The following is a 144,179-nucleotide window of genomic DNA, read 5'->3' on the forward strand; positions in this document are numbered from 1 at the left end:
CACGTATGCCATGTAGGCAAACCACTCAAGTATTTCCATAACTTTAAGCATGTGCTCAGACCCACTGAACCTAATGGGACTATTCAATGTACTTAAAGTTAAGCAGGTGCTTATGCGCTTTGCTGGTGTAGGGCCATCACAGGCTTTTATATAAATTACTCTAAATACTGATTAGATAGACAGATAGAATCATTCCATTGAGTTCTAATTCAGAAATATAATTCCCTGTTAAAATCTAAAAGGAGGGTTGGAAAAAAATCGATAGAAGGTTTTCTCATTCTCTATTAAATACTATACAACTTTTCCATAAAGCCTGTATGTCTAATTCCAATGTTACGGAACTTGACTCTTTGGGCATTCAACAGCATAAATAATATTCTGCAATCTGCAAGGCAGATTTCAATTTTGAGATTATTGATTTTCTAAATGCCTTTTCCTCTTATTTTAGGAATAAGTAAGGCTATGGTTTTGTCACAGAGATTGCGGAAATCACGGAATCCGTGACTTCCAAAGACCTCTGTGACTTCAGCTCTGGCAGCTGGGAGCTTCAGGGTCCCGCCACTTCCCGCAGCGGCAGGGAGCTATGAAGTACCCCTGCTCCCTGAGGCAGCAAACCCCCAAGCTCTCAGCCGCCATGGGCAGCGTGGTACCGTGCAGCGCCCAGCTGCCGCTGCAGGCCGGGGGGGTACCTCACAGCTCCCGACCGCTACGGGAGACAGAATCATAGAATCATAGAATCATAGAATATCAGGGTTGGAAGGGACCCCAGAAGGTCATCTAGTCCAACCCCCTGCTCAAAGCAGGACCAAGTCCCAGTTAAATCATCCCAGCCAGGGCTTTGTCAAGCCTGACCTTAAAAACCTCTAAGGAAGGAGATTCTACCACCTCCCTAGGTAACGCATTCCAGTGTTTCACCACCCTCTTAGTGAAAAAGTTTTTCCTAATATCCAATCTAAACCTCCCCCATTGCAACTTGAGACCATTACTCCTCGTTCTGTCCTCTGCTACCATTGAGAACAGTCTAGAGCCATCCTCTTTGGAACCCCCTTTCAGGTAGTTGAAAGCAGCTATCAAATCCCCCCTCATTCTTCTCTTCTGCAGACTAAACAATCCCAGCTCCCTCAGCCTCTCCTCATAAGTCATGTGCTCTAGACCCCTAATCATTTTTGTTGCCCTTCGCTGGACTCTTTCCAATTTATCCACATCCTTCTTGTAGTGTGGGGCCCAAAACTGGACACAGTACTCCAGATGAGGCCTCACCAGTGTCGAATAGAGGGGAACGATCACGTCCCTCGATCTGCTCGCTATGCCCCTACTTATACATCCCAAAATGCCATTGGCCTTCTTGGCAACAAGGGCACACTGTTGACTCATATCCAGCTTCTCGTCCACTGTCACCCCTAGGTCCTTTTCCGCAGAACTGCTGCCTAGCCATTCGGTCCCTAGTCTGTAGCGGTGCAAGGGGCAGGGTGACCCCCACAGCTCCCCAGCCTGCCATGGGGGGGCAGGGCAACCCTTGCAACCCTCAGCCCACCACTGGGGGGGGAGGCGGACGCCCGCAGCTCCCCACTGTGGCGGTGGCAGGGGGACTCCCAGCTCCACGCCAATGGGAGGGGGCAGGGGGATCCTGCAGCTTCCCTCCACCACTGGTGGCAGGGGGCCCCTGGAGCCCTGAGCTGCCAGCCTCCCCACAGCTGCCCAGTCCCTTCACATTTTATCATGGATATTTTTAGTAAAAGTCAGGGACGACAGGTCACAGGTTTCCGTGAATTTTTCTTTATTGCCTATGACCTGTCGTCCCTGACTTTTACTAAAAATATCCATGACAAAATCTTAGCTTTAGTAATCAGATACATTGCATTTGTGCGCACTAATATCGTACACATTGTCTCATGTCTGGTTTTCCATCAAGTTTCATTCTGACTGGCCAAGCAGTTGAATAAATCGCAGAATAAATAGACATGTTTGAATTATCTTTTATCTTGGCAGTTTTCTGAATGCACTGACTGTTGACTTCTTCCTGCCATCAAAGGCTGTTTGTTGGACCAAGAGTGTTTGTCCATGGAATACAATATCCTCAGGTGATTTTTCTATTCTAAACCAAAACAAAAAGAGCAAAGAATTGAGGACCTAACTTCAGAGATGATAGATATTGGATTTCTCTCTGCTACAGGCCACCATCTAGTTTCTGCCCAAATAAAACCACAGGCCAGGGATTATTTCCTAGTACGCTCCATGGGAAAGCCTTTGTTTAAATGTCACATTGAATGGTTATTAGTTAGAGATATTAGACACAGATAGGATTTGACATGGTATATTATGGCGCCCATTCTTTTAGGATTAGGGCTGTCCCTTTAGTGGCCCTGGTGGCTTTGCCAGAGCAGGGGATTAGACAAAACTCGTCAACGACAACAGCTAAAAGTTAGGTTATATAAGGCTACAGGTACAATAATGAAGAGTTGGCCTGAGCAAGTTTTTGAGAGAGTAAATTGAGAATATTGCATGGCCAGGATTGGAAAAGTGAGGCGGCCTACAAGTCATATGGCCTATCCCAACTGCTATAGCAACTATCTTCAACAGCCGGAGATAGGACACTAGATGGGGAGGGCTCTGAGTTACGAGAGAGAATTCTTTTCCAGATGTCTGGCTGATGGGTCTCGCCCACATGCTCAGGGTCTAACTGGTGGCTATACTTGAAGTTGGGAAGGAATTTTCCCCTCGGTCAGACTGGCATAGATCTTGGGGGAGGAGGGGTCTCTTTCCTCTGCAGCATGGGGCATGGGTCACTTGCTGTTTGAACTACAGTAAATGGTGGATTTTCTGTAACTCAGAGTCTTTAAATAAGATTTGAGGACATCAGTAATTCCGTTAGAGGTTACAGGCCTACTGCAGTAGTGGGTGGGTGGGTGAGGTTCTGTGGCCTGTGATATGCAGGAGGTCAGACTAGGTGATCATGATGATTCCTTTTGCCCTTAAAGTCTATTAGCCTTGGAATAAGAAAAAAAGTTTACTGAAGGCTTAGGTTTGAACAGGAAATCACCTTCTCTGGGTAGAAATTTTCTATAGGGGTTTTGGTTTAACCCAGATTGACATGGTTATGGTTAACGTCTCCAGCGGCCCATTCCTTCCATGAGGTTCTACAAGCAGTAATTCAAATACGCTCCATGATAGAGGCTGGGATTTTCAAAGGAGCCAAAGTGAATTAGGCGCCTGACTCCTATAGAAAGTCAGTGGGAGTTGGGCAACGAGCTTTCTTAGGCTCCTTTGAAAATAGCAGCCATAAACTGTACCAGAGTAACTCCTATGTTTCCCAGAGCTCCCTGCCCTGCCTTCTGGTCAGCACAATGCCTCCCTGCCTCCGCTAAGTGTCCCTTCCTTTAAGGTATTGAGGCAAATTTGGTGCAGTTGTATACAAATTCACTCCCAACTCGGAATGTTTCCCTGAGTTACCTCTGAATCCTGGCTGGGGGCTATCTGCAGAAACCGCAGACCGTTGTCTGGCTTGGTAGCGACTCCTCCCAGGGACGCTACTGGTGCTTGCGGGCAGAGTGATCAAGGTCCGGGGGTCCCCTCCAGAGGCTGCCAATAGACCTGTGCACCCCATTACATAATTATTAAGAGCAAAAGCACGGGTGAACATGCAGTCAACCCCAGGCACAATGATTAGGAATCTTTCTTTCTGTTTGTAAGATTTGCTGTGTGTGTGTTTAGGTTGAGATTCTCAAAGTTATCTCTGGAAATTGCATGCATAGTTCTCATTAAAACCAATGAGAGCCAGACATCAACATCCCGGAGGTAGTTTTTGGAAACTTCAGCTTTCAACCATGAACTGCACTGTGCACAGAGCTTGGGATAGGTGTGTCCGTGAATTGTAAATAATGCAGAGATGTGGGTGAATAAGGCACACTTTTCCTATATATTTGATCAAACATATTATGCAATGTAATCTATACAACTAATGTAAATCAGGTGAACTTGAAGACCCTGGGAATTAAGTACCTGTTTAAATATAAAGTGTGTGCATTTCTGAATTGCATAATGATTGAATGGAAGGTGATGGACATGGTATGAGAGCCTGAATTGAATCGAAAATAGGAACTGTGGGTGCTCATAACCTCTCAGTTAAACCCAGTGGTTTCACACTCTTGATCACAAACTCCTGTGGCTTGCTAGGGCCACCTGATTAAATACAGGTAATGAAAACAACTCTTCCTCACATGTTTTATCATGTACAGTAAAAATGATTGAGAAAGCAACTAATGTGTTTGCTGCATTGCTAAGCAATGAGTAAAAGAAGTATTATACTGATGAAATAGGGCAATAAAAGTCATTTATTTAAGGGGGTGCATATAGTTATCCATTGCACTTCATTAATACATGATTTGGTGATACAAGTAGCAGTTTCACTGACATGCCCATTGTACCCACCCTAGAAACTTTTGAAAAATACGGGGTCTTTACCGCAGCATGGTTGTTTTACATTAGATTTGTGTTTTGTTCTGTTAGCGACATAAGTCCCTCAAAAAGGATTTAGTTCTGTAGGACACTTATCCAAACGTATCCAAAACTTTTTTATTCTGGAAATTTTGTAAGATTTCTTTCTCGTCGAACTTTTTTTTACTACTACTCAATGGCATTTGTTGACCTGGAAATACTGCAAAATCAACATTTGTGCAGTGTGCTGGCACTTGTGTGCCCAGAACTGGCTAAAAGCAGGATGTTCGGAATAGCATGAAAAGTGTTTTTTTTTTTTTTTTTTTAAATCTTTCCCTGAAGTTTTATGAATGTCAAAAAGAGGTTTGGCTTTGGATTGAGGTCCCGGCGAAGGTTCCAGGGCTGGTGTGCCCTTCACACATTTTTATGATTTTAAAAATATATATTTTATGTTAATTTTCCTAGGAATCAGATCAGAGCTTAAAAATATCCACCAGACTTATTTTAAGAATAGAGCTGTAAGCTTTGCAAAGGAGTCAGGGCCGGAAGCTCAAGAGCTCAGCACAACAAGGGCTAGACATTAAAAATATCTCAGCTCCCAATTAGGCTTCAAAAGAAGTGGCCAGATTTTCAAAAGTGCTCAGCATGGTGGGTGCTGAACTCTTCCGAAATTCTGGCCCTAACTGTCGGAACGGGAACCACTGCATGGTGAAAACGCTGGAAAAACTGACCCTCATTTAGGGGCTGGAAGAGGAGCTGAACTTTGAAAATCTAGCTATTTGTGGGGGCTGAGCCCTGAAAAACTTGCCCCAGAGTTCATTTCAAATCTCACTCCACCGTCCAAAAATAAACAAACAGGAGTAAGATTTGAAGTGTGAGTCTGAGCTCAAACTTATCCAGTAAATGACAAGCTTGGAAATATATTCCAGTGGCTTTTCATAAGGCGTAAGGGAATAGCTGATATGCACACCAATGGATGGTCATGCTTACACATCGCTTGTCAAATCAGGAGCGTAATTTTGCTCATTCTAACAGAGTAGCACCCTAAGGATGGACCAGGCAAGACCACTAATCTGATGAAAAAAGGTGAAAAAGTATCAAGGAGCACATTTCCCGTCCTAATACAGGAAAAAGCCCTATTGACTTGAGATTTAAGGACTGTAAAATGAGGTTATTCTTAGTATTGGCATTAACTGTTCACTGACAGTGTGTTAGCTCTATGCAGAGATAGAGGTACACACTGTCCTTGTCTTATTATTTATCAATTATTATAATTAACTTATATTTCAGTCACACACAAAGGCCCCACCCGAGATTGGGGATCCATTACAATTAGTGTTGTAAGAGACATAAGACACAATTCCTCTCCTGAAGATACACACAGACATATATATAATACACAGGTTGCCGGTAAAGAACTGCGGCTGGTTTTCATGACTCTGGCACAAATTTGGGAGATCTCCGGTGCAGTTAGCCTAGTGGAACAGGAGTCTCAGGGGCTCTGTTCGCAGTTCTGCCACTGAGTGGTTTCACGGTATTAGAAAGTCTCTTCATTCATTTACATGCCACTACACAAACCTATCTGCATAATGAGTAACAACATATCAGCCTGTCAATAGGGTCTTGTGAGTCTTCACTTATGTGCTAAGATCCTCAGGTGAAAGACACTTTGCAGAGAGGTTGCTTTTAGAAAGCCAATATTTGCCATCGGTTGCCAAACTAGAAGATGCCATGCTACAAGGGAATGCTGTCATAAGCCAGAATCACTGCATGGTAACTGTTGGTCAGCATTGACTTCAAAATGACAACCACTGTGTATGCAGTATATTGTCAGAACATAAGAACGGCCCTACTGGGTCCAGCCCAGTATCCTGTCTTCCAACAGTGGCCAATGCCAGGTGCCCCAGAGGGAATGAACAAAGCAGGGAATCATCAAGTGATCCATGCCCCGTCGCTCATTCCCAACTTCTGGCAAACAGAGGCTAGGGCCACCATCCCTGCCCATCCTGGCTAATAGCCATTGATGGACCTGTCCTCCATGAATGGATCTAGTCCTTTTTTGAATGCTGTTATAGGCCTGGCCTCGGCAACATTCTCCGGCAAAGAGTTCCACAGGTTGACTGTGCGTTGTGAGATGAAGAAATACTTCCTTTGGCTTGTAAGCATGCTGCCTATTAATTCTATTTGGTGACCCCTAGTTCTTGTTTCAGAGTAGCAGCCGTGTTAGTCTGTCTTCGCAAAAAGAAAAGGAGGACTTGTGGCACCTTCGAGACTCACCAATTTATCTGAGCATAAGCCTTCGTGAGCTACAGCTCACTTCGTCGGATGCATTCCACTGAAGTTCATTCATCCAATGAAGTGAGCTGTAGCTCACGAAAGCTTATGCTCAAATAAATTGGTTAGTCTCTAAGGTGCCACAAGTCCTCCGTTTCTTTTTGCGAATACAGACTAACAGGGCTGCTACTCTGAAACCTGCACATTGAGTGGATGTTTTCAGAGAGCTCTCCACAATGACAACACAATCTCTCTCTTGAGTAGTAACAGCTAATTTAGACCCCATCCATTTATATGTATAGCTGTTTACATGTGCAATGTGGGTCATCTGTTACACACATCACCGTTTTCTCCTGACTCTCATGAATTCATTGCCAAGATCTGTGCTTAAAAAAAAAGTTTTGAGGCTTAAAGCAACAACAACAAGCAACCTTCCAAAATATATTCGATTAATAAATCTACTGTGTTTCATAAAACAGGCTAACTTCCAATTACATTTCACCATTAGGTATATTCGGAAATTTGTTTTTGCTTGATTTTCTTTCACAGAACTGTAGCTTTTGCAGGTAATAATTTTTAAAGGACCTTGTTCTATTTAAAGTGCCTGCGTACGTTTGTGTTGGCATACAGCAAGTGCACTATTTAAACAGGATGGTCAAAAACTTCTCCCGTACAAATGTAATTTTAAAGCCGCTTTTGCTTTGCTTCCAAGGAAAATACATGAAGTGTCCAACACTCAGAAGGAAGTCAGGACGATGGTAAATAAGTTTCATCTGGATGACACAAATTAAAAGTTGGCTAGGTTCCAGTGCTAAAAGAAAAATGAATGCAAGTCTGCACCAATTAGGGTTAGCTGACATTTACACAATGAGGGTGGACAGGCTGGGACAATGGCTTCTGTGCACCTGTTGTCTCTTCTGTGACATGGTTATGTGGAGTGAACACAGGTGTTTGTCTCCAGAGCTGCGACCTTCCCTTCTATTTTTGGATGAGTCACGTCTGAAAGCATTCCACAATATGGCAGCAGGATGTTGCAACCATAATGATGAAAAAAGCACTTAGCAATATTTGTGGACATTTTTGCTTTGAGGTAAAATGATTGCAGAGCTAAGAAAAAACATAAGGGGGAATTAATTTTAACCATTAGATGATACTAAAATAAAATAGGAGTCTTTGGGTCAGATTTTCTGGTCCACTGTACAGCACAGAGGGGGCACAAAGCACCCTTACAACAACTGAAGGAGGCCAAAGGAGCATTTGTCTTCTGCAAGGGAACTCCCCACTAGTGTAATCCACGAGAGACGCGCTCTCAACGCTGAGCACAGGGGGTGGAGGAGAGGCTAGCTCTGGGGTATTTCACGGGTGGGCCAGGGAGAGGAGGGGCAGGGCTCTACTCTACCCAGTCCTTTATTGGTGTAAATTAGGGCTGCCTGTCTAAAGCCCTCAGGCGTGCGGGGGCCAGAGAGTTCTCAATCCGGGGGCCAGAGCTGGCTCTCAGGGCCCCTCCCCCTTCTTGAGCTGATCGGCCAGAGGGGAAATCCCAGGCCTTTGCGTTTATCGAGGGGTTTTCACGGTGTTTCACAAACATTAATGATTTTAGCCTTAAGGCACCCCGCTGGCAGACACGTTATCATCCTCATTTTACAGCGGGTGAAACTGAAGCACAGCGAGGGGGAAATGATTCACTCAGATTCACACAATGAGTCAGTAACTGCACTGAGGATAGAACCTAGAACTCCTGTCTCCAGGTCCCAGTAACTCATGCTGTTTTTAGAGGACTCTGGTGACAAATCAGTAAACTACATGAGTCTAACTGCTAGGAACGGGTCCCAGTTTCACTTACGCTAAAAGCCTCTAGCAAAACTATAGAGAAGCTCTGTAGCGTTATGGAATGTGCTACCCCCCATTAAAAACAACCAAAGCCTTCTGTTGTTTTCCATGCAAGTAATTCTATTGTACTGAAGAGAGTATTTTCAGTTCAGGTGTAGGATTGTATCAATTTTACATAGCCAAAGTCTGTTCTCAGTTACCTCCGTGTAAATGCGAAGTATTATAGGCGCAGTGGAGTTACTCCAGATTTACACTCGGCTGACTGACACAAAACCTAGCCCACAACGAACACGGTAACGTTGCAGATAAGCGAAAGTTCTGTCTATCTATGTCCTTACAAGGTTCCCATCACTGAGTAGCTGAGCAACTCACAAACATAAATGAATTTATCCTCACAGTCCGATTCACAGCTCAGGAAGGATTATAATCCCTTCCCCTGCCAACTGGAAATTTGTAAAATGGGGATCTGGGGCCCCAAGGCCCAGATCCGCAAAGGTATTTAGGCGTCTGACTCCAAATGAGAGTTAGGCACCTAAAGACCTTTGAGGATCTAGGTTCATGGGTGGCACATGCACCCCGCACTCAGGGCGGCTAGACCCTGCCCTGCCTCTTCAATCCGGAGGAGCCCCGGCCGGCAGGGGCTGAGCCCTGAGCCTGGGCCACCTAGAGGAGCTCTGAGCCTTGTCTTGGCCCAGCCCCGGGGCTGCAGCAGGGAGCATTAGCAGAGGTTTGGGGAGGCTTAGCCTCCCCCAGCCTCCAATACCCACCGCCCATGTCTAGGTCAGAGTGTTTCAGGCTGTACTAAGGTCTCACAGGGAGTCTGTGGCAGAGATAGGAACTGAATTTAGATCTCCGTGGTCCTAACCCAGTGCCTTAACTGCAATCCCATCCTTTATGCAGCATGCAGACATGGTTCTAGTTATATGATATTACAAAGAATGCTATGGTAGGAAAGTTATTATTATTATGGATGCATAGCATATCGTGGAAACTGCAGAAGACATTATATACACACAGAGACAGTTTCCACAATATGCTATGCATCCGATGAAGTGAGCTGTAGCTCACGAAAGCTCATGCTCAAATAAACTGGTTAGTCTCTAAGGTGCCACAAGTACTCCTTTTCTTTTTACGAATACAGACTAACACGGCTGTTACTCTGAAACCTGTCATTATTATTATGATCATTCAAACACGCTAATGCCGAGTTACCAGGTGAAAAGAAAGATTACATGAGAATACCACACTGGACTATTCAGCCGTTGAATCTGTAAGGATTATTTTCTTTTACAGTTTGCTTCTAGTCAGCTGTTCACAGAATGTGATGTCTTTGTAAATTCTGGTATCCCACAGTTTGTCCAGTGGCATAAAAGGTGCGGCTTTCTGGAAATGGGAATTTCCAAGAACATGAAAATACACTGCTTTCTCTCGGAAGGGATGATAGCTTGATTTATATGCTAAGCACTCTGGAGATAATTTCTTTTACTTAGTTATTTGCAGAATATTTTTTAAACCCTTTTGAGAGCAAACTAATATAAAAATAAAAAACGACTTACCATTAGCAAAACTTTTCTTCAGTGTATTTTGCTACTGTCATGGCAGGAATGGCCCCTCATTTAATCAAATTTTCCAAACCGGGCCATTAGTTTTTCATACACACTTGTGCATGCACTCCCCCTTATGCCCCAAAAGATAGAATTTGCATGTATTTACAAAGGCAATTACCTAACTGAAGGGTAAAATTTCCAAAAGCACATCTGCCATTTAGGAGGCTCAGGGCTTGTCTACACAGGGACAACTCAGGAAAATGAATCCAAATTAAATAAAGGTGTGACTTTCAACTGCATTAGTTAAACCTCATTAAACCCTGTGTGAATGCTCTTATTCAGAGTTAAAGTGGCCCTAGTTTGGTTTAGCTTAATTTACTTAAGGCCACCTAAATTCTCAATAAGCGCATCTACACAGGGGTTTCATGCAATTTAACTAATCCACTTTAAAATATAAGTCCTGAGTGTCCCTGTGTAGACAAGCCCTTAGCCCCATTGACTTTCAGTGGGACTTCAGGTGCTTTAGAAAATGATATTTAGGCTCCTTAGTGATTGAGGTGTTTTTGAAATTTTAGCCGCAATCACTTGCATATGCAGATTTTGTTATTTATATCTGCAGCATACCAGTGTGTGCAGAAATATACATTCAAATACATACTTGTTAAATGTGCAGTCATAGAAGCCAGGCTCAGGCTCCTTGGAAAATTTGCTTTATCATAATAGATTCTCACTTAACTAGGGCCCACTCATAAAGCAGAGCCAAATCCTGCTTCCATCTCTTATTGAATTTGATGGGAGTTTAGCCCAAATAAAGATTGCAGGAATTGAACTATGGTGAATCAGGACCAGTGACCCTTCGTCTGTACTACAGTTTACGATAGGATGCAATACTCAACTCCAGTTATAGTGAAACTCTGCTAGGAATGCAAATTTTCTGTGAAAGTAATGATGTTGCACTTAAGTACCACGACGGGGACAGTTTCTTTGGATTTGCATTTGTGTAACTCCATTAATCTCAGGGGAGCTACTTGTGATTTTCTGAAACAACAGGAGAAGATGGCCCACACATATGAGTACGTTCCAAGTGTGGATGCTTTAGCTCATGTTAGCTTATATCGACACAGGTCTGGTCAGTGTAAGGCTGTAGTATAGACATACCCATAGATTTCTCTGCAAGGAGGTCCTCCTGTGTTCCTACAGAGGCAGCTTTAAAAGAAGCAATAACGACTAAAGGAAGGTTTTGATTTCAAAACTGGAATAGAATATCTACCTTTCTGCTAGGCTTCCAGTGCATAGCTAGAAAAGAAATACCAGTCTCTCTAGCTCACAAAGTAAGTTAATTGTTTCATAACTGTTTTGTTAGGTCTGTTGCCCAGATCTGGTTCTGATTTCTAAGAAACAAACAAAAGAATGTTCCATTCAAGGCAGCTTTCATGTGCAGTATTCGGGATCCTTGGCATTATATTCCAGGAATGATGAGTTCATATTCCTCATGCCCGAATTAGTAACTACAGCTCTGTCTGTAGTGGGGATAAAAAAGTCACAGAGGACCAGTATAAGGTATCTCCCACCAAAGACCTCAAAATAGGGTTTAAGTGAGCCTTAAGTGGTACATAGACCTTGGTACTGGCCCTGTGCACTAGTGTGCATTTTATCATAGGCTCCAAGAGTTCCATACACTTATCTAGAAAATAACATTAATTAGAAATATTGAATTTTCCTTTTGTGGGAAATTTCACTCTGTCAAAGTTACTCTCCATTCGGAGTTGGAACAAAAATGGAAAATATTGAAAATTGTCACCAAATAAAAAATTTCAAAAAGTTTCAAATTGGATTTTTTTTTGACATTTTCAATCAAACCAAAATGATTCAACATTTCAAAACCTTCCCCCCCACACCCTTCAATTCTCCCTGTAGGAACATTGACCAAAAATAAAAAAAAAAAATAAAAATGGAAACAGACATTTTCCCATGGAAAATTTCAATCTTGACAGAACTACATTTTCCTTTGGGAACATTTTTGGCAATACAAATTTTGACCAGCTTTAATATTAACGTTCCCTTGTGTTTTCTAATCTATCATAATGCTACCAAACCTACCTCTCCAACAGAGCCCATACGGATAGATAGGAAGTGTTAGAGTCACAGATCAAGTGTGGCTGGCAGGGCCTTTCCAGATGGCCTCACGCTTCTAGCACCAGAACCTATTATCATGTCAGAGTTCTAGGAAGATGCATGGAGCTTATGAATAGTACAGTATAGTGTAGAGATCAGAGTACAGCAGGAGGGATATTTGTGGGCCATATTTTAGTCTCAGAAAAATCAGTGACTGTGAGTTAATTCTGTTGCCTTGGGTCTAAAGCACCAGATTGAGACTCATGAAACCTTGGTTTTAGTTCTTGGCTCTGCCGTGAGCCTGCTGGATGGCCTTGGGAAAAGTCATTTTCCCTCTTTGTGCCTCCGTTTTCCCATCTGTGAAATGGGGACGACGATACGGACCTCCTTTGTAAAGTACTTTAGGATCAACTGATGAAAAGTGCTATATAACAGCTAGATATTATTCTTAATAGATTCACTGGGCCAGCTTCTCATTCACAATAAGGCAGTGTAAAAGGACCTTAAAGTGGGCTTCAATTACATTCACACACACTTTACACTATCAGAGCAGTGTAAAGGGTGCTTAATGCAAATGAAAATCAAGCCCACTCCGAATTAAACTGGCATAACAGAGAATTTGGCCCCTGCACCAGGTCAAAGTGGGTGTAAAGTTTTGTAGAGTTTTAATCCACTCTTACATTCACTTTGCACACAGACGCAATGAAGTGGAGAACCAGGTTCAGAGCACTCGGCTTACGGGACCAAATCACTAGAAACGAAAGCTGTTTTCTTCTAGTCGATCAAGTCTGGAGTCCTGTTTCCAGCAGTGGCCAAAACCTGATGCTTCAGACAGAGGCCAAAGGCAAAATGCACCTGGTTAATTATAGAACGTAGTATTTTGGAGGTGTGGGAAATTCTTTCCTGTCCCCTGTGGGTAAGAAGTCAATCACTTACCAGATAGGCCCTTTCTGTAACCTCCACATGTCAGCGGGGGTATATCACACAAAGGAACGGTTGTATTTTCTATCAGCTGTGACTCAGGTGTGGTAGGAGTCAGAAGAAGGAAGTTGTATTCACAGAAAACAAAAGAGCCAAATTCTCATCTCAGTTACACTATAAATACAGAGCGACTCTGCTGAAGTCATTAATAGGCTTGATTCTTCACTGCTTTGTATCTTTTGTAGAGGCTTCCATGTATGCAAAGCAGGGTGACCAGATAGCAAGTGTGAAAAATCGGGATGGGGTGGGAATTAACAGGTGCCTCTATAAGACAAAGCCCCACATATCGGGACTGTCCCGATAAAATCGGGACATTTGGTGACCCTAATGCAAAGTAGGTGCATTCCTGGTTGAAGAACTTAAGTTTTTGTTGCATCAGGCCGCAAAAGCTGAAAGGCAAACTCCCATCGACTTCAGTGGTCGCAAGACTGGACCGATAGGAAAGATCAGGTAAAGCGTTCAGTATGCGCTGTATGTGACAAGCAATCGGACCCCATCGCACAAGCATCATCCAGGTACAACTCTCTCTGCTTCCCGCTTTGCAAATAAATAAATTAAGACAAAAGGGATGTGCCTGATTCTCTTCTGAACTTTTCCCAGTGAGGTGAATCCCCAAATTAAAATTAAGGACCAAATTGTGACCCAGCTTGCAGGGCAACACATAGGACCAAGAAGGTGTAACCGGCCCTTTCACCTGCTTGCACTGGCTAGCTGTACCAGTGTTTGGAGCATGGACAGCAGACTCCTCAGGTGGCATGGAGTGGAGTAAGCCTTTGCTCCACTCCCCCAGTGCACGGGCAAGCACGGCTGCACTGATATGCTGGGGCAGAGAGGTGAGTATGCTGTCCTAGATGTAGTCCTGGAGTAGGGTGCTTCCTCGGTGGAGCATGGGAAGACCAGGACGTAGGTTGTGACTCTGAGGCCTTGTCTACACTACCAAGTTTTGTCGCCAAAACCCTCCTTTTGGCGACAGAACAGCAAGAGCATACACACTACAATGCGGCTTTTGTCACGAAAAATGCCCAGTTTTGGCGACAAAAAACTTCCACCCCCTACGAAAGACTTTTGTCTTTTCCTCTCCCTTTATTGTCCACTGCTGATTGTTTTGTCGACAGAACTGGCTTCCGCCAATATCCCACAATGCCTGCCCTGATTGCTCTGCTCAGTGTTTTGATCTCTGCTGTCCTGATGCACCCCTCCCCTTTCAAAGCTCTGGGAAGTACCTGTGTGCTGCTCCCTTTGGGAACAAACAAAGGGCAAATCATTGGAATGCTCCTGTTCTGCCCTGCGCTAGGAACACAGCAGCAGCCGGGGGAGGGGGACAGACTGCTGGGCTGTTTTGCCATTCCTCAGCAGGGAGAGCTCACAGAGCTACTCATGATGCTGCTCTCAGCAGCTGAGGGGGCTGTGGGAGAACTCTGAGAGAATCCCAAGATGACCAGTGATCAGCTCTTCCTTCCCCGCACTGCGCTGTGGGATACATTCCCACGGTGCATTGCTCACCCTGTCGATGATGGCGTCCCCAATGTGGATGTGATCTGTCGACAGAGGGAGCAAGTGTGAAAACCCTTTGGCAATTTTTGTTTTGTCGTCTTTTGGGTGTCGACATAAGTTTTGTCAACAAAACTTCGTAGACAAGCCCTGAGTCACAGTCTTGCTTCCTTCTCTGCTCTGTGGCCAGCATAACTACTTGCTGCCCCTTTGCAAAGCCACACCTTGATTTGATTTTAAAGGAGAAAGGAACATCTTCTAAAAGAAGAGTCTGATAACAGGGCCTCATCGTTTACACTGCACACTTTGCATGGGTGCAAATGACGACTTAAATGATGATTTAGTTGGGATTGGTCCTGGTCTGAGCAGGGAATTGGACTAGATGACCTCCTGAGGTCTCTTCCAACCCTAATATTCTATGATTCTGTGACTCGAGATGCAGGGCAATGGGGAATCGGGCCCCTATTAAGACAAATTATTAGGAAAAGTTAAAAGAACATGGAGTACTTGTGGCACCTTAGAGACTAACAAATTTATTTGGGCATAAGCTTTCTCCTGCAACGTGTGCGGTGTCAGTCTTATTCCTCTTACGCACTGATGCGGTGAAAGGATGAGGTAAGCAAAATACAGTAAACCTAGCCGAATTGTGCAGGAAGCTGTAATGATAAATGAATTCCTTTGAAATAAAAGGGGAAGGAAGGAATAGAGGGAGGGACCTAGGACAGAGTTTTCATGATCATCTATTTAGATTATGCATATGCTGTTCCACAAGACAGAAAGCATGACATGGGCCCAGCCTCAAAGAGTTTGTGATCTAAGGCCCTTCCTTAGATTATAAATGGACCTGAGTGGGAAGTGAGGGGACTCAGTATCACACAGGAGAGACTCCGCACCTTGTGAGATTGGACCTTAATACAACTAAGACCAAACAGGGTAAGCTAGGCGAATGCAGGGAGACCAAGAGAGGGGAAGGCTTCATGGAAGATGTAGGTTTTACGGAAGGATTTAAAGGACAGAGCCAAAAGTCCCTTGAAGACAATAGCAAGACTTCCACTGGCTTAATTGGGCTACAGATTAGCTGTAGAGAAAAAGGGAGGAGATGCTGGGCTGGCAAGAACTTGGCATTAACTTGGGTTTGAATCGAGACTGGGAGTGGCTGGGTCATTACACATATTGAATCTATTTCCTTAAATTAAGTATCCTCACACCTTCTTGTCAACTGTCTAAATGGGCCATCTTGATTATCACGAGAAAAGTTTTTTTCTCCTGCTGATAATAGCTCATCTTAACTAATTAGCCTCTCAGTTTGTATGGTAACTTCCAACTTATCTGTATGTGTGTGTGTATATATATCTATCTATCTATCTATTTATCTTTTTACCATATGTTCCCTTTTATGCATTCGATGAAGTGGGCTGTAGCCCACAAAAGCTTATGCTCTAATAAATTTGGTAGAGTTACACACCCACTTTGCAATACCTTTAGCTTAGTGTAATGACTACAAAAAGTACCAGGCAACAGAGAATTGGGCCCTTGTCTTGGAATCCGTTTTTATTAAATTTCTACCTCTACTGATAGACTTACATATTGCAATCAGCCTTGGACTTGTCCTACTAATCCTTGTGAATCTAGACTCTACTAAGGAAAGCTCAATGTATTGAGACTTACAATACTGATTGACAGACAGACACACCCCTAACTCTCAATGCACCCTGTAGATCAAATACATGTTCTCAAATGTTTTTAACCAAGGGTTAAAACTGAAAAACATGGAGGTTAATACCAATATTTCCAAATGGGGATGCTTCAAGATAGACACCTAAATCTATGTGTAAACACCTAAGTAAGGCCTGTTCTTCACTTGAAAGTTTTACTGGTAAAACTACTTCTGTTAGGAGATGGATTTTTACTGATCTTGTTATAGCAGGGGGGAAAAAAGACATTGAGTGTGGACAGAGTTGTATTGTATAAAGATGGCTTATACCAATATAAAGAAAAGGAGGACTTGTGGCACCTTAGAGACTAACAAATTTATTTGAGCATAAGCTCTCGTGAGCTACAGCTCACTTCATCGGATGCATAAGTCCTCCTTTTCTTTTTGCGAATACAGACTAACACAGCTGCTACTCTGAAACCTGTCTTTATACCAAAATAGTTATGACACTTCTCAAAGCCAAACTGGCATAAAGCAAGTTACACTGGTATAGTTAAAGCAGTACATCTTTGCAGCGTAGACAAGTTTTAAGTTGTAGAAGCTTACTTTGTTTCTTTCCCTCTAGATTTTTGACTTCCTGGTTGTTCTCATTAGTTATATCATGAATTCCATTTTCACTTCCCAAACTTCAAATCCGCTGTAATTATGAATCTACATCATCAGCCCAAAACGAACATCACTAATGCAGGCGTCACAGGGGAGGGGACACGAGTGCAGTGTTTATAAAATGGAAATGATTCACAGACTGGCCATTACTTTCCCCTTACTTATTGCTCAGAGCCCTACCCTTCCTTACATGTTAAATGTTAATCAGCACAAACTGAAATTCACATTGATACAATGCTGATAAGTCAGGACCCGAAATCTTTGTGGTGCTGAAATCCATTGCATATCTTTAATTCTCCATGGAAGTATAAGGTGCTCAACATTCCAGTCTCTTATCCTCTCTTCCCTAGCCCTGTATTTACACATGAAGGCATGAACGTACATATAATCCCAACTCTAATGGCATAAAAAGAATTGTAAGCAGCCATGTCTGTTTTCTACCAGCCAGGCTAAATAAAAACAAACAAACAGTCTTCGGACAACTCCAGTCCCTTTGGCGATAGGCACTAGGTCTGTGAAATCATCTGAAAGAAGCAATCAATATACCACAATTCAAGTGACACCAACTCACTGGCAGGAACTTCCGCATGCAGTGGCATTGCTGTAACTTGAAAATTGTGCAACACCTTTAGTAAACACTTCCTCATGTAAGAACAAGAATAAAGCTGAAGGACTCATTCTCCCTCCTTCACTGCAGAAGGCAGGGCAGGTTAAAGTAGGAAGAAGCTAGAGGCCAGTCTTTCTCAAAGCAAGGACACCGCTTTCCAGGCTTAGCTGAAATGATTAAAGTACTTCTTATTTCTACAGTTTTGCTCCTTTCTCAACACCGAGGTAAGTTATTTTCCCCTTTTATCAAATCGCTGCTAAGTACAGTGACAGATAAGTTTCTATAGCTTTTGTAAGCTTTTAATTATTAACAGGTGGCTGATACTGAAGAACCATGATTGCATTTGTTGTACTCACACCAAATGAAGTCACTTGAAGACAATGGCATTGCTGAATATAGAGGTTTTTGTTTCACGACTCAAGTTAACAAGTAATCATTAAAATTCTTGAGAAAGGCAGATTAGTAAAGAAAATATTTACCCGATTGACTCAACTGGACACAGATTGACTCAAGACTTGGAACAAGTTTGTTCTGAGGAAGTGAGAAAGCCGTTTTTTCAACAATTGTGAGAGAATTTATTCAACTTGGATAATTTGTTGCATTTACAACATTTTAATTGTAATAGAAATAATTTTATTGGAATTAAATGAACAGAAGTCGTCTACTTGCAATTGAAATAGAATGATAAACATGTAATATTTATGTAGCACCAGGATAATACCTTGAGATCACCCAGAATATGATTAAATAGTTATATATTAAATCCTTTCAATAGTAAGTAAGTATAATTATTTAACCATATTCTATATGAGGTGCCATACATTAGTTTTTGAGTGTATTCTTGCTTGCTTGCTATTTGAATCAGGAGCAGATTTTCAGAACATGACATGCACAAATATGCACACGCGATTCATGGTCACTTGGACATGTAATGGTCTTCAGTGCACACATATATTATGTATAGAATTAAACAGAATTGTGTATGGAATTATATGCATTTTCTTGTGAAGAATTCTGAAAATCTTCCCCTTGAGACTTTATATATCTTGATCAAACAGATTTCATTTTCATATGTAGATCCACACTAACTGGTGGTCTTAATTCCTGATTTAAGATGGTTGGGAAATTGCAGTATTTATTTATGCCTTATCACCAATTTTTTAACCTGTTGTAACAGATCCAGACTAAACTTCTTGCTCAGAAAAAACTGAGTTAAAATCATGCCTGAAGCAAAACAAGATGACACCGTACATTCACTCTGAAGAACTGACTCTAGGAAAACTATTAGAAACAGAACAAAATATAACTGCTTACTTAACATATCCAGAATCTTGTAGCTAAAAATCCTCATATGAAATACATCACAAAGGTATTAAACCATAAGGCTTGTCTTGACTAGAGAAAAGGTCAGGTTTAGATCAGGCTACCTAGCGAAACCCAACCTAACTTGAGCAACGGGAGGCTGTAATTTGACTTGCTAAAAATCAAGCTAAAGGCGTTACCCTGAATCTGCAATAGGAAGTTTTGGTTAGGTTGATTTTAGTGACACCACTCAAAGACTTTTCCTCTTCTAGACAAAGCCAAACAAGGGGCTGTTTCAGCAACTCATACTCTCCGATTAGTGCTCGCCCACGCAAGTAGTCCCATTATTCACTGAAGAGATCCACTGATTTCACTGAAACTATTTACATAGGGAAGTACTTCTCAAACGGAGTAGCTGGAAAATCAGACCCATAGAACGCAACATTCGCTGGTTGCTGAGCTCTTTTGAAAATCTGTCTACAAGGGTCACAATGGGGTCCTGAGTGCTTAGGAAAATCTGGGCTTTATTTATGTGATTAAAATAGGAGCCGACCTATTTTTGAAATTCTGGTCCCAAATGTAGGTGCTGAACCCTTGAAAATTTGTCCTTTAGGGTGAAATTCACCCCCCTGCAACGGGATTAAAGGGGGCCTATGTGGTATATAGGCCTTGTGATATCTCATAGGACAGAAGCTGATTTTCAGAGACTCTGAACACCTTCAAGGGAAGTCACATGTGCAGAGCACCTCTGAAAATCAGGTCGTGATACACTGATGTTCTTCAGTGCAGAAGCTGAAAAAATTCTTCTTCTTACCCTTAGTAAGCTCTTCACTACCACAATACCTCTAGCACGTACTTCACTACTGCACAGTCAGACTACAACATATCCACGTACGCAAGGGGAGATGGAAAAAGGCCATTTGGGTCATCTAAGATGTCTCTCCTGCCACCTCCATCATGGACACGTATGTTCCCTACTTTCAGAATATTTGCCAATGCTTTGCCCAGTCCATTTTAAATGCCACCACAGCGAGTCGAAAATGTCATTGAACTAGAAACTTTCCATGGGAATGTGTCAATTTCAACAAAGTTTCAATTTTTTAAAAACAAACTTTGAAATGAAGCGTTTTGACCTTTTCAGAACAAAGCCTTTTGAAGGTATGCGTTGAAATGACTTTTCATTTCAAAATGTATTTTAGTTTATATTATAAATTATGATACAGCATAACATTTTAAAAAGTCAAAAATCAGAACAAAACATTTCAACTTTAACACAATGAAATGTTTTGAATGGCCCAATACAATGTCTGCCCCCCTGCCCCAATCATTTTCTGGGAAACTTTGATTTTTTTTTTTGTTTGTTTTCATTCCAATTTGGACCCAGGAGCCCCAGACCCAGATTCTAGTTCTGCACATCCTAATGCCCTCTCACTCGAGTGATCCTAATGGATTTTGGACATGGTTCCATGCTCCAGACAGGGATATCAAGAGCTTGCACACCACATCACAGTGGTACTAGTATATGACCCACACTGGGCATGATCTGTCCAAAACAGGAGAGTAGCTGTCATCCAGTGCAGGGGTTCTCAAACTTCATTGACTGCGACCCCATTCTGACAACAAAAATTACTACACGACCCCAGCAGGGGGGACTGACGCATGAGCCCACCCAATTGGGGGGCCAAAGCTGAAACCCCAGGGCTTGTAACCTGAGCCCCACCACCCCCAGCTGAAGCCTGATCCCAGGCAGGGGGATTCGGGCTTGGGCTTCAGCCCCGGACCCCAGACAATCTAACTCCAAACCTGGTGACCCCATTAAAACGGGGTCGCGGTCCACTTTGGGGTCCTGACCCACAGTTTGAGAACTGCTGGATTAGAGGATGAGGAAACAAGAGCATCTTGGAAAACAAGAGCAGCTGTTACTATAGATATTCGAGACTATTTCATGACTCAGTTCTGGATTGGTGACAAAGAACCTATAGGGATATGGAGATCTAACCGGTCCAGAGTAACCATAATACTCTGATCCAGCGGTTAGGATTGGCTGAACCTCGGTGGTACCAGTATTAGTCATTCTAATGTAGTGGGGACTGTATAGTCATTTACATTCAGATCACTTTGCAACACTGTGACGTTGCACTCTGTATGATTTTGTGAAAGTATGCTGATGAGTGTGAATATAATGTAACTAAAATATGCTTCATGCAAAAGGTCTCTTGTAAGGTATCATTACAAAGCTTACAATCTACTGAGTGTGGTCATTCTATGTGTATAAATGTATCACTCTTGTATCTGAAACTAGAAATATGAACTATAACTCCGAGGTCCTATTGTAGTTATGCAGAGTGTGGGCCATTAATGGTGGGTTGGAATCTTAATGGCTCCCATTAACCAGGACAATTGACTGTAGATGGCTCTGTTTTACTATAGCAGCCGTGTTAGTCTGTATTCGCAAAAAGAAGAGGAGTACTTGTGGCACCTTAGAGACTAACCAATTTATCTGAGCATAAGCTTTCGTGAGCTACAGCTCACTTCATCGGATGCATTCTGTGGAAAATGATGATTGATTGCATGCTTATGCATGAGCCTATGCTCAAATAAATTTGTTCGTCTCTAAGGTGCCACAAGTCCTCCTTTTCTTTCTGTTTTACTTGTAAGTCTTCCTGTATACCTCTGTGCTGGCAAGTGGGTAATGAAGTCTTACAGTGACATGTGATCATGTCACCTGAACTGGAATCCATCTTTAACTTGGTGCTTTTCCATTGAGGAGAGGTGGGAACCCAGAGGGACAAAGGATTCCCGCCTTATGCAAAAGATATATAAAGAGGGTGGAACAGAACAAAGAGGCAGCCATCGTGAGAAATCCGCTAGCGAGCACCTGAGCTGGAACAAGGGCTGTAGGAAAGGATTGTGCCCAGACTCGAAAGGTGTCCAGTCTGTGAAAGAAACTTATTGAAATATCTCTAAGGGTGAGATTTTATCTGTATTCCATTTTTATTACTGTACTAGACTTAGACTTGTGGGTTTTATTTTATTTTGCTTGGTAATTCACTTTGTTCTGTCTGTTACTACTTGGAACCACTGAAATCCTACTTGCTCTATTTAATAAACTCACTTTTTACTTATTAATTAACCCAGAGTATGCATTAATACCTGGGGGGGAGGGGCAAATAGTTGTGCATCTCTCTTTATCAGTGTTATAGAGGGCGAACAATTTACGAGTTTACCCGGTATAAGCTTTATACAGGGTAAAAGGGATTTATTTGGGGTTTGGACCCCATTGGGAATTGGGCATCTGAGTGTCACGGACAGGCACACTTCTTAAGTTGCTTTCAATCAAGCCTGCAGCTTTGGGGGGATGTGGTTCAGACCCTGGCTCTGTGTTGGAGCAGACTGGTGTGTCTGGTTCAGCAAGACACGATGCTGGAGACCCAAGCTGGCAAGGCAGGAAAGCAGGGGCAGAAGTAGTCTTTGCGTATCAGGTGACAGCTCCCAGGGGGTTTCTGTGATCCAACCCGTCATAGTGGCGTAGTCGGGCAGGATCTGTGCACAGCTGATTGCTTTGAGGTAGCGGTAGTGATTTTAAGTGAGTTTTAAGTGTAGTGGCTGGAGAACAGACAAAGTGGTTACTGGTTTGTTATTTTCTGTTTGCTTATTTCGGATAAGGGAAGTAGGGACAGAAAAGGAAGCAAAATAAAGTAAGAGGGAAGATCAGAAGAAGCTAAAACTGCACAGGTCGCAAATTGCCCAGAAAGGCTGAACACTGGGTGCTGTGAAAGTCTCTGTTAACGAAGAAGCCCCTGAGCTGAGTGCATCTGTTTCAGTGAACTGAAGATGGGTGTGGTCCAACCTCTGTGTCTGTGCTATCCTTGCAACAAAGCCTCTTGCCAACTGTGTCCACATATCTATTCAGGGGACACCATCATAGGGCCTAATCAAATCAGCCACACTATCAGAGGCTTGTTCACCTGCACATCTACCAATGTGATATATGCCATCATGTGCCAGCAATGCCCCTCTGCCATGTACATTGGGCAAACTGGACAGTCTCCACGTTAAAGAATAAATGGACACAAATCAGACGTCAAGAATTATAACATTCATAAACCAGTTGGAGAACACTTCAATCTGTCTGGTCACTCGATTTCTGATCTCAAAGTGACTATCCTTCAACAAAAAAACTTCAAAAACAGACTCCAACGAGAGACTGCTGAATTGGAATTAATTTGCAAATTGGATACAATTAACTTAGGCTTGAATAGAGACTGGGAGTGGTTGAGTCATTATACTAAGTAAAACTATTTCCCCTTGTTTATCCCCCCCTCCACCGTTCCTCAGATGTTCTTGTTAACTCCTGGAAATGTGCTGGAAATGGCCCACCTTGATTATCACTTCAAAAGGTTTTCTCTCCCCCCACCCCACTCTCCTGCTGGTAACAGCTCATCTTAAGTGATCGCTCTCCTTACAATGTGTATTTTTTCACGGTCTGTGTGTATATAAAATCTCCTCACTGTACTTTCCACTTTATGCATCCGATGAAGTGAGCTGTAGCTCACAAAAGCTTATGCTCAAATAAATTGGTTAGTCTCTAAGGTGCCACAAGTACTCCTTTTCTTTGTGCTGAAGCTGACTGGAGTGTCTTAACTTAGCTAGACAAGAGTGAAGGGGTGCCTGTTTTGGCAGGAGGGGGTTCCTCTGTGGTATCCCAGCTCATCGAGTGACAGTCTAAAGAGAAAACAAATGGAAATTGACGTGCAATTTGCCAAGGAAAAGGCTGCCCTGGAAAAAGAAAAGGCTGCCCACCAGCAAACCCTGGATTTAAAAGACAAAGACCCAAAAGCATGAACTGGCTGTAATGGAGTGGAAGAGGTGCACAGAGACATGTATCCTGGAGTGGGAAGTGGGGGTCCTGGTGACTCCTGCGGTGAGAACAAAGCCCAAGGACTCTGGAGCTGGAAGCAAGCCCAACCTGAGTGAACAGGGGGGGGGGGGGGGGGGATTTTGCTGGCCAGTGAAAGGTCTGTCATAGCTGGTAACTGTGAGCCCGCAGCTGGATCAAGGTCTCTTTCCCTTTTGGGGGACACAGGCGTGTCTGCCCCCAAGGGGAGCCCAAAAACCCTGGGTCTGTGTTGGAGCAGACTGGCGTGTCTGGCTGAGCAAGACAGGGTGCTGGAGTCCTAAGCTGGCAGGGACAGAAGTAGTGTTGGCACATCAGGTGTCAGCTCCCAGGGGGTTTCTGTGATCCAACCCGTCACAAACACAATGGCTAATATTGCTCAGAAGGCAGCACAAGATACCATTTTTGGCGACTACATATTTTCCCAGCCTGGCAGCTTCTTCTAGCAGCAGCAATGCAAAAACTAGGAGACATATTGCCCATTGGCCCAGAACACTCTGGGGCCAGGTGCATCCTCTTTCTGCGGGGAATAATAAAGGGGCCTTCCTTCCCATTGTGAGACTATTTCTGATCGCCTTATAAAGTAAAGTGAATACATTTCAGCAGTTTTAGCTGTTTGTTCTGTGGATACAGAATAGCATTTCGAGGACACAAAGCTCTATCTTCTCTGGAATAGTTTAGACCTGGGGTTCTCAAACTTCATTGCACCGCGATCCCCTTCTGACAACAAAAATTACTACACGACCCCAGGAGGGGGGTCCAAAGCCTGAGCCCCGCCACCCTGAAGGGGGCAAAGCTGAAGCCCAAGGCTTCAGCCACAGGCAGGGGGCTTGTAACCTGAGCCCCGCCCTGCATGGTGGGGCTTGGGCTTGGGCCCTAGCCCCAGCAAGTCTAATCCCAGCCAAGGCAACCCCATTAAAATGGGGTCCCGACCCACAGTTTGAGAACCGCTGGTCCAGTGCATCAGTCATATGGCTTCTGCTATCTCAAAGCTTGTTGAAAGGGAGATCATGGTAGATGGAAATAATGTACGAGTAACAGATTCACAGCAGCCACCTGGGATAGGAAGATAGATGGACTCGTGTATATTCCCACATATATGATCAACATCACAAAGGAATCAGTAGCAATCCAGAACAATCAAGTTCTTCCTGAAGGAACTATCTTAGAAGACCCCTGTGCAACCGGTCTGTTACAGCTATTATGTTTTATGCTAATAGTACCTAATCGTACACTAGATGCTACCCAATACGTATAAGTTCTCTGCTGCAAAGAGATTAAAAACTAAGGTAGACCCTGACTCAAGAAAGCATCTCTATCCAGGACAACACTTAAGCATGTGCTTAAGTCCCATTGGACTTATAGTTAAGTATGACTGGAAAAAGGCTAATGTAGTGCCCATCTTTAAAAAAGGGAAGAAGGAAGATCCTCGGAACTACAGGCCAGTCAGCCTCACATCAGTCCCTGGAAAAATCATGGAGCAGGTCCTCAAGGAACCAATTCTGAAGCACGTAGAGGAGAGGAAAGTGGTCAGGAACAGTCAGCATGGATTCACCAAGGGCAAGTCATGCCTGACTAATCTAATTGCCTTCTATGACGAGATAACTGGCTCTGTGGACGAAGGGAAAGCAGTGGACGTGTTGTTCCTTGACTTTCGCAAAGCTTTTGACACGGTCTCCCACAGTATTCTTGCCAGCAAGTTAAAGAAGTATGGGCTGGATGAATGGACTATAAGGTGGATAGAAAGCTGGCTAGATTGCCGGGCTCAACTGGTAGTGATCAATGGATCCATGTCTAGTTGGCAGCCGGTATCAAGCGGAGTGCCCCAAGGGTCGGTCCTGGGGCCGCTTTTGTTCAATATCTTCATAAATGATCTGGAGGATGGTGTGGATTGCACCCTCAGCAAGTTTGCAGATGACACTAAACTGGGAGGAGAGGTAGATATGCTGGAGGGTAGGGATAGGATACAGAGGGCCCTAGACAAATTGGAGGACTGGGCCAAAAGAAATCTGATGAGGTTCAACAAGGACAAGTGCAGAGTCCTGCACTTAGGACGGAAGAATCCAATACATCGCTACAGATTAGGGACCGAATGGCTCGGCAGCAGTTCTGCAGAAAAGGACCTAGGGGTTACAGTGGACGAGAAGCTGGATATGAGTCAACAGCGTGCCCTTGTTGCCAAGAAGGCCAATGGCATTTTGGGATGTATACATAGGGGCATTGCCAGCAGATCGAGGGACGTGATCGTTCCCCTCTATTTGACACTGGTGAGGCCTCATCTGGAGTACTGTATCCAGTTTTGGGCCCCACACTACAAGAAGGATGTGGAAAAATTGGAAAATGTCCAGCGGAGGGCAACAAAAATGATTAGGGGACTGGAACACATGAGTTATGAGGAGAGGCTGAGGGAACCGGGGATGTTTAGTCTGCGGAAGAGAAGAATGAGAGGGGATTTGATAGCTGCTTTCAACTACCTGAAAGGGGGTTCCAAAGAGGATGGATCTAGACTGTTCTCAGTGGTAGCTGATGACAGAACGAGGAGTAATGGTCTCAAGTTGCAGTGGGGGAGATTTAGGTTGTATATTAGGAAAAACTTTTTCACTAGGAGGGTGGTGAAACACTGGAATGCGTTACCAAGGGAGGTGGCGGAATCTCCTTCCTTAGAAGTTTTTAAGGTCAGGCTTGACAAAGCCCTGGCTGGGATGATTTAATTGGGGATCGGTCCTGCTTTGAGCAGGGGGTTGGACTAGATGACCTCCTGAGGTCCCTTCCAACCCTGATATTCTATGATTCTGTGGGCCTAAGTGCTTTCGTGCATTGCGGGCTCAGATATAATGCAACAAAGGGGTTGTACAGAAGGCTGGAGGAGTGAGCCCAGGGTTAAGATCATGGGGTTACTCAGCAGAGGCCGGTGTAGAGCATGATGGAGTAATATTTAAGAGTAAACAGACATAAGCTGTCACTAGTATATAAAAGATACACAGGTGCCACATATCCTGTGCAGCCTGAGCGGAAATTGTATTTATGTTTCCGAGTGGGAGAAATAATCACAATTAACCTGTTAACAAGAAATAGATCAGATTTTTCAAAAACACTCATGCGCTTTGAGATAGACTGGGGCAGAGCACCTTTCTTCTGTGCACTGCTCCGAGGTCTGAGTGTGTCGAGTGTAACAGAGGGATCTAGAAGCAAGATCAGATCTAGCCAGAGCTACAGGCTTAGCTAATAATTTAATAAGGACGGGGCTCCCAGAGCCAAATCCACAACGCCCATCTGAAATGCAGTCTGCTCTCCTGCCCTTGCACTGAGCTCAGCATTATACCCAATAGAGATCTGAGAGTCCTGAGATGAGAATTTTGCTCTTCAAGTAGGACAGAAGACAAACACTGCCAAAAGAGCACGGGAACAAGACAAGGGCCAGACTATGATAGCACAAGGGGGGCAAGAGAAGGAATGAGGAGACGACTCTGCATAAGGAAGGTACAATTCAAGCTCCTGGGCCCTCCTCAGCTCAAGGTCAACTCCTTGCTGTCATCCATTTGGTTGCAATCCACCCGAAAAGAGCCATGGTCCTGCTCCCATCTGCACACCAAGCAGTGAAAATAGCCAGATGCACTGTGTGTGGGGAAAGTCGGGGGAGAAGGATAGCTTGCTGCACCTTCCTTAGAATCATGGAACATCAGGGTTGAAAGGGACCTCAGGACATCTAGTCCAACCTCCTGCTCAAAGGAGGACCAATCCCCAATTAAATCATCCCAGCCAGGGCTTTGTCAAGCCTGACTTTAAAAACCTCAAAGGAAGGAGATTCCACCACCTCCCTAGGTAACGCATTCCAGTGCTTCACCACCCTCCTAGTGAAAAAGTTTTTCCTAATATCCAACCTAAACCTCCCCCACTGCAACTTGAGACCATTACTCCTGGTGTCCTTAACACAATCCCCACCCATACCTACTCACCAGCCCCCAAGACAGCCGAATGCACCTGCCCCAAAGAACTATCCGCCCTCGAGCTAACACTGAGTTGATGCAGCTCTGAAATGCCCCCAGTGCGGGCAGGTGCCCATCAAGGTACAATCTGACCCTTAATACGGACTGCAGCTCTCCCATACAATAATGGCGCAGGAGACAACTGCCGGGTATTGCAAATTGTGCACATACCGATGTACTGACTAACCAGGAGGCTCCCTGATTATGGAACTGGTTTCCTTGTATTCTGGCATGGTGAGTAGTGTTGTGCACATCTGTTCACAATGAAGCGTGCTATCAGTCAGCCATTGCCAAAGTTTCATAGCCTCAGGGCCTTTTAGCATTTAACTCACCCTGGGCTTGGATATCTACAGAGCTTTTGTGTGAATCTGAAGACCATTTAAATAGCCTCAAAAGGAGTTAATTAGATTTGTCCAACCCCAATGGCCATACTAATACATATGCTTAGCTGGATAAAATATCCATATTCTACTAACTGATACTTCTAGTATGCAAGCACCTGTATGCGGTCTGTGAAATGAATTTCTCCCCGATGATAGTTCCCTTTGAAATTTTTCCGATTTTGGCAAACAAAGATTCAGATTTTTGGGTTTTCAGTGACCCCCCCCCCCCCCCCTTTTTGGGGGGGACAAAACCAGAACCTTTTTGGCAAGATTTCTGTTTCATTGACAAGCCATTTTCCATAGAAAAAAAGATATTTTGCTGGAAATTTTTCAACTTACTCTAGAGAGGAAGGGCAGAGCAAAATGGTTAGATCACATGCCTAGCCATCTGGCCTCTTGGGGTTTATTCTCAGCTCTGCCACTGACTCATTACGCAACTTACTTATCCTTTCTATGCCTAAGTTTACCCACCTCTAAAATAGGGCTAATAAAAAGACCTGTCTCACACCCGTGTTATGAGACTTAACCATGCACGTAAAGTGCTTTGACATCCTCAAGTGAAAGGTGCAGTCTCAGCACAGGCTATTAATATTAATGAGTTCAGGCTAAATTTTCAAAAAGAGACTCGTGTCCAATTTGTCCAGTGCCCAACTTGAGACAGATGTTTTAGCAGGGCCTGATTTTTAGAGCACGTCCGCTTAGCCCTTCATGGAAATCAGACCCTCTAAGGTTGTTGCAGGCTGGAAACCCAAAATCCAAAGCACCAAAAAAAAACACTCTTAACTTTTGAAAATTTTGGCCGCACAATCCAGTGTTGCGCTTGGTTTCAGCAACATGTGGGGCCCAACTGCTTGTGCTATGGACTGGGGATAGTTTCTGCATGAGGAATGCAATATGGTAGCTCAGTTCTATGGAAACATGGTGCTCACCAACTCTGTACCCAGAAGAGAGAGCTGCAACCTCCTGGCCCACTGAAGAGGAGAAAAAAAGCCAATATGGCTGTTGCTGTCCATGGATATTCTCGCAGTAGCTGAAGGGCTAACCACAAACAAACACAGACTATGAATCCAACCAACCAACGATGGGCACACCCTCAGTCTAAGGGTTTGATATTACTCTTGCCATCTCTTACAGTTCCTTCCTGTGGCCACCATCTCTTGGACTGTGTTACGCAGGAAGCCAGATTAGTTGATCATAACGGTCCCTTCTGGCTTTCAAATCTATGAACCACTCTTTCTCCTATAAGCATCCTTGTACACAATTATATTGATCACAAAACAGCTGGTATGAAGTGTTCTCATAAGGAACAAAACATATTTCATACTCCTATATAAAACCCCAATAAAAAGTGGGAGCAAGGAGTAGGAGAGGACTGAACAAAAGGAGAGAAAAAGACAACAACAAAAAGCAGAGAAAAGAAAAGTTTTCAACTATCACATGCACATAATCACACCCAGTAAAATATAGTAGGTGAAACATGTTATAGGTGGAAGGTTAACTGCAAGCTATTTCTGTGAAAAAACTAGTTGAAAATATTTCTAAAGAATGGTTTCAGAGTAACAGCCATGTTAGTCTGTATTCGCAAAAAGAAAAGGAGTACTTGTGGCACCTTAGAGACTAACCAATTTATTTGAGCATAAGCTTTCGTGAGCTACAGCTCACTTCATCGGATGCATCCGATGAAGTGAGCTGTAGCTCACGAAAGCTTATGCTCAAATAAATTGGTTAGTCTCTAAGGTGCCACAAGTACTCCTTTTCTTTTTTCTAAAGAATGAATGAATCAGATTGCTCCCAACTACCCATGAATGCTGTGAACTTACTTACCTACCATACAGGAGGAATTCTTTGTTAATTTGAACAACTTTCTGTAACAGAGCCTGGAGATCATTAACTCTACAGAATCACCTGCCTCAGTTGCAAAACAGTGAATGCAAAAGTAAAGGCGACATCTTGAAAATCTGGCCCAATGTGTTGATATAAAAATCATGCAGTGCTACAACAGGGTTCTATGAATTGCATGAAAATTAAATGCATTTAGAAACTCTGGAATTTAAAAAAAAAATAAAATAAATACCTTTGTTTTGACAAATCTTTTTGTTTCCCCTAGGGACTGCACGAAGGCAATTACCAGGGGTGAAGGACTACGAAGTGGTATACCCACAAAAACTACACCGATTACATAAAAGAGATGTAGCAGGAAACCAAAATCCCAACCACGGGGTAATAAAGGAGGCATTTTTTATTTGTTTGCATGGGAATGGGAGAGTTTTGTCTTGGGTCAGAGTGTACTTAATTTTCAAGATAAGTTAGATCCAGACATCAGATCATACTAATGGAACAGAACAACTAGACTATTGGATCCATTCCCCTGCAAGGGCAGGCCGTGATAGTCACACAGTAAAAGTAGGTGGCAAAGGCTCAATGTGATTGACGAGTCTCCTCCTAGCTTATGACCATACGTTTATTCACAGAGCAAACCAACTCATTCGTTGGCATTAGTGGCATGTTTTTGCTCAAAAGTAGAGCTCGGTGGATAGTGGAAAACAGAAGAGCAGAAGCGCCTCACGTTCCAGGGTGTTGAGTTTTAGATCCAAAGTATGCAGCACAACCACATCCTCAAATCAGCCTTTGGGTGGAGGTGGAACAAATCAGTGGGTAGGGTCCAAGACAGAGTTCTACTCCTAGCTCTGCCACCAACCTGCTGGGGGATGTTGAGTAAGTCACTTAACTTCTCTTGATCCCTCTTTCTCCATCTGTCAAATAGGACAGTGAGATTTGCTGTTCTTTATAAAGTACTTTGAGTCCCATGGATGAAGGCCCCAACGCAGGAAAGCATAAGCACATGCTTAACTTTCAGCACTTTAATAATTATTACTATTATTGAGATAGTGCCTAGTTATCCACCAAGTGCCTATTGTGTCAGGCACTGCATAAAACAGGGAGTAGTAGATGGTCCCTGCCCTGAAAAGTTTACAATCTAAATAGACAAGACAGACAAAGGGTAGTGGGGAAAAGGATATAACATACCACTGAGTTCAACTAAGACAGTTCAAATGCTTAAAGTTAAGAACATGCTTAGGTGTTTGGATGAATAGGGATAGGATTATTCACATGCTTAAAGTTAAGCATGTCCTTGAGTGCTTTCCAGAACTGGGTCTTAAGTATAGTCTCCTATCGAAGTCAGCAGAGATGTACATGTACCTTTGAAAGCAGACTTTAGATTTTAGAGATCAATTTATTCAAGTCATTTAAAAAAACTGACGCTTAGTCTAGCACTGGCAGCGGGTTTATTGTCGTGGGGGAGTTGGTGTTGGCATCTCAAGACCAGTAAATTCACAGTGAGGCTGGTGCTTATTCATCTCGACATTATAACACACAAATATTTGCAGGCAAAATATGACGACAGGATGCAATACGAAATTAAAGTCAACGGCGAGAAAGTGATACTTCATCTAGAAAAAAATAAGTAAGTTCAATTTCTTTTCTTTTAACATCATCACTCTCTAATCACCCAGGTCACTGGAAAGAGATACTATAAAGCACTCAGGATACAGTTTCGAAAAGCAAATGGGACTTAGGCTCCTAAGAGATGGGTGTCTTTGAAATTTTAACTGTCAGATATCACAGTGATGGCAGCAGAATAAGAACCTGAATAGAACAGAACAGACTGGAATAGAATCAGTGGCACTCTGGCAGAGCCCGGCCAGCATGACAGAATTCCAAAACAGATGTAGGACATTTGCTGTGACTATAACGACACTGCTGCAGCTCCTGCTGCTTTCTGTTGGATTCTAAAACCTTGGTTGCAGCAAACATGACTTGTGATCCCCTCTCTGTGCCTCAGTTTCCCCATCTGCAACTTGGAGATAATAACACTGATTTACTTTCAGGGGTATTGTGTATTCACATTTGTAAAGAATCCTGAGATCCTCAGAAGGAAGACATTATAAAAATGCAAGAGGTAGATAGGCAGACCGACAGACAGCTAGGATAGCACTGGTCAGGCTGGCCACCCTCTGTGACCTCTATCACTACGATTACTGCCCATTTATGAAATCATACCTGCCTCTACTGTTAACTTGGTTCTCTCACGCCTACTTATTTGCCTAAATTAACTTCTTGTTTCTCGTCTAAATCCTAGATTATAAATTGTGCGGGGGATTGTGTCAGGGACTGTCTTTGCGTTATGTTTGTTCGGTGCCGAATGCAGCGAAGCTCTGATTCCTGTGTGTGTGTGGGGCGGGGGGCGTAGGCTCTCTCAGAATGGAAAATATTACAGTAGTAATACGAAGAAATAGTTCTGACAGTTTACAAGTGATCAGACTTCCAAATCTTACTGGGTTCTGAATCAATCTTGCAAAATAAGAAACACATCCCAGCCTGAGGAGCTTAGTCTACACATGTAGTACATGCAAGGTACATAGAGAAGAGGCTATAATACAAAACAGAGTATATCAGAACGCTATCGGCCCATGGAGAGCAAACATGAAATAATGTGTAATCGGGTGTGTCTTTTGAGTTCTTTATGTTTGACATTGTGTCAGTTTAGGTATGTTTTAAGTGGCGTGTTTTTAAAGATTGTGTAAATATGCCTTAAAGTGGCAATCGGTTTATATTAAATGTATCAAAAATAGAAACAGAAACAATAAATAAAGGTTAGTCCCTGCTTTAATCTAATCAAAATATTTGAAGGGAGCAGAGGGAGAGGAATTGGGAAGCCTTTTTGCGTTAGCTTCCTTTCTTTAAGAATACAGTGACCCATTGAAATTGCTCACAGAGGTTTGGAACATTAGTACTAGCTGAAGTGAATTGGGCCCCAATTCATGACTGACCTCTGTGGGACTGCTCTGGTTGCTTTAAATTAAGCATCTGTTTAAGTGCTCTGGTGGATTGGGACCCAGAGTGCTCAGAACCTTGCAAGATTGAGCTACTGGTGATCAGCATGCATGCAAGCAAGTCAGAATGCAAAATGAATGCAGTGTATTCAAGTGGTTGCCAAATTAAAAGGATGTATTCCAGGGATATCATGTCCACCTATTTAGTGTGTTACACCTATATGTGTATCTTTCTAAAGGTAGATAGACTTACAGTGAAGAAAAGTCAGCCTGAACTACAAACCAAGTCTGGACAATTTCATCCCAACTTATAAATAACTGTTTATAAACCGAGGGTAATAATGGAAAGTAGTGATCAATCTCTATATGTGTGTGTGTCTTGTACATAGATGAGCCAGATCTTCCATTGCTCTGCATGTTAGTCAAAGTGGGTGTAAAGCACTAACACATCAGAATAGTAGTGTTTCACACTCACTTTGAAATGGCACAAACGACTACCCAAGGTATAGCCCAAGAAAGAATCAGGCCCATATATGTATTTAAAAATGGTCTAGTCTTATACTCTCAGGAAGTTATTTTGTATTAATACAATGAATGGGCTTTGGTTTGACTTTAGAACTCTCCCTGTGTTTGGATAAGGGTTGTGAAGAGGCCTAATTGTCCAGCGGCCTTAATTCTCAAGTCTTTTGATGCTAAAAATAACACCACTATGCATGCTAGTGTTTCAAAATGGTTTGAAGTTCATTATGTAATTACTTCTTCCCTTGATTACTCCAGCATCATTATTTGCTGGAATAACAGGCCCATTGTATTCTTTCCAGGGATCTATTTGCCAAGGACTACTCTGAAACTCATTACTCAGATGAGGGTCGAGAAGTGACAACAAGCCCTCAGATCAAGGTAACATACGAAGGCTCTTCTACAAATCTGTAATCACGGGGTGTTCCATGTGAGATTCGCCGGCATATTAGCAACAGAACAATCCACTCTATAATGGAAGATATAGGTCCAGATTCTAAGCTTGTATAAATTGGCATAGCTTCTCTCACCTCGATGAATGAGTGAATGAGGTTGTGTTTCTTGACCTCAATGGAACTGCACTGATTTACACCACTTGAGAATCTGAACCATAGCTTTCTTTATAACAAAGAAAACCTTTTGCACATCTATAGCTTATGAACACGTCTATAGCTTATGAACACCGTTGGAATTCCCGGAGGAAAGGGAGTGGGGCTCATTGAGACTAAACATTCTATGGCTTTCCACCGCATAACTAAGTTTCACAAAGGAGCAAATGTTATTCATTTTAAGAGCCTAATCTCAGTGAGATCATGAACTCAGGTAAACACACCTTCTCACACACACACACACACACACACACACACACCCCCTGCCTCCCACCCACACAACAGATGCATTAAAATATATTACAGGTTATACCAGATGGCTTCCTTGGACCATGACCAATCAGTTACTCAGTTATAAGCACAAAGGCAGTCACTGTACACATTTTTTTTTTTAAATTAACTATGTCTGTGGGTCTTGACCCATTGAACTACACCCCCCTCCCGCCCCCCAATTTTAAGCCATTGTTCATTGTATGTTTGTTAACAATTACAATTTGAAATGCAGAAATAAATATTCTTTGTCCTGTAGAAGGTAAGAGGAACAACAGACATTTGGATTAGGTAAAAATCTGTGTAAGGACTTCAGGATTTCGTTTCTTAATATTACAGAGGCTATTCCTCATTGTTCTATTTATTTCTCTGACCAAATGGAAGTTTGCATTTGGTTAAAGATTATTCCAAACAAGGCATGCGGCACAGACATCTGATACACTGTATGACCGAGGAATTCCAGCTTTGCTCGTACTGCTCTGTGATTAAACATTTTTTGGCTTAACTTGCATCAGCATGAGGTGTTCAGCAATTGTTTATTATTTTCTCTAATAAATGTTCCTTTCGTTAATTATTCTTTCATTGTAAAGAAGCTGACATATCATGATGAATGGATGTTAAACCCTAATGTGAAACCCAGCATGCATGAGCAATAAAAGTAGTACATTTGTATGTGGGTTTAAATGCTATTTCACAAGCCCATATTCAAGAAACTAGTTGGGTAACATTTTCAAAAGCACCCAAGTGACTTGGGCATCCCATTGAACCCACTTGGCTCTATTGGAATTTAGGTTCTTAAATCACTTAGGCACCTTTGAAAATTTCACCCTCAAGCACATGTTCACTTTTAAGCATATTCTTAGCTTCAATGGGACTTGACAGGACTTAATCGTGGTAAAGTTAAGCACATAATTAAGTGCTTTCCTGCACTGGGGTCATGCTGAAACAACATAATCTGACCCCTGATTCTGCAAAGCACTTAAGCATGTGCTTAACTTTAAATACAGGAGTAATCCTATCCCTATTTCACGTTTAAGCACCTGCTTAACTTTGAGAACCTGGGAAACACGTGTAAAGTTAAGTACATGAAAAAGTGCTTTGCTGAATCAGGGCAACAGAAGGCAAATAAACTTGGCAGCTGTAAGCCACTGGAAGATTCTTCTATGGAGCTGAAAGCCTGTACTGGTTGGACTTGCCAAACTTAGGGTACCTTTGTGCCAACAGACCAACACAGAGCTGCTGCAACTGACCTGGGAATTGTCACCCTCTATGTCCATTTCAAGCAGGAGGTACCACAGGTCATAATTTCCTTTTGGAAGCATAGGCAATTAAAGTGGATGGTAGAGGGGGTACCAATCTCCTTTCTGACCAGAACACTGTAACTCAGATTTGATATAAAACAAAAAACAATATTCGGAGAAAAATTATAATATCTAAATGGGACAAATCCGCAGATAATGTAATATGACATAACGCTACGGACGTAATTGGAGCTAAGCCAGTTCACACCAGCTGAAGATCTGGCCCAATATGACAATTTATCGTTGTTTCCTAACAGGACCACTGTTTTTACGACGGTCACATCCAAAACGATAATGACTCAGAAGCAAGCATCAGCGCCTGCAGTGGTTTGAAGTAAGATTGTAGCTAATGGTCTTCATGGTGAAATGATACAAGAATGTACTTTTTAAATCTACAAGACTTTTTGTTCACTTCCTCTTTATTTACAGTCACAGTTGCATCCAGTCTTATGAATCAGTAAGATCTCAAAAGTTTAGCTCTATAAGGGTGAAATCACTATGAGAATGGGTCTGAGTAGTTATCCTACAGATCTACTTCTGAGGAAAACAGTTTATAAAGAAAAGGAAAAAGGATAAGAAAAAGCCAGAGGGTATTAGCAATTGTTTGGAGGAGGTGCAACTGCATATTTTCACTCTGGTTCTAATACTAGATAGGAAACTAAAGTAACACTTATGTGCTGCGAGAAGTTATGTTGATGATTCAGCAGGAGGTGTTAATCTTCTCATTCAATGCTGAACCAGTGCTTGAGTATGGTGTTAGCTGGAGCAGTGTTGTTAGAGATCCAGTCTTTTGCACGAGACAATCAATTCAAAGATCTGTCCTTCTGTAACCATTAAAGATTCCATTGCACAATTTGAAGGGCCGGGAACATTAGCACGAGGGCTGGTCAAACAATTTAAGAAGCAATATTTTTCCATCAGAAAATGGGGTTTCATCCACATAGAAATTTTCTGAGGGAAAGATTGATTTCAGCAGAATTCTCTGTCAGAATGTTTTGTTTCAGGTTAACACACTGAAATGAAACATTCTGATCACAAATGTCAAAACAAAACATTTTGACATTTCCAATGTAAAATTATGCTGAACTTTTCATTTCGATATTTTCATCTTTTCTTCCTGATTTAGGATGAACACAAATGCCAAAATATCAAATTTCCCATGGAATCAAAATTCCATTTTTCAGTCAGATCTCATCAGTATAGAAGTCATCAACAAAATTCTGTTCCACTGGCTTAATTCCAGTTTGAGTAGGTTTTACTCTAACCTAATTTCTCCTAGAATTTCAGTTTGTCATGGCATTCTTTACTTCCTGTTGTGTATTGTATCTGAGAGCTGTTAAAATGCTACTGTGTACTATTACACTGGTGTGTAGTGTGATCCTTATACTAGGGGAGAAAAGTGCTCCACAAATGTGAGTCGTCATTATTCTGATAAAATCCTATGGATTCTCAAAGATCCTCACCTTCATTCTAATCTGAGGGTTTTAAAAAAATGTTTCACAGAGGATATTTCAAGAGCCAGGGTCAAAGATACCTTATCCAACCCCTGAAGCTCACAGACAGCGAGGAACATGCAGTCTTTAAATATGAAAGCCTGGAAGATGCTGAAGGCCCAAAAACTTGCGGCGTAACCAACACTACCTGGGAATCAGAAGATCCTATCAAAAAGTCCTCTAGATCAAGCACCAGTCTGGAAGTGAGTACTGCCCTGAAGTTAAGCTAAATCCCTAAGGAAATTTCTGAGAATTAGTTTTTGTGATCCTGGCATAAAGGGGTGAATCACACCATATTTTGAGGGGGAAAAAAATCACTTATTCCTACCCAGGAGGGTAATGTGAGACAGGGTCTTAGGTGTAGTTAGGGATTCACCATGTTATTGCTGGCATAGAGGCAATCTGTGTTTCATGTTCTGTGTGCTGGGTAACTCCACTAGAGAATTACGTGCTTGTAAAATTAAATGGGTTCTTGATTAAAGCACCTATTTATAGAGATTCTGCAACTGTGACGCGCACTCTAGCCATGTGCACACAGACTGACTCCTGGTGCCGGCTCATAACGCTTCACTCCTGCAACCTGTGCTCCTCCCTCCAAGTTCCATGCACGCTGCTACACTGTATACCTTGTTGTTTTAATGGGGACCCACAGCTTAGAAAGAGAGGAAAATATTATCCTTTTTCAGTTAACTGAGTTTTAAATCAGTACAGAAAATCCTAAAGTCAGCTTCCGTAACCATGGGTCTGATCCTCAGTTACAACTCCTTTACATCAGAATCAGTCCCTATGCATGAAAAATGTGCACATCCGTCCAAATGACATGTGCAAATATTGCATCTGCAAATGCACATTTTGCACATGGAAATTGCACAGTTTGCACACACATTGTTGGAGGCATTTTGAAAATTTGGCCTTGACAGGCATACATTTTTAATATGAAATCACAGATCTGAAATGTGACTCAAGCTGTTGAAACCTGTACGCAGCTGGAGGGAACCCAATTTATCTTTCATTAGTATTGTGCAACGTTAATTAACGTAGTAGCAGGCAGCTTTAAAACACAAATAAAGGCAAATTCTCCCTGCAGATACAAGCATGCAATTGCCAACGGGGAATCAATGAATTGAGTTCGCCCACTACAGGTTTGATTATTATTGGTCAATGTGAGTTGCACATTGATCTAAGGCCCAAATTTAATTAATTTCAATTAAAAAAAGAACCCTGGGCTAGATTTACAAGGGTATTTAGGCTTAGTCAATGGGACTTAGGTGCCAAACAATATCAGTGGGAGTTATGCACCGAACTGACTTTTGTAAGGTGCTTTCGTAAATTCTACTAGGTGCCTGTCTGCATCTTTAGGCACTTGAATACCTTTGAAAATCTGAGCCTGAGCTTCTCAACTGTAAAATGGAGATGACAGCATTTCCACTCTCAATAATTTAGCGAGAAAGAGAGAGAGAGACAGACTATATGATTATAAAATATTCTTCTTGAATCTAAAGGGGGCAGATCGGAACAGGTCATAACAATCTTTTGCAAAATGTTTTTCTTAGAAACAGGAATACCTGAAAGCGAAGAAGTATGTCGAAGTCTACATAGTTGTAGACAATGCTGCGGTGAGTATTCAGACAAACATTTTTCATTTTACCTCTACAACAACTACGGATTCAATTTTTCAAAGCATTCGGCACCGGTCTAACTATGCTCCCACTGAGATAAATGGGAGTATTATCCTTGACTTCAGCGGCAGGGGCAGAGTTAAGCCAACTCTGAGCAAGGAACATCCTGCCCGGTGAAGATTTGAAATTCACAATGGACAGCAAAATACAGATCTCAAGTAAAACTGATTGGAAAATGTCTGTCAACACACTGACATTTTTTGGATGACAATATACGTGTATGACCCGGCTCTCTGTTGCCCTGCGACTAGTGTGAGATCCTTACCCACTTGCCATCCCTGGTTGCACTACATAAGGGAGCTATAGAAGGAGACCTAAAATCCCCAGTTCTAGCTATGGGAGGATTCCCCTAGTGCAGTCACTGAGGAAGACAGCTGTAAGGCTGTCCTCTGCAGATCCTTCGTAAGCCCTGGCATATGGGGCATGCTGGGGCAGGGCTGCAGAATCCCAGCCAAGCCTGCCCTAACTGAGACAGACCCCCAGGACTATCTACATTATATCAGGCGTCCTGGAGCGGGCAGGACCCAAAGGTGACTTAGCCACCATAGTCTTCTCCATGCCCCTGGGCTGCAGGTTCTGTGTTGTGCCTCTCAGAGGCTCAGGACAGGATATCATATGAGCTAGCTGGTAGTAGTAGTAGGCGGTCACCCTCTAGGTGGACCAGCCACGTGACACACTTTGACCCTGATCCCACAAGTTGCTCCACACAAGCAAATCAGAGAATTCTTTCCTGGGTGTCTGGCTGGTGAATCTTGCCCATATGCTCAGGGTTCAGCTGATCGCCGTATTTGGGGTCGGGAAGGAATTTTCCTCCAGGGCAGATTGGAAGAGGCCCTGGAGGAGGGTTTTTCGCCTTCCTCTGTAGCATGGGGCACGGGTCACTTGCTGGAGGATTCTCTGCTTCTTGAAGTCTTTAAACCACGATTTGAGGACTTCAGTAGCCCAGACATAGGTGAGCGATTTTTTGCAGGAGTGGGTGGGTGAGATTCTGTGGCCTGTGTTGTGCAGGAGGTCGGACTAAATGATCATAATGGTCCCTTCTGACCTTAATATCTATGAATCTAAATCACTGTGCCCATGTGGAACCCTAACTACCTCAGTGGGACTCTGCGGAAGAGGGGAAGGAGTGGGCGCAGCTTTTGGGGGGAGGAATAGCTCAGTGGTTTGAGCTTTGGCCTGCAAAACCCAGGGTTGTGAGTTCAATCCTTGAGGGGGCCTTTAGGGATATGGGGCAAAAATTGGGGATTGGTCCTACTTTGAGCAGGGGGTTGGACTAGATGACCTCCTGAGGTCCCTTCCAACCCTGATATTCTATGATTCTATTCTATGATTCTATGATATGCAGAATAGCTTGTAGGATCAGCTCATTAGCCTGCATGACCCTGACCACCATCTTGTCCCCAATACCTTTAATAAGTATTTTCAACAGCCTTTCAAAGATTTGGAGCCCACCTGAGCAGAGGGAATATGGAGAGGAGCAGATAGAGTTACGGCCACCAAAAGTATTCATGGGCCAGGAGAGGTTTGCAAATAAAGAAGAAGATTTTGAATACAAGAGAACCATAGCTGATCAATTATGCAACCTGCTGCGTAGGTAAAATATGGATATTATAAAAAGGCCCTGATCCTGCAAACAAATACGTGCTGAACTTCAAGCACAAGAATAGTCTCAATTGCAACCAGTGGGCTCAAAGTTAAGCAACCTGTGTTTGCAGGATCAGGTCCACAGCTGATAATATTTCTGACAGACACTTTCATGCTTACTGATTCATGCTCCTCTCATCTAAAATCCACGGGACCCAACACTCGGAAGTTACATCACGTGTTTCCATTAACTAAAACAGCGCAGTAGCAGGCAAGGCGAATCATCTTGGCATGAAAAATAATGAACAAAAACTAGACCAATTTTTTTTCCAAATCGTTTCTTCTTTTTTCCCCCCCCATCAGCATATTTTCTAAGAACATTACTATATTTGGTGTTATGAAAGTATGGCACTTCCGTCATATGTCCCAGTTTTCAGGGGGAAGTTTACTCAGCCTTAAATATTTGCCAAAGGCAGAAACTTGACAGCAGCCCAGGAGCAATCTTTTTTAAACTAATTTTCATAAAACCTGCTATTTCCACTTTTTCTTTTTCTTTCTTTTTTTTTTTTTTTTTTTTTAAGATTCTAAGGGCCTCACTCTCATTTGTGCTAAGGCCCCTTTACACCACAGTGGAAAGGGGCCTTAGAGTGAGTGGAACTGTACTTCACAGCTATTCTAAGGCTCCTAATTCTGCCAGAACAGTGTAAAGGGGCTTTAATGTAAACCAGGCCCTAAAGGGACAGGAAGAAACCCAGATCTGTATGAGTTTAGGCTACTCTGTCGCCCTTGTACCACGTCCTCTAACACTCTGCAAATCTCATTCTTCCTCACTTGCACTTGTGTCAATCAGGATTAAACCAACTGAAATCAGTGATGAAAAATGGATTTCGGTTGTGATCAGAACTAGGCCCTATGTGTGTACCTTCTATTTTAGCACACAAAACACTACCAGATGTAAAGTCCAATCCAAAGCCTATTGAAATCAAGGAAAGTCTTTCCACTGACTTTAATGGGCTTTGGATCAAGCCCTTCATGTTTATTATGAGAACTAATCCCAATGATTTCATATTAGCAAACACTTATGGTAATGCCACCCCTGATAGTAAGCGTTTGCAGGCCCCTTAGGGTAAGCCCGCCACACCACCGAGGCTTGAGAGCCTGAGCTGCAGTCCAAGCCACAAAGGCCACACTGATATTTTTAGCACACTAGCTCAAACTCCAGTAGCACTTTTCTGTCTGCCTGGGCTGGAAGACTCGGTCCCAGTCTCTAGGCACTGTGCGTTAAAAGTAATAGGCCAGATCCATAGCTAGTGTAACTCAGCACTGATTACAATGGCATGATGCTAATTTACATCAGCTGAAGATCTGGCTTAATATCTAGAACAGCTGTTATCCGACAAAGAAAAACAAAAATAATATTTAGTCCTTCCTTGACTGCAGGGGACTGGACTAGATGACCTCTCGAGGTCCCTTCCAGTTCTATGATTCTAAGAATGGGGGACAGGATCTGGGACCTAGTCCCTGAGCCTTTGGTTCTCAACCTATACTATTGTGATTGCAGTACAGTAGGTGTGGTGGGCTGCAGGAGCTCTAGTGCTGTGTGTAGTTGTATGTAGAAAATAGACAAATAAAGGGGAATATGATTGAGGGCTACAAAATCATGAATAGTGCGAAAAAAGTGAAGTGTTATTTACTCTTTCACATGATACAAAAACTAGGGGTCACCTGATTAAATGAATAGGCAGCAGGTTTAATAAAAACAAGAGGAAGTATTTTTTCCACAAAACGAACAATTACTCTGGGGAACTCACTGTCATGGGATGTTGTGATGGCCGAAAGTATAACTGGGTTCAAGAAAGAACTGGATCAGTTCATGGAAGATGGATCCATCAATGGCTATTAGCCAAGATGGTCAGAGACATAGCCCCAGGCTCAGAGTGACCCTAAACCTCTGACTGCCAGAAGCTGGGAGTGGAAGACAGGGGTGGATCACTTCATAATTACCCTGTTTTGTACATCCCACTGAAGCTCTGCTACAGGCCACTGTTGGAGACAGGATCCTGGACAAGATGAACCATGGTCTGACTGAGTATGGCAGCTCTCACGTTCTTAACATCACCATCTGCGCTCAAATAGCTGTTCAAATCTCAACAACTAATGGGTGAAATTCACTGCAATACAAGGCCTATGCACCACTGAAGTCTCACTTAAATGCACAAAATAGAGCATCAGGGGGACTTCAGTAGGCCTGGTGCTCTCCCTCTGCATAGGGCTGAATATCATACAGTATGAGGGATTTGAAATATACAACATGATATGAATACGAGATAAATAGTAAACTGAGATTAGCTGCTGTACTAAGACCTTCATTTCACTTTAACAAAGACCACTGATCTGTGGTGCAGTTTTATTTGAAATGTTTCAGGTCTTTTCCCCTACAATCACGGTTTTATTATTTTTTTCCCTTATCCTGTTACTGATGCTTTCATATTTATTTTTGCAGTATAGGAAGTACAACCGCAACATGACGAGTATAAGAACACGGGTATTTGAAATAATCAATTACATCAACATGGTAAGCCCTGTTATTATAAAGTAAAAGTGCTACAGAATTTATTAAGTTTTGCAGTCTCGGGAGTTTTGTGTAATTACACCTAGAAAAGAATGAAGAAAATCGGTCTGCTGGCATTTATGAAAGAGTGAATAAAGCATAAATAAGGGGTCAGGTGGAAAAAATGAAAGGAGACTCTGTGCCTTCAAAGCAACAGGACCATGATATCAAACTAATGATTTTTCTCTCATAGTCCACAATGATTTGGTTGAAAACAACAGTAGAGACACTGGATCTGATTCTTTACTGCCCCATGCCTTGCACGGTTTATTCACAGCAGTGCAAAGTGGGTATGAAACGCTGCCAAATCAACATAGTGGTTTACACCATCTTTGCAGTCAAGCAACTTACTACACAAAGTCAAGTCAGTGGCAAACCATGCTCGTGTAAAAGGCAAAATTGTAATAAACGCTACAAAGATGTTTTTTTTTTTAAATAAAAAGACCAGATCTTCACAAAACCTTTCAGTTTCCATCAAATTTTCAAAGAAAATTCTTCCTTCAGAGGAAACTCTATGCCAAGTTTTTATAGACTGAGTTTTTTAATATAGTTAGGCTCCAATCCTCCAAATGCGCATGCATGTGGTTAACTTTAAGCACACGATAATCAATCCCATTGAACTCCATGTGCCTGATTCTCATTTATGATTTATGATCCCCATTTATTATATTGCTCTTAGAGTGTAAAGGAGCCTTACTAGCACAGCAGCGAGAGATCTAGCCCCAAGCATATGCCACATGTCCATAATATCCCGGGCTGTATGTTCAGAAGTGAGGGAGAAATAATTACATAACTAAATCAAATATTTTTAAGGAGGGGTTTATGGCATCTGTGTTGTAGCAACTGTAACAAAAAACTGATTAGAGTTCATTAAAAAGAAGTTGTGAAAAATTTCCAATTTTTCACCTCTCTTTTAAGTTTGTAATTTCTTCAAATATGCTGTTGCAATTTCAAAATGTGACTTATTTTGACAGTTTCTTAAGTTGGTCCAAAAAATGGGGAGGGGGGACGGGGGGGAGGAGAAGAGGCAGAATTAAGAAAAATCAGATTTTTTCTGATTTTTTTTTAGTTTCAAAACTTCATTGGAATTTCAGAATTCAGAAAAGTTCATCTAGTTTTAGAAATGAACAAATGTTAGGTGATTAAAAACAAACTCATTATCAGAATAAGTCCCTGCTGTCTGAAAAAATTATAAGTTACTTACTTCTTCTGTCCTTGCTCTCTCCCTACTGCAGGTTTATAAAGCCATAAACATTTACGTGGCTTTGATTGGCCTAGAAATCTGGTCGGCTGGGGATCCGTTCACTGTGGATTCTTCAGCAGGCACCACCTTGGACAAATTCTCAGCATGGCGTCAATCGGACCTGCTGAAACGGAAGAATAATGACAACGCTCAGTTACTCACGTACGTATCATGGCCTTTTCCACTTGTATTTCCAAATATGCCAGAAGAATTTGTACCCAGAAACTTGTTTACAAAGATAACCAGAGATGCAGTCTGTAAGGGTTCTAGTTTTGTCATTTCATACACTGGGTTGTAATATTCACAGATCGATAGGGTGAAGCCCTGGCCCCATTTAAGTCAACAGGAGTTTTGCCATTGACTTCAACAGCATTTCACCTATAGGTTTTTCAGGGCAAAAGAGATGGTTATGTTCATCTCGTCTGAGCTCCGGCAAAACATGGTACCATTCAAAGTGTTGGTATAAATGCAAATAAAATGAATGAATAGAGATGGACCTAGGCACCCATGCATTTTTGGAGGGGGGGAGGGGGAAGTTTAATATCTGAATGAGGAGCTGGATATGAATTTTGCAGCTGGCTATCTATCTATCTGGGCCTGAAATACAGAGCTCACACCCAGATTCTGCTCTGAATCAGAACTTTGGAGAGGTGCCCAATTCAGTATTCTGGCACGAGCCCACTGGGCCTGGTTTACCAAAGCACATGCTAACACTGAAGCATGTGCTAATGTCCCATTGATATCAGTGGAACTTAAGCACATACTTGGCGTTAAAAATGTACTTAAGTGGTTTGCTGAATCAGGATTAATTTAATCAAATACTTAAATGCTCGGATAAATCTAGTCTTGCAGAAAAGGGATGAAATCATTCACATGCTTAAAACTGAACCTGTGCTTAAGTGCTTTACTGAACTGGAGCCAATATAAAGATATATCTGAGCTGCAAAGTCGGAATTCAGATCCAAAATTCAGGATTATTCAGCTGCAGTGTCCCAACTATGACCCTGAGGGAGAGAGTGTCAAGGGCACAAATGACAGGTAAGTGCCTAAATCCCACTGAAAGCCAATGGGAGTCAGGCTCTTAAGTATTTGTGCCCTTGACAATCATACTGGTTCTGACTAAGGGGACCATGCCTAAGGGAATCTCCAGTTCAATCAACAAAACCACCAGCAATGCCATCAGGTTTTCACCCTTGTGACAGATCACTGGGCTTCACGCTCTGTTTTTTTGCTTCCTTACAGAGCGATTGATTTTGATGGGCCAACGGTCGGATTGGCCTTTGTGGGAACCATGTGCAGTTCTACTCATTCCTCAGGCATTGTTCAGGTCTGGTTGGTTTTTTGGGTAACATTTAACCAGCAGGCAAAGGTCACTGGAATTTGTAACACATCAATTTGCTGCGTGGCATTATTTGGGGTACATTTCATTACTGCATGACGCTGCAGAGCGTACAGAGCTGTTTGTTTATAAACTAATATAAGGAAGAGCAGAACAGAATCATGTACCACGATTTAAAAGAAAGGGGTAAACGATGGAATCAGTTTTGACCAGGATACCCCAAATCACAACACTGAGCATCTTAAATTAGAGACAGATAAAAAAAAAAATGAAGTAGATATGCACCTAAACCAGAACATTCGATGCAAAACCTCTCCTTGAAAGCAAGGGAAGTTCACCTCTGGACCCAAAGTTCACTGACTGAGCCAAATGCTTTAAAGGACCGAGCCAATCTCTAAAGCCAAATACCCCGATTTTTACGTGATGTGATTTGGACGTGAAACCAGACAGAACGTACTTTAGAACACACAGGGGCCAAGATGTAGTAGCATATACTGCAGTGTCTGATGGGGATTTTGGAATAATGCAACACACCTTGACTTTTATGCCATTCTACTATCAAACACAGCTTATTTATTTAGATTTCCACGCAAAAGCAACTCCTTACCAAGAAGAGAAAGCCAGCCAGAGTTCCAGGAGCCCTTGGCATACATTTAAAAGCACACAACCACAAGAGATATAAAAAACATGATTCATCCCTAGCAAGAGCAGTTCTCTTTACCCTTATCACTTCTCCCTACCACACATCATTTAATAATGTGTAAACATATTACAATGTTAGATGCGATAGAGGGAGAGGGGCTGGGATTTTCAAAGAAGTTTAAGGGATTTAAGTGCCCAATTCCTCTTACAATTCAATAAAAAATGGCTGCCTATCTCCCTTAGGCCTGGTATACACTAAGAAGTTATACCAGTATATCTACGTCAGTTGGGGGTGCGATTCTCCCCCCGTGATATAGGTATTCCAGTGTAAACCCTAGTCTGAATACAAGTATATTGGCATGAAGGTGCCATGTTCTGCTATAGTTTGCTTCACTTCCTGATCCAGAATAAGCTATCCTGGCATAAGCACTTGTATACCAGTTTAACTGCATCCACACTGAAGGGAGGCGAAGAGTTTTACTGCTTTAAGTCTACTGGTATAGTTTCTAGTCTTAGACTCTTTTGAAAATTCCAGTCTAGAGAGACAGATGGAGAAAGAATTTTGAGCTAAATAATTTTGTTGCTTTCTAATTAAGATGCAATTAAACAAACGTTTAAAAAAATCCCTTTCCAGGTTTATACAAAGTATTCTGCATTTGGGGATATTTATTTTGGGATTCCTATTTCTTAGCCATGTCATTTCTCTTATGCTGTGCTCTGTTCCAAACCTGCTCCCAGGTTGATAGAAATAACTGACAGTTCTATTGTTCTCATCACCGCAGGACCATAACAGCAATCCAATTTCAATTGGAGCCACCATGGCACACGAGATGGGGCATAATTTTGGCATGAATCACGACACTAGCTTCTGCAAATGCAATTCTGGATCTTGTATCATGGCAGCACAACTCAGGTGAGGCGTTTGCATCTGCAAAAAGGGAACTACAAACCCTGTGAGTGCTTTAAAATACAGCTGGGCCCAATCCAAGGCCCACTGATGTCAATGGGAGTCTTTCCATTCGCTTCATTTTGGAGAAGGCTAAAAACGTACTGTTGAAATGGATCTGTGAACTACGCCACAAACAAACACTTACAATAACTGTAACATGTGAAACAATGAGCCCAGAAAGCATGACTCTTCACACGTTTGTGGTGAGACAGAACTTACCCAGTCTTTGCATATCCTGTTTCATGTCCTGAAAAACTTCCTTGTAACTTAAATGGATTTCTCTCATTTCAGCCAATTGAAAGCATCCCTGAAGTTTCCAGCACAATTTTACGTAATCCTTAGTTAAACAAAACACCCACCTCTCCTCGACATCCAGTCTTCACAGTTCCCATAGAGGCTTGCTTAAGATAAACTTCCCTTTATACTCGTGATGATGGTTCACTTCCTGCTGTTTGTGTTTATCTGCAGAATTGATGTAGACAGGCTTTGTATAAGATCCCAGCTGATTAAAATTTGCGTCGACCAAGCTTGACTCCTCTAGAAATGTGGCTTTTCATTCTGTGTAAACTTCCCACTCTTTCTCCTTAATTGTTTCACCAGTGTTTCTCTTATAACCACACGTCCTTTATTCTCTTCCCTTTTGTCATGTTATTTTTCTCCTCTTTTTTTCATACGTCTGAAGAGTGGGTGGTTGAGGCAATGTATTTTTGGTTTAAAAAAAAAGAAAAAAAAATCCCACCACTTTAGTCCATGTGCCGAAACTCCAGGAAGAGAGGAGAACTTCCCGAGGTCAAACTATTCAACACCAATTTGAGACTTTAGGATGTTGGTGGTTGAGATATAGAGATCATGGATTAATATTGCTGCCACAGGACCATAGTAGGGAAAACTGGGTACTTCAGGTGCCAGAAGTAACCACTGTACACACTTGTCTTATAGAGCCAGGAATTTATGATCTAAGAAGATGCTCTCTCCATGTTGTCAGTATCTCCAAAAAAGTTTTTTTTAAATTTTCACCCCAACAAAAATATTTGTAAATGCCCAGAAATTAAACTAAACTTTCCAGGTTTTTAAAGAGTATTTGGGGAAACTACTGTATTTGATTAATTGGGACGAGGGCACTCATTTCATTCATGTCCTATACGCTCTGTGTGTTGTGTGTAATTAGTTGTCACTGAAATAATGTTGATTCATCTATGCAGCTATAACATCCCCAAGGATTTTACTGCATGCAGCCTCCAGGATTTTCAGAAATACCTATTGAACCGAACACCAATGTGCATCACCAATATGCCTGCACTGAAAGACATAGTAGCAACCCCGGTTTGTGGGAACAACTTTGTAGAGAAAGGAGAAGAGTGTGACTGTGGAACTCCAGAGGTACCTATGAATAGTTGTGAAAAAATAATATTTATCGAGGGGTAGAAACTCTACAGAAGCTTCTGGCTCTTTGAAAGTAGCCTTGTTTTTTAAGTCCACCTCACTCTTCCACAAGCAACCCCTGATTGTCCAGAGGTCTTGGGAGAAGGTCTGAAACCTTCTGCTACTTGAGGGTGCAGAAAACTCACAGCTGCAGAGAAGGTGCCAGATTCTCTATTGCTTTGCCCTTTGTGTAGCCAGTTAGCCCAGTGCAACAAGGTTATGAAATGCTACTACTTTGATTCATACCTTCCAACTGTCCCAGGTTTTATGGGGCTGTTCCACTTTAACCCACAAACCCGGGTAAAGCGACTCTGGGCTCGGCTTTCCATTCTGGGCTGCAAGCATTATGACCCGCTCCCTGTCCCCCCTTCTCCTCCCTGGCAGCCTCTCCCCTCCCTACTCTCCTATTCTCTCCTCACTCCCAGCTTTGCCCCTTCACTAGCCTTTCACAACCCCTCTCTTCCATAAACCAGGCATGTGCTCAGACCACCGGAGCCAAGCCCAGCCAGCCCTGCAGGACAGGAACTGCAGGTGCTGCCAGTGCTGGGTGAGTGCAGGGCAAACTTGCAGTTCCCTCGTGCCACCCCAGTCGCGCCCCCCCTCCCCCGGCCAGCATCCCAACCCTGGGGGCAGGACCTGTCCCACTTTAGCCACTGGCAAACGTTGGGAGGTGTGCTGATTTGGTAGCATTTCCCATCCACTTTGCAATTACCCCTACATTAAGGCTTCTTTACACTGCCTGGGTTGTGCGAAGGAACCTTAGTGTAATTGAAAATGAGGCCCTGGGTCTTCAACCCTGAGAAGCAGAGGACCTCTGGAGGAGGGAAGGTTACCGGTCTGGCAAAGGGGGAGCTTCAGTCAGTGCTGCCTTGGGGAGCTCAGAACGCACCTTAAATTAACTCTAATCTTCAATTAACCCAGCGTTACGGTTTGTTGAGCTTTACGTGTTTCTGAAGTATAGCTGGAAGAATCAAGGTCAACTCAAATGTACATTAGCCCAAATGAAATAATTTTCTTGCTCGCTCCCAGAATTAACTTCTGCCAGAATATGCTTCAGTAGCATTTTTCCATGGAATATCCATTCAAATGCCACGAGACACACAGTACAGTCATTAGGGCCACAAAAAACAGTCTTGAAGCTAGTGTGGAAACTTATTTCTAAGGACACCGAGTTTCCAGCCAATTGTCAAGGCAGAATGCGTGTGTTGGGGGACAGCAGAAAGCTCAGTGGTGAGGCTGAGCTGAATTGTAAGCCGATTCAGTTACAATAAGGAAGAGCCGTATGTGATCTGTGCCGAAGGAAAACAAAAAACAAAACACACAAAACCAGCCGTTCCCTGCACCACTTGATTCTGCAATTTTATAATCAAGCATGCTTCGTTGTCACGCACAATCCTCCTGAAGAATGATTAGTATCATGCTTTGCCGTAAAGCCATTTTAGATACGTGTTGCACAAATGCATCTCGTTCTCTCTCTTTAAGAGAAGTACAGGCTGTCCTATCAGAAATGTGCTACTGGGAAAAAACAAAACAAAACACAGAGCACTGTACCGTGCCAGTAATTTTCTCTATGATTGTTTCACAGGAATGCACAAATATCTGCTGTGAAGCTGCGACATGCAAGCTGAAGCCGAATGCTAAATGTGGATTTGGAGAGTGCTGTGAAAACTGCCAAGTGAGACCCCTTTTGATCTCAGCTGTTTCTTTGGGTTTTGGTGGTGTTTTGAGGCAAGGCAGGAGGACCCCTTTAAAATGGAACAATGGCTGTTGTTTATCTTTGATGCAGCATTATAACAATAATCATACTTTGCACTTCTCAAGCACCTTCCATTGGAGGACCTCAAAGTGCTCCACCGATATTGATTAATTCAACTCAATGTTAATTAACTTAACCTCTCAGCATTCCCCATCTCTCCAGACAGGTAAACTGACGCATGGAGCACCAGATTCTCAGCTGGTGTAAACTGACATAGCTCCGTTCAAGTCAGTGGAACCACCCTAGTTTACACCCACTGAGGCTGTGGCCCAGAAAATTTATGTGACTCATACAGTGTGGCTGTGGAAGACACAGAAATAAAATCCACATCCGACTCTCCTGCTTGTATCTTAACCACAAGATCATCCATTTCCCTTATATCCTACTAAGTCATGGGTGGCAACGGTATGTTAAGGACAACTAAATAATCACAGGGCTCTTCTCCAAAGAGCTTGCAGTCCAACTTAGCCATAACACAGCCAGGAGTGTTTAGAAAAGGTGTGTAAGGGAGAGCATAGGAGGTACACAATGCATCGTTGCCACTGCAGCAAGCTCCATGGCTGTCCCTGTGTGATATGCTGAGTACCTTCTACCAGAGACCGCAAAGTATTTTAATCTGCATTATTATTAACACCCATTGTGCTGGGTTTGCCGCATCTCTGATTCTCATAGTCTGATGTAGCGTATATTTTCCAGCCTTCTTTAAAATGGCAGCAGCTTAACCCAGGATGTCTCTGAATCTCATTGGAAATAACGGTAGCCAGCAAATAACTGATCCTCACCAAAGCTAAAATAATCCTCTCCCTGGAAATTCTATCAGGTGTTTGAAAGCGATGACACATGACACTTAAAGGTCACTCGCTAGAAGCATTTTATAGCTAGCACCAGTGAGTTTATAGGATGGCTGCCGATGTCATTGATTAGCAGGCTCAAAGAAAGGGCCCGATTATGCAGTCATTATATATGCAGAAGTCCCACTGATTTCTCTGGGAATTGGAAGTTCTACTAGTTTCAATGAGGGAGGCATGCATGGAAGGACTGCACAATTGGTTCGAGGTGGCCTGGTTTTCAGAGCTACCCAACACTCACCCTTTGCCCTTAATGGGTAACATGGGTGATCAGACCGTTAGAGACTTTTTAGTCCTATTCAGCCCTGGGATAAGTCCATTGCTGGGTATTTTAAATGATATGGGGGAATGGCATGTCTAAAACCACTGCTCTCTCTTTCTGCTACAGATTAAAAAAGCAGGGACTCTTTGCCGACCGATAAAGCACGACTGTGACCTGCCCGAGCTGTGTACTGGCCAGTCCCACCAGTGCCCAGTGGATCGATTCAGAGTCAATGGATACCCTTGCAGAGATGGCCAGGGTTACTGTTACATGGGGAAATGCCCCACCCTGCAGAGCCAATGCATTGCTCTTTGGGGATCAGGTGAGTGGATGCTGTCATTAAATTAATCAGATTGTTTAAGGTGAGGGGGACAGTTCAGGACAGATTTGTGACAATCTGTCAAGTACCTTTTGAGAATGGGAGCCAACACATCAATACAATTGTGCTATGATGTTATGCAGGTGTGGTCCTAGCGTCTTAACATTCCACCTGTTGTGGAAGGGGCTATATTTACAGCACTCTATTTAATTTATTGTCAGCCCAGTTTATCATCAGGATTAACTGGTTTTTACAAGTATCCAATTACCACTTTCCCAGCATGGCAAAAAATGTGTCTAAGACATGGAGGCGGAGTAGTTTTAAGCGTTTTTTTCCCATTGGAGAACCTGCTTAATCTCCTTTTCTCATAGTCACATTCATTTAGAAAACAAAGCCAACAGAAACTTCTCTGAAATCTGTTAATACTTCCTTAAAAAAAAAAAAAAAAAAAAGAGAGAGAACTTCCCTTTTCTGTCTTAATGCCTCAGCACAGAGTTATTGGTACTAAGGTTCCTTGAACGCTTGCATGTACAAACCCCATAGCTTTTCTTGCACCCTATTGGTAGGTCAAATGGTTGATGGTGGCCGGGTTTCAGATTACAGGGGTGTGAAGTGCAGTGTGTATTAGCATGCGCTGGTGTGCTGTTCTGTAACTGCCCCATGTGGACACTTCCAGCGCAAACTAAAAGGTCCAGGATCCCGAACTAGGTATCTTTTAATTTGCGCCAACGGTGTCCACCCAGGGGAGCTATAGCATAACACTGTAGTCCAAACTGCAGGGCCATGTAGATAAGTACCAAAGGCACCCTTAATGAGGAGTAAGGGTGAGCTGTAGCTCACAAAAGCTTATGCTCAAATAAATTTGTTCGTTTCTAAAGTGCCACAAGTACTCCTTTTCTTTTTGCGAATACAGACTAACATGGCTGCTACTCTGAAAGGTGTCCACACAGCAAGTTAGTGCAGAGTAGCTACTGGGCTTTAAATTCACACCCTAGCTCACTCCCTGCTAACTTTCCTTTGTAGACAAACCCTGAGTATTTGCAGCTGCTTGATCACACATCTTCACTCCTCCCCCAAAGAAGAAGGAAGAAAGCTTTAAAGATTTCATTCCATGTGGGGGTTTTTGGTTGTTGGGCCATGTGTGCTTAAATCTAGTATTTTTATGCCACCACTGCATCTGACGATCCCTACCAGTTTCATAAACTCAGTGCCACATTTCAGACACTTTCTAATATGCATTTCTGGGGAAAAGAGGAAGTTGTGAAAACTCCTCCTCTTTTGCACAATGTTGGGGAAAAAGGTAGTCCGGGAGTGGGTGGAGAATTTACATGATAAATTGAGGCCATTTCTCTGTTTTCACACTGATGTGATGATGATGATTATGCTCCCTTTTCACTTAGCGATAAAAATTTGTTTTTGTGGCACTACAGGGCAGGGAGAGCAAACAAGACACCATTCTGCCTTGCTTGTTATCAAATTATAAGCTAGCTTCCAACTACAGGGTCTTCATTACTGACGATATTTTAGAAGACAAAAAACTCAAATTAATCTTTACAGCATAAACGTATTGTGCTTGTTGTCTTAACACGCAGCCATCAGAAACATCAGCTGCTCTTCACTGGGTATTAGTGTCATCACACCAAGCAACTCCAATGTGCAAACACGCAGTAAGAGATAGTCCCTGTTCCAAAGAGCTTACAGTTGAAATAGGCAATGCAAACCAAGGGGCAGAAGTACAGAGAGTGGTATGGACATGACCAAGCCACACAGCAAGCCAGTGTCAAGCTGGGAATAGACCCAAGGCCTCCTGACTTACACTCCAGTGCCCTACTCACTGGAACACACTCACCTCACAGTTTCAGGCACTAAAGGCATAGCTGCAAATGTTGCCCTCATTTATAGCCATGCAACCCCGCCTGTATATAGGTTTACATGGGACTGGATCCTCCGCTATGTGCAAAGAACACACAGTGCAGGCTGAGGGCGAGGCAGAGAACAGAGGGGTGAAGGTCTGCATAAAGCTCACCTTTGCCCTCCCCTAAACTCAGTCAACTAGCCTGGTCCTCCAGTGTAATCTAGAGCCACCTGAAGTTCCATCATGGACCTCAAGGAGTCAAAATGAAAAGCTGGGGATTGGCATGTCCCAGCCATGCCCTCTGGCCACACACCCCTGAATGTACTTTATCCCTCATCTATTTTTTACATAGATATGCTAGCACCTAGAACATCCTGGGTGCTACTATAGTCCAGGATACATTTGAGTGATGTGCCACTGCAAATCCAATTACACGTGTGTGATGTCAACAGAAGAATGGATCATTTCCTCAGCTGGTGAGGTCAATGGAGCTCCACCACTTTCCCATCAGCAGAGGATCTGGCCCAGGGGATACTGTTTTCCATGCTCTTCATGGCTTTTCTGTCTTTTTTGCCTCCTTCCCAGCTGCTACAGTAGCTGTAGACTCTTGTTATAAGACTAACAGGAATGGAGTTTATTATGGACACTGCAAAAAGGCAAATGGCACATTCATCCCCTGTGCAAAAAAGTAAGCAAAAAAGTACTTACCTTGTTGAAGTTGGGGGGTTCTAGGAAATAGGTAATTCATGTCCATATGAAGAGGCAAAAAACTAGGATAACTCTCTTCTAGCAGCTCTTCCTTTCATATTGGGGCTGGTTTCCTTCTCTCTTTTTAACCTGGACGTTGCAGTAAAGCAGGGCAGTTTCTGATGAAGAGAGAAGTACAGTTGCTAAATACAATTCTGATTCAGGTAAAGACAGCATAATAAACTAGAGTGAGATCAGTCAGAGACAGAAGCTTTTGAGAAAGGAAGAATGAACCCGAAGAGAATCAGAGGCTGGGTTCAGTTAAATTAAGCATTCTGTCCTGCAAAGTAGTGTGAGGATCCTCAATTCCCCTGGAAGTCAGTGAGAATTGAGCACCAGGACTTGTCTACACACAGACTGGAGCTGAAATAATAAGGGTTATAATTCAAATCTTTAGTTATTTCAGTTCTAGTCTGTGTATGGACTCAGGGATATGACATCTAGGTATGCTGTGCTCTGACATTCTAGAAGATAAGCAAGTGTTTTTCTCCCAGAGATATACAGTGTGGGAAGTTATTCTGTACTGGTGGTTCACAAGTGCCTACAGCTGGAAACCTACTATCTTTCGACTCATGCAAAAGCAGTTTTCCTAATGACAATAATGAAGACACAGGCATGGTCGCTGCTGGAACTAAATGTGGTGATGGAATGGTTAGTGAAAGAAGTTTTTATCCCCCAGTAGTTTCTTTTCCATTCATTTCATTAGCTGTTTCTTGTTTATAGCACAGACACTCTTGCAAGACAAAAAGGACTTTAAAAAAAGTCCTATTCAAAGTGACTCAACTGCGTAAAGTCTGATTTTTCTACCATCTCACTCTTTGTGCCATCATTTATTCCTGTACAAAGTGAGTGTAAAGTGCTACCTTCTGATTTGGATGCATTTTACAGTCTGCACTGGTATAAAGTTACTAATGGAGAATCAGGCATGTGGAGTCTAAGGTGTCTAAAGCTCATAAGAATGTGACTTCTTATTTGTACAGTATACTCCCATTTATTTACTCAAACGTCTGCATTCTCCAAATCCCTTCCTCATCCCCGACCCCAAAACAACTGCCCGTATGCAACCCCCACAGCTAGCCACCCTGCCTAGCAGCTAGAATGCACCCCCTGCCCAGCTGCCGGAATGCACACCCCCCCCAATGGAACCCCCTGCCCAGCTGCCGGAATGCACACCCCACAATGAAACCGCCTGCCAACTATGCCCCGCTGCCTGCATGAACGTCGCCTCCTCCCTGCACCTGTAGCATGAAGATGCTCCTCACCCAGTCAATAGCGTAGCTCTGGCTGATGCAGCACTGAGATGTGCAGCTCCCTCTTCAGTGCACCCTCCACTCTGCTCCCCAGGCAGCCTGCAGGAGCCACTGTTGGGGCACACATGCACTGAGCCGAGCAGCTGCAAGAGGAGCCCAGGTGCTAGGGGGTCTGCTGCCTTGAGGTTACTGCGCATGCACAGTGATAACAGCGAAGGCTATACCCTGTCCAACTGTTTCTGACTGCAAGAGAGAACACTAGGGGGGCTGGGATGAAAGGCTGCCCTCTTGATTATCCCAACACCTGATTATCCAAATGAAATCTATGGGCCCCCCCACCCAGGCTATTCAGATAAACGGGAGGATGCTGTATTGTGGTAGTTTCTCAGTGCTCTAGTCACAGACCAGAACCCCATTGTGCTAGGTGCTGTACAAAACACAGAACATGATATATCAAAGATCGAGTAACACCTCTTAGCCACATCTGGTACAGTAAAAGCTGGTTTGGAAAACAGGGAAGGGGGAATATTGATACACACACACACACACACACTTTCCCTTTTTTGTACTCTATTCAAAATTTCAATGAAAAATGACATCAAAATTTCAAGTTCCGTAACATTTCTACCAACCCCGGGTACAATGAAATAACGCTTTGGGCCCGATCTTCATTTACGTGAAGTCCCCTGTATGCTGCTGTAGCTTGAAATGTGGAGTAAATATAATTGACTCCCACTTTAACGCCCTTTTACACTGCTACAGCAGTGTACAGTGGTCTTGGTGTAACTGAGAATCATGCTATTTTTCTTTATACAGTGTCTGATTCTTGGTTATATTAAGGACCCTTTACACCTCGGGGCCCTTAATGCCTATGTAAAATACATTTGTACACACACTTTAATGCCCCTTTACACTGCTCACCACATTACAATTGACACAATTATTACACAGTGATGCAATTTATGAAAGCTGAAAGTCCCTTCTTGTTGATCACACATGCACTTTGAATTTCAGGTGTGCAGCAAGAGACAATGTGTTGATATCGAGAGAGCCTACAAGTCAACCAACTGTTCCGCCAAGTGCAATGGACATGCTGTAAGATCTGAGTCTTATTGCCAAGGACACTAAGAAAAGCTCTTGTGTGTGAACTAAAGCCCAGTTTTGATATTACAGTAACAGCTATAGGATTTTTTAAGTCCAGGGGGGTTGGCAATGCGTGATCAAATGAAAGAATCCAGATGAACTGAGTCCGAAACGTCCTGTGGTTTCACAGGAGCACACGTAACCCAATTATATATCAGTACCTTTGCTTAGGAGATCACATACAATGATAGCGTAAATGATTTTTAGGAGGGAGCATAATCCTTGGGTAGCAAACTGGATTGGAAGTCAGGAGACCTGGGCTCTACCCCTGGGAAAAAGTCACACCTCTGAGCAATGTAGTTCGGTCAATCTAAATTTTCAGTGTAGACCAGGCCTTATGCCTCCTTTACAAAATGCTCAGAGGTCTAGAGATGTAGGGCCTGATTCTCTGCTGCTACACACCTTGTGTAGTAATTTACATTGGTGTAAAATGCTACCGAGATGGACACGGAGCACTCTACGTTTGCTTTGCACATGACTGTACAAGGTGCAGGAGAGTGGAGAAACAGGCCTGTGAAAGTGCATTGTAAGAAGTCAGTACTATCATTATGTGAGCTAACTTCTCATCTATCTGAATAGGAATTTTACACTTCACTGCAGTGGGTCCATCATTGGAAGCCTGATTCAAAGCCCACTGAAGGCAATGGAAAGATCCCCGTGGACTTTAACGGGCTTTCAATCCTGCTGATATATTTATGTATAATAGGCCAAATTCTGATCTTACACTGGTATAAACGTGGATTAACACTAGCCACGGGCATTAAGCTAGCTTCTGCACTCTCTTGACCCTGGTTTAAAGACTAATATCAGAGCTCTGTTTTCCTAGGTGTGTGACCATGAACTGCAATGCCAGTGTGAAGAAGGATGGGCACCGCCCAGCTGCGATAGTGCCACAACAGTTCAGTGTGAGTAGGCTGTGATAAATATGATCAAGCGAGACACTGGTCAGCCCGTAAACTGCGGGCCAAACAGAGCTGGCGTGAGCTGCACAGCTCCACTGACTTTAGTGGAACAACAACGGGGATTTGCTCCAGCTGAAGCTATGACCATAAGGGCTTGCCTACACTTACAGCAGCGCTTCAGTGAAGACGCTAGCTATGCTGACTGGAGGGGTTTGCCCATCAGGATAGGTGGTCCACTTCCCGAGAGACAGTAGCTCGGGTGATGGGAGAATTCTCCCATTGACCGAGTGCTATCTGCCCCAGGAGTTAGGTCGGTTTAACTATGTCACTCAGGGGTGTGGATTTTTCAGAGCCCTGAGCGACGCGGTTACACCAACCTAAGTTCCTAGTGTAGACCAGGATGTAGACAGCACCTTCATTCCCCTTCGTATCTGCTCTCTGCATGTCCGTCATCGCTGCTTATTTGAGTGACTAAAAAAAGCGGTTACTTCTGATAGCCCTAAAGAATTGACACATCTCTGGGGGAGAGAGAGGGGCAGGCTCTGTCTTCACTGCTTAAAAATGTGGTTTTTTACACCTGTACAATCCTGGTAGAGACGATCTCCCTGTAGTTTTTACCACAAAGTAGCTCGGCAAGGACAACGCTAAACGGCTTGCCCATGGTTTACTTCTTGTAATTTTGCTTCGTGGTAAAACTACGGTGTGTTTTCTCCACTAGAACTTTACAGCAGAATAGCTAATATGTTAGTCACCCCATGGCAGAAACAGCTTTTTAAGCAGTGAAGACGAAGCCCCAGACTCATTCCTGCCTTCAAGTTATCTATAACAAAATAAAAACCCAGATTACAGTCAGAGGGGGGTTACATGCAGAACTGGTGTAAGCAGCTGAAAACCCACTGTGGTTGGTTAGAGGAAAACCTCCTACACCAATTCTGAACTTGGTCCAGAGTCCCACAGAGGCGCTGTGAGGATTCGTGAGTATGTGCAAAGTGCTTCGAAGAGAGAAAGCACCCAAACATACTGAATTTTATTATTAAGGTCCTCACCTGCCCTCTCCCCAACTTTTGTTATTGAATAGGAAACTTTTTAAGATCATTATGTGCAAGATTGAGCTTGAAGACTCAGTTCTGAGTACCAACAATCTGACATTACACATACCCAGGGGAGGCACTGGAGAGGCAGGGAATTGTGTCTCAGACACTGCTCCAAATCACCATTTCTCTGGACTTCCATCTGTCATTGGTTGGAGAAACATGCTGTGTTAGCCTTTTCTATGACACATCCTCCTCCTGGCAGCCATCTGGCTGACACAATGTCCTGACCTACTCCCCAACCTTCTGCCATCTTGCTAGTGAGGTGATGAGTGAATATCGAGCAGCCGTGCAATTCTTGTTCTCCCCTTACATGCACAGACCCAGGGTCCAGCTAGACAGCACTACGCAGTCATGCAGAAGAATGGGGTGGAGTCTCCCTCATGTGGCCGCTTTTGATTGGAATGCAATTTAGCCTTAAGAAAGCCCTTACCGTAGGAAAATGATGAGGCCATATCTCCATATCTACACGCCTCTGTCACCTCTCAGTGTTGTCGCAAAACAGTCACGTGTTGCAATGTATTATCCCTACAGATTTCGCCATCATTGCCGGTGTGCTAGCTGCCCTTGCCATCATTGCGATAGTCGCTGCTTTAATCATCCGCTACCGAAATGCTAAGAAGAAGCAAGCTCAGAGGTACAATGTTTATCCTTTTGGAATAAAAAAATTTTTGAAGGAATTTAGGCTGGAGCTTTTCAATAGGAGATGGGCTCCTAGCTCCCACAGGCTTCTCTGAACAGTGCAGGAAGGATGTGAGATGTTAACCCTGGGACCTGAAAGTGCCATGGTCTCACCCCGACCTCTCAGGACTAATTAATGTCCATACATTGCTCTTTAAAAAAAGTAAAAGTAAACAATAGTAAGCCAGCTATTTAAACTCAACATGTGGAAAGCTTTCCATGGTATAATGTCTCTTTTTTTAAGACAATCGAGATAACACATACAAACCGAAGTGCAAATTATAATGTCTTTGTAGTGGCCAGAGCAAAGGTGTATCTGGAGAGACAAACCAAGGCTTCTCAGGGAAAGTACAGAACAGAAGACCGAACGCTGCACCCGGGGTACCTGTCCAGGAGGTGAGAATCTGGATGTATGGCTGAGTTACAGACTGCTTGGTGCTCTGCTTATATTCTGCCATCACTGTCATAGAGTGACTAAAATTTCAAAACTCACCTGCAGTTACTTAATAATGGGTTACCTAGGGAGGTGGTGGAATCTCCATACTTAGAGGTTTTTTTAGGCCTGGCTTGACAAAGCCCTGGCTGGGATGACTTAGTTGGTGTTGGTCCTGCTTTGAGCAGGGGAGTTGGACTAGATGACCTCCTAAGGTCTCTTCCAACCCTAATATTCTATGATTAATAAGGGCCTGAGTCTAAAGATTAATCTAGTGATTAGAGCAAAGAGCTTGGAATCACAACTCCTGGGTTCTGTTCCCAGCTCTGGTAGGGTGGGAGCGCAGCTTAGTGGGTAGATCATTTGGCTTAGAGAGTCTAATTTCCGTACTTTGTCAGTCTGGAGCGAGGGGCTGCGAGCAAAATCAATAAGCAAGATAAAGATTTTAAAGTAAGGCTCATATCAAGTTTCTTCTCTTTTCCTATTTTCAGGTCCACAACACAAGATTCCTCCTTCCCACTCCTCCACACCAGGCAAACAAGCCACAAGCCTACGTTGTGAGCACAGCCAGAGACTGTTTTCTTTTTTAAAATCAATTTTATTTTTGATAAGGCTGAACACAGAATTCAAAGGGATGTAATGGTCAGCCACAGCTGGGGCCAGATCCCAAGTCCATCAAAAGTGGAATGACTTCCATTGATGACGGTGGACATTGGATCAGGCCCCTCTCTGTTCTTTCAGGGCTAACATAGATGGCTAGAAAGGGGAATAATGCTGCCCAAACCTGCCGTCTATAATATATTCATATCCAAACACACACATTCCTTGCAAAATGGGCACTGCCAGCTCATCGAAGGATTATAGATCCCAGTCTAGCAAAGCACTCAAGTTCCTACTTAGCCAGCCTGTTAATGATCTGCTTATTCAATGAGACTATTCATATGCTTAAAGTTAAGCATATGCCTAAGGGCTTTGCTCAGTCAGGAACAACGAACTTGCACAGACAGAAAATAACTGAATAGCTGCCCAACAGTGTGAGCTCCCATCTGGCCTTTAATTGCTCGCAGCAGTGGATATAAATCAGAAATAGGGGATCTGTGCACAAGAAAAGGTGAAAATACTCTCAACCTTTTCGTATTGCTCTCATTTTGCTGAAGAACAGAGCCCATTTCGCAGAAAAGTTTGCCAGGTTTCAAAGTTTTCACAGGAAAACGGACCCTTTCAAAATTCAAAGTCTAACACTGAAATCTTAAGCTTTTGATGCAAACACAGTAATTCAAATTTTGCTGGAAAGAAAAATGTAATGGGTGTGAAGTCACTGGAAACAAACAAAATATACTTTGTGCAAAAATTGCTACCAGTTTTGCTTAGCTCTAATATACTTTAATAAGTTTTGGAGATCTCTTTCCTCCTTGATGATGGATGTCCAACTCCCATTAATGCTAACAGGGGACTTGCATGTGCATATCATGGAAGAATAGGCCTCAGAGAGTAGAAGATCATCACCACATATTTTGATAGGCTACTGATCCGTAATATCTACATGCGCAACTGCAAAGCATCTCAGGTCTACAGACTCCTACACCAATTTTCCATTCAATTCCACAGTATGTCCAGGCCAATCTTCTGTTTGTCTGCTTGATGGATTTGTTTCTGTGCACCTTCATGAGTTTGCTATGAGACCACCTATAAGCTATAAGAGCTTGACACAATGGAAAGAAAGACTTCCATTTGCGTCCTAGGCAAGTCCTTTGGATAGGTTCAATAGGCAAAGCCATGCCGCTTTAATGAGGCTTTTGTAAATATCAGCCAAGAGACCAGACTGAGCACTGGGCCCGATTCCACAAAATGCTGAGTGCCCTCATCATCTACTCCTGGACGCTCAGCATCACACAGTGGGTGATTTGTATCTTTCAGGACTGGCCCTATTGTGATTAGAAATTGGCCCAAAACAAAGCTCTAGATCTAAACAATGCCTAAAGCTTTGGGAAACTTGCCCCCCTCCCCCAGTCCAAATTTCTGTGTTTCGGACCCATCTCGAGTTGTGACATCTGAGCCAGAGCAAAATAATCTCGGCACTACAATCATTAGAGTTCATAGATTTGAACGTTTAAGGCTGCAAGAAGAGCATACACCTTAAAGAATGCTTATTGGATTGGATTTATCTTTGTATTTATAAAAACACGCCTCTCCCATCTTCAGGTGCATGCTCATCAATTATAAAGCAATTGAAACACAAATAGTTAAATTGATACGTCAGCTCCAACGGATTAAAGAGAAGACCAGGACAAAAACTCCAACTTCAATTTGTCACCACATCCCCCCTGGAAAAAGCTTGGGGAAATGGATAGGTTTTTATCAGTAGTGTCCTGGAAGTCAAATACTACAATCTGTGCTGTATTCGGCTGTTTAATGTTGAAAGCTCAGTATGTTGTCAGCCATAAACCTGTAAGCTGCCTTTTTTTCCCTTGCAACACTAACATATTGTAACTTATTGTTGCTCCCTAGAATATCCCAGAGGAGAGATCCAATGGCAGGCCAGCCATCCACCAAAATACAAAAATGGTAAGAACCTCATAAGTGGATTTAAAGAAGAAGAGTGAAATCCTGGTCCCGTTGAAATCAATGGCAAAACTCCCAACGACTTCAATGCAGCCAGGATTTCATCTCTAGACTTGTAAAGCTGGGGCAATTCTGAATAAGGGACAGAGGCCTCTCCCTCTCTCTCTCTCTCACACACACACACACACAATCTCTCAGCGTAAACGTATCTTTTATTTTCTTCTTTTTCAGCCTATCGTAAAGCCAACCATTCCACCACCTCCAGTTCCTACTGCCAAACCAGCCTTTACTCCTGTCATGGGCAATTCTGTAAGTAGACTTCCATAATCCTGGTCCATTCTTTTCTCATGGATCTTATCTAATCAAGTTACACGTGATATAATCATGATGCAGTGGACACTGGCCAGTGTTTTCAGTTTCATGGTTAAAACTGATGGAAACTAATTAGATTGTAACTCTTTGAGGACGGGACCATCTTTTTGTTGTTCTGTGTTTGTAAAGCACCTAGCACAATGGGGTCCTAATCCGTGACTGGGATGGCAAGTGATACAAATAATAAATAATTTTAATATATTAGGTATGTCCCATTTTTGCAGTGTTCCTACGTATGTCGAGTAGTCACTAAAATTGCCTCAGATGTACTGAAAGGGCAGGACCAGGAGAGTAGGTCATCAATTTTTTAATAAAATTCAGGGGGAAAGAATTTTAAACACAGTGGGCCTAGTTTGCATTTACACTAAGGCCACATCGCACTAACAGAGCTGTATAAAAGCACCTTTGGTGTAAATGAGAAAGGCCAGAAAGTTTGCCTAAAAAGCAAAATACACAACCAAACCCAAGCAAACAACCACTCAAACTCTTGCTGTCCGAGAGCTTGATCCTCCAGTCCTTACTCAGACTAGCAATTTCTACCCCTGCTAGTGATCCCATCACAGTCAATGCTACTGCTTGCATGAGCAAGGATTTTTCATTAAGGTTTCAATTCAGCAAAGCACAAGCATGTGTTCAAAATTAAGCGCAAGTCCCATTGACTTCAAATGGGACCTATGTGCATGCTTAAAGTTCAGCATGTGCTTAAGTGCTATCCAAAATAGAGATGCTTTCCTCAGTCATTGCCTCAAGCATGTGCCTGGCTTTAAGCAGCTGAATAGCCCTATTGAATACCCTTTGCTGATAGAGATGAATTTACATCCCATGTGTAAAGCATATACCTCTTAGTATTGACACCTCCTCCTCAATTATCGGGAGTGGACCACATCCGCCCTGGCTGAATTGGCCTTATCACTGGTTCTCCACTTGTAAGGTCACTCCTTTCTCTTCATGTGCCAGTATATTTATGCTTGTATCTGTGATTTTCACTCCATGCATCTGAAGAAGTGTTTTTTTACCCACAAAAGCTTATGCCCAAATACATTTGTTAGTCTTTAAGGTGCCACAGGCTCCTCGTTGTTTTCCCATGCTCAAGTGCTTTCCAGAATCGGGATCTACATTTCTGTCTGTTTACATTTGTTGTGTGTGTAGGGCAGGGATCTCAAACTCAAATCACCACAAGGGCCACAGGAGGACTAGTACATTGGCCCGAGGGCCGCATCACTGACTCCTTTTCATAAAAAGATACAAAAGCCCACACCTCTGCCCCTGCCCCACCCCCTCCACCCCTTCCATGAGGTCCCACCCCTGCCCTGCCTCTTCCCACCCCTTGCCCAGAGTCCCCACCCCAACTCTGCCCCCTCCCTGCCCCTAATCCAACCCCTTCCCCAAATCCCCGCCCCTGCCCTTTCTCCACCTCCTCCCCAGAGCATGCAGCTCCACGCTCCTCCCCCTCCCTCAAGGAAAGGGCTAAGCATCACCAAACAACTGTTTGGTGGTGGGAAACGCCTGGAGGTAGGCAGAGGAGCGGGGATGCGGTGCGCTGGGAGGGGAGGGGAGCTTGGCGGCCGCAGGAAATAACTCTGCAGGCCGCGTGTTTGAGACCCCTGGTGTAGGGGGAAAATATTTAGGATCTCAATGCTACTTGCTTATCTACTTTTTGTCTCTGGAAAGGTCTTGGTAAATATGGGAGATAACCCCAGTAGCAGCTCAGCTCTGTACTCACTTCAAAAGGGAGGTATAACAACTATATTTTTGTCACAGGTAGCACAGACAAAGTCCACTCCTTCACCAGTCCCAAAGGGCAAACCTGCACCCCCACCACAGGTAACTCAAGTACACCATACACGTGATATTCCAAGTATGACTGAATGCAAGATAGAGATCAAGATAAATCTTAACACAGTGCTGCCAATTCATGATTTCACTGTGAGCTGCATGATTCTTGGTGTTTTTTCACAAGGCCCTAGCTCCTGGAGTCAGGTTACAACATAAACTCAAAACCAGTAAGTTTCTAGCACTCATGGCTGTGAAGAAAAGATAAAAAACATTACTCCTTAAAGGCTCAACAACTTGAAGGCAAATAAAGGGAATCCAGTCTGGTTAATTTGTGGGGAAGGTATGGAGGAGGGGTACAGAGCCAAGATTTTTGGAGAGACAGAGCTGTCAATACTGTTAGCAGTACAGTCCAGTAGTTGGTATTTAAAATGCTTTTACTTTCTAATTTTCTTCATCGGTTTGCATTACAGTGCAGGGTTTTAATCCTGTAATAAAAGTACAGGATCTCAGCAGCACTACTCTGCATATGATCTAGGCTCTGACCCTGCAAAGACTTATCCCGTGCGCTTAACTTTAAGTTTCTGACTAGTCTCAGCATGTGCACAGGTCTTTGCAGAATCGGTGCCTTTGAATGATAATTCTTTTGCTATATAGGAGTACAATGCCGAGCATACTGGGGCCTCTATGTACTACTGCAATACAAAAATTATTATTATGTAGAACAACTGTGGGTCAGATTTCAATTACCTTTACTCACGCTGAGTAGTATTTTATACAACATGTGATTCAGTGGGACCATTCTCGGAGTAAGGTGTCATTCAGAACGAGTAAGGGTATCAGATCTGGCTCTTAAGAGGGTTGCTGGAATATAGGAGCCGGACCATTTGCCCATCAAGTCCAGAATCTGCAGCAATGGCTATTCTCTGATGCTGCGGAGGTACGGAAAAAACCCACAATGCATCTCACCACGTTGTGCAATGCTGAGTAGAATTTGTGGAAAATCTTGTGTCAGTCACTTGATTTGTTCCATTTGTTTGTTTTCACTCAGGCTTTAAAACCACCAGTCAAACCCAGAGTATGAAGCTACTGAAGAAGAATTGATCAAGATTCCTGACATTCTGAGGGACAGTTTCCATCTCCGTTCACCTTGTGGTTCCTGCCTTTGCCAAAGAAATTATGATCGTCCCACTAACTTTCTTTTTTAAATGGACTGGCAATTTCTTTGAAAGAAAATGTGTTTTTCAAATAATGTTGTAGTCCTTGGATAATGACATCAGCCTGCCATTCCTGGCTTTCCAGAGGAAAAGCCAGGGGAATAGCAAACTGAACTGAGGGGGACCATATGTGAGTTATTAAACCAGCTCAGTATATGTTTTAGGTTGGAATTAAAATAAACATCCTAACTGTCAGGGTGGTTAAGCACTGGAATAAACTGCCTAGGGAGGTTGTGGAATTTCCATCATCGGAGATTTTTAAGAACAAGTTAGACAAACACATCAGGGATGGTCTAGATAATACTTAGTCCTGCCATGAGTGCAGGAGACTGGATTAGATGACCTCTCGAGGTCTCTTCCAGTCCTATGATTCTAGAGTCTAAGATTTGGGAAAGTCTGGTGCGCTGGATTCTGTCTGTAAATTGCAAACTACATGTAAAGTTGAAGGACCATCAAAGTAGCTGGATCAATGGCCCAACATTGCCTTCAGTGGTGAATACCTGACGCTTCAAAAGGATGTGCAAAGCTGTCAAGGGTAGAACAAAATTCCTTCCTGACCCTTGGAGGAAGTCCCCTTTTAACATTGAAGCATGAGGCTGGATTACCCTCCTGTTCGTCAGTTTATTAGCTCTTGCACTGACTGGCAACGCTTGAGATCTGAGAAGTATTTTGGTTCTGAAAAGATCCTTTGGGATTATAGTACCCCTTTATTCTCTACCACTGTAAAGGCCCCACAGTGAGCTATTTTGAGCTGGGAAGATTGGAGACATGGTCAGAGACTGTATTACAGTCAACCAGCTAGCTGCTTGGATCACAATGCTCCTGAAAAGCATGCTCTGCCAGCCTGACATGGAACTTCAGATGCCATAATTGAACTCCAGGGACAATGGAAAAAATCCCTTAATAATTGGTTTTATTCACCACTTAGTTCCAGAATTATCTCCTCTTCCCCCTTCCCACCCTGCCACATTCCAGCAGAGAAACACTGGTATTTTCTTAATTGTAGGATTACTCTTTGCACTCTGCTGTATTATTGTAAGTTTGCTAATGAGTACTAGGCTGGGCACATTGATTTATTATTGTAAGACTGCTCCTGGGTCTGGGGCTTTGCACACTAGTATGTTACTAGAGGGGTGTTCATTAGTTCTGGGCTGCTGGCACTGCTATTATTGATACTTGGGGCATTGATATGATTGATGTTACTAGCATCACTATATTTAGGTTAAAGCACATGGGAGTATGTGTCAAGGAAAAAAGATGTTCCAAAAAAATAAGATGAACCTTGTATCCCAAGCACCCAACATTTCATAGAGGTTCCAGTTTGAACCAGGTTTGGTTCTAGGTCAGATTTCAAAAGCAGAATGGTCCTTTCATTTTCAAAACTGGTTAGGATGTGGCTCAGGAAGGCAGATTTACACCACCTGGGCACAAAAGTGTCGCGAAGGGAGATCTTCTCCCGGCTGCAGAACCACCGAAGTGAAGTCATAGCCTTGAATTAGCCTCCACATGAAATCTGGAATTGCATCGTAACTCTAATCCATGCCAGGTCCTGAGCATTCCCTGTTTGGCCTGCTCTTTAAAAAGAGCCATATCCTTAGCTGGTGTAAATCTAAGCTTCGTAGAGATTAGCGCAGTTGTGCCAATTTGCACCAGCTGAAATTCTGGCTTACAATATCTTATTTTGATCGTCAACAGCTAAGTTTAAAAAAAAAAAAAAAAAGGTAGATAGAAGTATTGACCTGCCCACTGTTGTCTCTCTGAAACAAAAACAAGAATGTGAAAAATATCCATTCCTTCTCTTATGCTGTGATTTCCTTTGGGCTGTCAATCAAGCACTGTAACAGAAAGAACCATGCTATGAAATGATAATATTCTGTTACTTGCCTTGTAAGCTGTCAGTTTTGGGTGTACATTTTTTTTAGATTCAACTTCATTGGGAGAACATTTGTCTCCCCCACTTTGGAATCACTTCTTCTCTATTTGTATTCAAAGCTGTATTTAATATAAGCAAGTTTAAACATGGTGTATGGAGATTTTAAAATGTTATTTTTATTACCTATAAATAATGTATTTACAAATATTTCTGTATTAAAATGTTCTAAGAAAAGCAGAGTATTTTTTGTAGAACATCATCAATTGCACATAATACATATGAAAGATGAGTGGGATCATTTATAATCCTATAAAATCCACGGGACTCCAAATTTTGCTCAAACTGCCCAGCAAAGTTTTGTATTAATGCAGTGGGATGGATCTTCAGCTGCTGTAAACTGGCATAGTTCCATTGAATCCAGTTTATATTTGGTGAGAAAATGGCCCAATTGCTCTAAAACAGAGAGAACAAAACCCTAAATACTTCATGTAAAAATCTACCTTCTTTCAATTTGTCTATCCAGCTAATTTATATCTAGCTGTTGGCTACATAGATTATATGACCACAGTCATCATAGTAACTGAGCACTTTGAAATGAGTAAAGCAAATGCCCAATGCTCAAGTGTTGCTTCTCAACTGGACCAGTCTTCCAGACAATAGCGTATGTATGCAGCAGTCGCATATATGTCGCTATCCATATTCACTATGGCGTAGACTCCCGGCAGCCACAGCATATAAACTCCAGAGTACATTTGTAGAACCCCGTTGTTCTGTTATACAAATGTGACATCTGCTGTTAGAAAGCCTCAACTGCAAGCAGAAAGCAGCCCAAATCTGAGCCTCTAATATACAGGATGGAAGAATACTTACGACGTTTTCAGATGTCAAAACTTCCAGGGCCTGATCCACAGTGGGTGTAAGTCAGCAAAGTGCCATTAAAAGCCAATGGAGTTACACTGATTTACACCACCTGAGGCTCTGCCCCCAGATATTTGCTATCTTTGATCTGGCAAGTCCTTACATAATGCGCAGTTGCAAATGACGGCTACGCTAGAGTGCTGGTAGGTCTGAGCGTTCGACAAGTCTCAAACCCTTCTGTTCTCACCAGAGTTCAGGCTGAAAAGGGGGCATGGCCAGAGAACAGGTGCATCTTAGGAAACATAGGTATGTCTATACTGCAGTCACAGGGTGCAATTGTAGTTTGAATGATGTACTTGAGACAGCTAGCTAGGTTTAAGCTCGGGACCCAGATCAATGAAGACAACAGTACAAGCTAGGCCGCACTGAAGTTCTGGGACCTGGCCGAGCTTGGTTAAAGCTAGCTCAGATACATTGTGTGGCAAATGGCCGACACTACTGTGGTGGGTCCTGTGCGCTACCCCTGCCCCTATTCTTAAGCGTCAACAGCTCCACTAGTGCCCTAGTCAGGGAGAGAAGCAGAGTGGGAGAAGGGACCCAGGTCTGCCCCCTAATCTGGGTCCCATCCCCTTCAGCTTCGCAGACTTCTTACCCTCTTTGCCCTTGGACAGGGTTTCTCTCGGTCTTCTGTGCCGGGGAAGGAGAGGGGGTGGGGGGGGAAAAAGAGTCCCTCTGCTCGGGCAGCGTTTCCCTTCCCCTGGTATTCCTCCAGACTACAGTCAGGTCTCCTTCCCATCTCCTGTCTGACTGAAGCAGGGGATTATTAGGTCTCTAGCATGGCCTTAATTGGCTCCAGGTGCTCTAATTAACCTGTAGTAACCTCTCCTTAGTCCACAGGGAATAAGGCCCTGATCGTCCTGGGGCTTATATACCTCCCATCTCACTCTCCTGCTGCATCACAGTCAGCTCCAGCAGTAATTGCACCCTGTTAAGGAATGAACCGGGCACAGCCTTGCCTAATGGTTGGAACGGGGTGACCAGGCACAGCGGCCAGAACCCAGCTCAGGAGGAAGTTACCAAGCCCAGAGAGCGAGCCAGAACTGGGGTGGGGGGCAGAACCAGGGGACCAGGCCGGGATTAGGAGCTGAATACCAAGTCCAGGTTGGAGCCAGAGTCAGATGCCAATACCAAGTCCTGGGAGCAAGATGGAGCTGAGAGCCAGAAGTTAGAGGTTGGAACCAGAGTATCAGCTGGAGCAGGACCCAAGAACTGGGAGCTAGAGACCAGGTGTGGGGACCGGGGACAGAGGCAGGAGCAAGTGCTAGGAGGAGCGAGGAAGTGGCTGAAAAACCAGGAAGCTGAACCAGAAAACACAGCTGTGGGCAAGGAACACTACAGAGCAGCAATGGGGAAGGCAGCAGGGCTTAAGAATATGACTGCTAGTGTCTTCAGCCTGTCAGGAGGCCAGGATCATTAACTTGAATCAACTGAGTGCAATGAGCTGGGACTGCATTCCCCTCTGGGTCCCGGACACACCCTATGATCGCAGTGTAGACATCTTCTTTTCTCTCTTAGGTGAGACCCTCATCTTGCTATTTGCTCCCATCTGTGGTTTCAATCCTACTCCTAGAGAGCACCCCAGCCATGTGCTCAATGCGCATAGGGCCAAGCACCCTGTGCTCCTGGTCCATTCCACACCTGCACTGGGCAGCATCATAAGAGCAGCCAGACTGGGTCAGACCAAAGGTCCATCTAGCCCAGTGTCCTGTCTTCTGACAGTGGCCAATGCCAGGTGCCCGAGAGGGAATGAACAGAACAGGTTATCACGTGATCCATGCCCTGCCGTTCATTCCCAGCTTCTGGCATCACGACCACCGTGCAACATTTTATGGTTATGGGTGTAAAAGATCTTGGCCTGGTGAGATCAGTGAGTAAACACAGGGGCTGGCTGGGAATTTCAGTGAACCATTTATTTTATTTTTTTTTGCCCCAAAATGCCAATTTGTTGTAACCAAAACAGTTTGTTAAACAGGCACAGTTCCAGTGCATCTCTTGACTGAAAAAGAAAAAAAGTGGTGAAAAAAGTTCCAAAATTGTCAAAAGCGTCCCACTTCAACATTTTTGAACCAGAAAGTTTTGGTTTTTTGAGTTGAAATGACTTTTCATTTTAAAATTTTAGACTAAAAAAGAGGGGAAAGAAAGAAAACAAGGTTGAAATTGAAAAAACTGACTAAATTTGAATTTATCTGAATGAAATGTTGCAATTCCAATTTCCAGTTTGTAAAACGTTCCCAACTTGGAACATTTTTTCACTCTCTCAAAGATGTTCCAGGCACAGGAAAACAGCTTCTTTCCCCACTGCAGTTAACAGGGACAGGCTCAGCTTTCACAGATGCAGGGATTCAAGTAAGGGGGAATTGTGGGGAAATGCATCACCCCTTCCACTACTACAAACAAAAAGGGAGAACTTCCAATCTTCTCTTGGGTGTGGATAAGTGCTCCCACCCCAGTTCCCTCTCCTCCTGGGCTGGTGTTGTGAGAGCACCTCCTGCTGTTTCCATTGACTTTAAAACCCTGCACTCACCCTCCCAAGTCCCCAAGAAATTTTGCGGCAAGAAGTGGCCACTCCCTTTCCCCTGCATACCCTCAAAGTGCCATCCTCACAAAGTCCTTGAAGAGCAACTTCCTGGGGTCAAGGGAAGGTTGGTGCATACTGCAGAATTACCACTGCAGCCTGGATCCACTAACATCTTTTACTTTCTGCAGGCTTTTCTTTTTGCTTCTGCAGGCAGGGTCTTTTGACCATTCAATCTCCTCTAGCACAGGGAACATTGACTATTTGGGGAGGTGAGGATATAGGATGAATCCAGCCCAGACAATCCACTCTACTGGGGAAAAAAAGCCATTTAATAATCCAGTCAGAGCTTGCTTGGTAGCCATGATTTCAAATTAAATATGAATTTCAGTGTGTTCCATGTCCCTTGGCCTTCAGTTATAGATTCAAATACATTAACAGTGACAGAGCAGGAAGGTAAGGGCAGCATGAGAGCCTCAAACAGGCGCCAGCCAACTAATCAATAGGCTAAACCCACTCCCCAAATGGAATACCATGGAAATTATATGCTCAAGGATATGCAGGTTAGGAGGAAGCCCTTGCTTTCTAAAGCCCTATTGACTATAAAGCTAAACTAAGGCTTACACTTATTCGGCACCAAAACAGATGGGTAAAAGATTATCACTTCTTTTAGCTTGAGATTAAACCTTTTCTTTACTCTTCAGCTGTCTCAACCCAGCTCAGCCAATAAGCGTGCGTGCCTAACAACATTGCATCCATACCTCTCTCAGGGCAAACGAAGGACTGAACGTCAGATCCTTAGCGGGTGCGAATTAGAGCTGAGCAAATAACTGATTTTAGAAAGAAAAGAAAAATCAGACTGGGACAAACAGAATCTGAAATTTTTCAGTGACCTGAAAGTCTCTTGCAGGTCTGTTCCAGAGCTAGGATTTGAACCGGGGTCTCCCCCATCGCATGTGAGTGGCCGAATCACCGGGCAAAAGGTTATAAAGGGGAGGGAGGAGAAGGGGTGGCAGCAGCACCAGCAGCTCTGGCCGTTTTGTGAATGGCCAGAAATGTGTGTGTCAAATTTGTGAATAAACCATGTGCCTGAAAAATTTCACTCAGCGCTGGTGCCACTGTCCATTGAAATCAATGGAGATACTCCAGCTGACAGCAGCTGAAGATCCAGACCCTAATAGCTACTGTCCACTACCCAATATCCAACTGGGCCTAATGGCTCACAATTTCTATGGGACAGAAACAGCTCTTGCAGCAGGGTAATTTGCTGCATACTGGTCCATTTCCATATGTGAGCCTCAGCAATTAGCTACTTATTATTAACAGGAGAAGGACGACAATCTTCAATCATCGGCTTATTGAAAGCTTCCCAAGTGTTGCATAATTGGACGCCTTTAATCTTCCTGTATGTGATTGAGAAACTGATGGCCCCAGTGAGGCGCAGGGCTATCTGTAGAGCTGCCAGCAACAGCCATGGCCACCAAGTTACTATAGATCAAAGGTTAGAAGAGTGGCATGGATATCAGCATGCTATAACTGGCATTAGATCCATAAATAATTCTGCATAATAGATGACCCTAGCCTTCAAAGGGTCTAGGGGGAAAAACAGAGGCTGGCGTATTGATGGATGTGTCTGTAGCAGCTATCAAAAGAGCAGAAGTGGTTACCATGGGATTTGTCAATGTCTCTTTACAAAGAAAGAGAAGGAACCTGGATCATCAATTTCAAACAGGAGAAATCAAAGCCCACCAGGACAAGTGACTTCGTGTACAGTGGAGAGATTTATCTCACTCCAGCCAAACATGAACCAGAACCAATTATCCAACTACTCACTATCCAAGAAAAACCTTTGGAGTTTCAGATGAAATGGGACATGGATCCAAACTATTACCCCTGCTTTGTAAATCTAAAATGGACTCCTCTCTAGAGGTTGCAACTATTTAGCGAAGTACAGTGGTAGTTTCCCCATTGGGGTTACCTAGAGCACTGCCCCACTAAGTAAAAACCACAAAACACAAATCAGAAGGAGGCAAAAGAAATGTACCTGAAATCCAATTTCTCACTGTCACAAGTCTGATCGAGGGGAGATTTTAGATTTACAAAAGCAGGGGTAGTTTGGATCCAGGTCCCCATTCTTCTGAAACACTTTCGTGTTACCAGATAAAGGACCCAAGGAAAGCCAACTGCTCCAAGACTATCAGACAACACGACGACGGGTACAGTATATAGTAGATAGGTAGGTAAATGGATGCAGTGCTCATTCTAGTAGAGAGCAACATAGCATCAGAAGACTTCAGGGAGGGCATCTGCACTTCAATAGCCCAGAAGCCACAGCCAAGGACTTCGAAGTGTTCTTAATTAACAGGCCCTGTCCAAGACAGACACAGGGCTTATTTGGATTTAACCTCTACTGCAGCTGGGGAAAAGGTTTTCATCTCTGGATCTTTTACTGAATGCAGGTGGAAAATAACTCCCTTTTCGGCATGCTGGACCCATTTTGTTCTGTCTTAAATGCACCAGCATGATGCATTTTCATGTTACTCTTTAAAAATATTACAGAGAAACATGTTCCTAATCCCAGTTTACTGGCATTTTATGTTCTAGTGCTGTACAGAATTGCTAACCATTATATACATCAGCTGATTCAGAGACTGCCTGACATACAAGACAGTTTCCAGATGATGAGGCTTTATAGCAGTAAGACCGGAGACTTGCACATGAAGAACATAAAGAGGGGGGATAGTCTATCAGATAAAACACTAGATGGGATTCAGGAGATCTGGATTCAGTTCTTGGGTCCACCACAGACTGTGTGTGACCTTCCGCAAGTCAGTAAGGGCCTGCTTTTCTAGAGCTCAGCATCCTTGGGGTCTGGATTCTCAGAAGACCTTAGCACCAGATGTCCGTGTAGCGTGCTGATCTCTTTGGAAAATCTGCCCTCAATTGTGGATGCTAAGCACTTGCTCGCTCTGTGCTTCAGCTCCTCATCTATAATGCTCCCTTTCTTTCACATGATGTCTCTCCTGGCTGTTAAAACCGTAAGACCTATGGGGTAGGAACCGTCCCTTATTCTGTTTGTACAGCACCTAGGGCACTGGGGCCTTGCTGTTGGTTGGGGCCTCTACACATCACAGTAATTAATGCAAATAAGAATGTTGCCACAGTACATCCAAAACACTGAAGTGGCTATGTCTCTACTGTGTTAGATATCAAAAGCAGCACTCCACCTAAATTCATCTTTGCACTGTAACTATTTGAAAACAGCAGCGAAACCTTGAGCTGGAAAGCAAATAAACTTACGCTCCACCAGGTACAGCACAGAGCAGTAGGTTGTCCTAAAAAGGGAAAGGCAGCGCAGCAGGACCCACATGTCCAAATCATCTGACCATCACCAGATCTCCGGATAGCTGTAATTGGCGGTGAATTTTTCATGCCAGAGTCAGCTGTGCACTGCGGGCATGGATCAGAATGGAAAACAAACCTGAAATATTAATGACATCTATCAGAGGACAGGCAGAATACAGACAAAAGAGATAACTGAGGACAGGGACTATCTGAAGGTGGGGAGAAACCATTCCTTTTTTGTCCAAAGGCAGGCTAAACAACTGGTTCCAACTAGGGTTGCCAGTTCTGGTTGGATGTATTCCTGGAGGTTTCATCACGACAATCTTTAATTAAAGATTCATCTTTAATTGGCTGGAGACTCCTGGAGGGTTGACAACCCCAGTTGCAACTCACGTACCTGGTCCTTCGAGCTTGGTTTGCAGAGGTGCTGAGCACCCACGGCTCCTAGGAAAGTCTAAGGGAATTGCAGGTGCACAGCACTTTGGTCTCTAGGAGGTGTCTCAAGTTGGACGCCCCCTAAAATTAAAATAACTTTGATGATCAGGCCCTATTAGCGCATATAAAGGGCCAGATCTCCGAGTCCAGCCAAGCTATGTTTGTTACAAGAGATAGGACCCCACCTTTCTCCCCTGATCTGCAGCATGACCAAGGGTTGAACCATTCCCAACAAAGACAGAACCTGGTGCCAGGATTTTAGGATGTTCATAATCCATACGTTTTACAGCTTTTATCCATCCCTGCATTGGGGATCTGAGCCAAAAGCATTGTCACTAGTACTACCCAGCCAGGCCTGACCCAATTGCGCTAGAAGCTGTACACACATTTAGTATAGCTTTTCTTGAGGAAGCTGTGTTTTTGCTGGAAAAATCTCCATTCATTGCAAGTCTCTCTCAGGTCCATGATAGAATTTCTGGTCACGGAGAGTGAGAGAAAAAACCAAGAATAGTCTATAGCCCATTGATTAAGACACTCACCTGAGATGTATGAGATGCAGAGTCAAGTCCCTGTGAGGACTTAAATCTGAGTCACCTACATCCCTGGTGAATATCCTAACAACTAAGCTATACAGTCCCTCTTTCTCTTGCTTAGTCTCACCTTTTGGAGCTGATCCACTTGTATAAAACAGTTAAATAATAATTGGGCGAGAGACAGATACACAGACAGAGTAACAGAATAGCTTGAGACTAACTCAAAAGCTCACTTGTTAGGACACTTACCTGGGAGTGGGAGACCCCAGTTTACTTTGCTGCTCTGCCTGACATCCCAGGGAAGTATCTTATCCGCTGGGCTATGGAGTCAGTCTCTCAATCTCTCCTGCTGGAGCTGTTGTATCAATAATTACCTGTACAAAGGGGGGATAGGATAAAGGTCTATAAAATCACGAGTGGTGTGGAGGAAAGAATAGGGAAGTGCTATTTACCCCTTCACATAACAGGAGAACCAGGGGTCACCCAATGACATTAACAAGCAGCAGGTCTAAAACAAACAAAGGTGATATTTCTTCACACAATACATAGTCAACCTGTGGAACTTGTTGCCAGGGTATGTTGTGAAGGCCAAAAGCATAATGGGGTTGAAAAAAGAATTAGGTCAGTTCATAGAGGACAGGTCCATCAATGGCTATTAGCCCACATGATCAGAGACACAACCCCATTCTCCAGGTGCCCCTAAACATGTGTGACTGCCAGAAGTTGGGACTGGACAAGAGAGGACAGATCACTCTATAATTGCCTTGTTCTGTTCATGGTCTCTGAAGCACCTGGCACTGGCCACTATCAGAAGACATGATCCTGGGCTAGATGGACCAATGGTCTGACCTAGCATGGCCACTCATGTTCTTATTCATTTGGTAAGAGACAGGGAGGCAGACAGTCTACAGCGTGAATCCGGCAGAGCAGGGACTTGAAGCTGAGCCTCTCACTTCCCCGGCAAATGCTCTAAACCAGCAGTTCTCAAAATGTGGGTCACGACCCCATTTTAATGGGGTTGCCAGGGCTGGCTTAGACTTTGGGGCCCAGGGCTGAAGCCGAAGCCCCATTGCCCAGGCCGAAGCCCACTGCCTGGGGCTGAAGCCCTTGGGCTCAGGCTTCAGTCCCCGCTCCTGGGGTTGGGTAGTAATTTTTGTTGTTAAAAGGGGGTCACAGTACAATGAAGTTTGAGAACCCCTGGTCTCAACCACTGAGCTCTTGGGTATTCTGGGAGGTGTCTCTCTGGTTTTCCATGACAGTTTTTAAAGAGGTCTAGCTTTCATTCCACATCCGAACGCAAACAAATCTGAAAACGTCTATATTTTTGAAAAACAGATTTCTTGTTTTCTGGCCAGCCCTAATATTTAGTAACAAGACAGTCTCATGCTTACAGTCTTGGCTATGACATGAAACAAGAGGTGGATTAAACAAACAACAAGAGGGAAGAGGTGGTAACACCACAAGAATGCTTTTGCATAGACTATTGGTGCAGTCAATATGGCTTTCCAGTTGCTTAGCCTAAACTGGCAGACAACTCCCCCTCCCACCCCCTTAAATAGGGCCTGATCCAAAACCCTTTGAAGCCAATGGGAGTCTTTCCATGGTCTTCAGTGGACTTTGGATCAGTCCCATATATCATTACCGAGAAATGAATGCAAGCTTTAATTAGTACCATCCTGAATTTCTTCCGCCACTCGGCTTTTTGTACTTATGTATTTTATTCTTACTTCTCATTTATGTTGCCAGTTTCCTGCCTTAGAAGGTTAATGTGTTTTATCTAATTGCCTCGCTTCTTGGGAATGCTGGAATCAGGGAAATATTGACTGCTCATTATTTAAAAAAAATGCAAACCAGCATGGATTTTTGTGAGGTATAGTCCATCTGCTGGCCAAAAGATCCCCAAGGGAAAAAGAGTCACATTCATATGCACCGTTCAAATATCTGCAAAATATCCAGAAACACGTAAGAGCAATATGGAGAGAATGCTGGGTTTTAAAAAAAAATCATTAAGGGACAGTGGTCAACTTCATTCTAGCAATTCTAGCAAGGCTACTCCTGGAGTAAGATGCTACTCATGAGTAAACCGCTATGCACCATAGACTGTAGTTTATTGACATTTACCAATACAAATCTTTCCAAGCTGAGTCACCCAGTATTAACTGCTAGCCTCATCCGCATTTCAGTTTTTAGACCTGTGTTACCCCAAAAAGGGAGAGTCTGCTTCTCCCTCACCCATGCTATTAGCCAGTCTTCTCCTACTTAGCACAAGGCATTCATCAGAAGTAGTCCTACATAGCGCAAGGAGCTAGCACATACCTCAGCAGGGCCAGAGACGGACAAGGGCAACAAATCTGGAGGAATTTTAAAAGCCCTTTAAGTGGGAGTCAGGTGAGTGTTGCTAAGGCCAGGTGATGCTAGCTGAGGATCTGGCTCTTGTTTTTTAAGAAGTGAAAGATTTTGGAGCATGAGTCTGCAGCATGGGTTCTGTAGCATATTCTGTGCTTGTGGAATCATAGTATACACATACCTGCTAAGCCAAGGGTAAATGGATCTCATTGGTAATGGGCTCAAGGTGCAAAATGTGGATTGGGGTCTGGGTTTGGATTTCAAACCTCCCGAAGTTGGGAGCTGCTCAGAACTGGGCTTTCGGTTTGGCCCATCTCCTGATCGAGCGTTAGGGCATGAGCTGATCACCACAAGGGTGAGGAAAGAATGCTCTGCCTATCTAAAATCAAACCACAACCGCCTGCCTCTAACGGATGAAGCATTAGACTACTGCCAGAAGGAAGGATATCAGACTTAATGAACCAATGTGATAAATCCTGTGTTCCACTGCAGAGCACAAACAAATCACACTGAGACAGACAAAAAACACATACATACTGTATGCTGGTCATGTGAGCTGCACAGGGAATGAAGTTGGGTGTCTTTAGTTCCTAAAAGCTGCTGAAGAACCATCTTGCATTTCCTTCTCTTTGCCACTGGATGGAGTCAGGAAACTGCACGTCAGCTGTTTCTCTTGCATGTGGTTCCAAGTAGCTAGTACAAATGCAGTACAAAGGCAAGCACAGCAAATGTTGTCCCCCGACTGAAAAAATTTGCTACTGTCTGTACTGGTGGAATAAAAAAAAAATACAGCATTATTATAACATTCTTGAGAGTTCTTTTCACATTTAAAAGACTCAGAGCCAGATTCTCCTATACATAACAGGTAAGCACCCTAACAGTTACACTTACAAGCCACATCGAAATGTCACCCACATCATGACGCAGCAAAAATCTAACACGTGAGCTAGCAAATAAAACAGTAAATTCTATCCCCAGACCATCAGCTCTTCCCAGAAGCCCTCCTCCCAGATGGATGGTTTCTGCAACATGCCATACAGGGCAACCAGTTCAGGCTACTTCAAAGCCAAGGAGCTTTCCCCAGGAACATACTACCTCCAGTCACCTCTCTCTGGATCTAATTCTGCACCACTTAAGGCAATTGGAATTTTGCCACTGATTTCAGTGGGTGCAGGATCAGATCCTCTTTCAGGGCAACATGGAAAGCCCACTGAAGTCAATGGAAATCTTTCTGCTGGTTTAGCTGGGATGTGTATCGGCATAGAGCAGAGATGGGGCCTTGCCGAATTTGCTGATTGTGGCAGTACGGCACAGGGAGAGAGGCCATCTCTCAAGTAGGCAGGCCCCAAGACATTCAGGATTGTAGACTATATTCCATTGAGACATGAAGATAATACATCTATGCCACATTTAAAAAAATAGTCATTTTTACCAACTTGAGACACATCTAGTACCTTAGCCCCTGAAAAAACAAAGACCATCGAACACAAACTGAGATTGATTAAACCAGATGTTTATGATTCCTATATGTACGGTGTAGACATATATACAAATATATGGAATACTGTATACATAAATATACACAGCAGATACAGAGAATACTGCATACATGTATGGAAGAAGATGTACATGACCGGATAATCTTTATTTTTGTTTGATTATACTTAGGGTAATTATTTCCTTCCCTTCATTTTTATTTACCATCATTCATTTATTTTATTTCACAGAATCATAGAAGATTAGGGTTGGAAGAGACCTCAGGAGGTTATCTAATCCAACCTCCTGCTCAAAGCAGGACCAACCCCAACTAAATCATCCCAGCCAGGGCTTTGTCACGCCTGACCTTAAAAACCTCTCAGGATGGAGGTTCCACCACCTCCCTAGGTAACCCATTCCAATGCTTCACCACCCTCCTAGTGAAAGTTTTTCCTAATATCCAACTTAGACCTCTCCCACTGCAACTTGAGACCATTGCTCCTTGTTCTGTCATCTGCCACCACTGAGAACAGTCGAGCTCCATCCTCTTTGGAACCCCCCTTCAGGTAGTTGAAGGCTGCTATCAAATCCCCCCTCACTCTTTTCTGCAGACTAAATAACCCCAGTTCCCTCAGCCTCCTCATAAGTCATGTGCCACAGCCCCCTAATAATGTTTGTTGTCCTCCGTTGGACTCTCTCCAATTTGTCCACATCCTTTCTGTGGTGGGGGGCCCAAAACTGGATGCAATACTCCAGATGTGGCCTCACTAGTGCCAAATAAGGGGAATAATCACTTCCCTCGATCTGCTGGCAATGCTCCTACTAATGCAGCCCAGTATGCCATTAGCCTTCTTGGCAACAAGGGCACTCTGCTGACTCATATCCAGCTTCTCATCCACTGTAATTCCCCGGTCCTTTTCTGCAGAATTGCCACTTAGCCAGTCGGTCCTCAGCCTGTAGCAGTGCATGGGATTCTTCCACCCTAAGTGCAGGACTCTGCACTTGTCCTTGTTGAACCTCATCAGATTTCTTTTGGCCCAATCCTCCAATTTGTCTAGGTCACTCTGGACCCTATCCCTACCCTCCAGCATATCTACCTTTGCCCCTAGCTTACTGTCATCCGTGAACTTGCTGAGTGCTATCATTAAAGAAGAAGATGTTGACCAAAACCAGCCCCTGGACCAACCCCTGGGGCACTCTGCTTGATACTGGCTGCCAACTAGACAGAGCCATTGATCACTACCCATTGAGCCCAACGATCTAGCCAGCTTTTATCCACCTTATAGTCCATTCTTCCAATCCATACTACTTTAACTTGCTGGCAAGAACACTTTCGGAGACTGTACCAAAAGCTTTCCTAAAGTCAAGCTATATCACATGCATCGCTTTCCCCATATCCAGAGAGCCAGTTTTCACACCATAGAAGGCAATCAGGTTGGTCAGGCATGACTTGCCCTTGGTGAATCCATGTACACTGTTCCTCATCATCTTCCTCTCCTCCAAGTGCTTCAAAATGGATCCCTTGAGGACCCACTCCATGATTTTTCTAGGGACTGAGGTGAGGCTGACCGGTCTATAGTTCCCCGGAATTTCCTTCTTCCCTTTTTTAAAGATGGGCACTATATTTGTCTGTCTTTCTCCAATCATTCGGGACCGCCCCCAGTCACCACCAGTTTTCAAAGATCATGGCCAATGGCTCTGCAATCACATCAGCCAACTCCCTCAGCACCCTTGGATGCAGTGCATCCAGCTGCATGGACTTGTGCATGTCCAGGTTTTCTAAATAGTCCCGAACGTGTTCTTTCACCACTGAGGGCTGCTCACCCCCTCCCCATAGGGTGCTGCGCAGTGCAGCCGTCTGGGAGCTGACCTTGTCTGCAAAGACCGAGGCAAAAAAAGTACTTCCACTTTTTCCACATCCTTCGTCACTAGGCTGCCTCCCCCCATTCAGTCAGGGTCCCACACCTCCCCTGACCACCTTCTTGTTGCCCTTCACATCCCTTCTTTCTCCTGCCATCCATCTCCACCCTCTGACAAACAGAGGCTAGGGACACCATTCCTTACCCATCCTGGCCAATAGCCATTCATGGAGGTTAAGTCCATTAATCTAGTTCTCTTTTAAACCCTGTTATAATCCTAGCCTTCACAACCTCCTCAGGCAAGGAGTGCCACAGATCCCTTGCTAGCTGCAACTCCAATTGTGCTTTGGCCTTCCTGATTACACCCCTGCATGCTTGAGCAATATTTTTTATACTCTTCCCTAGTCATCTGCCCAAGTTGCCACTTCTTGTAAGCTTCCTTTTTGTGTTTAAGCTCACTGAAGATTTCTTTGTTAAAACAAGCTGCCATATTTGCTGTTCTTTCTGCACATCGGGATGGTTTGTTCCTGCACCCTCAATAAAGCTTCTTTAAAATACAGCCAGCTCTCCTGGACTCCTTTCCCCCTCATATTAGCCTCCCAGGGGATCCTGCCCATCAGTTCCCTGCGGGAGTCAGAGTCTGCTTTTCTGAAGTCTAGGGTCCGTATTCTGCTGCTCTCCTTTCTTCCTTTTATCAGGATCCTGACCTCAACCATCTCATGGTCACTGCTGCCCAGGTTGCCACCCACTTCTACTTCCCCTAGCAATTCTGTTTGTGAGCAGCAGGTCAAGAGGAGCATGGCCCCTAGTTGGTTCCTTCAGCACTTGCATCAGGAAGTTGTCCCCAACACTCTCCAAAAACTGCCTGGACTGCTGTATTGCTCTCCCAGCAGGTGTCAGGGTGATTGAAGTCCCCCATGAGAACCAGGGCCTGCGATCTGGAAACTTGTTAGTTGTCAGAAGAAAGCCTCGTCGACCTCATCCTCCTGGTCTGGTGGGCTATAGCAAACGCCCTCCATGACATCACCCTTGTTGCTCTCGCCTTTAAACTTAACCCAAAGCCTGTTGACAGTCTTTTCTCCAGTTTCATACTGGAGCTCTGAGCACTCATACTGCTCTCTTACATACAGTGCAACTCCTCCACCTTTTCTCCCCTGCCTGTCCTTCCTGAACAATTTTTACCCATCCATGACAGTGCTCCAGTCATGCGAGTTACCCCACCAAGTCTCTGTTATTCATAGTTCCTTGACTGTGCCAGGACTTCCAATTCTTCCTGCTGGTTTCCCAGGCACCTAAGATGGCTAGCCGATGGCCCTATTTTCTCAGTATGAATCAGGAGGCCTCCCCTGTTGCACCCTCCTCCTCGTGTTTCCTCCGTGTACCCCACTTCACCACTTACCTCAGGATTTAGATCTCCATGCCCCAGCAAACCTAGTTTAAAGCCCTTCTCACTAGGTTAGCAAGCCTGCCTGCAAAGATGCTCTTCCCTCTCTTCATTAGGTGGATCCCATCTCTTCCTAGCAATCCTTCTTCCTGGAAGGACACCCAATGGTCAAAAGAATCCACAGCCTTCTCTCCGACACCACCTGTGCAACCACGCATTTACCTCCAGAATTCGATGGTCCCTAACTGGGCCTTTTCCTTCAACAGGGAGGATGGATGAGAACATGACTGGCACCTCAAACTCCTTTAGCCTTCTTTCCAGAGCCACGTAGTCTGCCCAAGGTCATTCTTGGCAGTGTCATTGGTGCCCACGTGGAGAAGTAGGAAAGGGTAGTAATCCAAGGGCTTGATCAGTCTCGGCATATACTCGGTCACATCCTGAATTCTAGCTCCAGGCAAGTAGCACGCTTCCAGTTTCCCAGTCTGGCTGGCAGATGGATGACTCCTTTCCCCTTAGGAAGGAGTCCCCGACCACCACCACCTGTTTCTTCCTCTTGAGTGGTGGTCGTGGAACCCCCATCCCTAGGACAATGCATCCCATGCCTTCCGGTCAATGGGATCTCCTTTTGATCCCTTCCCTCAGATGAGCCTTCCAACCCATTCTCTACTGTAGTACCTGTGCAAAGAGCCTGAAAACGGTTTCTTACTTCTATCAGCATTGGGGGTACATGGTTTCTCCTCTTTCTTCTTCTGGAGGTCACATGCTGCCAATTTTCTTCCTGTTCTGCACTTAACTTCCCCTTTAACAGCCATTTATTCCTCCCCACCGCCCCGCCAATACCATCTGCAATTTGGTCACTGAGGCCTGATACATTTCATACTTGGCTCTATTCAGTGTACAACATCTTTAATGATTTGTTTCAGAGTAGCAGCCGTGTTAGTCTGTATTCGCAAAAAGAAAAGGAGGACTTGTGGCACCTTAGAGACTAACAAATTTATTTGAGCATAAGCTTTCATGAGCTACAACTCACTTCATTGGATGCATGCAGTGGAAAATACAGTGGGGAGCTGTAGCTCATGAAAGTTTATGCTCAAATAAATTTGTTAGTCTCTAAGGTGCCACGAGTACTCCTTTTCTTTTAATGATTTGGTTATTTTAAATTATCTAGTATTGATTTCTTGGTGGGTGGAGGGGGAGGAAAGTCAGAAACCGGCAATGAACCTGCCCAGCAGCTGCTACCCTGAGATATGATGGTTATACACGGAGCAGAAACCATCTGTGATCCAAGTCTTTCTTCTTCGTTGTTTTTTGGTGGCTCTTACGTTTTGGTCATTCACATTTTTTGCTGGAGGGGAATCAACTAATCTTGTGTTACTTGTGAAATCATTAGAACTGGTTGGGATTTTTCATTCTAAATATTTTTTCAATGAAAAATCATCCAGTATTAAAAATAAAAATGTTCATCTTTACAAAATTTTTTAACTTTTTGATCAAAAATATCAGATTTCTTTATCCATTTTTCAACTTATGATTCCCCATCCTTTACTTTCAGTTTTCCCCTTTTCCTCCCTTGATTCTTTTTTCCCCACTGACGATGAAAAAGGAAGAGTGGAGGCAAGTGAAAATGGAGAGACCAGGGAGAAAAACAACCCTCCCATCCCAAACCCCCATCCCCCCCGCAACCAGGGGTTTAATTTTTTCAGTTGCAAAATTTAAACTTTTTGAAACAAACATTTTTCAGATTTTTGTGAAACATACTTAAGCACTTTTCAACCAGATCTAGAAATTACTTTTGTCCCATACAAAGAGAAAAATAGAAAGTGGAGCGCAGACAAGAAAGATGTTCTTGGGGTTAAAGCACAGGACTGGGACTCCGGAGGCCTGGGTTCTATTTCCGTATCTGGAACAGCCTCCTTGTTTGACCTTGGGCTAATTGCTTAGGCCTTGATTCAGCAAAGGATTCAAGCATATTAGTCTTTAAGTACATGCTGAAGTGTCATTACAGTTAAGCAGGTGCTTAAATGTTTTGATAAACTGAGGACTGAAACTATCTCAGATCCCCTTTTGTAAATGGTGATCATATTACTTCCTTTGTCTGTCTTTGACTAAGTCTATACTATCGCAGTAAGGCAACCTACGCTATGCAACTCCAGCTATGTTATTCACGTAGCTGGAGTCGATGTACCTTGGTCGAGTTACCGCGGGGTCTACACCGTGTGGGGTCTACTGGTCGACTTAGCTTACTCTTTTCGTCGTGGGTAGAGTACAACTGGAGAGCGATCTGCAGTTGATTGGGCGGGTCTTTACTAGACCTGCTAAATCAACCGCCAGTGGATCGATCTCAGAGCATCAATCCCTGCCGTAGTGTAGACCTGCCCATACGTATTTAGACTGTACATTCTGTGGGGCAGGCTGTCCCTGATTCTGTGTATGTACGACGCCTAGCAGAATGGGGCCCCAATTAGTCTTACCGCTGCCATCGTACAAATAATAAATAAGTGGAACTGACAAGTTTCCATCACTACTGCTATGCTACGCTGCAGTCTTTTTGGAACCCGCCACTCAGGAATAGGCCAACAGCTTTAGAAAAAAATAACTCCATCACAGTGTCACACACAACCGCACACCTCTTTGCCCTCTTTCTGAAATTTGCAAACTTAAAGCTTAATCCTATTTCCATTGAAGTCAATGGCAATTTCAGCACTGATTTCAAGGGGCGTTGGACCAGACCTTTCCTGCACAGAAAGCATTAACCAATGCAGTTTATTTTGCCTATAAACCATTGGCCCTGCATGCTCTCTCTTTTTATTGCTGTATCACCAAAACTTACTTTCATCACTGAGTTCGTGCTGACTTCACGACTAATGGAGAAAACATATGCATCGCACTTAAGGCATGGGCAGAACACCAAAACCAAAAGCTTTCACCTTCGTTAACCATAATTAGATGTGGCATATCTTTAATCAACCCTATCTGTCCAATATTCACTTTATTAAGAAGTCCATCATGCCAGGCTGCATAATGCAATTGGCAAAGACAGTAAATTCATAATGGGTGCATAAGCAAGTGGAGGTATGGGATTTTTGTTTTAAAGGCCCCGCTTCAGGAAGAATCAATTTAGGGAATGGAAAATGAGGTAGATTAAATCAAGTTTGGAGATTTACTTTGCAAATGTTTGCTGCAAATGAGCCACTTCTAATAAAGGCTTTGTTCTAAAATGAAAGACTATTGGTGCATATGACAAATTTAGGCCAAGACACTGCAATCTAATATGCACACCTAAGACTCCTTGAACTCTGGGCATGTGTACGGGGCCACCTGCCTGGATCAGTTGGCAGGCTCAGGGCCCAGTTCTGAATAAAAAGAGGAACTAGGCAGTTCTCGCTCATGCATAGTCCTAGGACCCTCAGCAACCTTTCCCATATGGAAGATGCTGTTCCCCACTTCACCTCTGTCCCTCAGCTTGCTGGTCAGTAGGCGAGGATGTTCTAACACTACCCTGCCTTACAAGAATGTTGAGGGTGTCCACTAGCTTCAGGACCCTCAGTTTTGGGGTGCCCCACTTAAGGCACCCAGGATTTGGATTTTCAGGGTTGCTGAGCGTCCAAGCCCTTCAGCTGGAGCTGCGGATACTCCTCCCTAGAAGTCAGACCCAAGCCGAGCACTCAAAAATGGAGACACCCAAAAAAATATCAATGGCCGTTTTTGGAAACATAGGTCTAAATTTCTACATGCCTCAGCTTCTCCATCAGCTAAATAGGGAGAATACGGGGCTCCTAGGGAGGCTTGTACCATTCCTGCACTGCCCTGAGTACAGGGGGCAGCATAGAACCACCCCAGGAATGGGTTATGCTCCTCTCTCAGTAGGCAGGGGAAGTGTGCAGTTTCCTTTAGACTCACCTCTGCTTCCTCCCTTCCCTATTGTCAGAGGGACACCAAGACAGGCTCCCTGTAGCCTTAGTTCCCTGCCCTTCCCCACCCAGCACATCCACCTGATCAGGAACAATCTGGGTTTTCATCAATTAATTCCTAGAAAGTATTTTCAGACCCTGGGATGTACATTGCTATATTACAGCATGGTGTTATTTTTTTTCCTTTCAAATTGCTTTAAAGGGGCTCTGTAATTTGAACCTGAATTTAAACAGCCGCTTTTCATGCACGCAAGACACGGTCCCCTATGCAATCACCCGATCTAACCCTTCCCTGTAATAGAATAATGAAAGCTTTCCTGCAACAAGGTGACAGCTTGTGTTTTGGACTGAGCCAGCTTGTCATGTTCCATTCACATGTGTTGTGTCACCCGTCGTCAGGAGGCACTGCCTTGCACGCAGACTTGCCACAACTCAACGCGGGGTTAGCAGCATAACAGGGTAAAGCACAACATTTCAAAAACCAGGACAGGACAGAAATGGAATGCTGCTGGCTCGTCTCACGCGAGGACTCCCACGGGCCGGGTAAGCCAAGCAGGAGCCAGCCCTGAAAGTGGAGATCGTGCAGCAATCAATCAAAAGGGATTTCACTGGCCCCAGTTTTGAGTTTCAGCTGAGCTTTGCGCCACACCTTGGCATCCCGAGGCTCTGAACACGTGCAGTAGAGCAGCCTCATGAACTGCTCATATGGCAGCTGCCATGAGTCAAGGCAGCCGCCCACAACAGCCTCATTCCTTCTTCACTAGCCAGGACTCCGCCACATCCCTACATTGGGCTGGGACAGGGCTCCTCTGCCAGCCTTACCGAGCCCAGGGAAGCCGCTACATCAGCAAATTCCCAAGTGGCTTTTTCCACCTTTTTTACATTCCCTGACACAGCTAGCATGCAGGAGCCGCACATAACCCAGACCTGGGACAATATCTGCAAAGGGATGAGCCTGTGACAAAAGTTTGGTTCAGCTCCGAACAGCCTCAGTCAAGTTTATCGTTCATGTGTGAGTGACAAATTCGCCTTCCTGCAGCTGGGCCTACAAAGTGCTTATGGCAGAGAGAGTGAGGAAATCCATTTTATCCCCACAAGACATTTCAACAACATGGTTTTTTGTTTACATTCCTCTAATTTTCTTTTAGATTTTTAGGGTTTCATCAAAATAACGGAAAGCCAAAGATCAGACTGTGGTGTTGCTGCTGAAAAACCCCAAAAAAACCCACCACCACTGAAGCCCCCCAAAACAAATAAACCCAAAACAGTTTGGGTTGTTTTGGTTTCGGGGGCGGGGAAAACCCAGCTTTTCAATGAAAACTGACATTTTCCCCATGAAAAATTCTTCAATTGAAAAGTCATTTTCTGCTGAAAAAAATGTTTCAGTGGAAAATTTTCATGCAGTTTTAATCACTGGCCCCACTGTTAGTGTAGCTAAAAGCGTGGTAGAGGACTATGCTTTTGGAGCTAAAGGAGGTGACTCTTAGTTCCTGTGGCGAGGGTTTAAAGTGGTCGATAGGTGGTGCATAGACAACGCGCTGGCCGCTGCAAAAGGAAGAACTCCACCCAAAATGAAATTAAGAGGCAGCGGGTTTAAAAAAACAAACAAACCAAAGGAAGTATTTCTTCATACAGACACACAGTCAACCTGTGGAACTCCTTGCCAGAGGATGTTGTGAAGGCCAAGACTGTAACAGAGCTCAAAAAAAAAGCACTAGATAAGTTCATCGAGGAAACGTCCATCGATGGCTATTAGCCAGGCTGGGCAGGGATTGTGTCCCTAGCCTCTGTTTGCCAGAAGCTGGGAATGGGCGACGGGGGATGGATCACTTGAGGATTACCTGTTCTGTTCATTCCTTCTGGGCCCTGGCATTGGCCACTGTTGGAAGACAGGATACTAGGCTAGATGGACCCTTGGTCTGACCCAGTATGGCCATTCTTACCCTCTGTGCCGTAGTTTGTATGATTGTCCATGCTGTCTGCAGCACCGGATCCCTTACAAGGGACACTCAAATCTGGGATTCTGTCCCTGGCCTGTCTCTAATGTGTTTTCTGCACAGGCTCAGGACAAACATTTATTGCACAGCCTTGGACGGTCACTCACTGCAGTATCTTTCAATCAGTGCTTGCTGGGGGACACTCCTCTCAGGGTACATCTACACTGCATGCGAAGGTGTGATTGTAACTTTGATCTAGCTAGCACAGGTAAGAATAGTTGTAAGAAAATGCAGTGACCTGGGTTAGCAACCTCAGGATACAGAGCCAGGCTCCCCAGCTGGCTTGTACTCTGGTTGCTAGCCCATGCTGAACCCCACGCCACCATGTTTGCACTATTGTGACCCATTACCTATGCTAGCTAAATTCAAGTCTACCCATGCTCCAATCAGACTTTGACTTACAGTGTAGACCCTCCATTGTACACGTGAGGCCCCACTGAAGTCAGAGTGGGTTAGCAGGCACCACCTTGCAACCTGGAAATTGGGCCTGCAGGCTTCAAATATTGAGGAACAGCTGCATGAAAAGCCTTTCAAGTACATTTTCCTCCTGCTCTTCATGCGTAAGTCCCACAAACATTAATGAAAGTTCCACATGTCCAGGAAGAATGAGAAGCAGCTGCCGTGTTGCCTGCTGAACATTAAATGTAGTAACTAAAGAACTCCTCACGACTGGAATAGTATGTGCTAGAGAAATCAGAGTTAGCGACATAGTTTTCTAAGTGTACGGTGTCCACTAATACTTATCAAAGCGCTCTACACACAGCAGCTAATTAATCCCAACAAGCCCGCATTGCGAATGTAATAGAGTTATTGTTGAGGTCTTACAGATAGAGAAACAGAAATGCTATGTGGCCTGCCCCACGGCACAGAGGAAGTCAGTCTTAGAGCCAATATTAAAATCCAGGTGTTTGTTTTCAAGTCCTGTGCACACATCATAAGGAGTATGCACTGCTTAAATCCAAACAATTAGGGGCTTAGGCCGTGAGGTCGGTTCTCTGCTTTGGGGTGAATTTTACCCTAAACTGCGTAAGCTACAGATAAAGTGGCTTATGCTGCCGGACTGTACTGCTTCCTCTCCTCCACAGAGGCAATTCCTACAAGAGGCACTCCTGTCTGTGAGCAAATCTCACACCCAGGGCCATATTAACTGGGCTGAACCCCGAGCTGGTGGACTTTTCTGTTGCTCTGGTTTTCAGCTTATGTTTATCATGGTGTTTATAGTTATCAGCATTATCTCCCAGCTTTGCAGTGCAGAAATGCAGAGTTGTGTGTTTACCAGCGGCGTGTTCACCTCCTTGCATAGGATCGGAGGGCGTTTTTCAGTAAGGTCAGCTGTCAGAAGAAATGCTGAGTTACAGAATAGCACTGGCAGGACCTTTCAAACCAGTAATTAAATATCCAAGCTGTCTGTGATGTCAATTATGGGGCTCATTTTCTGTGACATTACCTTTCAAGATGATGTCAGCAGAGTTTTCTTGACTGTGGGGAAAAATATGCCTCTACGTAGGCTTGACCAATGGCTTTGAATTGAATAGAAAGTTTCCCCTTTCCTTCAGTAGGCTTAGGAGCCAGCTTTATATTTGAATACAGAGCTTTGTTTTTTATTATCTAGTTAGTCTGGGTAGCAAATAGAACTGGTACACTCTGAACTTCGTTCCTAATTCCAATCACACAGAAATTAGCGCAAGGTAAGGAAGGAGATTTCGGAGATCCTGATTTCAAATACTGTCCCCCTTCAAACAAATGAACCTGCACTCTCGATCTGATCCTGCCGCATGCCCTTTCAATTAAGTCATTTTGAATCAAAGCATCCATACGCAGAATTACAAGAAGAAAACTATAGCCTTATACCCGGTGGACACAAGTTTTAAGTGAACAGCACTCAACACCTTATTAGGAGAAATGCACCTAAAAAGTCCTCTAACAAGTCTTCTTACCCGTTTGGGGTTAGAACTGATTTAAGAGTATCAGACCTACCAGTGGCTCCTTCAAGCAAACTAGGTATATTCAGCAAAGCATCCAAGCATTTGCTCCACTCTGACTTCAGTGGGGTTTAAGCACATGCTTAAGTGTTTTGCAATATAGGGAAGTACTTTTGCACATGTATAAACGCTTTGCTGAATGGACGCCACTGTTCGTTGTAAGTTACTGTTTACGTAGCGCTAGCTTGTCCACCTGTATTCACACTGGCGAGCGCTTTAAGAAACAGACCCATTGATTTCTTCCAAGTAAGCGCTCCCAAGCGTAACTGAGAACTACCTCAGCATTAGGTTAACCTGCAGTACAGTTTGCATTGTTTGAGGGTCTGGCTATAATAGAAGTGTTACAGCTGCAGCACTAGCGTAAAACACTTGCTACAGCAACAAACGAGGCTCTTCTACCACTGTTGTAAATCCACCTCTCCGAGGGCAGGAGAATTGGAAGAATTCTCCCATCAACCTGGTGGTGTCTACACCGGAGCTTAAAATCAACTTAACTACATTGCATAGGGTGCGAAATTTTTCCCAAGCCTGAGCGATGTAGTTAAGACAACTCAGCTTTTAGTATAGACCAGCCCTTACTTGCTATGACTGACAAAAATCAAACTCTTCCCGAGTTACATGCAATCCTGGATTCTAATGAGTGGTTCTAGCACCAGGCAGACAATCTTTCTTCTGAAGGGTTCGATTAATGTACCTCACAGCTTGTTCAACATTATTCTATTACAGCGTGATTGGAGATTACTTCTAGAGCTAGCTGGTGTAGGCCTTGCATGAGCAATGAAAGAAAACAGAAGACAGACAAGACATTAGCCATGGATAAAGCATGAATTCAGAAGTGATCTTGTAAATAATATGTAGCTAATAGATAAAGAGTAACATGAGAGAAGCTTGCAGCTGCAGGTTTGTTTACTAGCGCACTGTAGCACATGGACAGCTCATGATCTACACAAGCATTGAATGTAATGCACGTGTTAGTCTGTTTTAGATGATGTATACAATTTCATTATAATTATATACTTTGGAGTTGAGGTGCACCCTAACCTGCCCCCCACCTGAGCCTCAGGTGTAGCTTTAAGAAATGCCAATAAAGAAACCTCAGTGACAAGGTCGAATTTGAATCAAGTTTTTGCATTCAAGAGAACTGGATAAAGTGTTCTGGATAAGCAGAGTGGAACAGGTCTGAGGAAATCCCAACACCTGAAAAATAAAATTTCCATCCCATGAAAAATTTCAATGTTTTTTGGGAAAATAATCTGAATTGGGAAAAAGTTAAAAAAATTCACTACAGGAAAAATTCCATTTTGGGGAGAACTGAAATGCTGTATTTTGGCTTGCTCCTGACTGTTTGGCTCCCTGAGCAGCTGCCTGACCCCACAGGCAGCCAGTTCCCTGAGGAGTCAGGCAGCCGGGTAACATGCCTGGTTTCTGACAAATGTTTTGACAGAACTAGCGTATTCCCACAGAAAGTTTAGATTCTGTAGAATTTGCATTTGCAATGGGAAAAAGTGTTCCACCAGAATTTTTCTGACTAGCTCTAATGACTTCATCCTGCCCCTTTATTGATTACAAGATCATAAAGGTGAGTCTTGGTAGCTGAACAAAATTGGAATGAGTAGGTTGGTCTAGCAAAAGCACTTTGGTCATTGCGACCTGAACGTAGAGGTCACACAGTCAAGCTCTCATATCTAGGTTGGCAGAGGTTTAGAACTTTAAAGAAACAGCAGGTGACAAGAACAGTAGGAGGGGAAACAAGGGGAAATAGTTTTACTTTGTGTAATGACACATCCACTCCCAGTCTTTATTCAAGCCTAAATTAATTGTATCCAGTTTGCAAATTAGTCCCAATTCAGCAGTCTCTCGTTGGAGTCTGTTTTTGGAGTTTTCACTTAGAACAACGCTTCTTCAGCTCTCGTCCCCTAATGCCCCTACTCTACTTGCGCTACATGGATGGCATCATCATCTGGACCCATGAAAAAGAAGCCCTTGAGGAATTCCACCAAGATTTCAACAATTTCCATCCCACCATCAACCTCAGCCTGGGCCAATCCACACAAGAGATCCACTTCCTGGACACTACGGTGCTAATAAGCGATGGTCACATAAACACCCCCCTATACCAGAAACCTACTGACAGCTATGCTTACCTGCGCCTCCAGCTTTCATCCAGACCACACCACACGATCCATCGTCTACAGCCAAGCTCTACGATACAACCGCATTTGCTCCAACCCCTCAGACAGAGACAAACACCTTCAAGAACTACAATACCCACCTGCTGAAGTGAAGAAACAGATTGACAGAGCCAGAAGAGTACCCAGAAGTCACTTACTACAGGACAGGCCCAACAAAGAAAATAACAAAACGCCACTAGCCATCACCTTCAGCCCCCAACTAAAACCTCTCCAACGCATCATCAAGGATCTACAACCTATCCTGAAGGATGACCCATCACTCTCACAGATCTTGGGAGACAGGCCAGTCCTTGCTTACAGACAGCCCGCCAACCTGAAGCAAATACTCACCAGCAACCATACACCACACAACAGAACCGCTAACCCAGGAACCTATCCTTGCAACAAAGCCCGTTGCCAACTGTGTCCACATATCTATTCAGGGGACACCATCATAGGGCCTAATCCCATCAGCCACGCTATCAGAGGCTCGTTCACCTGCGCATCTACCAATGTGATATATGCCATCATGTGCCAGCAATGCCCCTCTGCCATGTACATTGGTCAAATTGGACAGAATCTACGTAAAAGAATAAATGGACACAAGTCAGAAGTCAAGAATTATAATATTCAAAAACCATTCGGAGAACACTTCAACCTCTTTGGTCACTTGATTACAGACCTAAAAGTGGCAATTCTTCAACAAAAAAACTTCAAAAAACAGACTCCAATGAAAGACTGCTGAATTGGAATTAATTTGCAAACTGGATACAATTAACTTAGGCTTGAATAAAGACTGTGTAATGACACATCCACTCCCAAAGTAAAACTATTTCCCCATGTTCATTTCCCCCCGTACTGTTCCTCACACGTTCTTGCCAACTGTGGGAAATGGCCCACTTTGATCATCACTACAAAAGGTTCCCCCTACCCCCCGCTCTCTTGCTGGTAATAGCTCACCTTACCTGATCACTCTCGTTACAGTCTGTATGGCAACACCCATTGTTTCATGTCCTCTGTGTATATAAAATCTTCCCACTGTATTTTCCACTACATGCATCCGATGAAGTGAGCTGTAGCTCACAAAGCTTATGCTCAAATAAATTTGTTAGTCTCTAAGGTGCCACAAGTACTCCTTTTCTTTTTGCGGATACAGACTAACACGGCTGCTACGTGGTTCCTGGAGGGGATGAGGGATCACTTTCTGATCCTTGCATGTGCTCAGGATGTTACTGAAGCATGAAATGAGTTTATCCTTTTCTTAGAATACATAAAAAGGATTCCTAAGGATCATACAATTTGTCAGTATCGTACTTATCTTCATGCAGAAATAAATTCCACAGGTTAACCCTATACTCTGCAAGACAATAGTTGCTTTCATCTGATCTAAGTTTCCCATTCGTTCATTTCATTGAGTGACACGATGGGATTTAACATAGGAATTGCCATACTGGATCAGAACATGTCCAATATCCTGCCTTTGCAGTGGACAGTGCCAGTTTCTTCAGCAAAAGATGCAAGAAAGTCTGTAGTGGGCAATGGTGGAGTAAGCTGCCCCCAATGGAATTTTCTTCCTAACCTGCATTAGTTGGAACTTGGCTCATGCCTTCAGGTGTGAAGACTTATATCCCCTGCAAGACTCTTGAATTTTTAAAATCTTTTATTGTAACTCTACATGCTTTCATTAAAGCTGGACAAAATTTTTCAATGGATAGTGAATTTGCCAAAAAATGCACTGAAAAAACAATTAGTCTCCCAGATCTACTCATTATCTATATAAATATCCAATCCAATAAGCTCTTGCTCTCAATGGTAGCCTGTGGCAATGAGTTCCTCAAGCTAAGTAGTAGGAAAGTGGTTTAGGAACTCTTTTAGTGAACATCTCGTCCTAGTACAGCCATCCTTGGTTGGACGTTTGCGTCTCCGATGTGCAGGGGTATAATGGAGCTGATCCTCAGGATTTCATTTAGAGCGTGGAGCATCGCAGCAAGGAGGGGAAAGAATTCTCACAAGTGTGCCTCCTTTAAAGGGGGTTGAATGTGCCCCCTGTAAATCGTAATAAGAACAGGTGTCCATAATGAGACAGCTGCTGTGATGACCGGCGAAGTGATTCTAAGACTGCTCTGAGTCGAAGATGAAAATGTCCCTAGTTTAAACTGAATAGCTTATTCCTCTTTATTAATATCTGAAAATAGGTATGACTGATGAGTCTCCTCTCCTGGCATGTCTCAGAGACTCTTCCAAACAGCCGATTACCTCTGTTCAATAAATTAATCTTTCTGAAATATATCGTGTTAGAGTCTTGGTCTCTTGCACTGTTACTGGTTATGAGGTTCATATTGCTCTCCCTTTTAAAGGAATTGTTCCACTTTTAAAGAGATGTAAACGCTTACAAGAAACAAACGATCTGTAACAGAATAGGAACAAACAGCAGGAGTGTATTCTTGTTGTGATATAAAACTGTGATTGGGGTGTAAAACAAAAAATAGATTCCAAGACACAGTGGGCACTGTAAACAAAGATACCAAAAAGTAGGGATACAAATAAGTAAACTGCCCTTTAACATAATTTCAGATTGGTTTAATATTAGAGCACCAGCCAACTGCTCTTACCAGGAGGCTCTGGGAAAACAGGGTTTAAAGGGGCTCTGTCCTTGGTCTGTGGAGGTAAAAAATTAAACATGACCTCAAAGGAAGCGCCTCTTGACACTAGTCTCAGTATCCACCTTGTTGTTTTCAGAGAGGACGATTCCACAGAACCCTTTGTCAAAACATTCCCAAAGGGAGGAGTCATAGATTTCATTGGGATACTAAGGTGGTATCTTGATGCCAGGACAAGCAATTGAGAAAAACCTAACACAAAGCAGAAAGAAACTCATGTGCCGATCAGGCCCCCAGTTAAAAATAATAAATGGATTAAGTGGAATCATATTTACAGTCATCTGGATTATGTAATTTAAGGAACGGAAGGTACTAGATTTGACAGTGATAGATCAAATAGATCTGGACAGACCTACTGATGGACAGGACAGTCTTACTGGATCAGACCAATGGTCCATCTCACCCAAGATCTTGTCTCTGGAAGTGGCCAACAGCATCTGCTTCAGCATCTGCAACAAACCTGCTGGTTCAGTGAAATTTTCCTCTTAACCGCCATTAAGTAGAGGTTTTCTTATGCCCCAAAGAACGAGAGTTTATATTCTTTCCAAAACTTGGGGCTTGTTTGAGTTCCACAGGCTACTGGTGTGGAAAAGTATTTCATATTACCAGTTTTAAATTTGCTATCTTTCAGTGCAATTGCTACTGACATTCTACCAGCTTTTCTTTTCTTCTTCTGTTAGTATTTCTTAATTACCTGCTCTGAGAGACACACAAATACTACCATATTTTAACGGTATTGTATAGTTTATCACAATAGGCTTTTAAACAAGTTAATGACATGGTTGACATTAGGAAGGACAAATATACAGATTTCATAGATTTCTATTTATAAAGTGGTCATCAATTGGCAACCACTTTACACAATGCTCCTCTCAACTTAGCCAAGGTTAAAAAGGTCACATGCATCAGCAACACAATCTGTACAACAGCACTTGCCTGAAATTGCACTTCAGCTCTTGTAACAGCATTGTGGCATCTCATAAGACATTGGAATCTTGCCTTCCCCTCAAAGCGTACACGTAACTCCCATTAGCACTGCCACTGAGGGGAGAACGCAGCCCAGGCCGCCTTGTCTACAATGAATACATTTATTCAGCTTGGCAGTGTGATGTAGCGAATAGCAGATGAAGCGGAGATTAAGAACTTCTGAGGCTCCAAAACAGACTGTGCGGGTGACCTGAGATGAATTGCTTAACTTCACTGCATCACATTTGCCTTGTCTAGGAAACGGGGCTAACATCACTTACCACCTACCTCACTTACAAGGAGGGGGTGAATCTTAATTAATGTTTGGGCTGTACACTGTAAGTGCCATATGTTACTGTAACAGCTTAAAATGCATTAAAAAGGTCTTTGCTAATGAAGGGCTAGACTCGGCTTTCAGGTGCAGCCCCGAGCAAGAGTGGGTGGGTAAACTGCACCACCCCCAGGAATAGCCCTAGGAGGCAGAATGCCTCAGCCACAATTCCCTTCCTGCTTCCCCCTTACTCTGGTAGCGAACATAGCGTGACCAGCTAGCAAGTGTGAAAAAATAGGGACAGGGAGTGGACAAAGACAAAGCCCCGAATATCAGGACTGTCCATACAAAATCGCGACATCTGGTCAGCCTAAGACAACACCCTTCGTACTAGCTCAGCTCTAACTTGCTGGTGGACAAAGAGAGATGGAACCAAGATTCCTGCCCCTCCCTCAGCTTGCATGGGAGAAGTAGGAGCAGACAGAGTACCCATTTATTCCCGTACACCTGCACCCAAGGGCAGAGTAGCTTGGCAGGCCTATAAGTTTACCTGGATTGTGAGCTCAGCTGTGGAAACAAGAACAGCGTGGGACCAGAAATCAATGACCCAACATTGGTGGGTTGGAAATTAGGCATTGCTGGTGGACAAAATAATGTGAGGATGGGCTGTTCTGCAACAGTGCTGTGAACCTGTGACTAGAAAGAGGCAGCTAAATGCAATACTCTAAACATCCCAATGCTGGTACAAATTTGCCAGGTCTTAGAGAGTGGCTAAGACCATGTGCTGTGCCTGTGTTTTTCCAGCAATGAGGTTACAAGTAAGAGTCAAAGCCAGAGACAGGAGCTGTATTTTCTCTCTTCAACAGCAGAAGCAAATCCTCCAATCCAATTCAACTAACTTCTCTTCTCCCCAGACAGGACAGTTATTACCATCTATGCCTACTAAGAGACTGTCAGATGGGGGTTTCCTTCTAAAGATTCCCTCCAGCTAAAAGGAAAAGGAGCAAGGGATGATGTTCAAATGGAAGATGTATTTCATGTACCAGCATATTAGAGAGACAAGATGGGTGAGGTAATATCTTTTGTTGGACCAGCTTCTGAAGAAGAGCGCTGCATGAGCTCGAAAGCTTGCCTCTCTCACCAACAGAAGTTGGTCCAATAAAAGATATTGTCTCCCTCCCCTTGTCTCTTTATTTAATGCTTTACATGTCAAATACTTTAACTGTTTGGTTTTCCCTGTATCAAGGATTTTTAATGATGGGCTTGCCACAGTAGTCAGCAGGCTGAGGTCTCGATATAGCAAACCCTAAACCTTGTTTAAAATCCGTTTGATGTTGGACAATTACAGGGTCATATTAACTCCGTTGACTCGAGGGGCTCATTTATTCCATCTACATTGACACACCAACATCCACAGACTGAAAGGATGTTCTTACTTCACATTGTTCCACGCTGGGGGCGGGGTGCAGCGGTTCAATCACAATGGAGGCTCAGTCAGGACTTCCTGACCTGTATGCCTGCTTCAACCTGGTTTGGGATTCTGCATGAACAGGCCCTTCTGCATGGTTTGCTGATGCTTCTGACCACATCCCAGCCTCAGAAAAGGTTCCGTTTCATTTAGTTTTATGGTGAACTTTTGGGTCCTAAACAGCTCTCCCATCCCTAATCTTGATGAAGCAGCTTGGTATGGATTCGTCTTCTTCATTGACTGTCTTCTCTGCATATTACACAGTTTACCTCCTCTGTGTCTCAGCGAAACTGAGACAGAAAGAGTGCAAGGAACAGTCAGCTGACTTCCTGGGCTTCTTTATGCTGACTGTATGAATTACATTACCTTTTGGAAGCCAGCCTGTCAGGACTGATGCTGTTCACTACAGAAAATGCGGCAGACTTAAGAAAATAAATTGCAACCATAACCTCCCCTTCGAGCCCCCCGCAACCCTAAACCCTGCATGAAAGTTAAAAATCTACCTGATGCATGTAGGGAAACACAGTTCAATGCAAATGAGTTATTAGTAGCTTATCATAAATCATAGATTCTTTTTCTTTCGAATTGTCTTTTTCTCTGCATTGCAGTCCTACCCTAGTTATAACTCCAAGCCTATCATTATGTTTCTGACTGTAATGCAGCATGGCCCACTCCAGCTGTTGATTTCATTATGAGAGTTCATAATGGAATTAAAATGTATTGTTTATGAATTCGAGGACAAGCAAGAACATGGGTCTTGCCAGTTATGCTTAGGGCCCCCATTAGGGAAAAGATAAATAAAACCCTCCTCAATTCTTAAACAAAAAGTTCGTCAATCGGTCTCTACTACAGACCCCTGAGTGTACAGGAATAGTCACTGAAATCTCAAGAACCTCATCTACATTCTCAGAAATTCTCTCTTCTTCATGCAGCAGCTTTCTTCTAAAATTGTTCCCCATTCTTTTAACCTTGGAGGATTTACTGGAGATGCAGCTTACAACCCACCTTACATCCACACTGTTTTTCAGTCAAATGTGGGCATAATGCTACTTACCTCCTTTGCACTGTGCTTTGAGATCTGCAGATGAAAGGCACGCCATAAAAATGAACTATTATTGTATTCAGATAAACCTTTACCTGTTGGAAATAGGCATGGTTCTTCAGTGGATCTCTTTGTTTGCTCTTTATTTACAACAGCTCCATATTTCCTCTTAGATTCAAATGTCCGATCTGATTCTTCTTTCACATACGCTGATTTCTATCATGAGGTGCTCCAAAGGCAATGAAAGGCTGGGTTGTCCAGTGGATAGGTTACTGATAGAGCTGGCTGGGAAACTTTCCTCTCCCCCTGCCCCGCAAACAAAAACAAAACATTGACTCTTAGGATTTTCGTCAACAACAAAAACACACATACCGGCAAGCTTTTTTGTTAAAAAACTGAGAAATTTCAGCAACTGAAAACTAAAAATCAGTTTTAACTTTTCTTTTTTCAGTTTTAATTTGTTTTTCACAAAAAATTGAATTTTGCAACAATTTCCATTTAATAAAAAAAAAAACACAAACTATTTTTTGTAAAGAAAACTCAAACATTCCCTTGAAATAACAACCAGATCTAGTCAAGGAGCTCGGTTCTACTTCTGGCTCTGACCAGCTCTGATAACTGGAGCAATTGCTGCCCTTTATCTGCGCCTCAGTTTCTCCAGTGGGGATAATGATCTTTATCCTTTTCGAAAGTGCTCGGACTCCGTTGTTTAAGTGCTTGTCCCAGAGGCTAACCAGGCTGGGGCCTATTGTGCATGGCACTGTACAAATACATAGAAAAATGACAGTTCCTGCCCCCAAAGAATTTAAGTCTGAAAAAGAGTTTACAATCCAGTCAGCTTCTCTCAGCTAGGGAGTAAAATGCGCAGATTTCTTTGCACCGGTTGAAGTTAAAGCATGTGTGGTGATCATCCTCTTGGCCTGCACACCGGGGACTGAACGGGGACCTCCAGAGCTAAAAGCACAAACCACGATGGCTTGAGATAAAAAACCACCAAGGCTCTGCAACTGCTGGCTTAAACAACTCGTACCCTCTGTGGATTGTCCCTATAAACACACACCCGTGGGTCGCACGTGCACCGAAGATAAGAAAGCACCCTGCTGTAAGTGATGTTAGCACAGTCTTGTAAAGCTGGCTTGTCGGCGCACGCTCCTGTTAGCGATACATAGGTCCCTTTGGACCCCCTGCTCAATCAGCTAAAGCAACTGTTTTGGCAGCTAACACGCATGCTGGCATCTAGGATCCTGACATATGAGGCCTTCAATTATCTGTCTCCTGCACTGGCATCTGAGTCCGTGCCTACTCCCTGATGCGGTGTTTTTATTTATTTATTTTTTTAATATGTGCTTGCTGTCAAACAAGCTAAGGGCTCGCGCTGGGGTCAGCATGCTGCAGGGCCTTCCTAGGAGCCCATTTGGAAATTCCCTCCCCATCAATTGGGAGGAACGTGCGAGGGCAGCAGAGCGCTCATGCTAAATCAAAGCCAGGGATGGCTTTTACTATTTTCTTCTTGGTGTCTGACACATTGCACTGCTGCAGATGGTACCCACTGAAGCAAAGCAGCTTTGTGGAGCAGATGGATACAAATGGAAACGGCCTCTGACGATTGCCGAGACGGGCTCAAGCTGCAAAACTCAAATCTAGGTTTCAAAATCTCGTCTTGCCTTTATGGCAATCAGACCCAGAGGCTTTGATTCAGCCAGCACAGCTAAGGCCAGTTCCATGGTCCAGATTCCACCAAAGTCAATGGAAAGTTTCTTATTTATTTTAAATGGGCATTCGATAAGGCCCACAGTGTAGGTGCAGATCAGTGTCAGTTTCTGAACGTCCAAGCATTTGAGGATGCTAGGATCAGAGGTTTGGATTCAGGCCCACTTCACAATGGCTACATGGGTGGCTTGAAATGTAGCTCCCCCGACCCCCCAGCCATGGCAAGATGCATTGTTAGGGCCTGACCCTGCAATGAGCACCAGACGGATGGCTCTCCATGCCTACATGGCGTTGTCTTACTGGACTCAGAGGTTGCAGAGGTCAGCGTGCACAGAGAATGCGGGCGATGACGCCTGAAATGCTGACAACCAATGGGACCTTGTCATGAATGGTGGAGCGAGTGCTGGTCAGAAATGTACAATGTTAAATTACACAGTCAGGGGCCCATTCTCCTCTCACACTAGTTTTACATTTCTGAAACTGCACTGACTTCAGAGAAGGAGCTCCTGATTGACACCAGTGTAAATGCGAAGAAATTCAGGACCTCATTTTGCTTCTTTGGTCCCTTTTTTTAAGTCTGCATTTAGGCACCAGTTCAGCAAAGCACATGTGTAAATGCCACTGACTTCCCATTGTCCCATTAAAGTGAAGCACTTAAGGTTAGGTGCTTTGCAGAACTGGGGCCTTGAAAAGCAGGGTATATTAGTATCAGGCCGGTCTGATGTAACAAATATGCCTGTCTCACAAAAAGATGTGCTACAACTAGGGGGGAAAAGGAATGTGTTATAATTCCTCTAGCGGACATGTCCTGTTACTTTGAAATGCAGAAATACCCATGGTGACTCACTGAAGGACATGGATGTAGGAAGTTATCACAGATGACATTGGGAGAAACTTGTGCAAACTGTAGTACAACAAGAGGAGCTTGAGTTGTCTGCGTTGGGAGCTTGGTAAGGAAATACAATCTGATTCTTAATGTCATTTCCTTCAGAGTGGATAGGACTCGATGATGGAAAGAAAGTACAGATTATCTTTGTGCCAGTTACTTGGTTTGCCACACATTTCTTCCCCCCCCCCCCATTGGATCTATACATGAAGCATTCAATTTGGATTATTATAGGCTATGAGAGTTGATTGATATGCCGTTTCTTTAGCTTTTCTTTGTACAAATTCACCTTAATGATTCTCAAGTCTATGAATGCATGGATATGTAAATCCAAATTATGTTAGATATACACATATATAAAGTGAGGCTGTATCATTTGAAGGGACTGCATAAAATCTACTATATGGGGCATATCAAAAATTGTTAGGAAATGACAGCCATTTCTGTACTGCCAAGTAAATTGACTGGACGATTGTCTTAAACCAAGAATGAGAGTGACTGTGTACTTTTAGGAATACAGTAGAGACTTGCTCATATATTCCATTGCTGTTTTCAAAGCCAGTCAGACAGTTTAGTCAGGGGAGAAACTGACAGCAAGAAAAATAAGACACACAAGCTCCCTCTGAGTTTGACAATGGTTGAAGGGGCTTGATTTTCAGAGGCGTTGAGTACCCACACCTCCTGCTTCCTTTATTGGGAGTTATGGGCCCTCAGCACCTCTGAATAGTCAGCCCATGGCATATAGTACAGTGGAACCTGGGTTGGTCGGATTTTTGACCCTCTTTGAACCAGAATAATATAACTGAGGTGGATCCTTACCCCTATTATGGGGAGATAGTTTGGTCTAGTGGATAGGGTACTAGCCTGGGGGATGGCGCACACTGGTTCCCTCCTTCAGCTTGGCTGGGCCAGTCACTTCCCCTCTCGGTGCCCTGGTTTCCCCTCCGACCCATTGGTTGCCTTGTCTCTTCAGACTGTAAGACAGTTCCTGCCCAAAAGAGCTAATGCGGAGTCTATACAGTGTCTCTTTTGGAGCCTTTAAGGGTACAATGGATTTTAAAACCCTCAGCAGTGAGTCTCAGAGCCTGTATCTACAGACTGGGGCTCGCAGGTCTCACACTATGGCACTAAACCCAACAGCGTCGATGTTTGGGCTTGGGACCAGGGTCTGGAACCTGAGGAAGGGGGGCAGGTTTCCGAGCCCAAGCCACAACTTCTACACTGCTGTTTTCGTGCCGTAGCATGAGCCCACGTCTCAGGTGCCGAGACTCACTGACACAGGTTTTAACACACAATGGAAACACCCTGTATGCTTCTGTAAAAATAAACATACAAAAAAAAATAAAAAACCAAATAACCAACCACAACCCAAAAAAAACCCTCCTGCCCAAAACCCACATTTTTGAACTCCTATCGACTTCAGTGGGAGCAGAAACCTCCAGTCCTTTTTCCTCTAGGTTGTTGGTTCCAATCCAGCCCTTTGACATAGAAAAGGGGTCTTCCCCTCCGCCCCATGTACTTCCATTTCTCTCACTCCCCCGCCCAGCCCTTCCTATCTTTACTTCACAATGAATGACTCTTACTACTCCATTCACATATTGCCCAAGAAATCTCATTCTTACCCATTTTTCATTTCCCCTAGCCCAGGGGGTTCCTCTGCTCGTGTCCTAGTGGAACCAGAACTGTTAAGCATCCTTTGTACTTAACATGCATAGTATGGGGCATGAATGGTGCCTAAAGCAGTACAAGCAAAACTGATGTGGAACATGTTGATAAATTGTCTGTGAAGAACATCAAACACTTAATCACACTATTAATAATTATATTGAGCATATCAGTCTGTAGACTCTCTCGCTACATTAAGCACTGAGCTCCCCTGTGTTATATTATTTTATTTTCTAAGCCTCTAGGGTGAGATTCATCCCTGTGAAGAGGGCCAGCACAATGCCTATACACCACATAAGCCTCACATCGGCATTTGCATGAATTGGAGTCTCCTAGCCATGGGGATACGATCGCTTCCTTAGTTCCAGATCCTCCGTTGTGGTTAAATTGGCAGAAGCAGCGCTTTGCTGATTTATACCAGCCGAGGAGCTGGGCCCCAGATCCTCAAAGATACTTAGGCACCTGACTCCCACTGAACCCTCTGAGGCTCTGGGCCAGGACCTTTCAGTTGCACAAAAGCCTGACCTTGGATAAACTGAGAAAGGAAAGGTTGTAGCAGAATAGCAGAGTACGATCTAGCTACCTTCCCCACTGTTTATGGGACCCAATCCTGCAATATGCTGACAGCTTTGAAGTCATGGGAGTGGAGCACACACAGTTTCTCGGAAGTCGGGCCCTCTCTGGTATCCAGTTCTATTATTCTCTCCAGCCTTTAAACTATTTTCTGCGCTCGGGGCCGAGCAGAAGAGTGAAAACAGCTCGGCATTTAAATATTTTATTCCAAAACAGCTCAGTCTTAAATATTGCCAACGCTGTTAAAAGGAAGAGAGCATCAATCAATGAGGTAGAGCGCACAAGCCTCTTAAAGCCTGCCGCTCCGGAAAGTAATGCCAAGCCTGCCGATTGGATGGAAGCTCAGCTCAGCTCAGCGGGCCCATATCTTCTGCAACAGGGACAAGCTGAATAATTAACTGCCAAAAGGTCTAGAATGTACTCACTTCAATTACTGTCCTATTGCTTGCCAGGTCCCCTTCTTCACTACTCCTTTTGCAATAATCTAATACTGGCACCCATTTCCAAGTGCTTTCATTCTAACCCGATACCACCGTGGGGTTATAGAACTCAGTGGTTAAAATGGGCTCAGGGAGGAGGCTTTGCATGAAGAACCTCAGCCTGGGGGCAGGAATTTATTTTTGGAGGAAAAGAAAGCCCTCCGAGAGATCTGTGAATTAGAAGAGGAAGAAAGTCACTTTTCTGGGGTGGGGTTGTCTTCTCCCCTCTTAAGAGAATTAAAGCATTGCTTTGTAGGCTTGATGCTGACTTGCAGAGTTGAAGGCTTACTGACCCCTGTGATACACTGAGGACACTTAGCCCCCATTGCAGTCAGAGACTAAGGGGGCTCAACACTTGACAGGTTCAAACCTAAAAATGATGGGGCCCCAACAACAAGAGGAGCTGATGGCCTGACTTTCACATCCGCTCCTTTGGTGCAAAGCACCAAGAATGCTGGCTTAACCAGCTCTTACCCCTTGGGTGGCAAAAAGCCAGCCTAGTGGCTCAATGCTACCATCCCTTCCAGGCCCCAGCCCAAGGAATGGTACTAGGAGAAAGACTGTGGCTAAAGCCCTGGAGATTCAGGATTGCTGCCAATATTTCCAAGGAACTGTTCCAGCTATCTACGGCCAGGTCTGCACTTAAACTGTATCAGCAAAAAAGTCACACCCCTAGCGAACATAGCGATGCTGGTAAAACCCCCAACGAAGATCCAAGTATGCCAACAGTGTGCTTCTGTCAACATAGCTAATGTCATTCAGGGAGGTCGTGTTCCTACACTGGCAGAACTCCTCCTTCCGTTGGCACGTGCTGCATCTATGCCAAGTGCTGGCATAGCCTCTGAGGCTGCTCTAAGTTATGGCAAGGGACTGGATCAACTCCAGGAATGTCAGAGTGACTCACAGAGTCACCTTTGCCCTAATCTCAGCTGCACTGAGCATCTCCGCTGCAGCGGAGGATCCGACCCAATATTTAATGCGAATGCCACAGTTACAATTTGAAAATAGTGTGCAGATGTACAGTAACATTGTTACTTGAACCGCAACACAACCTGCAGCTTTGTTAACTGCAGCAGCCCAGTGACCTCACAGAATATTTATTATAAGCCTTGCTTTACGATTACCTTAAACCCCCTCCCTGTGACACTTCTTTTGATCGGCTTTCTATAGCCGAGTTCTAAGTTCTAATGGAGAACCCACCGGAAACATAAATGGAACCGTACCTGGCACTGGGCCACACTTGATCAGACAACTCCACCACCCAAAGGGAAGTTCTTTGTCGCATTAATACAAAGCTCTAAGGACAAACCTGCCCAATAAGCAAAGAAATTCAGCAGATGCCTAGGAAGCCAATTAAATATTTATGACTGTTTTAGCCTGCAAGACAAAAAGAAATCTGGACTAAACTTATCTGGAACACAAAACAGCTTGATGTTTTAAAAAATTTTTTATCACTGTCTGTTTCCTTAATGAGGCAATTCTTGTCTGCAAAGAGCATAAGGTGCCATGCAACCAGAATTTCTATGTGCAGAGTTTTCTACTAATCAAAGCCCTTTTAACAAGGGACTAAATGTCAGGCTCATTCCTCTGTGTCCCCAAAAAGGCAATCAACTAAATGGGCCTGAGGCGGGTCTTGCTTCACTGTGACTTTGCAGTGTAGGGCCAGTGGAGCTGTGCTGATTTACACACCAGCTGGGGATCTGGCCCTGATTCTAAGCCCCGTTTCACTGTTGTAAGTCAGGCCTTGTCTATATTAAACCATCCGCCTGCATCACCAAAACTTGTAAAGACCATAAATTCAGCTATGCAGTCAACAGCCATGGAAAATTATTAGAGAGTCTGATGTGACCGCTAACAAGTTCTGCTATCAACTGCACTCCGGGCAGAAGAAGGCCCCAGTAATAGATTTAATTCTGCCATGGAAAGGTTTCTCCTCCCATCCCTTTGTGGTTATCTTATTTCTTCATTCATGTATACAAATACTCCCATTGCCAAAACGTCTAGATGTAAAATGTATCATGGCAAATGGATATTAAACGACACCTCTGGAACCGAACTGCTTTGCACCCATCCTCTCGGGATTTGGGGAGGGTGGTGGAAGGAAAGACTCTGAAAACACTTGGCCCTGCCTGGTGCTGCTCCTTCACTTGCTCATCACACCACACTTGGCATCTAGCTACGGAGTCAGTCACCTGTGGCCCCTATTCTGCGAGGCCAGCTTCCCATAAAGATGTAGATTGATTTTGAAGTACTCTGGCTCCCCTCCAAAGCCTTTCATGGCAAGGCTCCATTTCAATCTCTTTGGATTAAATTCATCCTTGTGCGGATAGACCTTGTGCAGGTCCCTCTACAACTTCAGGTCTGGTTGAGGGCTTAAATGAGATTTATTGGGGGAACTGATCTTCACCCACTCACCGATTCCTTCGGCCTCCTTTCCCATTGCACGTTCTACTCAATAGAATCCAAGGGTGAAATCCTGGCTCCACTGAAGTCAATGGGAGTTTTGCCATTTACCTCGATGGAGCCAGGATCGCACCCCAAGACTGCTCATCTTCCAGGCTACAAATGCCATCTATTTACAAATGCTTTTGCCTGAAGTGTGGATGAGGCTCCTGGACAGCACGAGGGACAAGAGGAAAGGAGAAATAGCCAGCTGATCTTTTGTCATCTTAGGTTTTAAGCTTGTGTGTTACTACATCATGCAGTCAGCGAGTGACACGGTTAACTGCAATGACTATGTCAAAAAAACCAATCAATAATTCTTGATATGGGTGCAAAGTATTGGTTTTTCCCTGGTCGTCCCAGTAAAAAGTAAGATGTCTCAACCCTGCCACTGTCGAGCTGTGTGAACTTTGCCAAGTCACTTTGGGTAAAATGTTCCAAAGCACCAAAATAAACTTCAAAACTAAAGTCCCATGTGACAAAGGCTCCTTAGAGTACATCTACACTGCATTGTAAGCCCAAGTCTGTGGGATCCCACGCTGTGTGTTAGGCTTTCAAAGCATGTGCTTGAGCTTCCATACTGCATTGTAAACCTGGGCTTACAATTGCTGAATCTGGGTCAGACAGCCATGCTAACGCACCCACACGGCACTGCGCAGACCTGAGACAGTTCTGCATCCACGCTGAAAAATAAAAGGGCTTGTGTGCCCATTCCTCTCGGAGGGTCCTAGGACCTGCGTCCTCAGTGCCTGACTGATTAGTGAGAGGATGGAAAGGGGGCTTGGGCTGAAACCTGAATCTGAGCCTGGACTCAGTGTGCAGCATAGACACAGCGCAAGTGCCTAAGGCCCGGATTCACAAAGAGACTTAGGTGTTTTACCCTACACCTCTCTAGAAACTGAAGAGACCTGGTACCCCATATAATTCATCTCCCTGCCCATGTGCCCTATCACACTTATATTAGTGTTTTATCCAATCTAATTGACATGTTCTAAGCAATGGGGTTTCCACCACTTCTCTTTGGAATTTGCTAAGAGGATCAGCTGTAGCGGATGCATTGAATGGTAGCAATTTGTGCCTTATTTTTGTGCCTCTGTAAAATGGGTACAACACCTACCTCATAAGGGTTTTCTGAGACTTCATTATTGAATGCATGCATCGCTCATTCAAAGGAACTGTTTAAACAACAGTGAGCCTGATTCTGATCTTGTTGATGCAGCTTTACAAGGGCATTGTCGTTACTGCTGATTACCCGTGAGAGATCAGGATCAGAACCACTGCATTCCTCAGCTGGGTCATAGGAAAATATATGGATTCTAGCACAGAGCTCATCTTTGAGCCTCCAGATCTTCCTGGGGAATTGCCCATCAATTAACAATATCTCTCTCCAGAAGGCTGACTTCTGGAAATGCTAAGTGTGCATTTGGTTTAGTATTTTTGAATTGATTTGGTTACTGTAACTGTAAACCACTCAGAGGGCTGGTGTTTGAAAGGCACCACCTAACGGTTTCATTGATTTTAGAAGAAGGTTAATTATCAATTAACTCTGGATGCTAGTTCCTCTGTTCGAGCCTGATCCAAACTCCACTGACATGACCAGACAGACTCCCATTCACTTCAATAAGCTTTGGAGCAGACCTGTAGAGACACGCAATAGTACAGTGTTGAAGGAGGTTCACAGAAGCTTGCCTTCAACATGCTGGCCAAAGTAACAAGTTCCAGTACCATTTTAAAAGGATGTTAGAGTGTCCTTGATGTCTAGAGTGCTAGGGCCAAGTCTTTAAATATCAGCAAATCAGAGTGGAACATGCTTATAACAAACCCACAGCACTGAAATCAACACAAAATAAAACCAAAAATCTTAATTGATTTTGTGTAAAAATAATAATAATAAAAAAAAGAAAGACTGTGGTTCAGAGAGTAGGGTATTGACCTGGGAACCAGGAGATGTGGATTCTGTACCTGGCTGTGCTGCTAAACTACGTTGTGACCTACACTTCTATTTCCTTTCACACTTCATCTAGTTATCCTTCAAGATCTTCAGGGCAGATACCATCTCCTATTGTATTTTTGTACAGCGCTTTGGCCAAAGGGGCCCTTACCTCATTTGGGGCTTTTAGGTTTCCACCATAAAATTGGTACAACTAAGAGTCTGCAGATTCATTTTACCTTACAAAGAATTCCACTTACATCTGCCAACATTCAACCTTTTATCATATTTTGTGCTTGTGAAGTATTTAGGGTCTGATCTTTGGCCGGCGTAAATTGTCATAGTTCTACTAAAGTTAACGGAGTTATTCTGATTTTTCACCATTGGATGGTCTAGCCCTTACAGGCTTTTTATTGTAATTTGACTCATTTTCATCTCTGAAAAACCTGTACCCAGAGTCCTGCTGCCTACATTAGCGAGTTGCAACAAAAGACTCTCCTTTCGAATGACTGCAGCAGCAGCAGCTGGAAATTATTGCTTAGGGCAGTCTCAACTCCCTCTTGCCACTGCAGTGCATAACTGTAGCCTGTTAGAGGCAAAGTCAGACTGGCTACCACTTGGGAGGGGCAGCCACATTACCACATTCCATTATGGGTTGCTATTCTGGGCACCGATCAAATTCCTTTGCCAAGGCTCATTGTCTGAGGCATCTTATCACCCTTCAAACTGTAATTAGAGGGCATTTCAGCCTTTCTATCTTGTTAATAGGAGGTTTTGTTTTTCAGCAAATCTTTCATCTGCCACTTGCGATGACTTCTGGGCTGCAAAAGGACTGAAAACATATTACATCTTTATTTACCGGTTCCAATTCATATCCAGCAGAGGCAGAGCTGTTAGAACAGGGAGCCAGGACTCTCAGCTTCTGATCCCAGCTTTGTTTAGTGGTTTGAGTAGGGCACTGGAGTGAGGACTCCTGGATTCTCTCCCCAGCATTAGGAACTAACTTAGTTTAGTAATTACAGCAAGGAATTAAATGTCAGGACTCCTAGATTCTATTCCTGACTTGTCTACTGATTTACTATTGGACCCTGGACAAGTCACTTCACTGGGCCAGTTTATCCAATTGCAAAATCAATATAATTGCACATACCTATGTAATAGGGAGGCTTAATTAATTCTTGGGAAAGGATTTAAGATCCTTGGATGAATAGTTCTTCATAAATGCTTATCATCATCATCTATTCATGTGCCATGTGTGCACGCTGCGTGTCTGTGGGCTAGCAAGATTTGTTTTCAAAAACTCTTGGAACTCTCATCTTTCAATTCCCTGCCATGCCCTTTGTTTGCCCAATACAGTTCGCACTGACTGACTAGGAGGAGACTGACTGATGCAAATGACCCTCTGACCTAGAACATCGGGAGCCTCAGAGGATCAATCTCACCCTGTAGCATATTTGTAGCATAAAATGGACTATTTGTTATTAATCCATCTACAATCTTAATCCATCTGCCCTTCTTCATCATTTCTCCTTTGAGCTCAAAGCAGTTTACAAGCTTTGATTAAGTAAACCTCACAATATAAAATATAAATTAACTGCAAAAAAAAAAAAGTGAAAGCAAACGAAAATACTTCCCAGCGCTGCTTGGAGCAATGTGCGTTCAGCAACTTTATTCTGAGTAATAAAATAATAAATAAGTAAGTAGATTAAATGGATGTTGTAAAGCCATTTCTCATTCACTACAGGTGATGTTCACCCGTATGCCAGCACAAGACCTATAGACCCCTTAAATCTCACGTAAGCCCCATTTTGAGGGTTTACATGGGATGCTGTGTACTAGCTCCTTGCACAGGTGTGAATTTCACCTTAAAATTAGATGGCTGTTGTTGGTATTGCAGGAATTCTGACACTGGCTGTGCTAATGGCAGCGTTTTTTAAAAAGGAGGACACTACAGGGCTCCTGGTGGTACTGAACTAGCAGATCCCTTGTGCACATGCTTAAAGTCAAGCATGTGAGTAGTCTTATGATTTCCATGGGGCTGCTCTTCACATGTTTCAAGTAAAGCACATGCTTTGCTGAATCAAGGCCAGAGAGGTCAGCACCTTGAAGGTGTGAACCCACACAGACCGGGGATTTTAGTTAGAAAGGAAGCTGAGGTCCCTTGAGTTGAAAAAGGGACCTCCTTTGGGCAAAACTGCTCTCAGCCCTGACAGGTATATTTTACTATTACATCCACTGAACCCCCATGGGGCAAAAGCTTCCCCACTATACACCTCAATCTTGGTCAATCATGGCCTTATAGGTTTCACCAAGGGAGAGCAATTCCAGTTCAAATATACCAGAGTCACTGTATTGTTTGAGACTATATAGAATGACGAAAGCACAGGTGCAAAAGCACTTCTTGTTGGTGCCAAAGTGAGTGGTCTATGCATGGAGGATGGCATTCCACAGCTATAAAGCTGAGAGCAGACCTCTGAGTGGAAGATTTTGCTTTTGAATTGAGAAAGAAATCCACAGGCTTTGACAGTAGACATAAAATTTCAAAGGAGTATACAAAACTGATGGTCTTCCAGACATAGTGGGTAAATTCAGAGACCACAAGCCCCTTATATTTCGTACTGCCTTTCTACTAGATGGTTGTCAATATAGGAATTAAACTCTTTGGGTCATATCAGGTCTTGAGCCACACATGCAGTTCCCACTGACATAAGCTTAGTAGAGCTTTTGAGTGTGAGAGCCTGCTTCTCCACTGCCTTCAGCAGTGTGTCATGATATACACCAGCCTCAAGCGGTTGTGATGCATTGGCAGATCAGAACGGTATTATTTTATACTGCGCTCCATAGGTGTAAATGGCTAGAAGATGCAGGGCAATATAGAAATAGGATCAGGACAGCTCCTGGACCCCAAATGTACTTATATGCAAAGTATAAAACATTGGGCCTTATTCTTACACCAAATCGGAGTCCAACAACAAAAATAGCTCAACCTGTAGTAGCTGTATCCCAGCATTACCAAGAGGAAAATCCAAGCCAACTGGATCAAACTCATCTCCAGTACAGCTTCCTTGGTATTACACAGGCATGAATTTGACTTATTATTTTTCAATAATCTAGAAAAATCAGATTTTTTTAGACTGATCTCTTTCATAAAGGGAAGCAAGGAAGGTTTCATAAGATCTTTATGATTATCTGTATTACATTAATGTTTAGAGGTCCCACCCATCAGAGATCAGGGCTTCATTGTGGTAAGCACAGTAGAGACATTTAGGGAAAGAAAATCCCTGCTGTAAAGAGTTTATAGTCCAAATACACAAGGTAGTCAAAAAGATAGGAAGGAAAAGCAAAGCAGAGAGTGGGAAATAACTTGGTCACACAGAAGGTCAGTGGCAGAGCCAGGAATAAAATCCAGGTCTCCTGACTCCCAGCCCAGTGCCCTATCCACTTGACCCCATTGCCCTCCATAAAACTTGTAATAGAATGGAGGGTTCAAAATTACAACTAAATACATTTAAAAGCAGTACCCAATATATTTTGTACACCTATTGGGCAAGAGTTCAGACAGCTGAGGACATCCCTAAAACCATGACTACAAATCATACAAGCAAATCTCCTCTAGAACAGAGCACTGAATTTAAGACTTTTGATCTCACCTTGAAATTAAGCAATTTCTCTGCAAACTGATGGCCATCAGGTCCCTTACATACCAGAGGCAAGTCAGGTGAAACAAGGAACTAAGAAAAGCAAAGCACATTTCAGCCCCCCACATCTTTAAATCTACCATTAATTTAAGTCAATTTACCAGAGAAAATCCCGGTGGCTGGAATTTCACTTACTTTACTTGACAGGGAGCCAGAGGAGAGCCTGTGGTCTGGTTTCATTTACCAAAGACATGATGCCGTACAAAGCACGTGTAACATCTCACATCCATTTTGCACAGATGTAGAGGACTGCACAAGGCATAAGGCAGTGGATAATTAAGCCCCTGCTCTTTGGGGCAGGGGCAATCCTTTAGTTCTATGTTTGTACAGTTCCTTACAGGTGAGGATCTTGGTCCATGATGAGGATTAAGTTCATCCTTTATTTCCGGGCAGCACTTATGTGCCTCCCTAGTTTTAAGCAGGTGTGTAAATATTTTCCTGAAGAGACGCTTTCCTCAACAAGGATCATTATTTGCGTGGCTATTATCTTACAAAAGTTGTATGCTAATGAAATTCTATATAAATTACAAAAAGAAAAGGAGTACTTGTGGCACCTTAGAGACTAACCAATTTATTTGAGCATAAGCTTGAAGTGAGCTGTAGCTCACGAAAGCTTATGCTCAAATAAATTGGTTAGTCTCTAAGGTGCCACAAGTACTCCTTTTCTTTTTGCAAATACAGACTAACACGGCTGTTACTCTGAAACCTATATAAATTACCATATTAAGGGACTTTTTTTCAGCCCGATAATTGGGAATAAAGAGGTTGGGACAAAGAATTGGCATCATTTGCTACTTGATCTTGGTAGAATTTCAAAAAGAAACTGTCATAAATATAAAGGGAAGGGTAAACCCCTTTAAAATCCCTCCTGTCCAGAGGAAAAATCCTCTCACCTGTAAAGGGTTAAGAAGCTAAAGCTAACCTCGTTGGCACCTGACCAAAATGACCAATGAGGAGACAAGATACTTTCAAAAGCTGGGAGGAGGGAGAAAAAACAAAGGGTCTGGGGCTGTCTGTATGGTGCTTTTGCCGGGGACAGAACAGGCATGGAGTCTTAGAACTTTTGGTAAGTAAATCTAGCTAGGTATGTGATAGATTATGATTTCTTTAAATGGCTGAGAAAAGAACTGTGCTGAATAGAATGACTATTCCTGTCTGTGTGTCTTTTTTGTAACTTCAGGTTTTGCCTAGAGGGATTCTCTATGTTTTGAATCTAATTACCCTTTAAGGTATCTACAATCCTGATTTTACAGAGGTGATTCCTTTTCTTCTATTAAATGTCTTCTTGTAAGAAAACTGAATGCTTTTTCATTGTTCTAAGATCCAAGGGTTTGGGTCTGTGGTCACCTATGCAAATTGGTGAGGATTTTTACCAAACCTTCCCCAGGAAGTGGGGTGCAAGGGTTGGGAGGATTTTTTTGGGGGGAAAGACGTGTCCAAACTACGCTTCCCAGTAAACCCAGTTAAAGTTCGGTGGTGGTAGTGGAAATTCCAAGGGCAAAGGGTAAAATTAATTTGTACCTTGGGGAAGTTTTAACCTAAGCTGGTAAAAGTAAGCTTAGGAGGTTTTCGTGCAGGTCCCCACATCTGTACCCTAGAGTTCAGAGTGGGGAAGGAACCTTGACAGAAACAAACAAGAAAACATTAGTGCGTCACATTCAGACTGACAAGTTCTCACACACGCCACCTGTCTCCATTTAGGAGGCATAGCTCCTGTTTGCAGAAGAATATTTAACATTTTCCCCCACTTTGTCCTTCCAAAGCTTTCTTATTCCACTTATATCAATTGAATTTAAAGCTGTGTCCCATTTTACTCACCAATTACAATTTTATTGACTTCAAGGGTTGGCGGATGTTCAAGTTAGAATATAGGAAAGTACTCACAGTGGTCTCTAACTAATAAGAAATAAAGTCCCGATTCTACAATCTGATACACAAAGGAAGACCCTTTTCCCCCCAGAGAATCCCACTGAAGTCAACGGAGCTCTATAGAGGCACGAGGATCCAGCTGCCAGACCCCTATCTAAGCTTGTCACCATTTAAGTGATGGAAGCGTACCATTCAGGAATGGCCTTTGCACTCCTTCCCGAGATAAACATTTGAGCTGATCCTCCCACCCTCCACCTAGATAGACTGATTTCCACCACATTTTTCATATGGCAGTGGAACATTGAATATTTCAATTTTCCATTCTCCCCTTCGACATGTTCTCTCTTGCAGCTGGGGAGAAATCCCTTTGACTCTGCATATTTCCCCATGGCTATGCCTCCAACAGCAATAGATTTGAAGAGAGATTGTGTGCTATTTTTCTTTGAGATTGTGCAGACGCTGCCCATAGTGTGACCATTTCCAACTAAGGAAATGGGCAACTGACAGCTCACAGGGTGGTAGATAAATAGAGCTGGCTTAGTTCACCAAAGGTGTTTTAGTAAGACTAGATTTTTATATTCCCCCATTCTATGGTGAAGCAGGGATTTCACTAGCACAAGGAAAGCTACAAGGTTCCGTCTTGCTTTAAAGAATAGATGCTGAGGGAGGCATGCCCTCTTTCCTGTTGATTAATTAACAACCTTTGGGTCAAAATCTATTCTTGGATATGATGTTGTAAGGCAGGAGCAACTCCACTTAAGTCTACACCAGCACAAAACCAGGGTAACTGAGATCGGAAGCCGAGATCCTGATCTCACACTGGGGTAACTCAGGAGTAATTCCACTGTGGTCAATGTGGTTACAGGGGTGTAAAACTTGTGTAAGCGTTTAGGAGAGTCAGTCCCCGTGTGTGAAAGCAAAGGAAACCAGAACAAAGCCCCACTCTATTGTTGTTTTAAAAAAGTTGTAAGCAACACAAGCCGGCAGCACCTGAAGGTAAGGAGACAGAAGCAAGTAAGGAAATCTTGGTGCAGTTTTGTTAAATTAGGGCCAGATCTTGCTGCTATTTACATTACTGCATATCCAGAGTCAGTCTTTTGAAGTGAATTGGCTTACTACAGTTATGCAGCACTTTCACTGAAACAGAAGCTGGCCCTAGGTTCTGCTGCTGAGACTTATCATCAGCTGATGCAGTTTTGTTTTCATATTTACAAAATAGATGTTTCTCTCGGATTTAATCTGCTTTACTTTTAAATCCCTGTTGTGTTTCAAAGTGCATTATGGTGTTGTTTCAATATTGCATTAGCAAATGCACGTTATTGGTGTGTGTGTGTGTGTGTGTATATATATATATTCTCTGTGCACAGAGACAGAGAAGGATTTTCTGATGCTGAGAGTGGCTTTTGGACGTGACATTCTGCAGAGGCCCTTTAATTGTTCGTTGCCATTTGAAAATAATTCTCTCTTTAAGAGAGAAGGGAGGAGGGGAAAAACCCTACAGTGCTGTTGATTGCAGGCATATTCTGCAGACTGATGTCAGATCTGCTCATGCTGACCTAGATGTCCCAGTGGACTTTCTAATTCATGCTGCAGATACTGCAGAGATATGGGTGGGGTTTTCAATATAAAAAAAAAATCCTTCCTACACTGTAGGACAGAGATTTAAAGATGTAACCACACTGTTGGCCAGCCAGAAAACTAATGTGGGCTAAAAGTAAATTGAAGGAGTGCTGTGTTATGCAGATGAAGTAAAAACATTTCAATTATAGAGAAAGCATTTCAACTCCCTTACAGGTGTTTTATAAGGTTTGAACTGAAATGGTGGTGTTTAGTAAACAGGATGTCCAGCAGAGCATGCTGATGCGGTATACAAACATACACAAGCCTTCCGATATAAGCAGATGAAAGATTAAAAAAATTATGACTGAGATTTTCAGAGGACCCTAAGGGAGTTAGGCACCCAACTGCCATTGAATTTCAGTAGGATCTAGGCACCTAGTTCTCTTAGGGTCCTTTGAAAACCCCAGGCTTGATAGTTGGTTCCTGAAAAAAATTAACACAAAGTTGCAGGTGTCTTTATGGGCTCCATCCTACAAGGTGCTAAGCAATTCCTACCACCGATATCAGGAGTCATAATCATATTTCTATAAGGTGTGATCCAGCTCTCACCAATGTCAAATCCGGTCGACTTCAATGGGTGTCTGACCAGGTCCACAGTATGCTCTGTGCTTTATTGACAGGCATGAAGACAATGGGCTGGTTTACCATTGCCTTGAATCTTCGGCCAACATTTATATCTAATCCAAGCGGATGTAAAATATTACCAAATCAGAACAGTCGAGTTTTACACCCAACCTGCACAAGTGAGAAGGACAACACAAATTGCAGGGCAACAGAGAATTAAGTTTCTGAGCTTGATTTTCAATCTACCATAAGGAGACAATACCAATTACTGACCCAGGGCCTGATCCAAAAACCACTGAAGTCGGCGGGAGTCTTTTTGGCAGACTTGTTAAAGTGTTTAATAATTGATGATCGCCGCCACCACCGCCGATGGATTGACATAATGCGGCCTTTGAGTTCCAATTCAATTCTACCATCACTGTGTGTTTCTGTGTGGATTGAATTGTATTTCATTTGTAAACAACTGATATGTAATTAAAGGAACAGCCACTATTCTATCCCTCATAGAAAAAGAATACTGCCTCTTCCCCACCCCACCATAAAACTAGTTGAAAGCAACAACACATCCTTTCAATTCCCAATGATGCAGCACCGACAACCTCATTTGGAGCCACCCCAGTTCCACTGTGATCCAGTGCAGAAAGGGGAATACTGCAGGAGGTGCAGCATTAGCCTGAATGAGCTTCTGCCGCCTGCCCAGTGACTGGAAAGGGCTAGGAACTGCTATTCAGAAAGAGGGGAGGTAGCTACCAGAATGATGAGCGATATTAATCCTGTTAAATTGATTACTTAATCCTGCAGGGGGGCTTCGTTATTAACATTAAGACACTTATGTAGCCAACTTATTTTAAATCCAAATAATCAAAAGCTGCCTTCGCTTTTGGCTGATATTGCTGATCATAGCTTTGGGACGGGAGTGTTTGTGAAAAAGAAAATGAAAGACTGGAGGGGAGGTAGGGGAAGAGAGAGAGAAGTTTGCACCATTTTAATGTGGAGCTAAAACTCACCGTAAAAAAAAAAAAATAGCAATGCTCGACTAATTCCTCCGCGGATACAGCTCTAAGTGCAGTGAGCAAATTGCCCACAAAAACATATGGTAGGAACAGAAGTAGGGAAACTTCCCATTAACTGTAGGAACGAGTGGGGGGTGGGAGGAAATATAAATCTATGGAGATTTCATGCATAAGGCTCAGTTCAAAAATCAGTAGCGCAAGCAAGATGGAAATCAGTGACTAGATACAAGCAGTTCGGATTAAAGGAGGAATGCAGACAAGTGCTGCCCATGGTGGGAGGCAGCCTGTCAATGGCGCAACATAATACAGCCTAAGGCAATTTAGGGCCTGATTCTGCACCATGCCGAGCGCCTCCTGCCTGGTGCTCAGCACCTTCAGCTTTTACAGCCTTCATTGGAAGCGGAGAGCTCGGAGTACCTTGCAGGATTAAATCTTGCTAGAACAACCAACGTAATTCTTCGCTCGTATAACTGACTGCCTCCTATCTGTGTTTTTCCCCACCCAGGTTTGCTTGTTCTGCTCTGATCTGCAGTGGTGTTAAAAATTAGGGCTCATCCCGACAGATTTTCAGCCTCCTGCCTTGACTAGTGTTCGTGGCCAGCAGATGGAGTCACCTGGAATTGATCTTGGAGAAACCTAAATTAGGCAAGGCAAAAATCAGGCCTGGGTCTCTCCACCTACCTGATGGGTGGAGTGCCAGATTCACACAGACATTTAGATAACTCTCCGTGCAACTGGAGTCAATACAGATTTCACAAAGGGAGAGGAGGCACAGCAGAGGAAGCGACTTACCCAAGTGGAAGAGCCAGGAATACCTAGGTCTCTTGATTTTAAAGCCAGCACCCTACCCACTGGACCAAGCTGCCTCTAACTACTCCTACTCTGCCCTCTTACTCTGAGTAGCAGGAGTCCCATTTGACCCTAAATCTGAGGCATGGACCGATACAATTAAATTTCTTGAAGACAAGTGCAGCTTATAAATAGACATTCTGATTACATGCATAAGGCTGACTCATGGGTATCAATCCTATTATAGAAATCACTGGTTCAGGAGTTTCTACCCTATGTCAACCAAAGGCATCCCAGGGAGCGTTTCAATCACCCATCCATTACATCATCTCCGAGTCCTCTAAACCCATCCTCCACATCAGCATGGGAGTGAACATTTTGTATATTTGAGAGCCTATAATCCCTTTAAACTGTCACTAGCGCCTCTGATTATGCAACTTTCTCCCTCTAAGACTAAAATTAATAGCCCTTATAAGCAGGATGACTCAGGGAGCTGTAGAGAGGGCTGCTTCGCCTCCCTGCATTTGCAATGAGAGTTCCCTGATTTATTTCCTCTGCAGTAATTAAGGCGGTTTTTTTCTCTCTGCTGCAAAGATTTAAAAATAGCATGAGAAACCGCACCAGCCTAGACAAACTGATCAGCAAGAAAAGCACTCCGGGCAGTTAGAATTTCACCTTAATAGACCCAGAGCACTTTATGATGCTTAAGAACATTCCTCCCCGGTAACATTACGAAACAAAGCTCACACTTTAAAAATATGCAGAGGCTGATGCAGGCAAGCCCTCCTCACTGCCAAAAAGGAGTTGGCCACACCTGGCACTGCGTAGATCTCCCTTTCCCTTCAGAGAGAAGGGTGGGGAGAGCCATCAGTGCCCCACCCCAGAGTAGACTGCAGTGCCTAGCCCACACCATAACATGGAAGGAAATGTTTTCTGTAAGGATTTCAGTAGCAACAGGAAGACGTCAGTGTTTCTCTTCCCTTCACAGAATAGATGCAGGACTCTCCCCTGTAGAATTAGTGGAGAGAGAGAGACATTTTTCTGTGCAAGTGGACACCATCCTAGCCACAGACATAGTCCAACACTGGAAGCCTGAGTCATAGTGGTAGAGTGATCACTTTAGATAAGCTGTTACCAACAGGAGAGTGGGTTGGGGGGGGGGCACGAAAACCTGGATTTGTGCCGGAAATGGCCCAACTTGATTAACATACACATTGTAAGGAGAGCGATCACTTTAGATAAGCTATTACCAGCAGGAGAGTGGGGTGGGGGGAGAGAAAACCTTTTGTAGTGGTAAACACCCATTTTTTCATGCTTTGTGTGTATAAAAAGATCTTCTACACTTTCCACAGTATGCATCCGATGAAGTGAGCTGTAGCTCACGAAAGCTTATGCTCAAATAAATTGGTTAGTCTCTAAGGTGCCCCAAGTACTCCTTTTCTTTTTGCGAATACAGACTAACACGGCTGCTACTCTGAAACCTGTCATAGTGGTAGCTCTGTCACTGATTAGCTGTGTGATTTCGGACAAGTCTCTTGCCCTCTGTGGGCCTGCCTAGAGTAGGGAAATTTACAGCAATGTAAAAAGAACAGGAGTACTTGTGGCACCTTAGAGACTAACCAATTTATTAGAGCATAAGCTTTCATGGCACCAGTGTAGTTACATGGCTGGGTGCCCACTTCTAATGTAGATACAATGCACCAGTGCAAAATGGGGCTTGCACGCATGCAGCTGATTCTGTAAGGGATCCGTGGGGAGCCAAGCTTGGTACAAGTCTTGTTCTGCACTGAGGTAAGGTGAGGACGTTAGAAATGCGAATGGACGTAAATATGGAAATGTTGTTACCCTGCTGCAGGTTTCCCTAGACCGTTTACCTTCCTCTAGCGCTGTTTCGCACACTTGCTCCAGGGGGTGCCATGAAGTGCGATCAGTGAATGTAAAGCGGCTGAAGACTCCCAGGCAGAAGGTACTTCAGGAGCACGAGCATTGCACGGTGTTAAAATCCGGCCAGGATCAGCAGGCAACAGCTGTTGTAACACTTTGAGCCCTGCCTGAACTCTAGAGCGACGTCCACCTCAGGAGAGGGTGGACGATCCAAAGACTGTTTCTGACCGACATTGCCAATGAACTGAAGCCAAGACATTGCTTTGCTGAGCTCCATTTAAGGAGACGGATGAGGAGTGAGCACGTTCAGGCCCTTTTCAGCTCGGAGCTCCGGGCGGCTGATTGTTTTTTCCTCCGAGAGCCTTTTCAAACCATACATATGAACAGCAGCCACCCCTGGAGCTTCAGACTGGGGACATGCAGCCGGTCATTGGTGTAGAGCGCTCGTCTGATTAGCCAGAGGAGAAAGGGAAGTAGGCTCAGCAAGAGCAGAGGGAACAAAGAAAGAATAAAGACAATGATGCTAAATGGAGCACACAATTGTATTCATTCAGGAGGCTCGCTCCAGGCACGTCTGAAACCTTACTAGCTACCCCGAAAACTGTGGGGGCAGATCTGGCTCCCAGTGCACAGCCTGACAAGAGTGGAAGGGGGCAGAGAATGAGAAACCCTCCCCTACCCCCAAGGCCACACTGTGGCAGCGGAGATACTCCCACAGTCTGAAGTTAGGAGAGTTCTCTGTGTCTGTAACAATACCAATAGTTAAAGATAAAATGCCAATAGATAGGGTTCAGGAACAGGGAGCATTTCACAGAGTGAAAAAAGTCAGCTCTGTTTTCACACAAAATGTTTTGCAAGAAATTTCAACAACAAAAGCTTTCGGCAGAAAACCATGGTCAGACTCCATCTCCCATGGTGCACCATGGCCTGCCTGACTGGTAAGAGGAGGCAGTGCACTATGGGAGTCCTTGGCCATGGTACATCATGGGAGATGGAGTCTAGTTGGAAAGCCCAGCCTGTAGAAGAGACTGGGGACAGGAGGCAATCACAATACCACTCCCAGGAGGCTCTGAAGCAGCTGTTTCAAATTGAAATATTTTAGTTTGCAGGTGTTTAGTTTTTTGGACAAAAAAAAAAAAAACTGTGGGAATTGGATTTTTTCATGAAAACAATTTTTAGTGGATAAACTACAATTTTCTGTTGAAAAACAGTTCTGATGGGGGGGAAAAATTGGCCAGCCATGTTCACAGGTTTTCTAGGCACAATAAACTCTGCTGGCAAATGGCAGCACTTTACATGCAACTCTTAACATGAGTCTGCTAGGACTCCTGCCCCATGGGAAGAAAAGCCAATGAATGTGCATGGCAGATGGTACACCAGCTCTGTTTTTCCTTTCCCCCTAGCCTTCCCCAACAGCTAAAATGGGTTCTGCAGCATACAGCTTGTGTCTTCCCTGCAGGGGGCTCAAAAAACAAATAAAATCTAACCCCACTAGTGAAGCAGTGGTGCACCAGTTTCATTGGTGCTCGCAGAAAGAACAGCCGGATTTGCCACTGACTAAATAACGCATAAAAAGAAGAAGGAAGAACTTTTTCTCCTAGCTCAGCCAGTATATTCCAGCTCTGAGCTGTCTGAGACAGGCCCACATGGTGACCCTCTGGAGGGGACAACATGAAAAGTGAATTGGTCCCAGGGCTTTTACCAAACTGCTGGTGATCGGTCTCCATCTTCAGTCTTTAGATACTATAACTTTAGGGCATGGTTCATTGCTCTGCTGGAATATCAGAGCAGTCTGACAGATGAGCTACAGATTCTAATTGGGGAACTCCTGGCAGGTGGATAGCTCCTCTGCTCAGTTGACGGATTGTTATAAACTAAGTAGGCTACCAGGTCATGGCGACCACTGCTAATTTTAATAAATCCCAGAGGGTCCTCTTCCTTCCTGTTTATCTTGTGGCTTGTACAACGTGAGCTCACATCAATAGCATATGATGAAGTGAAATAAAATCCTTGGGCAATTTGTCCAGGCAATACAGGCAGTAACTAAGGGAGGTAACATGCAGACATTATAATAAAGGGCCCAATTCTGCAAGGTGGTGTGCTTGCAAGAGGTGTGGAGCATATTCAGCTCCTATTAAAGTCAGTGGGAATTGAGGGAACTTTCAGAATCACTCAGCACTCTGAACCATCAAATCCAAAGTCTGCAAGGAACAAGAATACAGGTAGCTGCATCTATTTCAGGTAGGGTGACTAGATAGCAAGTGTAAAAAATCAGGACGGGGTAGGTACCTACAGAAGAAAAAGCCCCCAAAATCGGGACTGTCCCTATAAAATCAGGACATCTGGTCACCCTAATTTCAGGAGACGCTTAACATCTTGCGCCATCAGACACTAAGCCGGAAAGTCCTCCCTTATTATTTGTAATACAATTCGTAAAGCAATCAGAGGCCCAGCCATAATTGGGTTTGGCACAGTACATGCGCATAGTTAGAGATAAGGACTGAGGTTTGGCCATACCATTATCAATTAATTTTCCTCCAACCTGGAAAAACCGCTAGAAAATAATTTATTATTATACCAACTGGAGGCCCCAGTTGGGATGAGATCTATATTTATATTACATACACAATTCCTGTCCCAAAGTATACATAGACAAAGGCTGAAATAGGAAACAGAGGCACAGAGAGAGGAAGTGACTTGCCCAGGGTTACCCAGCAGGTCAACTGTAGAAAAGATTCATCTGTAGCTGGGAAAAGAAGTCAGATTTCTATCTCTGGTACTTATGTGCCCTCGTTACCATGGTTTCTGGGCGTCTCAATCTTTCACGTATTTATCCTCAACACCCTGGGAGGTAGGGAAGTGCTATTACCCCCACTTTACAGATGAGGAATATCTTTGAGGACCTGGGCCAGAGAGACCAAGTGATTTGCTCAAAGTCACACAGGGAGGATACAGGCTAACACGGCTACCCCTCTGATACAGGGACTCTGTGGCAGAACAAGGAGTTGAAACCAAGTACCAGGCTAGCACCCTAATCCCGGGCCATGCTTTCTAAATGTCCTGCATTTTAGTCCCATTTCCTCGCCACTTGCATTTGCCACCTGACACTAATACCTGCATCTTAATATCTCAGCTACTTTGGGGAAAATGTATTTAATTCTTGGTGATAAGCAGGTACTCTGTAACTGTCCAGCACCCTGTTGTGAACGAAGCAGCATGGAAGTAAGGACTCCATGCCTAGCATAGGAAACAATTCCTGTGTAGTGCTGCTGGCCAAGGCCAGCCAGCCAGACTGCAATAATAAAATAGTCACTCAAAAAATAAAGTTGAAGCATAAAATGGAACATTGTGTGCTGACAAAAAGACATGACCACCTATTCCCTGCTCTCGTGGGCTGATGTCACACTGGAATGAACCAGGCTCAAGTCTCCAAGGGAAAATGGCACTTAGTTATGGTCAGTTTAATTTTCCACGCTGAACTCACACATCAGTCCTTTCCAGGAGACATTTTGTATGTATGTAAGGCTCATGCGTCCCTCCTCCACTCTATAGGACTGATAACACGAGGGCATGGGGTATCATTTACACCAGTGAGAAAAGCTACTATTCTGAGTTGGCAGTGACTTGCACCAACTGTTTACTGCTGTGAATTAGGTACTCCTCCAGCCCCACCTCTGGTGTATCCAATCACCTCATCAGCATTGATAGCCACACAAAGCCCCAGGGAGGGAGAAGATCACCACCACTCTTACAGAGAGCCAAACTGAGGCAAAACTGGACTGAGTCTGAGAGGTTATTCAGGAATCCAACTCCCATCTCCTGACTCCCAGTCCAGTGTCTTAGCTACAAGGTAAACTTTACTACTCCTGACCTGTCAAGGTTCCTTCCCCACTCTGAACTCTAGGGTACAGATGTGGAGACCTGCATGAAAGACCCCTTAAGCTTATTCTTACCAGCTTAGGTTAAAAACTTCCCCAAGGTACAAACTTTGCCTTGTCCTTGAACAGTATGCTGCCACCACTAAGCATTTTAAACAAAGACCAGGGAAAGAGCCCACTTGGAGACATCTTTCCCCCAAAATATCCCCCCCAAGCGCTACACCCCCTTTCCTGGGGAAGGCTTGATAATAATCCTCACCAATTGGTACAGGTGAACAAAGACCCAAGCCCTTGGATCTTGAGAGGAATGAAAAAAAAACAATTAAAGAAAAGGTAAAAGAATCACCTCTGTAAAATCAGGATGGTAAATACTTTCAGGGTAATCAGATTCAAAACAGAGAATCCCTCTAGGCAAAACCTTAAGTTACAAAAAGACACAAAAACAGGAATATACATTCCCTCCAGCACAGCTTATTTTACAAGCCATTAAACAAAAGAAAATCTAACGCATTTTCTAGCTAGATTACTTACTAACTTTACTGGAGTTGTAAGGCTGCATTCCTGATCTGTTCCCAGCAAAAGCATCACACAGACAGACAGATAGACCCCTTTGTTTCCCCCCTCCCTCTTCCAGATTTGAAAGAAAGTATCTTGTCCCCTCATTGTCATTTTGGGTCAGGTGCCAGAGAGGCTACCTTAGCCTCTTAACCATTTACAGGTGAAAGGGTTTTGCCTCTGGCCAGGAGGGATTTTATAGCACTGTATACAGAAAGGTGTTTACCCTTCCCTTTATATTTATGACATGACCTATTTCCCAAAAATCGGATCCACCTTTCTGCTTCAGCCAGGCCTTTTGCATGGGAAGCTTATGGGCAGGTGTAAATTCACTCCAAGGAAGGACGGGGTCCCCTGTGCAGCTAGGAGACACCTCATTCCCACTCAACACTGCATGTTTTGGGCCACCCCGGCTTTCTGATAGGGGAATGGAAAGGGTCTATAACTTGTCTTCTGACAGATTTTCCACATTTGGGGCCCCAAGTCAGAGTTTTTGTCAACAGAAACCCCCAACCCTTTTAGGTCACCATAACTTCTCCCTTCAGCCCATAGACCAGGAACCCAGCTCTCTCAACACCATTGGGAACCCAGCAAGTATTTCTGAGCAGCCGGATTTCAATTTCAAGTTTATGATGAACCTGTAGCCAGGGGTTCTTTCTATGTTGTACCACCCAGCATTGTGGGTGGCTCTCACCTGCAGCCATTAGAGCTAGCAAGTGGGCTACCAATCCTCATGCTTCAGGGCATTAAATGATCACCAGCTGGGGGGGGGGGGTCAGGAGGGCCTCTCTCAGTGTGGTACAATATCGCACAAACAACTAGGACCCAGATCCTCAGTTATTTTGGCACCTAACTCAATAGGGTTTCAATGGGAGTTAGGCACCTAAATACCTTCAAGGATATGGGCCAGTGAATTGTCAAGCAAATTGCTTCTCTCAAGCACTAGCTGCAGACCCGTTCAGCAGGCAGGATATGACACTAGATTCTCTGTTCCTGAATGGTCATTCTTTTGCTCCTATATTAGCGACCACCTACAGGAATTTGAATCCCCAAGCCTGGTTTCTTTGCTAAGTAATTTGCTGCAGACCTAAATCTGGGACCAAAATTTGAACAAGATAATCAATAGCTACATGATAGGAAATCATCTCCTTTCAGCATTTCTAACAAGGAGCTTTGGGTTATGTTTCATTCGTTACGGTCAACAAATGAGATTAAAATATAGTGGCAAACTAAAAGGCGTTCAGTATGTCAGCCAGCAATCCAACAGGCTGTTAGAGGATCACCATCTTTATGAACGGGTGATTAGCTTGGTACATGCTGTTATTCAATAGCTCCATATGCGGTACAATCAGAAAGTTAAATACTTGATTTTATTTATTGACTAACTGCTGCAGGTAGCTTTGTCCAGTAATGGATAGATTTAAAAGGTGCTGTCAATAAATCACGGTACCAAGGAGCATCGTATCCAGAAAGGTTGTAGGAGGATTATTATTATTTGTACTGCAGAAGTGCCTAGGAGCCCCAGTCATGGGCTAGGATCCCATTGAACTAGGTGCTGTACAAACTGTGGCAAAACCCCTGGGGTCAAGTTGCGAGAGATTGTGAAGGTATAAGAGATACCATTCCTCTCATGTCAGAGGTCGCCAGCTGGCTGATTAGCCCCAGCCTCTGTACCTCTAAAAGCTCTAACTTCATTAGCTGACCCTTATAAAGGGCTGCAATATCCTCAGGAAAGCTTTGTGGGGCCAGAGGCAGTGCTCCCAATGGACTGCTCTTGGAGCTACTCAGAGAGAAATTGCTCCAGAAACCAGACAGACGGACGGGAGACTGTGTGGAGTCCTGTATTCCTGAGGCACTGAAATAATTGCCAGGACATTTTGGTTACTGGAGTGAGGGACAGACTTGGGGAAGGGACTACTTGGCCTGCACAGACTTTTGAGGGAAGAGTCTGCAAGGTTTTGATTTTGTTTGTTCGGAAGGCTTAAACAAAAACTAAACCTGCTGGAAACGGCTTTCCTGGATTTGCTGAGCGCGCACAGACAGAATTATCCAAGGGAATGAGCTGACTCAGCCAAAGCAAAACCAGATTCGGCAGGAGGAAGGTGCTATAGGATAGCACCCCTGAAAAAGGTTTAGAGCTTAACTCCCATTGAAGTCAGGGGTCCAGATCCTCAAAATAAATAGACCTAGCTCCATCTTGTCAACACTATGCTGATTTAGAGCAGCCAAGAATCTGACCTAGTGACTTCAGCACATCTTGGGCTTTGGTCCGCGATAGAGAAATGCAACAGACAACCTTCTCTCTTAGTGAGTATAACCTATCTCAGCACAAGCCAGCTCTGAAGGAGTTTCATGAGAAATGAAATGAGCCATGATAGCTCAACTCCACTCTGATTTCTAGAGATGGTCTCTCCAGGTCAGGGTGTGGAGAAAGCTCTCACTACCACTGTCTGTGCAGACGAAGCCTGCCCGAATAGCACCCTCACCAGCAGGAGGAGAAAAAGTATCGGTAGCAAAGCGCTTGCTTATAAGCCTATAGTCTTTGCACATAGAGAACCTTCCATATGAGGCTCCAAAAGGTGAGTATCATTTTTACAGATGGAAAAAGCTGAAGCACAGAAGGCAGAGTGACTCGTTCAAGGTCACATTGAGTGTATCTATGGCACTTGTGTGCCCCCCGCCGCACCATTACTGTAATATCCGAGTCCTCACAATCTTAAATGCATTTATCCTCACATCCTACCTCACTCTTGTCGGAGGTATTATCCCCATTTTATAGATGGGGAACTGAGGCTCAGAAAGTTTTAGAGGGCTTTAAGGTGCCAAAAGCTGAAGACTGAAAAATCCCACTAGGTGCCGATCATCTTTAGGCACCTAACGACCTCAAAATCTGGCCTTAAATTGCTGAAGGTCGCACAGGACATCGGTAGCAGACAGGGATCTCAACCCAGGAGTTCCGAGTCAAGGCTGGCATACTAACCACCAGTAGCACAATCAGGAGTAGTATCCAATTCTACCAAGACTCTGATCAGACCATTAGACTATACTTCCTCCTTTGGGGAGATGGACAGATTGTGGCACTAAACTTCTATATTTACTCCTTAGTTTGGCATTGAATATTGCACCAGAAAGGATCTGAGACACCGGGCTAAAACATCCACATCGTTTTCTAACTACATAAAGGACGCACATATATGCGGAGAATAATAGGTCTCAGCCTCATCATTTAGAAACACCTACTCCCTGCCATCTTATTGTCTGCAGTTACAGTAATCTGCTGCAGCTGCCCCATCCCCACCAAGAAATGAACTGTGGCTTGATTATCAGAGGGGCCGAGCACCCAGAACTCCATCTGAAAGCAATGGGAGCTGAGCGCTATTGAAAATCTGGCCCTGACTCTGGGTGTCCCCAACTCTGTGCTGAGCTAAGCAGACACCATCAATACCCTTGCCTAATTTTAGGTCATTTCCACACTACAGGGTAGATCCTCAGCTGGTGTGAATCGATGTCACTCCACTGAAGTCAAAGGAGCTACACCAGTTTAGAATCTGGCCACGTAGACTGAGCCAGTGCACAAGATGCAGGGGCAATCAGTTACGGAGCTGAAAGATTTGTGTCCAACTATCTGGAAAGTGTCACGTAGTTTTTAATGACAATAATCCACGCCTGACTCCCTGTTAGTGCCCCTATCCTGAGGGGCCACTAAATCCTGCTTGTTGTATTGTATTTGGTACACTGTACGGAAAGGATGCTTTCCATGAGATGTCTCTAAACTCCTTAATGAAATGACGTGTGATCCAAGCTCGAGGGAACTCCTGCTTCAAGTGCATTTATGATGTATTCCCATTACAAACCTTAAATTAGTTTTTAAGATTCTTTTCCTACCCCCTGCTCCCCGACACTATAGCAGGGCCTAGTCCACTTACTAAATATATCACACTTTCCATAGTTCTCAGACCTCTAGCCCTGCCATTAATCTCTTTTCTCACTCATGCAGCGATTTGGTGATTAACTGCCAGCGGCAGAATTAGCTCAAGAGAGTGAAACAGATTTTCTGGGCTGCGATACCGGTGGCCTCTATATCAAAGGAAACAAGAGCACCAGACCCCCTTTTTGTGAAGCACAGAGGGGGCAAGCAATGCCTCTAGCAACTCCAAGCCTGCTTGTAATAGGGTTCAGGTTTCTGACCCATAACAATATCGCTAGGACGCAGGTTTAATGGATCCTGAACTTGGTCACAGTGCAAGAGCTTGGAATAAAAATCCAGATTCTCTAAATCCCAGTCTAGTGCTGTAATTGCAAACCATGCTTCCTCTCATGATAATGAATCTGGGCCCGGGGTGGATTTAATTGCATTGAAACAGAGATGAAAGGTTCCATGTCACATCACACCTAGTCCCATGAGTCATGCAAGCCACAATGTTTTTTTAACTACAGTTATCAGAATCAAAATACACGGTCCTATTCTTTTGTGATTTTTAGCTTATCTACAATTGTAGATAACTGTAACTGAGTGCCCTACCCATTTTACATTATTATTCTTTCCATTCCTTTCTGTTTCTTCCATTTTGGAGCAAAGAAGCTTCCAGCCATCCCATGATTATACCTTCGCCAGCTGCACTAACATCTCACTTGGAGCTTTGTCAAAAATCAAAATGAAAACCAGAACTTCACATCTGTAGCACCATCTCTGCCATGCATCGAAGAACTTCAGCAAATGTTTTCTGAGGTCTGCTCAAGCTACTGTGCAAACATTTTCAGAAGGCCTCCATGGCATTTCCTATATTAAGCTCGAACCAGCAACAGTGAAGTGAACCCCACATTTCATTTTTAATTCCACCAGTCATTAAGAACAGTTTACAGCAGCGTATGCCCTTGGAAGTTGTGATGAATTGGGAAGGGCAAGAAAGGTGGTTAAGACACTGGAGAGGGATTTGGGTTTAATGTAGGCAGAGCCAGAATTACGTCCTATGTGACCTTTTGCAAATCACTTAGGGCCAGATTTTCACATGAGCTCAGCACATGGGTAGTAGACGTCTTCTGAAAATCCGTGCGTAAATGTCACAATGGGAACGACTGGGTGATGAGCTCTTTTGAAAAATCTGGCATTGATGGTGGGGGGTACTGAACACTTGAAAGTCTTGCCAGAGGTTCTTTTTGAGGATCTGGCCCCTAATCTCTCGCTTTACAATTGGGGAAATCAAGTCAGAAAGTGGGGATACCTCACAGGGAGATGGTTAAGATTCATAAACATTAATATTTACCAGTCACTCAGATACGAGAGAGTGACAAATTTGTGGGAGTAGAAAGGAAAGGTACGATTTGTCCACTATTCTTCCTCCAGAGTTTATATCTCAAGGCAGTATAGCATTAGGCTCAGTATCTGTACAGATGTCTATTTCACTGCTTTGTACAATATGGGACTCATGTACAGTTTAGACATGAGCATGTACAAATGCATCTAGTTAGCCATAGCCATTTGCATGAGCAAATGCCAGATGTGTGCACAGTTGTGACAATCTGACATACAAATGAGGCATGCAGCTTCACATACATCTTGTGTGCCTCTGCTGTACGGCAATGCGCAACAGGATTGAATACAAGCGATGTATTCCAACAAAGACAAAGGATGAAAAAAATCAGTGGTTATGGACTGAAGCAAGGCAAACAGAGCAAGTCTTTGAACCCTTCACTCAGATTATTTGAGCTCTGAGACCACCAGCACACTATGAATTTCTATCACGATACATTAGCCATCAGATTAAAAGCCATTATAATGACATATCAAAAATGGAGCTTTTTGCATTACCTCATTTCACAGCATCCTCAAGAATGTATCATTTTAATCCCCTAATGTAATTGCCTGTCATATTTGTAACAGCAAATGCAATTCATTAAATTTGCCCTGTTTTAAATGGGTCTCACATTTTATAAAGAAGCTGCATGATGCATAATAAGGGTATTTTTATACATTATAGATAGATGTACACAGAATACAGACATCTACACACTTCATCTATATAAAGATATAGAAGAGAACTTTATGTGTAAACTTATCATTTACATCCGTTGTAAACCATGATATCTGACCTCAATATTAGAGAGATCACGGTTATTTCCTATTGTAAACATAGGGAAAAAACGGTGCTCGCTCAAATCCCATTATGTAGTGACTGTTGTCAATTATTACCTTTTCAACGAGGTTCACTGTGCGTGTGCGCACACAAAGGAGCATATATTCATACATGTCATCCTCTCACTTTAAATATACATCAGCCCCTGGACTTTAAATAACGCCTTTATCAATGTAAATTTACCTCCCAGGTTGGCAAGTGGATGTACGTTGTCTTCCCCAAATGAAAAGCATTAACAAATAAACCATCACACCAGAGGCTTTGATGGGAGGCAGCAGCAGCAGGAAGCATTAAAAACCACACACACACACACACACCCAAGTCCATTAATTTATGGTGGAGTGTGCAGCTTTCCCTTTTTAAATGCTAATCTGATCAATACAGCAAGATTTTTAAAATGGCAGTCTTGAGACAATGCCCAAGAAAGTCACTTGGACATTTATCAGACAGAAATGGCTATGAACATGGTAAATTACTATGATTCAGGTCTTTGTGGTCACAAAACTAAAATAGGAACATTGAATCCGTATGGGACAGAAGCTAGAAGATAAGTATCCCTGCACTCTAATCCAGGGTCCATTTAATTCCCCTTCAACCTCCAACAATTGGCACCTGCTGCTGAGCCAACTAGGAAATAATGTCGTCTACTGAAGGACTTTTCTGATTTCTTTGCTGTACTAACCCCAGTGTAGCTTTTCAAAGGGATTGTGGACTCTCCGGTAGAGCCATGATGAACTAAGCAAACAGAGCCTAAGTGGCCTATTTGTAATGACATTTGAAACAAAGCCAGCTTCATGGAGTTTTAGACATCATTGTAACATGGTCGGGGCTCTAACTGTCTTGAGCATGCCTGTATCTAGAGCTGGTTGGAAAACAGGCTTGTTTTACATAGAAAATGTCGAGGAAAATTAAGTTGTTTTTGCCCAAACGTTAAAAAAAAAAAGTCATTGAAAAATGCTTCATATTTTCAGTTTTCAGCAACTAAAAGTGAAGTGTCTCAGCAGAACACAAACAAACTGTGTGAACATTTTCCGTTTCATTGTGTCAAAACCCCCTATTTTCTGTCAGATTTGTGGAACCAGCACTACTTAAATCACAGAAAAGCTCACTTCTCTAGATGCCCTCGTTCTTCTGCCACGATTAACAGGCTCTCTTAAAAATCTAGGGGATATATCTACACTGCAGTTAAAGACCTACAGCATGGATGTGGCTGGCGCAGGTCAGCTGACTTGGGCTCATTAAGCTATAAAAGTGCAGGGTAGACATTTGGGCTCAGGCTGGAGCCAGACTCTGAGACCCTGCAAGAGGGAAGGGTCATCTGACCTGGGCTCTGAGATTCTGTGCTGTGGATTTTATCTCAGCATAGCAACCCAGTGGGATACTCAGAGTCTTACTCAGCAAGGTACGGGTGGTAGAAATGGGCGTAGAATGATTAGCTACTTATTTAAGGTCACACTAGAACATCTAGCTTTGCAGCAGTAGGCGGCCAAGAAATGAATTGGGACTCCGAGTCAAAATTCATTTCTTGATTCCCTGCATTGCTTCAGGAATAGTAGCCGACTACTGGTCTAGAACAGTAGCAGATTTCATCTGCCGTGGCAGCACTGAAAGGGAGGAGAATGAATTTAAAGCTTTCCTCATTCTCAAGCACTGCCATTGCCCACTGGTACAGGAGGGGAGCAGCATCCCTGTAGGAGAGTGCGCCTTACCCTTTTCCCTGCACTAGTACATAGAAGAGACCGTCTTACCCTAAGGATGGAAATATACGCGAGTGGTTAAAGCAGCGAACTGAGCAGGAGATCTGGGTTCTAATTCCTGCTTTGCCACAGAGTCACTGCAGCTGACAATTGACTGAACCTCGTTTTCCTCCTGTGTACAATGGGGACGCTACCCAAGTCTCAGAAGCCTGGTGAGATTTAACTCAGGGCAGGGGCTGTCTTTTTCTTTTATGTTTAGACATGGCCCATGACTAGAGTTTATAGGTGTTACGGTAATGCAAATCATCATCATACCTTACAATGAGATCCTCATGCAGAAAGTGCTAACAGAACGCAACTAATCATCAGTTATACACACAGACAAATCTGGGTAGATAGAGAATGAAAGTCATTCTGAAATCCCTGTGTCTGAGTGTTTCAACAGAGAATCAGTGGCTCCTCTGGGCTCTGTCCTCCGTAGACTTTTCTAGCCGAGTGATTTTACTTCACCCATATAAACATGTCTGCAGCTGTAAAACATGAATTTTTTACTGCAAGAATGAGTCATCTTCAGAGCTGCAGAAAGAAGCAGTCACGCAACCTACCAGAGAACCACTTAATCCAGGCAGCCCTAGTGCACTTCACTGGTTATTAAAGTGAGACGTTTAGAGGGGTGAGGGTGTTACACGTCATAGGTCAACTCTTTTCTTAGTCAACGGGGGAAATAGACAAGAAGGTCATTGATTTTCTTCCCACTTTCCTGGGACCTCTTTCGCCCATCTCAGAGGACTGTTTTTCAGAGGTGCTGAGCACTTGCAACTTCCACTGACTTCAATATTCTGAGCTCACTCGCTTTGCCAACATTAAGAGCCAACTCCTGCCCTATCAGCAACATATACAGTCCTTATCACCGCAGTATCACGGCGCCTCACAATCACAATTGTATTTTTGGCCTTCCAGCACCCCTGTGAAGTAGGGAAGTATTATTGCACTGTACAGATGGGCAACTGGTACAATAGGTATTTCCAATCCTATTTTGGGGAGGGGGAAATCGAGGCACTCACTTTAAAGCCCCTTCCATTGCTTGAGCACTGCGAAGAGTAATGAGCATAAATGAGAATCAGGCCCAGAATCTTATTAGCCTCAGCCACAGTCAGCAATTGTTGCTCGGTTTATAGAGATGCCTTCGGCCTGGTCTACACCTAAACTTAGGTTGAGCTAGCTATATAGCTCAGGGCTGTGACAAAATTTCACACCTTGTGCCATGTAATTAGATTAACCGAATTCCGCCCCCCCTTCCCCCATAGACTCAACCATGTCAACAGAAGAATTATTCCGTAGACCTAGCTACTGCCTTGCAAAAGCGTGAATTTACTACAGAGATGGTAAAACCCCTTCCGGTGCTGTAGCAAGCGTTTACGCTACAACAATGTAGCCTCAGTGCAACTGCTGTAGTGAGTTGTGTAGACAGTCTTTGAAGAATGTCTCATTACATTTTTCTATGGGGCTCAGAGTTAGGATGGTTTTGTGATTAAGGAACTGACGGACTCATGAGATGTGCATTCTCTTTCCAGCTCTACCACAAACCCTCTGGTGTGACCTTGGGCGAGGAATTTAATCTCTGGGTCTCACTTCCCCATGTGAAAAATATGGATGAGAATACTTCCTTTGGCTAAGGTCATACAGTGAATCAATGGCAGAGCCAAGAAAAGAACCCAGACAGGAAAAAAAAATGGATATATAAAGCACTGGACCTTCCAAGTTAATCTTCTGTTTGTATTAATAAAAAGCTCTTAGCGAGCAACTTGACAAAAAATTGATTTGCTCCTCCCGCAGAATACGATCTAATCCGGTTACACAAGGTGACATCCCAGAAAGCTGAGTGTCTGATTACATGGTAAAGGATGGGTGTTTAATTTGAAGGGCTGTGCACCTTATCAGTAATGATAGCTGTGAGGTGAAGCTCTGGATAAGACTGCTATGGTTAGCTTTCCAAAGCCATGAAATGGTGCGTTAATGTCTTTCAAAAGAAGAGCTGCACATTACACATGCAAATTGCTCTTTATTTAGGGCCAAGTTCTGTTCTGGAACTCCAGTGTAGTAACAATGAAGTTACTCTGGATTTTCCCAAGTGTCACTAACGTACGCTTTGGCCCCACAGGCGTACATTAATAGGATAGTTTGGGTGATTACAACAGTGGCTGTTAGACAAACAATGGACATATTTTAGCATACACACAGAGAAATTAATGTAATCTACTGCTTAAGGTGAAGATTTGTCATTTAAAATCACATTTGATGATGATTTACAAGCTGTAGCCTCATTATCAATTACTTGTAGCAGTTCCTAGGAGGCTCCGTCATGGACGAGGACACCATTGTGCAAGGAGCTGTACGAACAGAACAAAAAGAACCCCTCCCTCAAAGATTTTATAATCTATATAATAAAATTCCAGGATTGTCACCCTGTCTGTGAGACACTCTGAAGCCTAGAATATCTGTTCAGCCAGTACAAAGTGCTGGAAACAACCACCAGTACGTGTCTATGCTGGCAGAGTTAGGCACGCTCTGAGCGGCGCTGTAAGGGAAACCGCTGTTGTGTGTTCACACTGACAGTTGCCTGCGCAGTAGCACATTCACACTTGTGACACTTGCAGCGGTATTGGGAGCGATGCACTCTGGGCAGCTATCCCACAGAGCATCTCTTCCTCTTCTGCCGCTAAGAGTGGTGAGTAGGCGGAGGGGGTCGTGGGGCATCCTGGGTCCTGTCCCAGTGCCCCATGATGCATTGCTTCGCCTCCCAGCAATCCCTGTGCTTCCGTCCACATTTGGCGCTATCTTACAACGGTTTGTGTATTGCGCGCCCCACCTCTTCGGTCTGCAGGAATGGATCCCACACTGTTGACCAGGATGCTGCTCGCTCTGACCAACACATCATGAGTGGCAGTGGAGTTATTCCTTAAACTGCAAAGGCAAGAGGAGTGCGACGTTGATCTCGCCATGCGTAGTAGCTACAACACGAGATTGCTTGTGGCATTCACAGAGGTGCTGACCACAGTGGAATGCTGCTTCTGGACCCAGGAAACAAGCACTGAGTGGTGGGATCACATGGTCATGCCCGTTTGGGATGACGAGCAATGACTGCAGAGCTTTCGGATGAGGAAAGCCACACCCATGGGACCATGGGATGAGCTTGCCCCAGCCCTGCGGCGCAAGGACACGAGAATGAGAACTGTCCTGCCGTTGGAGAAGCACCCACGAGCTGCCGGTTCTACAAAGAGCTGGACGTGTTACTCGGTGCTGACCCCATCTCCATTGCAAAGGCCACTGTGGATGCTTCGGTGGCTTGTGAGCCAGTTGAGAGTGGACCGAGCCAAGAAGAGGAAATCCTGAATGAGGATGTTGGGGGGGAGGGACGCAGAGGCCAGAAATGCACGCAGCCAGGAGCTCTCTTCTACTGCAGAGGAGGCTAGCCAGTCCCAGCTGTCAGATCTTGGCGAAGCACAAACAGCTAAGGAGGCCCCTAGTAAGTGGATTTGATTTTGGGAATTGCTGAAGCGAGTTGATGGGGGCAGGAGGGTTGCAGAAAGCAGGCTTGTGTCTGTATGATGCGCCTACCACCACATGCCTAGTCTGAGCGGCCGAACACGCTGTTGATTGATTCCCTCACTTCACGGGAATCTGCAAACCACAAAACGTGGAAGGCATTCGGCAGCGCCTTCACTTTGACTCTGCGCTGCAGTGTGTCTTGGTCATGGCCCCTTTCTGTCATGCACTGTGAAATCTGTCCATATGTATCATAATTCCAAAGGCTGGAGCACAGCTGGGACTGGACAGCCTCCTCTCCCCAAATGCTGATGAGGTCCAGCAGCTTGGCATTGCTCCATGGTGCGTGGAGCAGGCATGGCCACCTGGAAATATGCACTGTGACCACTGCACATGTCACCGAGCAAACAGGAAGGGGACTTTCAAAATTCCCAAGGCATTTACAGGGTGGGGATGACGGTGGGTCACCTGAGGGCAGGGCAGTAGAGTTCAAACTGATGGCCAGAGAGGCAAGAACAGGTATGATGAGACACCTCCCGGAGGCCAATTGCAGCGCTATAATTGACCAGGGTATCGACACTGGCACCACGGCGCTGTATCCCTGGCGCAGAAAGCTCTACACCCTCGTCAGGGTGGGTTTTTTTACAGCACTGCAACTGTGCAATTTCTGCACACTAAGTGGCTTGGCAGTGTGTACACCTCGGAGTTTACAATGCAGAAAGCTGCTTTACCACGCAGGAACTTGCCAGTGTAGACAAGGCCCCGGTAAGAGCTCTTCATTTATATTAATAATCACAGGGTTCAAGCATCACTTGGATTCACACTATTTCCGTCCAAGTTTTAAGTTCTCAGCCATTTTTGGCCTTTTTGTTTAAGCCTCACACACGTTACAAATTAAACCTGTAGGACAGCATGGGCCTTCATCTAGTTTAATATAATCTGGCCAAGATGTTCAAAACTGAGTGGTGGTTTTGGCAGCCCAATTTAACACGCCTTAAAAAGGACTTAATCTGCAGAGTGCACGGACCACCCACCCTCTGGAAAAAATCAGGCCCCTTGAATGCATCTCAAAGGGGAGCACCCAAAAATGGAGGCATCACAAGTCACTTGGGAAAAATCTTGCCCTCCCTCCACATTTGTATTAGGGCTGCAGCCACAGGAAAAATAGTTTTCAGACCTAATTTTCGGCACTGAAAATATTAGTGGTTTGGGGGGAGGGAAGGAAGTTTCTCCGAGCCAATTTCTAATTTATTCCAAAACTGAATCGGGGCAGTTTTAACAATGTTGCCTCACCGAGCTTGGCTCTGACAAAGCAGAAAGACAGTGAATTGTCGGTGTGCGCGCGCGCGGGGGGGTGGGGGGGGGCATTTACATTTGCTGATCTTGCTCATTTGGGAATCCGTGAGGGGTGACTGCTGTTCTGTTGTCTTGGGGTTTGGGGGGTTTTTTTGTATGTGCATTTTCAAAATGTAGATAGAAGGCACGAAGGGAAAGGCATCCCTTTTTAAAGGTGTATGAATCCCAGTAATATAAATATAAATGAATACCAAACTTGATATTACTTACGATCCATGAACTGGTCAGGGCTCTCTAGCCATTAGAGGCCCCAACCTATGAAACTTTCCTAACCCAACCCCCCTATCTTACATGATGGTTCAACTTTAGCCTTAGGAGAGCTCCCATTTCCCTTGTTTGCTGGTGGGTGTTAAGCAATCGAATCGGTGAGAGACTCCATTGCCTATATTGTCTTATGGGCCCGATTCTGCTCCCTGCGGAACCCTACCGACTCCTCTGGATTTACTCCTCATTCACACTGGCTTAAATGAGACTGTTTTTGCTAATGGCCGCTTACTAGTTGCACTAACTTGCTTGAGTCTCCTGTAATGACACTAATCCAAACCAGTTGTAAACAACAGCCAGATCTTCAGTTGGTGACAACGGGCTTAGCGCCTTGGAATCTTTAAAAATAAGTGTACCCTCACTAGTGCGGCCCTGGGGCCATTTCCCCACCCACTGGGCGATTGTGGCAACGGGTATATTTTCATATTCCCAAACAGTTTTAGTAACTGTGCAGTGTGTATCCTGTGAAATAAAGGCAGTGATAGCTGCTATAACTGCCCATCCATTGGGGGTCTTCTGCATGCCCTTAGAATAGAGTGATCATTGATATACTGGAAACTCGCACTGTAGCGGCCCCAAGTAGCATAAGGTTGCAGGAAGCCTGTATCGCTTTATGCTGGCCATGCACACTACCTCATAAAGTTACAAAGGTGGCGTAGTGACATTTGGAATGACAATTTCACATCTAGGCAGCAAGAATAAATTTAAAAAAATGGCTGTTCCCCCTCCACCCCTTCACGCTTATTAGGTTGCTGGTTTCAACCTCCACTGTGAATGCCACTCGGGATGATCTAGTGCAGTAATATGCAGCGTTCAGAGGACATCATCAGGAACGCAGGCCAAATACTGCGCTACATAACAAAGTGAGCAATGAAACCATTAGAACAAGGGGCCATATTGCCATAATTTTTCCACCAGACTATCCAGCACTATCCCTACGGAGCATCATAGTTGCACTGTCTAAAGAAAAATGAAGGGCAAGGGTAGACCTTACTGTTCATTGTGAAGTAAAGAGGAATCAAAACCCTTCTGCATGCACCACCATGCATATGACCCCGAGATCCTGCTTGGAGCTCACTAGGGCTGCAGCTTCCCAACCCCTGTGCAGGTGGGATGGGGAGGGGAGAGCAAAGCCTTAGCTCCACCCCCTCAATAGATCTGCGAGCACAGCTGGGGAACAGTCTGGCAGATTACTTCTCGCCGTGCAACAAAGAGGGCGAGATCTAGGGAAGAACGGACACCTGGGGTGGCCCTGCCGTGCATCACTTCTTACATCTGGCCCTAACTAGGAATCCCCCATATGGGTATAATGGCATCCTGTGCACACGACACAGCAGTAAGGTTTAGGGACCAAGATGCAATAACTCCTGCATTAGCCTATCTTGTCTGGATTACGCTAGACAAGCACAATAATATATTCAATAAGCATGTGTTACTCTTGTAATTTCTCCAGCCTGAAATTAAAGGCGATGATTCTTTTGGAACAGGCACCAGAGCAGCTCCAAATTGAGAATTCTTTTCAGTGGGTGGGGAACTAAGTCTCTTCTTGAACAAATGTGACCTTTTATCTTGCCTCTGGATATTTTGATCATGGGCACGCTAAATGGAAAAGGGCCAATTCTCATTTATGCTTATGGCCCCTTTGCACCATACAGGGACCTTAAAGTGGATACAGTGTAAATGTAAAGCCCTCATAGTTCTAGAGCAATATGAAGAGGCCTTACTGTAAGTGAGAATCAGCTGCAGTCAGCAATTGATGCTCTACCTTTGTAATGCCTTGGTACCTTGCTACTTTCTTTGGAGAGTGTCTTTATTACATATACAGGCTTTTCTAAAGTGTAAAGAGGAAGGACGGTCTTGTCGTTAAAGCACTAGACTGAGACTCCGATGATGTGCATTTAGTTCCCAGCTCTGCCACAGACCCTCCAGTGTGACCTAGGGCAAGTTATTTAATCCTTGTGTCCCAGTCCCCAATCTGTGAAATAAGAATAAGGTGTCTGTCTTGTCTATTTAACACACGGGTGAGTGTGCACTATAGGTTCTCAGGTGTGCCAGTCCAGAGGCTAGGAGTTGTTACAGTGCCCGGCTAGAGGCTCGGCTCTTCAGCTCAAGCTGTAAAGAGTCATGCTTTTAACTCTGGAGAGCCCTGGTGTGTTGGCTAAGGGGGGAGCAGTCCTATTAGCTCAGGGCAAAGATTGTGTCTCTGTATAGCTCCAACACCTAAGACAATGGGAACCTGCTTTTTGCTGTAGCTCTAAGGAGACCTAGCTTTAAGTAATTATATGAAGCTACTGTAACTTGGCATAGTGGGACAAGTTCTTCATGTACCAGAACTGGGGCCATGGTAGTGTAAATAGGAGTTTCACATACACCTATCCGCACAGTGTACTCCTTGACCTCAGCTGAGCACCTGGTCCAAGGACTTCAGGATTAAGCCCCAGTTGCGTCTCTCTTATAACCTGTGTCCCAGGATGCTTTACACAGAGTTAAACTACAAGATCAACTGGTATATTTGTGCCGGGGAAAATAATCTACAATATTAATGCAAACTAACAGCAGCATACGATTTGGCAAACCTGCAACGTCAAAACAAAAATTAAAATGTAAAACCATTGGCTTTAGTGCAACAATAAGCATTGTTCAAGGGAACACAGCAAATGCTATTTACAATCAGATTAAAGGACATGTCATTTAGCATGAAAAGTGACTACAGGAGCATCTTTTCAAACACTAATTGGTTTATGGCAGCCTGACTGCAGCTGTGCAGCTGATCCTGCCATCCCAGGAAATGCCATGCAACTGTTTTTAGTTAACGGGTTTTTTTTAGAGTAGAATTTTTTCCAAGCTGATAAAACTGAATTTCCCCGGGACACATTTTTTGTATTTCGGGGGAAAATTCTCTTCTAAACTCACATCAACCCCATAAACAATCTTCTTCTCTTTAAAAGCTCTTGACGATAGACCACTTGAATTGAAACTAAAAAGAGACACCTCCAAGAGCAGAAGGACATGTGATTTTTTTTGGTCCTGGTCTCACTCCCCCATCACAGCAGGTAGCCCTCAGAATAAAATATTGGCCAGCTGTAGATTTACGTTACATTCGAAGCCTCTCAGGCAAACATCTGTGATCTCCTGAGTTTGTCCAAGTAAACCTAGCAACGATTGCTTAGCAAAGTTTGACACCCTTGTGAATAAGCTCTCACAGCCCTAATCGCTATGTTCCTCATGCAAAGCTACATGAATGAAACGTAATTCTCTTCCTCTCCGAATAAGGCATTAAGCTGCTATGCTGGAAAGATTGAGCCATACAATACATGCAATTGACAGCAAGGACCGTTCTAGAGCTTATGGAAAGCTCTTCAAGTAGTTCTCGGGATACAGTGGAGGCAGGACTGATTTAGACAGCAATTCAGGAAAGCACGTGAGGACATGCTTAACTTCAGGCACATACTTAAATTCATCCCGATTGAGCAAATGATTTAAGGAGATGCTTAAGTTCCTTGGACTTAAGTGGCAGTTACTGTGCTTAGAATTAAAGGTGTTCAAGTACTTTGATGAAACAGGGTCTTAAAGAGGACAAAGGCTCTGTGAGGGTATTACTTCTATTTCAACAGTAAACAAATACACAGCACAATTAGTGACTTCATTTGCAATCAACTAGTTTCTTCACACCAGCAAAATTATGCTCCCCCAATTATTAAAGCAGCTTTCCAATTTATTAGTGCTGACAGGATTTCTTTTGGAAAGCAATTTGTTTCACCAGGCATGCAAAAAAGGTTCTGCAGAGAGAAAAACACCATGTCATTGCTTTTCAGTCATGCACAGAGAGGTGAAATTGGATCATAAAGCTGAATGGTGCTAGGTCTACCAGGTTCCATATTCTCAGGCTAAATATCATTACCTCTTGACCCCTGTGACAACATCCCATTCTAAATAGCAATTACCTCTACCCTGTGAATGTTTGCATCCAGAAGATGGCCAAGCAGACTAATGATCCCCTATTAAGAATTTGTAGGCTCTAGTTATTATTGCCAGAGATATGTGAACTTGTCAAATGAGATGCAGCAATGAATAAAATAAATAAGGAATGGCAAGTGTTGGCTAGTTACAGAATGTCTTCTCTTCCAGTGATCCCACAAATACTTCTACGCTTGTTTAACCTCACTGTCATGAGTAGTCAAACTGATGCTCATAGAAGTCAATGGGACTACCAAAAAACATAGGTGTTGGCCGGATTGAGGCCTAGGATAGTAAATGCATGAAACTCTCAGTATTTGCCCCACAATTTTGTTGAGGGTGAAACCCAGCTCTAAACAGAGGGACCTGCAATACAGGGAGAAAAATATATATTCAAAATTTTTCACAGAAGTGTTTGCTGAAACATAAAATGTTTCCAAGTTTTCCTGGTTGAAAAAACACCAAATTATGAAAATGTTTATTTCTCTTTTAAATTTATGTTAAAAGGTTTTTGCAAGCTTGGTTGAATTTTGAACATTCAAAATTCAGCCAGCAGTAAATTACCATCAGCAGGATTAAAAAAAAAAGGGGGGGGGATTGAGTCCACTCTCCTGGAGTATTAACCATGGTTGATCAAGCTAAACCATATTAGGTATAAGCCAGTGAAAACGGCTACGTTAGCCAAACAGATTTAGTGAAATAACATCTATTTTGGGCCATTTTCAGGTTTTAGGCCAATTTGACAAAAACCACACAAAATTTTTCAAGTATTTTTCATGCAAAACACCCCCGCCCCCAATCATTTTCTGACCAGTTCTAATATTAGCCACTGTATAAAGTCCTTACCTAACAAGAGGATGAACGACACATGACGTTCAGTAGGACACGCAAGGAAGTGCCAAATCACACACAAGAGGAGCTGGAAAGGAAATCGCAACTGGGATGGAGTGCACTGGATACAGATGCACATCCTCGGATCTCGTGTACAAGGAACTCAGGCGAAGATTGTGATTTTTACTAAAAATATCCACGATAAAAGTGAGGAGCCGCCAGGGGTGCCGATGCCTGCTGGCTCTCAGCCGGGGCGGTCTGAAGTCATGGAGGTCTTTGGAAGTCATGGAATCAGTGACTGCTGTGACTATGTCATAGCCTTACTTGTGATATCCAGTTCTGATTTAGTAGGTGGCAGTGGTGCACATACGCACACAAGCCACGTCCTTCTGAAATGTTTAATCATTTTTGCTCTACAGTCTAAAGCCATGCCCAATGGGAAATCCCCAGCTGAAGCAAATCAATGTGTGTCAATGATGGCAGCTGCCTTCTATGGCATGGAATCACTGACAGTTGTGTTGTGAGGAAGATCCTCTGCAGCTTGAGTGGTCATAGGAATGGAGCATCAGTTCCTTGGACACAGGATCCAAGCAGGAGTCTCTCAGCCTCCCTTCCAGTCCCTCTCACTTACCAGCACTGATGTACACCAGCTGTGGATTAAGCCCTATAGCTTCAAAAGCCAGAATATAAATTAGGATCTGAATCTATTTGATAAAATGGGATTCAATTCTGAGCTGTTTGGTTGCCACAGTAATTCTTGTGCCCCAGACATTTGTGTGACCTCTGCTAGTGTTCCCTTATGCATTCTGTGTTATACTATGAATATACGCACATTGTTGAAGTTAACACTTTATATGGATCCTCCAGGTATTACATCCACTTCCTTTAGACAACAGAATCGTTAACTAACATTTCACCTCCTAGCCTGACCACGACTTGTAGTTTAGTGTTTCGCTGGGGATAGGCTTGGCAGGGAAGAGATCTAGCTGCTGCTAGTCATTCAAATTCAAATACCCTCTCTTTTCGGTACAAGGCTACTGGGTATGTTTCCAATGAGGAAGGCAACAAAATTTGCCTAGCTCTACTGCAACAAACATGGCTGAGAACATCAACCAAGATTGGGATCTCATTGTGTTAGACTCCATGCAAACAGAGCAGGAGAGGGTCCTTGCAGCAAAGAACTTACAAGCTAACCAGCCAGGACAAAGGGTTGAGGGAAGGAGCAGAACACAAACGCAGAGTGAAAAGTTAGTCTTTCGTCAGTTCTGATTCTAGTCCTGGTCAGAATGCAGAAACAGCCAAAATGAACAAAAAGGTAAATGGGTGTTTTAGAACCTTCAAAAAGGGCCAGTTTCCTTTGCATCAAACAGCCATTGTCAACTTGTGCCAGCCAGCGTGGCCACGGTTGATGGTGTCACACGAGGCATTGTGTTGTGAAGTCCCCGAAATAGAACTAGGTAGGTCACAGCATGCACCACTTCATGCATCAATGGAGACAGAGCACAGTGTGCTGGGGTGTTTCATTTGTAGAAACAGGCCAACGTACAAGTTGGATGGGGAAGATTGGCCATGCATCTGCTTTGCCCTTCCTTATTTCATAATGTACAACCCATGCCACATACAACAGGGTCTACTGGGTCAAACATTAGAGGGAGAGCTGGAAGACCTGGGCTCTGTCCCTTGATTCTCTGTGCTCCATTTGGCATACAGACAGGCTACAAAGGGAAACCTTTGTGTTCCTCTTCTTGGGGCAGCTCAGCCAGCCCGGCTCCCAGCATAAGCACCAGTCAGGTTCCATGGGGTTCTGGATAGCT

General features: G+C 43.8%; 1 protein-coding gene and 1 long non-coding RNA gene across 7 annotated transcripts; one reads left to right on the forward strand and one right to left on the reverse strand.

Annotated features, from left to right (window-relative positions):
- The first annotated feature begins 17,597 nt into the window (after nucleotides 1–17,597).
- LOC102932159 (zinc metalloproteinase-disintegrin-like NaMP) lies at nucleotides 17,598–67,983 on the forward strand. Of its 5 annotated transcripts, XM_027827826.3 has the most exons (26): nucleotides 17,680–17,823; nucleotides 19,722–19,866; nucleotides 30,275–30,387; nucleotides 31,557–31,633; nucleotides 33,824–33,902; nucleotides 35,958–36,034; nucleotides 37,204–37,396; nucleotides 38,747–38,809; nucleotides 42,960–43,031; nucleotides 44,303–44,472; nucleotides 45,553–45,637; nucleotides 47,074–47,204; nucleotides 48,443–48,620; nucleotides 50,248–50,337; nucleotides 51,655–51,850; nucleotides 54,288–54,390; nucleotides 54,944–55,100; nucleotides 56,714–56,794; nucleotides 57,669–57,747; nucleotides 59,370–59,472; nucleotides 59,813–59,912; nucleotides 60,441–60,506; nucleotides 62,458–62,514; nucleotides 62,743–62,820; nucleotides 64,645–64,707; nucleotides 65,708–67,983. In XM_027827826.3, exons 2-26 carry the CDS (start codon nucleotides 19,836–19,838, stop codon nucleotides 65,738–65,740), a joined length of 2,475 nt encoding a protein of 824 aa, XP_027683627.2. In that variant the 5' UTR covers nucleotides 17,680–17,823; nucleotides 19,722–19,835; the 3' UTR covers nucleotides 65,741–67,983. The 5 variants fall into 5 exon arrangements, with proteins under 5 accessions (XP_007065565.2, XP_043392212.1, XP_037742176.1 ...); XM_007065503.4 differs by lacking the exon at nucleotides 19,722–19,866 and having other exon boundaries at nucleotides 17,598–17,823; XM_043536277.1 differs by lacking the exons at nucleotides 19,722–19,866; nucleotides 60,441–60,506 and having other exon boundaries at nucleotides 17,661–17,823.
- Nucleotides 54,417–75,830, reverse strand: LOC122463867. 2 transcript variants are annotated; one of them, XR_006287529.1, is made up of 3 exons: nucleotides 75,742–75,830; nucleotides 74,480–74,660; nucleotides 54,417–54,568 (listed from the first exon to the last, which is right to left on the reverse strand). It is a non-coding gene; the product is annotated as an uncharacterized LOC122463867 (long non-coding RNA). The 2 variants fall into 2 exon arrangements; XR_006287530.1 differs by lacking the exon at nucleotides 54,417–54,568 and adding an exon at nucleotides 66,826–68,199.
- Nucleotides 75,831–144,179: the final 68,349 nt, after the last annotated feature.

The sequence above is a fragment of the Chelonia mydas genome, chromosome 26 (genome assembly GCF_015237465.2).
Source record: "Chelonia mydas isolate rCheMyd1 chromosome 26, rCheMyd1.pri.v2, whole genome shotgun sequence".
In the NCBI taxonomy this organism is placed as follows: Eukaryota; Metazoa; Chordata; order Testudines; family Cheloniidae; genus Chelonia; species Chelonia mydas.

Coding starts and splice junctions, on each gene's coding strand:
- LOC102932159 (XM_007065503.4), top strand. CDS start 17,772: ATGATTAAAGTACTTCTTATTTCTACAGTTTTGCTCCTTTCTCAACAC. Junction 33,903..35,957: donor CAACAAGCCCTCAGATCAAG/GTAACATACGAA, acceptor GTTTCCTAACAG/GACCACTGTTTTTACGACGG. Junction 60,507..62,457: donor ACAAGCCACAAGCCTACGTT/GTGAGCACAGCC, acceptor GTTGCTCCCTAG/AATATCCCAGAGGAGAGATC.